The sequence below is a fragment of the Pleurodeles waltl genome, chromosome 11 (genome assembly GCF_031143425.1).
Source record: "Pleurodeles waltl isolate 20211129_DDA chromosome 11, aPleWal1.hap1.20221129, whole genome shotgun sequence".
Classification (NCBI taxonomy): Eukaryota; Metazoa; Chordata; class Amphibia; order Caudata; family Salamandridae; genus Pleurodeles; species Pleurodeles waltl.
The window spans coordinates 903,393,155-903,537,333 of record NC_090450.1 but is presented as its reverse complement, the minus strand read 5'-3'; the positions used below and the strand labels follow the sequence as shown (position 1 = coordinate 903,537,333).

The 144,179-nt window shown below is 43.6% G+C and overlaps 1 protein-coding gene across 1 annotated transcript; it reads left to right on the top strand.

Moving 5' to 3' along the window:
- The first annotated feature begins 30,840 nt into the window (after window positions 1-30,840).
- On the top strand, window positions 30,841-126,972 carry ALDH2 (aldehyde dehydrogenase 2 family member). Its single transcript, XM_069214831.1, has 13 exons — window positions 30,841-31,044; window positions 47,158-47,262; window positions 59,593-59,733; window positions 63,230-63,309; window positions 70,578-70,689; window positions 73,796-73,924; window positions 74,359-74,472; window positions 80,002-80,104; window positions 81,528-81,712; window positions 82,537-82,701; window positions 101,896-102,053; window positions 123,341-123,455; window positions 126,414-126,972. The coding sequence occupies exons 1-13, from the start codon at window positions 30,919-30,921 to the stop codon at window positions 126,444-126,446; spliced, it is 1,566 nt and encodes a 521-aa protein (XP_069070932.1). The 5' UTR covers window positions 30,841-30,918; the 3' UTR covers window positions 126,447-126,972.
- The last annotated feature ends 17,207 nt before the right edge of the window (window positions 126,973-144,179 follow it).

Below are 144,179 nucleotides of genomic sequence, written 5' to 3'. Positions count from 1 at the left end.
TATGAGGATATGTCCGCAACTGTTAGGTTTGGAATGGATGACCGCTGTTCAAGAACTTTTCCAATAACCCCTAGTGTCAGCAGGGTTGCCTCCTGGCTCCTTTCTTGTTTACTATTTACATTAATTCCCTAGAGGTGGTGCTGAGAAGAAATGTGATGCCCCTCACGCAGGCAAGTGTGCGATATCAGTTCTGCTTTATGCAGACGATGCCATTCTCATGTCGAGGAAGGCCGTGGGGATGCAACTCTTACTAGATGCCTTTTTCGATTTTATGATTCATTTAGATCTTTCCATAAAACATACAAAATCGTATATAATAGTTGTTGGCCGTAAGCCCACTAAAAATAAGACCTTTTACTGTATTATGCTCAAAATTGCTCAGATGTCCACTTTTAATTACCAGGGTATTTTGCTTGTTAACAGGAATGCGTAGGGTCCCCTTCTCATGTCTAAAATACTAAAGCTCGCTCATACATGGGAAGTGGTATTGGATTTTGTTGCTAAGGTGGGCAGGAAACCGATTAAACCCCTTCTCCAAATGTATAAATGTGTGTCTGCTACAATCTATGGCAGTGATATATGGGGGTAAAAGGATTTTCACATGATCCAGGTTGAGGGAACAGGTTTGCTAGACGTTTGCTGGCGGTTCTGAAGAGCAGCTCAACGTTCACTGTTCACGAAGAACTGGGTCTTAAATATATTTCTGACATCATTGCACTAAGGCTGTTGCTTGATGGATTTTGGTGTGGTACAAAAGTGACCCAATTGTGAACAGACTGATCATTAAGGGCTGTCTTTAATTAGACAATATAAAAGCCATACCTTGGTTTGGTTATGTAAAGTCGAAGGTCACCAGCATGGGCGGTCCAGATGTGTTCTTTAACCTGGAAAAGATTACTAAAGCCGATTATGATTGGGTTTCATCCTTGCCCTGCTGCCTTCAGCAAAAGTGATGAACTACAGAAACCTGCTTCCCATGGCTTTTGCCTTATAAAAACAGTACCAACTGTAGAACCAGATCTGACAAGGGTGACTAATGTTTAACTTCGGCAGTTATTAACGAGGTTTAGGCTCAATCTGTTTGTACAACTGATTAGTTTCCCTAAGGGCTGGTCTGCTCTGCCAGCACTGAGTTCCTGTGAGTGAGATAATTCGTCAGCACAAACGATTGATCATTTTGTTGTGTTGTGTCCCTGAACGATTTTTAATACCCCTTACATTTACAAAGTGAGGCCTGCTATGTTACACCTTATGTTGCTCAGGGATGTTTACACTTGTGTGTATGTAGCCAATTTGTTTAGCTTTGTAGTCAAGCTGCGGGCAGCATGGTCTTAGCTTTGTTTCGCTTTCTTTGTTAGGCATGATCAAATCTGGAATGCTTGAAACACCTTTTTATTGCATATTTTGCATAGTTTGCGAGTTTGATGTGCCGGTGAGACGAATAATCGATTATGTGATTACTTAAAATTATTGGATGCCTGTCTCTGCAAAGTCTGAGACTCCTCTTCTTTTTATGACTGAAGCTGTAATGATCAATGAAGGTATATGTGTTTTTATAGATGTTTTAATGTTTTTAAGAATTGTGTGTATCTTTTATGGTTATATTGTAACCGAATAAATATTTATACTACTTCTACTACACACAATTAAGTATACTTTCTGCTGTTTGTGAGGCCACCTGCCTTTGTATTTCAATCTACAAAGCCTCAAATTATTACAAACCCTACAACTGGGACACTAAATGATAGCTATGTCCATCTCTGCGTGGGTCTGCACGTACCCTTTCATTTATGCTTTTAATTTTGTTGGAACCTATTGTTATGCTAACCTGGTGTTTCTAAGTGCTGCAAGTAACAGTTGTCACTATAATACCAAATTCATGACTCTAAATTTGCCAACTGTGGAAACGCTGGAAGGCTGATTTGGCTTTTCTATGATCCGTCCGTAAGATCTGCAGGTAATAGAAGAAGACTTCAGCACTGAACGTTCAATCTAGTGAGCCACTTTTCCAACAACCAGCCCTTCTTTGATTAAATGATTCACAGATAAATTAAACCTAGTGTTTATTTAATACAGTCTCTTATTTCAGTCGTCTTTGACTTTCCAGTTGTATATGTGGATCAAGAATCGAGACCATTGGTTGCTTCTGCATTTTGTCATTTGTAGTCCTGATCATTTTACTGTAAAATCAGGGCTAACAAATCTTAAAAGCAAAAAACAAGACACCATTAAATCTGTGCTTAGTACTGGAAAACACAAGGTATTTTGAAAGGGTATTGAAAGTAGGAATATTGCTAAGTCTGAATGTGTACAGATGCTGTATCAGTACCAGTTACTATTGGTCCAGTCATACCGTTGTTTTCCCAGGGAAATAATAAGAGCCGTGAACAAAAGATTTTGAATTCAAGTGTAGAAATGGAGAGATTTAATGCAGACACAGGAGTTATGTCTCCAATGAAGTAGACTTTTGACTTGGCAGGTCCCTTAATTGACTTGAGTTATTCCAGGACTCCACCGAATAATCCGGGGAGACCACAGATAGGTCCCAAACCATTTTCGAGAACACCAGAGACTCTATGCCTGATGTTGCAACAAGTGCCTAGTGTAAGCAATAACTATATCTCGTTACAGGGTTTGACAGCCCAACAATTAACAGAGTGGTTGGAAGAGCTGAATAATACAGCAGGAGATTCAAATGAGAGAGCCCACTGAACTTGACCAGGCTTACATTAGAAGTAGAGGAATTGATTGAGGGAACAATTGGATTGGACAGACTTAACTCGTATAGGAAAGAGGAGTTGTGCTTTTTGTGCAAATTACTTACCAACAAAGCAGGCTTGGTACATCAAAAATGAGCAGACCTAGCAGAGAAATACAACATAGAAATTGAGAAAATGAAGCATTTGAAAAGAAGTAACAGATTAGAATTTAATTCCAAAGACATTGAGAACATGAGAATACCAGGAATGAAAACTCACATTAGGGAAGTAATCCAGAGCATTCAGAGATTGGGAGCATTGGATAAGTGGGAAGACAGATGGGTAAAGAAATGAGACAAGAAGAAAAGGGATTTCGCGGATTTATCTGTTAATGTGCAGCAGACTGATAACCCAGTAAAAATATTACCGATGAGAGAGATTCCAGGAGGGAATTTTATCCCTGCCCCTTGGAGCAGAAGTGACATTCTGTCATTTACCAATGATTACCCCAGGTTGAGAGAGAAACAAGTGGAATGGTACTAACAAACAGATAAGTTTGTTAAGCTTGCAAAATGCCTCTGGGAAGATTTGAACATTCTCCTAGAGACAGTGGTGCCAGCAGAGTTATAGTCGAATGCAAAAGAAGTGTGGATTGGCCAATAAGAGAACCTCCAAGAGATCCAGCTATGGATGCAACATCTTCTGATGTAATGAAATATTACTTTAAGATGATCAGATTTTTGAAAACGAGAATTTCCCCAAGAATATCGATTGGCATAGAATAGACAGGACAGCTCAGGAAGGAAACATGCGTACTGCAAGATATTGTTGCAGGCATTTAAACCTTACAGTGATACAGAAACAATTGATCCGAAAGACATGATTCATTTTGTGTTCAGATTTGTCGAAGGATTGAGACCTGAAATTAGCCAGATGATTAAGAGTCACTTGATTTGTTGGCAAGCAAAACCAATTGATGAAGTACTGCAATATACTAAGTACTGTAGTGATGAGATTTAATTGAAGCAAAGAAAGTTGAAAGAGAAGGCAATGGTGACGCAGATTAAAGTGGCACAGTCAGGAATACAAGGGAGTTCTCGACAGCAGCAGCAGGAAAACATGTGGTTTAAGAACGAGGTGAAAAGTAGAGGTTGAGTTGGAATTGGAAATTTGAATTGTGGCCCGATTTGAATACCGTAGTTACACAGAATGGTATGCAGGCAATGAAGAGAACTTTACCTTGTCATGCTTGCGGAGACCCCGGACATTGGAAGCGGAAGTGGCCGATGCTAGGACAGGAAGGTGTTGTTCCACAGACTAATAAAATCAATTATTTTCCAAATATGAGAGGACCAAGAGCGAGAGGTCAGAATTTTGGTTTCCAAAACAATGTGAATAAGGCGCAAGGTCCTCAGCCCATGCAACCGATGGAAATGCCACGATTGCAGGTGCCTCAGTCACAGCAAATGCAACCCCAAGTTCAAATGGTACCAAGGCAACCAATTCAGATACCTCAAGATCCAATGGAGCAGCAGCAGGTGATGCTTCCTCAGCAGGGCACAGGTCAAAGGTCTAACACGAGTAATAACACCATACACCAATACCCATTGCACAGTTAGAAGGAAGTGAACGACGACTGGGTGAGTGAGTGCTCGGATGAAGAAGAGTGTGTGTTAGCTGTCATGATAAGAGCACATATGTGAAGGGAAAGGTGATGGGTCACAAAAGTCTCATTTTTACTCAACACAGGAGCTACATGCGCTACAGTGAGTAATGCAGACGTTCCCAACTTGCCCCTTTCAGGGAAGACAGTACAGATTGTGGGAGTTGCAAACCAGTATTTGATAAACCCAATTACAGAACCCGTTCCAGTTAAAATTGAAAACTTTAAGGGATTACCCAAATCCGTAGTTTGTGACTCAAGTTCAGTTTCCTTATTGGGAAGAGATTTGCTATGCAAAACGAGATGTTTGATTACCTGTTCAAATGATCGGATTGCCATTCAGAAAAATAGTGATGTTGAAGGCGATCACCCTGAGGGAAAAGATTGTGACTTTGTGAACGAAGAGTACCCTTTGATCAGATTCCTTCCTTCTGACTTGCAAGGATCAGTCAAAATGAAAGTATGGGATTTTTCAGGGAAAGACATTGGTCTAATCAGAGGAATTGAGCCAGTTAAAGTCCCAGTCATACCAAATGCGTGACTGGGACAGATTCCACAGATTCCTCAGTACCATATGACTCAGGATACTGATGAAGGGATTGCCCCTATAATTGCGGAATTTGTGAGACAAGGTTTTCTAAAAGAAGTATTGAGCAGTCCAAATAATTCACCTATCATGGGTCTACGGAAGTTCAGGATTTGAGGAAAATAAATGATATTGTGATTAAATGTTGTCCAGTGGTGCCCAATCCAGCATTGATATTGTTTCAGATCCCATGTGATGCTGAATGGCTCACCATAGTGGACCTATCACAAGCATTCTTTTCCATACCTCTTCTTGAGGATAGCCAGTTTCTCTTCTGTTTTAAATTTCTGGAGCGAGTTATTGGTGCAGAATTCCTGAAGGGTTTTCAGAATCACAGTCCATTTTCAATCAGATACGGAAGAAGAATCCGGAGTCATTGGAAATGCCTTTCCGATCGACACTGGTTCAATACATCGATGAAAAAACAAAAGAAGCGTGCAGGCATGATACAATTGCCTTGCTAAATCGTTTGGGGAAAATGGACATTAGGTGTCCCCAGCAAAATTACAGTACTGTCAGAAAGAAGAAAAATATTTGGGACACCAAAATGAAAAAGGAGCTAGAAAAATTTCCAGAGCTAAAAATATTTCCAGAGAGAGAGTCACAGCCATATTACTGATGAATCTTCCAGTTACGTGGAGAAATGTCAGGATGTTTCTGGGAAAGGTAAGCTATCATCGCCAGTGGATTCCCAACTTTTCAATAATTTCAAAGCCATTGCAGAAGCTAACTCACAAAGAAGTCTCTGAACCCCTAGAATTAGATCAAGCTTACATGAAAGCCTTTACGGAGCTGAGAGAAAGTCTGTGCAAAGCTCCGGCTTTGGGAATGCCTGATTACAGAAAGCCATTTATGAGCGTGATGCATGTTCTTTGTCTGTCCTAACACAGGTCCATGGTGGTGTAAACCACCCCAAGCATACCTTGGACCCAGTTGCAGCAGCGTTACCTGGCTGTCTGAGAACTGTAGCAGCGGTTGGATTGAGCCTCACTTCGGAGTGAGAGTATTGTGATGGGACATCCTTTAAATGTTTTGGTCCCTCACTCCATTGAACTTTTGCTTACCCAATTCAAGACCCAACATCTAACCAATGCAAGATTGACCAGATATGAAAGTATGATTTTGGGGTCACCAAATGTTACTCTGAAAAGGTATATAGTGCTTAACCCAGCAACCTTGCTTCCAAAAGAAAATGCTGAAACTAATAAATTGAAAGAAGTTGAACATGACTGTCAGGAAGTTACTGATTTGTGCACAAAGCCTAGACCTGATATTCGAGAACCCAATTGGAAGAAAGATTATTTTTGTTGACTGTTCCTGTTTAAGAGATAACATGGGAACATTAAAAACAAAATACACAGTGTGCACAATTTTTAGTAAACTCGTAGATTCCTGGCTCGAAGAGTGTATTCAGCACAAGTGGCTGAATTAGTGTATCTTACTACAACATGCCATGTCTCTGCACAGCTTAAAGTTACCATTTATACAGATAGTCAGTATGGATTTGGAATAGTCCATGACTTTGGTCAGCTATGGTCACAGAGGGGTTTCCTGACTCTTCTGGATCACCCGTTAGAAACGATGGGAGAATCCATGATTTGTTACAAGCCTTACAAATGCCTGAAAAGATTGCTGTGGTGAAATGCAGTGCACACCAGAGATTGCAAGATTTGTATCAATGGGAAACAGATATGAGGATCAAGTTGCAAAGTTTTGCGCATTAAATTGTATATCCTTCAAAGACAAATAAGAACTGTTACCTGGAGAAGAAATGTGTGTGAATTATGCTCTAACTGTGATTGACACCTGGGAAGAGCTGGAAGCTCCTCAAGAAAATGTTGACAAAGATGAAAAGAAAATGTGGGTTAAAATGAAATGTGTGCAAAGGGATGATGATGTGTGGGTGTCAGGGGAAGGCCGAATCGTCCTGCCAAACAACCTGTTGACTCAAATGGCTAGATATTATGGCCGAGCACATGTTGGGAGGAATGCTATGATTTAGACCTTCAAACAATTTTGGTTTAACCCAAAATTTAGACAGGTTGCCGAAGCAGTTTGCCACGGTTGTATTATTTGTCAGCAGATGAACGTGGCTAAAAGAACAGTGGTTAATATGAGCCACATTGGAAGAGCGGGAGGTCCGTTTAGCAGAATCCAGATGGATTTTATTGATATGCCTGTGTGTGGAGGACTGAGATATGTGTTGGTGATTGCGTGCATTTTTAGTCACTGGATTGAAGCATACCCCACACGAATAAATGACATCCTTACCATAACAAAGCTATTGCTTAGGGAACTGATACCTCGTTTTGGTTTTCCGGTCTCTTTAGAATCAGATAGAGGGAGTCACTTCAACAATGAAGTAATCAAATAACTATGTTCAACCATAAACATTGAGCAGAAGCTGCACTGTAGTTATCGCCCTGAAGCATCAGGACTTGTAGAGCGAATGAATGGTACCTTTAAGTCGAGACTAGCAAAGATGTGTGCGACCACAAATTTGTCAAAGTCCCGAACTGGATTCATATCAGCCATCCTCGGAAAGTACCCTTCCCATTGGACGGTGAAGAAGAGTTGTTGAGAGTACCAACAACATCCGGACAAACTCCAGAATCAGACAAGGAAGCTGGAGAATCAGAGATAGACTCTGAGCAGACCGAAGGAAATCCAAGCACTCCTGTGAGAGACGAAACTGAAGACTTACAGGAAAGTGACAGTGAACCAATCTCAATTGAGGTAGCAGGAGAGTCTAGTCAGAGGAGGGCTCTCCCAGAAGCAGACGATCTTGAAAGACAGAGCAAACTACAGATCCGGTGGAAGGAGTTGGGTCGGATCAAAGTCAGTCTGATCTGATTCCTCTAAAATAAATTGCAGGTACATCAAGTCGCAATCTTGCAGAAGAAGAGGAAGCTGAAAGTCCAACCGTGAAAAGAGCATTAACCAAGGGTTCACTGAAAGGTGATAAGTGGCCAAAATCACAAACTAAGAGGAAAGAATCAATTACAGTGTCAACAATCAAAGAAGAAGTAGACACCACAAGAAAGGAAGATTTGAGTGATGGAGCGATAAATGGAAATCGAAGACTGAAAAGAAAAAGAATTGCAAATCAAAGTGAATTTTTTTTCATTTTTTTTTAATCGTGAAACCCCTGGTCAATACTTTGGTACGTGAAGCAGGTCAATGAACTGACTTTGAGAAATCTGTGCAACTGAAAGAAAGAAAGAGACAATTGAAAGTAACCTGAAAAGACTTTTGAAAGAAAAATGGATTTTGACAAGCTGCTAAACTAATTTTGACAAGTGACCTATTTTTGACGAAATGTCCTGGAAAAGAGACTGAAAGCTGTAAATATCTGCAAAGAAGATTTTTGTTTTGCTGAATAGATATTTTTCTTTTTCTTCTACTTTCTGTTTCTTTACAAATCATGAGTAACCCCAATGAGCAGTTTAGCAAGAATAGATGTTGCAAAAATGTAGGTATTGGCTTAGTTATTGTATGCATGATAGCATGTTTGTTATTGATTGTGGGCATGAGTCTATCGAATGGCATTAGAGCCAATCATGCCTCTGCTTTAGAAACTACTACACTGACAAGTTTAGAAGGGATGAAATATACCTACATGCAGATAATTCACAAGGAGATCTTTCATCTAATGTTTTCTATTGCTTATTGCAGGAGTATGTTGAGACAATGGATGTGAGAGAATGTTATGTTTGTACGCAGATTCCTTCATCAGTAGAAGAAGGGATAACCTATCATAGCTTGTCATTAATGTATGAAATTAGTTGCAGTCTTCTACTAACAAGGTTTTGTAACCAAGAATATATCCAGTATTTTTATTCAAATCATGATTAGCTGTTTTTTTTGTTCCTATTATTAGATATCTGAGTAGAGTAGTAAAGGAAAATAACATAGAATTGGTGAGAGGTTTCTTTGAATCTACATTGACCTTTGGCACAGCTTACGCGCACAGGAACAATTTTACATGCTTGCTTACACCCATTAGATCAAACAGATGACAGGAGAAAGGCACTAAAAGAGAAGTTAGATAAGGGCTTGGTGAAAAGGACACTTAGAAATGATTATGCATTTAGTGAAACTAAAACACAAGGTAAATTAGCTTTAGATGTGCAGCACATATGGAAGCTTTGTATATACAGACCAAAGTCTAGAAGTGATGCATTGTTTGTGGGAACGAGTGAATGCAGGCATGTGTTCCTTTATCAGAGTAAATAGACTTTTATGTTAAATGGATAAGACCCAGCAATTCCAGAGGTTTACTATATTTGTGGACCAAATGCTTATTACCGTCTTCTGAGAGGATGGCATGGCACGTGTTATTTGGGAATATTTTCCCAAAGATTTTCCAGCTTGAGAAATTAAATGGGACACCTAAACGAAATGAATTACACCTTGCTAGACCAAACAGAGAATCTTATTCTGGCATAATTGGAGATATATTTGGAGCAATGAATCCCTTAGTGGGAGTTATCCTAAATTCCATGAAGTTTGAAAGTTGTCTACTATTGTGGCTGATTAGTTTTTCAGGAGCTATGATCCTAATGGACACTGAGATGGCTGCGGTACGATCTATGACTCTTCAGAACCGCCTTGTGTTAGACATCCTTTTAACAAAGGAGGGCGGAGTTTGTAAAATGATGAAATCGCAACATTGTTGCACATTTATACCTAATAGTAGTAGAGAAATTAAAGGCTTTATTAACAATTTGACTGATTCTAACTCTGACTTAGAAGTGCTGAAAGAACCTGAAGTTTGGGAAAAGGTTGGCAGATGTTTTGCTTCTGTGGGAAATTGGCTGGGCAACCAAGGGAAAGGTATAATTATGAAAATAATACAGATAATGCTGATTATTATGATTTGTATAATTGGATTATGGGGAATTCGTAAAATGTATGAATGTGATTAAAATACAGAAATTGAAAAATTATCAGAGGAGGGAAGAAATTAAATTAGAAAGACATTTTAAGGAAATTTCAGGAAAGAAAAGAAATGTAAAAAGTTATTGTGAGACAAAATGTTAGGTAAACACAAATGTGTGTTAAATGATGGAAGGTGTGATGACACATTTAGTTATCAGAAGAGGGATTGTGAAAGCTGAATTTATTTCTGGTAAATTGATGTTGATTAATGGTTGAGAAGTTACATGAATTAGGCTAACATGTAGAAATTAATGTACCTTGGAAAATGTGCCCACTTGAGTGACCATCATATGTGTGTAATAATTAATAACTAATTCACACTTATATTTTGAATGATGTGCGCATGTAGAATAAAGTGTATTAATGGGGTATACTAATATAAAACAGTTTTCCCATTGCTTGGCAAGAAAACTAGTTCCTTAAATGTGTTTTAGAACCACAGTTAAAACATTCACCATTCTTCTTTAATCCTGACTTTGCAACTCCATCTCTGTCAATAATTGCATTTACACTCGTTCAGCAAGAAGTGCCATCTGAAGCCAACACTTTAGCAGAATCCATTGATCTCTCAGTTCCTTTTGTGATGCCAGGAACTTCATTCAAGGTAGGGTTCCTACATGCTAAAAGTATTTCCCTAATCTTTTCTGAAGAACAGTTAAGATGGATTGATCTCTCAACCAGGTTTCCATTTTTTGTTTTACCAAATGTGCATTTTGATGCTAGAATTCACAATCATTTCATCAGACTTAGTTCTTCGATGAAGCATTTATCTAAATGTGTGACTGCCTCGTTATATTCTCTAACGGTACACACTGTCCTGGGCATTGCATGTGTTTTATCACATATCCCTTGTCCTGAACGTCATAAAAGTCAAATAAAAGTGTGTTTTTTTTCTTTCAGGAGAAACGTTCTTGCCATCAATTGCCACAATATGATTTTCAAAACTACTGTGCCATTTCAGCCACTTGCACTTAAAGCGTGGAAACCTCCCATTTCACATCATCGCTTCCTCCTCTCTCCTTGAATTTGAAAGAAGATGAAAACCTGGCTTTTCAAATATTCAACGTACCCTGGGCAGAGCTAGGCACACGCAGGTGCTCAGCACCAGGATACCCACGCGGGTGATAGTGCACTTTACAAATACACATAACTTGAGCAAAGGGTATCCTGGTTGGATTTTGCAAAAATAGATTTGGTTGAGTATGCATTGAATTGCCAGTCATAATTATACTCCAACAGCACAGTTGATTTTAAAAGTTATAAAGAACCTTGGGGTGGAAGAGTGTTGAAGATATAAAGCCGTCTAACATATTAGGATCAGGAAGTCTTTTCAGTTAATGTTGAAAATGGATGATTAAGAAATGCTGCAGCGATCAATTAAAATAAATATTGCAAAATGGCTGCAGTGTGTAAGTTAGATGCTCTAGGTGGCGCCGCTCTATTGGTAAATAGAGGTGTCTCTGTGGCAGGAATGAAATATGAGGAAGGTGAGATGTATGTTGGCTGCTAGGCCAAAACAACGAAAGAAATGTAGTGCCAGCGTGCGTGCACAGAGTTCAGAAGAGGAAGGAGGAACTTTCCAAATCGGGAGCTTGTGGCCATAACAATGGCTAATAGCCCAAGCCTGCAGTGGCGTGTGCATCAATTAGCACACCTGGCCCACTTCCAGGAATATTCATCTGGATGGGCCAGGGGTACATTTGAGTGGGCCAATGCGGACCTAATTTCTGTAAATTCTGGAGGTAGACTACAAGCCCTAGGTTTACCTCATATCTTCTTCCAAACAGGCATACAGTGCTTGTAGAGAGTTATTTGATAGTAAGAACTAAAGTCTATACTGATCATCCCCAACCCTTATAATTTCCAGCAGGCCAGGCTTCTGCACAAGCACCTGGAGTTCAACCAAACTCTAACAGTAGTTCAAGCTTAAGGAGGCCCCTGTTACCAGACCAAAGCCTAGACATTTTGCACTAGGATGACTGCCCACTTACTACTTGCAGCTTGCCCAACAACTGTTTCTTTGCACACTATGAACTTTGTAACTGCTTATTTTCATTTCACTCTTTTGTGGTGTACTTTCAATGTTAAAAACGTTTTAACATTTTCTACATGTTTGGAAAAAGAAGAAAGCAGCATTGCTGACAATTAAGAGCCGTTTTCATGCCAGACAAGTGTAAAACCGATAATCGCAGTTAAAGAGGTGACCTTTGGGGGCCATATTACACAGAGTGCTCCGGTTGTTGAAGGGGCTGCAGCTGCTTGTGAAGCCCCTTCTGTAATAATGATAGCACTGGTGCACATTTATAGTCAGAACTATATTCAGAAGGTGTTCCCTCATTTGGAAGGAGTGTGACCCCGACACAAATAAGGTAATCCTATTGCCTCTGAGCCCGCCCCATATTATCGATGCGGGTGCAGAGGCAAATAGGCACACAACATGGGAAACAAAAGCAATCATCAAGACTAATAGAATACTACAGCCATGATTGGGTTTTTATTAGTCTGAACTGAATGCTCCATAAAGTGCATTTGCTTTTCTTGGATCATGTAATATTATGTTGGTGTTGTAGGAAAATAACCTCTTTTTGGCATGGTTACCCCCACTTTTTGCCTGCTGTCAGTATGTTTTGACTGTGTTCACTGGGATCCTGCTAACAAGGACCCCAGTGATTGTGCTCTCTTCCTCTAAATTTGGTTGCTTAGGACTTTAGCATACCCCACAATTGGCATGCTGGTGCCCCCATGTAAGGTCCCTAGTATATGGTACTTAGGTACCCAGGGCGTTGGGGCACCAGGGGTTCCTCATGGGCTGCAGCATGCATGGTGCCACCCATGGGAGCCCATGCAAAATGTGTCTACAGGCCTGCCATTGCAGCCTGCGTGAAAAGGTGCATGCACCCTTTTACTACAGGTCACTACACCAGGTCACTGTAAGTCATCCCTGTGGCAGGCCCTCCTAGTACAGAGGGCAGGGTGCAGGTACCTGTGTGTGAGGGCACCCCTGCATGAGCAGAGGTGCCACTACGAACTCCAGCTCCATTTTCTTGGTCTTCGTAAGTGCGGGGAAGCCATTTTTTCCGTGTACTAGATACAGGACCTGTGTCCAGCTACATAATGGTAACTCCGAACCTGGGTGTGTTTGGTATCACACATGTCGTAATCATACCCCAATACTCTTTTCAGTATTCGTTGTATGATTTCATGCACTCTTGGGGGTCTTTAGTGGACCCCCAGCATTGCTGCTACCAGCATCTTCTGGGGTTTTCAGGGCAGCCCGCGTTGCTGCCACCCCACAGACAGGTGCTGCTTTACCAGCTCAAGCAGAGGAAGGCAGATCAAAGGATTTCATTTGGGAGAGGGAGGAAACACCCTCTCCCTTTGGAAATAGGTGTTGCATGGCTTGGAAGGGGTAGCCTCCCTAAGCCACTGGTATGCTTTGAAGGGCACATTGGTTTCCCTCCTTGCATAAACCGGTTTGCACCAGCCTAGGGACCCCCCAGTCCCTGCTCTGGCGTGAAACTGGACAATGGAATGGGTAGTAATCATTCCCCTGTCCATCACCACCCCAGGGGTGGTGCCCAGAGCTCCTCCAGGTGGCCAACTGATTCTGCCATCTTGAATCCATGGTGAGTAGAGGCCCCTGGGAGCATATGAGTGGCCAGGTCAGGCTGGTGACATCACAGCCCCCTCCTGATAGGTGGTCACCCTGCTAGGTGACCAATCTTCCTTTCTAGACTAGTTAGGGTCTCCCTCCACGGTGGGTCTTCAGATCCTATGTGCAAGATTCTAGCAGGACTCCTCTGCATTGTTTACTTCATCTTGTAGCCACTGGCACTGCAACTGGACCCCCCCAGGAACCGACAATCTGCAACTCCAGCAACGACTCCTCTCTGCTCTGTTTCTCCGGCTCCTTCCAGCAACTGCTACATGTCAGTGGCTGTGCATCCTCTAAGGGCGACGAGTCTTCAGCCTGCACAAAAAGCAAGAAGAAATCTCTCTTGAAGTGAAGGAGCCATTCCCCTGCATCTGCAGGCACCAACTGCAACGCCATCCGGCTGCGTTAATCTACTCTCTTGCAAAACTGCATGAATCCTGCAACCCAGGTGGTGGTCTGGAGTGGTCCTGTCGGTCCTCTCTAGCAGCTGTCCAACTTGGGAGATGGTCAGCTCTTGCCTCTCCTTGCAGGACAGTACCCCTGTGCACCGTGACTCTTGCAGCTACCAAGGCTTGTTGGTTCCTCTTCAAAGGGATCTTCAGGCTCCGTGTAGCCTTAGCCTTCAGCACTCTTCCCGGCAAAGTACAGACTCCCGCCTGCTGCTTCAGCAACGAGGGACTCCTCTCCATTTGTGCTGAGTGGGCCTTGCTGGGACTCCTGTGCCTGTGGGGGCTGCATCCTTGTCTTCTGACTCTCCTCAATGCTGAGGGTTGCCTGGGACTCTCTTCCTTGGGTTGAGTTCCCCTGGACATTGCTGGTCCCCGACAGCTCTGCAAATCTTCATCTGTGACTTTTGTTTTTGCCAAGACTTGTTGGTGGTTTTCCAACACCACTGACTGACTGCACCTCTTCTTCGTTGTGGGACAGAGCCTGCATCACTCCTGGAACTCTTCTCCTGCTCTGGTGCTGCACAGCTGTCTTGTTGTCTCCACCGTTGACCTGGTCCTTCATCCACAGAAGGGTGGGTAGAGGCATCTGCCACAACTGGACACTCCATCTTGCACTGGACTTGATCCCCTTCTTTTGCAGGTCCTCCTCTGTCAGGATCCACCTTTGGTTTCATCCAGTCTTGTCTGGGTCTTGCACAGTCCTTTTCCAAATTTCTTCTGTGGGTTTGGGGAAAACCAAGTACGTACCTCTCCTCTCCTGGTCGATGGGGAGCACCCTGGTACTTACCTTTGGGGTTCCTAGTTCCTCCAGCTCCCCTCTACTGATTTCACTTTCTTGGGTAGGGGGCTGCCTTTCACATTCCACTCAGTATATGGTTTGGGCTCCCCCAGAACCTTCATTATTTTCTATTGTTTTAATATTTGCTATTGCATTCTATGCTAATCACTGACTTCTAATGTGTATATAATAGTGTGTTTACTCACCTCCTAGTGGAAATTTGCCTATACAGTATTTTAGTATCTGTGTTACCATAATAAAGTACCTTTATTTTTTTAACACTATGTGGTTCTTTCATGTGTGTAAGTGCTGTGTGACTGTAGTGGTATTGCAGAAGCTTTTCATGTCTCCTAGATAAGTCTTGGCTGCTCATCCACAGCTACATCTAGAGAGGCCTGGGTTCCCAGACACTGTCTACACCTCACTCATGAGGGATACCTGGACCTGGCATAAGGTGCCAACATCATAGGTGCTCACCACACACCAGGCTAGCTTCCTACAGATATCTCTTGTTATGTAGATGAGTAAAGCGCACTCTCACCCAGAAGGGTATCCTGGCATTGAGCAGGTGTAAAATTTGCCAAGCCTAGGGCCTAATGTGGTTACTCAAAAGCTTCTTGTGGAATTCATAAAGTAATGGCACATCATTTCACGCTTGAAGCGAGATGTAGGAGAAGGCTCCACCATTAGATCTGGTTTCCGTATGTGTGGGATATGTGCAAATAGGAGTCCTGCCGAACTGAGATGTATGGAAGGTTTTTGAAAGCAGATGGTATTATTGTTGAGGTATGCTCGGCCAGAGTGCCTTGAATGTTTGGGTGAGGAGTATGAAATGTGCGTATTTGTGTATGGGTAGCCAGTGTAGCTCTTTGAGGTGAGGTGAGATGTGTGAATGTCATGGGAGGTTGGGCGTAATTTGACTGCTGAGTTCTAGATGCCTCCTGATGAGATGTTTGTTGATTGCGGTTTAGAGGCTGTTTTTGTAGTCTACTTTGCTGGTGGCATGAATGTGGGTGATGATTTTCCGGGTGTTGATTGGGAGCCATTTCAAAATCTTCCTCAGCATCTTCATTATGTGGAAGCATAAAGTAATGGTGTTGAATTTGGTTGTGGTGTTGAGTTTGCAGACGATGATTGTCTGAAGGTTCTTGGTGTAGATTATTTAATTCTGAGGAAGGTCTAGATATTTAGCATTTATGCCACAGCCCTTTACTGAAATGAATTATCATCAGTCCCATTGTGAGTAGATGTTGTTAGACAAAGGATATCAGCATATCCAGGGCCATTCAACGTATCTCATAATGGAGGACCAAATTATGTTGCAGAGTTGATTAAATTATGAAGCAAGAAAAAGCAAAAAATGTGGTGTAATGCTGCAAAATGTTGTCATATTATTACTTCATTATTTTGTCATTCTGTTACACTTGTTAATACAGTCTGGACCTAGGTTGCACCTCATTAGTACAAGTTTAACACCCAAATATAGCAAGAAGCAACTAAAAGGTGACCAGTCAACCTTTGCAAAGGTTCTTCAACTATGCTGCAACGTATGTTGTAGCATTTTAAGTAACTTTTGAACCCTTTGAGCAAGATTTTTTTTTTTTTTAATCTACAGATTATGCGGCAGATGATGAATTGTGCGGCAAATACATAATTTTGCAGAAAATACCACAGCTGTAAAACTGCATAATTCCAGTGGCCCTGACTATAACCTGGAAATGTGCAGTGTACTGTAACAACATGCTCACGCTTGTAACTGCCATACTAGTGAGAATAAATGTAGCCCAAAACATCTTACTTGAGATAACACAGTGTAAATTCATACTAAAGTGTACGTTTTCTTTGTTAATCAGGCTCTTATTCTTTTAGATATTTTAATTCCACATTGATGCTCAAGTAACGGGGGGACATTTATGATTCCCTCACCCCTGTGGCTGGTCATGAAATGAGCCATGTACTGCCACTATCTGAATAGTATAATGTATGCCCTATCCTACAGTATATTACTTTATGCATTATACACAGATTAAAAAACAAACACTCTCAGAACCCCCACAGAGACTTTAAATGAGGTGCAGACGGCTGTACACTTGCCTAGGCCCTGGCATCACTGTACGTGCTGCACCATTGGCAAGTAAACCTCTGTCCCCACTGTTCCAACTAGAGATGATGGGACCCACTGAAAGCTCAAGCCAGGCTTGAGCCTGGCTCTGGAATAGCTCGAGGTCCTGTTGGAACTTCGAGCCCATAAGCCTAGCTTTCATGTACATTCTGCCTGCCACCCTCGATCTACTCAGCGTGGGCATTACAGCCAGAGCATCCAACTTTGAAAAGGAACCAGTTAGGTTTGAGTCTTGGCGTTTGCTCAACATCCTGTGATTCAGAGCAAATTTCCAGTGCCTAAAAGAAATTAATGTGACCTTGTGTAAAGTAACTGGTGTTCATGGAAAGTGCTCCAATACCTCAGGGTCTTGGTAGCGCTATATAAAACTGCACAAAACTGCACAAAAAAGCCAAAACAAAGCTTTAACATAAAAAGGAGAGACAAATAGCCAATCTGATAGAGACTTCTAGCGGCAGGTTCCTTACCTTTGAATTTCCTGGCATGATCTTGGAATCCGGAATTTTTTGCTGAGCAGTACCCTGGGCACGCTACCGAGTGGCGTCATTCTGATCTGCCTGTGTTGTTCGGCTCAGCGTGGCATCGTTGATGCCGTCTGTGACATCAAGGTCACCTATACAGGCACCACCCCAGCGCTCTTACGTCAGTTCTTTTCCTTCCGCGCCACTTAAGCGCAGGTCCCGATTTGAGCTGCCCTCTGCCTTTTTTGGCAGGCCTTTTTTGTACCTTTTTGTCGAGTCATTTGCAGTCTGTGCAGGATGACATTGTGGAAGACGGGGTTCAAACTGGGTGGCACCTGCCATTGGGCTATATCGGTGAAGGACTCCCATCAGGTACGTCTCTGGTGCCTCGACAGAGATCACGACTCCAAGTTGTGTTCCGACTGCTGGACCATGGCCCTGAAAGCTTTGAGAGAGTGCTCTCTGAAGCTCAGGACGGCCCGGCAGTCGACTTTGGTTGGCGCGACTCCTAGGAGGTCACGGTCCAGAACGAGGAGGCGGTCGATGGACCGCTCCAGGAGCCCTAAGTCCTCTTCTTTGCACTCGAGGTCGTTTGGGCACTCTGGAAGAGGCACAAGGAAGAAGAAGAAGTCCAAGAGGACTTCGACTTCGCCATGCCCGTCGTCCGACGAGGCATCTCGGGAACATCGATGTTCCTGGCATGGTTCGGCGGAACCAATGCCAGGGCTGACTTCGAGCCTCCCTCCCTTTCTGGGAGCAGGAGCGACCCCCGCTCAGCTCAAGGAGTTTTACGACACCATGCACATCCTATTTGAGCGGGCTGTCCCCGCTGGCGTGCCTTCTGGCCCCGTGGGGTCAGCAGGGGCCCCATTGGGTTCAATGTCAGTGGTTTCCGCCTCTGTGCCGTTGGGGACTCTAGGATCAGATACCGGATCAGGGGTGATGCCGAGTTCATATAGTCGGCCTTCTCCAGCGTCGCTCCCGAGGTAGACGCTCCGCCGGCACCCACCGTTGCAGCGAGCCCCATCCTTATCCTAGATAATCCAGAGCCAGAACTATGTCATACGACGCCGATTCCGACTTTGACAGCGCCGACAGGGGCCAGATCAGTACCTCAGGCTTATTTTGAACAACCAGGTACAGGGGAGGAATGGGAGAGGTCCTATGACCCATTAGAGTATGGATTAGAGCATATGGACTGGTATGAGGAACTAGGGGAAGCTGGACTGGATACTGGATACTTTTCCAGTTACTGGCATGTTGTCATCTCCTACTGTGGCTACGGAGGAGGGAGCTTCATATGCTATGGGGTTTCCTAGGGAAGCTGAGGTCTTGGACCTAGATTTTCCTATAGTGCCAGTCAGGACTAACCTGACTGAGGTGCTTCAGCTGGGGGTTTCCACATCGGAGCCGATGCTATCCTTCAATTAAGCCATCACTGATGTCCTGCTGGGGACGTGGTCCAAACCCAGCACAGGGGCTCCTGTTAATAGGACTATTGGCCACTGCCATAGACCAGCTCCAAACGATCCTAGTTTCCTCACCCAACACCTCACCTCAGAGAGCTTGGTGGTCCAGGCCTCCACTTCCCATGGTGCCTTCCCTTCTGCTACCCTGGACAGGGAATCCAAAAGGCTGGATCAGCTTGGAAAGAAAATGTTTTGTTCCTCCAGCCTGGCACTGAGGTCTGTAAACTCCTCATGCCTATTGGGCTGTTTTTCCCATACTTTGTGGGATACGGTGGCACAGGTGCTCCCCCAGGTCCCGGAGGGCGTGCGGGACACTCACACACAAGCTGTGAAAGATGGGAGAGATGCAGCCAAGTTTACCATACGGTGTGGTTTGGACACGACCGACTCGCTGGCTCCGTACATCTGGCTTTTCGGGGAATGTCCAGGCAAACCTTGTGGACATGCCCTCTGATGGCTCACGCCTATTTGGAGAAAAGGCAGGCTAGGCGCTTGAGCAGTTCGAGGACTCTTCCTTTGAGCTATGGCCAGATCCTTGGGCCTCTTGGCACCTGCTCGCCAGCAGTCTGCCTTTCGCCCCTTTTGAGGTTTTGGAAGGGGTGCAGTACCACGCCACCCACAAGTCAGCCACCGCCCTCTGTCAACTCACCATCCAGTGCGAGGATAAGGTTGTGGTACATTCAGACCCAGAGGGTCTAGGCAGAGGTCAGCTACCACCCAGCCCCCCCCTTCCACAACGCCCAAGTCCTTCTAGTATGATTCTGCAAGACCATACTCGTCCAGTTTGAGGGAGAATTCAATTTCACCTCCCTCACTGGTGGTCCATAACATCGGACAAATAGGTCTTGGAGATCATTCAAAAGGGCTATTCCCTCCCATTCCAGTCTTTCCCTCCCTCTGTGCCTCTATTAAAAGAACGACTAATAGAGGATCACTTAATCTTGCCCTGCGAGGAAGTTACCGCTCCCTTGGACAAGAGAGCCATAGAAAGGGTCCCGATGTCAGAAGTAGGTAGTGGTTGTTATTTCCACTACCTTCTGATTCCAAAAAAGAACAAGGGCCTTCGCCCTATCTTAGATTTAAGGGATGTCAATCTCTTCCTCAAAAAGGAAAAATTTGAGATGCTCACTCTTGCTCAGGTCTTGTCTGCCCTAGACCAAGGAGACTGGATGGTAGCGTTGGGCTTGCAGGTTGCACATTTTCACATCCTTATCCTGCCTGCCCACAGGCGCTACTTGCGGTTCAAGGTGGGCCACGAGCACTTTCAGTTTACTGTGCTTCCTTTCGGTCTGACCAGTGCCACTCGGGTCTTCACCAAAGTGATGGTGGTGGTGGCAACCCATCTGCGCAGGTTAGGGATTTCAGTATTCCCCTACCTTGACGACTGGCTGTTGAAAGCTCCTACGCCCCAGGCTTTCGTCAACCACCTTCAGATGGCGGCGAACCTCCTGCATTCGCTGGAGTTCACTATAAACGTGCTGAAGTCACATCTGACTCCCTCTCAAATCTCCCTTTAACTGGAACCGTTCTGGACACAGTGCAGTTTTTGGCTTATCCTCCCCAGCAGAGAGTCCAGAATATTCAGGTTATGATACCGATGTTTCAGCCTCTATCCTGGATTTCCGTGAGACAGACTCTGAGGCTGTTGGGACTCATGGCCTCCTGCATCCTGTTAGTCAAGCATGCCAGATGGCATATGAGGGCTCTGCAGTGAGACCTAAAGTTCCAGTGGGTACCGCATCAGGGGAATCTTATCAACAATGTTCAGATCTCGGAGGGAACTGCAAAAGACCTACAGTGGTGGTTAGTGAAATGCGATTGGGTCTGAGGCAGACTCCTCTGCCTTACCCAGCCAGATCTCACAGTAGTGACAGATGTGTCCCTTCTGGGATGGGGCGGCCATCTGGGAGTGGCGGAGATCAGAGGCATCTGGTCTCCGTCGGAATCAGGACTCCATATCTATTTACGGGCGATCCGACTGGTATTGAATGTGTTTCTTCCTGTTGTAAAAGGGAAGATAGTGCAGGTGTTCACAGACAACACTACTGCAATGTGGTACTGCAAGAAGCAGGGCGATGTGGGGTTGTGGACCCTTTGTCAAGAGGCTCTGCGTCTTTGGACATGGCAGGAACAGCAGGGCATAACCCTGGTGGTTCAACACCTGGCAGGTTCTCTGAACACCTGGGCGGACAAATTCAGCCGTCGCTGCCTAGCCGATCATGAATGGTATCTCCACCCATAGGTGGCGCAAGGACTCTTTCAGCAGTGGGGAGAGCCTTGGTTAGATCTGTTTGCCTCCGCAAAGAATGTGCAATGTCAGCAGTATTGCGCATTGGAGTTTCCAAGGCTGCAGTTGCTTGGCGACGCTTTTCGTTGTGAGTGGAATTCAGGCCTCCTGTACGCCTTTCCGTCAATACCACTTCGGCCCAGAGTTCTGAAGAAGATCAAGAAAGACCGGGCCCAAGTAATCCTAGTGGCTCCGGATTGGGCAAGGAGAGTTTGGTATCCCAAGCTTCTGAAAATGAGCATCAATCCTCCAATCAGGTTGCCCCTTCAGGAGGGTCTTCGGTCGCAGCAGCAGGGGAAGGTTCTCCACCCGAACCTGTCAACTCTGTGTCAACATATGTGGAGATTGAGCCGCAACAGTTGGTGGCTTTTGACCTTCCTTTCAAAGCCTGTAAAGTTATTTTGGCAGCCAGGCGTCCCTCTACTAGAACGGTATACGCCTGCCGTTGGAAACGCTTTGTATTTTATTGTACAGAAAGGTCTATTGATCCTCTTCCTGCTTCTCTTTATACTATCCCTTGCCCAGCAGGGTTCTGCCTTGGGTACTCTCAAGGGCTATCTTTCTACCTTATCAGCATTTCTTCGGCTACCTGATCAGCCTTCACTTTTCAAATCTCCCATTGTACATAGATTTCTCAAAGGGCTTGTACATATGTTTCCCCTATGCCCTTTGTTATGCCCCAATGGGACTTAAATCTGGACCTCACATTTCTTATGTGCTCCTTTTGAGCCCTTACACAACTGGCCCCTCCGGCTGCTCACTATCAAGACAGCCTTCTTAGTGGCGATAACATCTGCCAGGAGGGTGAGGTGAGTGAGATGCAAGCTCTTTCATCCAAGCCACTGTATCTCACTATGATCCCAGACGAGGTGGTTCTCAGAACTCGTGCCTCTTTCCTCCCTAAGGTGGTGACTCCATTCCATCTGGGACAGAATATCACCCTGCCCACTTTGCTCCACTGCATCCCTCTAAAGAAGAGGAGTGACTCCACCGGCAGGACCCAAAAGGAGCGTTGTCCTTCTACCTTGACCGCACAAAAGAGTTCTGGTGGATGACCAACTCTTTGTGGGGTACGTGGGAGCAAAGATCTCTGTATCAAGATCTGCTACGCATTGGTTAGGAAGCAGCCTCCTGAGGGCTTGAGGTATTCTACCAGGGGCAAAGTTGCTACCACTGCGCTAGATCGGGAATTCCAGTCCTGGATATCTGTCAGGCAGCAACGTGGGCATTCTTGCACACCTTTGTAAAACATTATTGCCTGGACAATCAGGTACGGAGAGATGGACTCTTTGCCGTTTGGTCCTACAGGTCTTTGTAGTGTAAGTAGAGGCATCTGCAACCCACCACCAAGAGCTTATGGCTTGGGTATCTATTCAAAGGTAAGGAATCTGCATCTAGAAGTCTCTATCAGATGAAAAAGTTATTTACCTTCAATAACGCAATATCTGGTAGAGACTCTATCTAGCTGCAGATTCCTTACACCACCCATGCCCCCGCTCTCTGCGGATATGTCTAGTAGGGTTAGGGTTTATCCCTTTGAGGGCCCTCGTTTTGCAGAGACAAACTGTTGGTTCTATACATAACTCTGCGCTTCTGGGGTGGAAGTTCATGGGTAAAAGAACTGACGTGCGCACCCCGGGGTTGTGCCTTTATAGGCAACTGTGACATCACAGCCGGCTCCATTGACGCCACACGGAGTCGAACGACGCTCGCAGATCTGATCGACTCCACCGGACGGCATGCAGAGGGTACTGCTCAGCAAAAATTTCCGGATTCCAAGCTGACGCCAGGAAATTCAAAGGTAAGGAATCTGCAGCCAGATAGAGTCTCTACCAGATAAAGCATTACTAAAGGTAAGTAACTTGTTCTTTAGTAGCTGAACTGTACAAACTTAAACCATAAAACCTGGATAAGTTGCAGCTTGCCCACTTAAATTGTGTGATCTTAGACAAATATTTTATTTCACCAAAGCTAGTTTTTCTACATGTTTACACATGGAAGCATGTTCAAATATGTGAACCAGAAAACCAACTGTACAAAAACCTATTACGTTTGATCTAATAGACTAATGTTCCTCTATAAAAATCGGGGCCTCATACAGGGTCCACATGACACCTGTCTTGCCTCTTGGTTCACTAATGTCACTGTCATCAGTGTGAAAGCAGGAACAGGAATTGACTCTAAGTTCATATTTAAAAACTATCACTTTTAATAAGTACTTCTCAGTGCAGCACAATAAGTGACATATTAATATCAAATCGTCCACTTGTTAAACAAAAACACTTTTGAATATTGAAGAGACTTTATCATATTGGACATGATAGTTGTATGATTTACAATGCAAACATTTTCAGGGCTCAAATCGTGCATGGTGGTCTAAGAGCCAACCCAGACCCTTAGCTTTGCTCTGGTTCGGCTCTTTCTGTTAATTTATTAGCTTACCCAACTCTACCCCCAACAAACACACCCCAATTACAGTTTGCCTCAGACAGGAGGTAGGGTTCCCACCTGGATGTTCTTTTTCCAGTATGACCAGTATTTTAATGTCTCAGCTGGTCCAAAAAAAATAGGGAAAGACAACATTTTCTCCCCCCATCAGTACAGACTTAAAAACGAATCATACAAACAATGGGCCAGATGTATCATTATATCCACTAGCGATTACCTAATTGCGAATTTTTGCGAATTACAATTGAGTAATCGCTATTGGTATGTATGAAACTCCAAGAGTTTCATACTGCGATTCGCAAGGGCTCGCAAATAGACCTACCTCATTAATATTCATAAGGTAGGTCACAATTTGCGAGCCATTGCGAATGGCTACAATCACAGAGATGGTGGCCTGCTAGGCTCAGCAGACCACCATGTCTGTGATTGCTTTTCAATAAAGCAATTTTTTTTTTTTTAATGCAGCCCATTTTCCTTAAAGGAAAACGTGGGACCACTGCCTACTTTTAAAAAAAAAATTTGCATGCATTCACAAAGGTGAAGGGGTCCTTGTGGACCCCTTCCCTTTTTGCGATTGTTTTGCGACCGTATTCACGGTCACAAAACAATCATAGAAACCTCTGCGATTCGGTATTCGGTATAAGGAAGGGATGCCCTTGACACGCACCTTCCTAATACCGAATCCAATTTTCGATTAAGTGTCAAGTTACCGAATCGCAAATTGGACTTGTTACATGCCAAAACGCATTTTTGCAATCGCAAAAATGTTTGATACATCCAGTGGCGTAGCGTGGGTTGTCAGCACCCGGGGCAAGGCAAGTAATTTGCGCCCCCTAACCCGTGGATTTTAGCACTTGCGAGTGCGAGCGCGCCCCCCCCAGATGTTGCGCCCGGTGCGGCCGGCCCCCCCTTGTAATATGTGGAAGTGAATTTCTTATGTAAGTAGGGGCATAAGTGTTATTTAATGTTTGTTGCTTTAAGGAATGTAGAGTATAGAATTCTGACTAGGTCATGAGAGAATGTTTGGGTTTGATTTGACTACTGACTGGTGTGCTGGAAGAAGAAGGTCGTGGGTCTTGTCATTGAATAAACTTCTACTTTCTTCAAAGAGATAATTCTCCTAATTTTATTGGATGCGCGATTACTACAATTTATGGCGACGATCTTAAACTTAGACCCACCGACAGTGAAGATTTAATCCTCATCAAGCGTGCTGATCGCCGTTGGTGCATGTGTTTTGGGACCTTTGTGTCGGATTGAAGACAACTCGTGCTGGAACTACATAGGGAAGAAACTGAGTTATATACGAGTCAAGTGAGAGCTTGAAGGCCTCCAACGGTTGCACCAACAACGAAGGGAGCAGCATTGTTCGAAGTGGGCGCAGAGTTCCAGGCAGTAACACGCTCTTCGTGAGGATCACAGCGCGCTGAATGACGCATGCAATCTCGCTCTGGTGCATAGCGTGGTATGTCATCACGGTGGTTGATGTTGCGTGTCTCCATTTTGGATGTGTTGGTGCAGGTTGCCTAGCAACAAGTTAAAGCGAGTGAGACATGGAGATCGTACACGGAAAGTGACTGTGTTTTCATGATTTTTCATCGTGCATGCATCCAAGACGATAGAAAGCACACAAGTGAGGAGGAGATTTAAAAAATGTCATATTATTTGTTCAAGAAATATTAAAGGATGGCCAATAATAGTAATTCAAATGCCATGCAACCACCTCCTTTTTTGGAACTTCCTGGAAAACCTAGTAAACCGTGGCATAAATGGCTAAGAATTTTTGAGAATTATCTGGAAGCCATTGATGGTTTAAAATATTCACCAGCTCGCAAAAAAGCCATTCTATTTAATCTTTTGGGTAATGCGGGACAAGATGTCTACGATAATTTACCTTTGGTTTCTGCACCTACGCAAGATGACTCTTGGGATGTTTATAAGGAAGCACTGGCACGTATGGGAAGGCAGTACGTGGATGAACCTTCAGTAACGGTGGAAAGACACACATTTTTTAAACGCAAACAATCTGCGGATGAATCTATTGAAGATTATTTGGCTGTTTTGCGTGTATTAGCATCTAAATGTGTTTTTGGGAATTATCTTGACACTGCCTTACGCGATCAATTAGTTTTTAACTGCTTTAACAAAAAGATTCAAGAACGCATCTTAACGTGTAAGAATCCATCTTTAGATGAGGTTATGGATATAGCAAGAAGTATAGAGCGTTCTGTGGTTTCATCAAAAATTTTATCGGAGTCTAGTATCAGTGTGTCCTCTGACATTGCTAAAGTTTCCGCTGTTGAGGTTACACCTGTTAGTAATGAGGCTAACATACATTTGGTTACACATAAGGGTAGTGTGAGAAGGAATGTTGACAAGAGGGTGAGTGGAGCATGCTACAGATGTGGGTCGAGATTCCATTTAGGGAATTTTCAAAATTGTCCAGCTCAAGGCAAGAGATGCAATAATTGCAAGAAAATTGGACATTTCTATAATGTATGTCATGCTAGTAAAACAAGAGTCAAGGTTAGTCAACTTGATGTTGAGAATGACATATTGGCTGAAGCGATTAACAATGTATCGGTGTCATCACTAGAAATTAGTGCATTAGGTGAATGTGGAAAAAGATGTAAAGGTCCTATGTGTGACGTTAAAATTGGAGCAATTGACTTAAATGTGATGGCGGATTCTGGATCTCCAATTACAATTTTAGCGGAGAACACATTTCACAAATTTTGGTCTGAAAAATTACTGAAATCTACAACTATTAATCCCAAGGCTTTTGGGTAGTTTGACATAATCATGAGGGGATACTTTGAGGATAGTGTTTTGTTTAAGGGGAGGAACATTTTTACTAAAATGTATGTAGCTGTTAACGGACTGGATATTTTAGGTTGGCAGGACCAAGCTAAGTTGGGCATTATGTTACGACCAGGTCATGAGGAGCCAGTCACTTTAGGTGACATGCCCATTTTAATGATTCAAGAAAAAAACATATGTGACAATTTCACTAAGATGCTACAAGATAAATTTCCTCAAGTGTTTTCTAGCAAGATAAGAGTTATTAAAATTTTTGAACATGAGATTGTACTCAAGAGTAATGCGGTTCCAGTGATACAAAAAGTAAGACCTGTTCCTTTGTCAGCCAGAGATGATCTGAAGAAATTACTTAATGATATGTGTAATCAAGGCATTATTAAACATGTGGAAGCATCAGAATGGGTTTCTGCGGCAGTTGTCGCACGAAAAGGTAACGGGGATATACGCCTGTGTGCTGATCTAAGAGTTCTTAATAGAAATATCCTTGTTAATTGTCATCCCCTCCCACGTATTCATGAAATGCTGGCCAGATTAGGTGGTAGTAAATATTTTTCTACAATTGATTTACGCTCAGCGTACCATCAGATTCCATTGGCTAAAAATTCACAACATTTGACTACGTTTGTGACACCTTTTGGTGTATATATGTACAGGCGCATGCCATTTGGCTTGGCGTCTGCTGCCAGCGTTTTTCAACGATTGATGGATCAAATGTTTGGAGATCTTGGGGGTGTACAAACTTTCCAAGATGATATTTTAGTTCACACGGAAAGCCTAGATGAACACATTGTAGTTTTAGAAGAGGTCTTAGGTAGATTGGGTGCGTGGAGTATGACAGTAAATTTTGAAAAATGAAAATTTTTAGCACAACAGGTTAATTATTTAGGACACAACATTTCAGGTGATGGTATCAGACCCAAAGAATCTTTGTTAAAAGGTATACATGAAGCGGCAGTTCCGGGTGACAAAGATTCCCTTAGGGTGTTTTTAGGCTTGAGTGAGTACTATGCACGTTTTGTGCAAGGTTATGCAGTAGTTGTGCAGCCGTTAAGGAATCTCTTGAAAAAAAATGAGAAATTCATATGGTCCAAGGATTGTCAGGAGGCGTTTGTGGCTGTAAAAAAATTAATCACGTCTGCTTCTGCAATTAAGCCATTTATATATGGGGCGAAGTGCATAATTACAGTTGATGCCAGTGGAAGAGGTTTAGGGGCAGTCCTCAGTCAAATGGTTAATGGTCAGGAACGTACCACTGCATTTGCCTCACGTACCTTGAATGTGACTGAGAAAAACTATAGTACGATTGAAAGGGAAGCATTAGCGTGCTCTTGGGCCTCTGAAAAATTTAAAATGTACATTTGGGGGAACAAATTTGAATTGCATACGGATCATAAACCCTTAATATACATGTTGGGAGATAGTTGTTCGAATAAAGCTTCATCTAGACTGATTAGATTGTTGGCTAGGTTACAGGAATACAACTTTGACATAAAATACATTCCCGGTGGGAAAAATGTTAGAGCGGACTGTTTGTCACGCCTACCTGTTGAATGTGATGAGGTGGTGGATGTCAAGGATAAAAAATGGGAAGGATTGGAGTACGTGTTTACCATTGGAGATGTAAATGAACAATTTCGGATTTCTGAGAAAGAATGGGTTGAGAATTGTGACAAAGATGAGTGTATGACTCAAGTGAAGAAATTTTTAATTGATGGTTGGCCCAATGAAAGATCTATGTCAATGGAGTTGAGATGTTTTCATCAGGTGGCTTCAGAAATGTCGATTGTTAATGATATCTTGGTTCGACAAGATTTGTTTGTTCCTCCCAGTGTTTTACGTCCAAAAATTATTGCTCTGGCACATGAGGGACATTTAGGTATTTCGGCAACGTCTAAGAAAATAAAACAAATCTATTGGTGGCCAGGTATTGATGGGCAAGTTAGAAGATTTGTTGATTCTTGCACGGAATGCTTGTGTTCAGACAAGCATTGGAAGACTTCTACGGTTCCTTTATGTCCGGTTACTTGGCCCAACAATGCTTGGGAAAAAATTGGGTTCGATTTTTCGGGCCCTATTAACATGCCGGGTTGTGATGAAAAGTTTTTGATTGTGGCTATTGATTATTTTTCAAAATGGTTGTACTTTTCTTTTGTTAAGTCTGCTGATTCTGCGTCTGTCATAACATTTTTGAAACATCTGTTTTACATAGAGGGGAGAGTTAAGGAGATTGTGACGGATAATGGCTCCCATTTTATTTCTGAGTTGTTCACCAGTTTTCTGGTTAAAAATGATGTAAAACACATAAGGGTACCTTTATATAGTCCCTCTTCCAATGGTTTAGTTGAAAGGGCAAATAGATTAATTAAGGATGGTGTTCAAACTGCAATTGCTAATAACCTTGATGTCAGAGATTACTTACAGTTCAAGGTGTGGAATTATAATATTACACCACAGAGTACAACAGATGTTGCTCCTTTCATTTTGTTGAGAGGTAGGAAACCTATTACGGCCATTAGTCCAAATTGGTTATTGGATAAAGTGGAACGTTATCAAAAAGTAGACTTACAAAGTCTCAGAGAACATGTCCGTGAAAAACAAGATTGTTATAAGAAAAACTATGATTCCAGGATGCGTGTTAAGGAGGGAACGTTGTGTGTGGGAGATTGGGTCCTTATCAAAAAACCGCATAGGGTTAGTAAGGGGCAGTCTAAATTCTCTGAACCTGTAAAAGTTGTAAGGATGAACAGGACAGCAGTTCTATTGCAAGATAGGGGGTGGTGGAATTGTAATGTTTTAGTCAAAATTACTCATAAGCAAGCTGGCATCATTTTTGAAAGGGTGAAGGCACATGGTAGCAAGGTAAGACAGGATTGGTTTGATTTAGATGCTCATACATGTGCGGGCCGCAGTAGGGAGTTGCATGATAATTTGAATCAAGGAGATGGTATGGGGAGCAGTGACAATACGGGGAGCAGTGACAATATAGTTGTTCCTTCTCCGCCATCTAATTTCCAGTCTACAGGTGGTGGAGATGCTTCAATCAGGAGTAGTTCTAGAATGAGATCTGCTCCTACTTATTCAAGGGACTTTGTATATTATTAATGATTTGTAAATATGTATATTTCCTCTGTTTGATTTTCCTTTATCAATTTTAGAGTCAATGTATTTTGTGTGCATTTTTATTGTATATTTGTATATATATTTTATGTTATTGCTTCAATTTCTTATTTGATTTATGGAAAGGGGGATGTGTAATATGTGGAAGTGAATTTCTTATGTAAGTAGGGGCATAAGTGTTATTTAATGTTTGTTGCTTTAAGGAATGTAGAGTATAGAATTCTGACTAGGTCATGAGAGAATGTTTGGGTTTGATTTGACTACTGACTGGTGTGCTGGAAGAAGAAGGTCGTGGATCTTGTCATTGAATAAACTTCTACTTTCTTCAAAGAGATAATTCTCCTAATTTTATTGGATGCGCGATTACTACACCCCTGCACCTCCCACGCTACGCCACTGGATACATCTGGTCCAATGTGCTTTAAAATGTGTACTAGAGAATACTTAATGACTCCAGACTCATAATTTAAGACAGTGAAAAAACATAACAACATTTTGATGTGGACATGGAGAAAGCAGTGAACGTGCCTTCTCCGTGGCTTCTTCAGCGTGACTCGGTGGGTCAGAGGTCATGTTTGGGTAGGCCTGGGCCCCCAGGCCCCCCTGCTAGGACCAAGCTTGTAGTACAGCTGAAAGTAGGGAAATGTCTCTATGAAACGTTGCCTGAAAATGTGAAAGGTGCAAATTCAATAAAGTACTGTAGTGAAAAACGATATGTCCTAATGTAAGGAGTAAATCGTTGGCATGTTCGAAGTCTTGGTAGGTTACAATATTACACAAGTCTTTCCTCAAATCGACGCCAGATTTTTTTAGGGTGACGCGAATGGAGACGGGAAATGTAGAAACCAAAAGCTTTTGAAATATTTATTGCACAATAGTAGAAAAGCCCAGGGGGAAGACCGGGTACCACTTACCACCAGAGCTATCCGAAACGCAATAGTTGTATTGCTTCCCAGACGTAAGCTGGGACAGAACGAAGTTTATAAAATAAAACACATATTCATAATGAAAACTATGTAGCTGCGCCTCTTCCCTACACCCCAGATCCCCTTGTACTCTTAATTACTTATCCAGCATTCTCGAGGGGAACCTCAAACGTGTGCAGGTATCTTTTGCTTTGAACCAAAGGTGCCTGGCAAATAAAAAAGAAACAAATCTACTACTGTTAATTATGCCCCCCTGTGCATGAATTTATCTCGCATAAACTCCTTGAAGTTTTCAGGGTCTGCTCGACTGGACATCACGTATGCGCAGGCTGCTGATTCCGTCTGTGCTCTCCTATTGGCTTACAAGTTCATTTGCCCCGCCCCGCCTCTTGAATGGCAGCTGCCCCGCCCAGTGTACTTGACGTTTCTCGTGATTTTATCCTCCGTCCGGACTCCGACCTGTAGCAAGCAGCCCAGACGGACCTCCCGGTGCGACCATGATCCGCGCAGGCCTCGCTGGGCTCCGCTCCAGGCTCTCCCCTCTGCCTCACCCGGTCCGCAGCTTGTCGGCTGCAGCGGCTATCCCTGTGCCAAACCCGGAGCCGGACATCCAGTACAACAAGGTGAGACTGAGCTGTAGGTCCAGGGCGCCTGCAGGTCGTGTCAGGGGCGGCGCCCACGTGTTATGAGAGGTGCAGGGTCGCACAATGATGCTCCCCCCGCCCCCGCAGAATGTGGACAGGGGCCCCTAGTCTCCGATCCCAGATATCCGTTGGCCAGGGCTGAATGGGACCCCACTGAAGGGTTGTGAGCCCCCTGAATGTTTGCCCCCCCCCCCCCCCCCCCCCCCTAACTGCCTCGCGGGGGCGTTTGTGGCACCCTTGGTGCAGGGGGCCGGAGCCCGTGTGCGCGGTGCTGGGCGGTGGACATGGCCGCTCACAGTTCTGGGACTTCTCTGGGCTGTTTGGGGGCCTCTCGAGGGGAGTCCCTTTCATAAGTGCTGCCTGTAACTGCACCACCTCCCCCACCCTGTGCTGGGAGCTGCTGCACCAAGCCCTTGGCAAACACACCCGGGCGAATTGGTTTTTCTGTGAGCTTCAGTGGCCCTCCTGTCCCCTCTGGTTTCTACACGACACCCTTCCTATCTTTGCACGATGTGGCTTTGCCTTTTAAAGTTTTTTTTTTTTCACTCGATGCTGTTTTTTTCTCTTTTAATGACGCGATAGTCTATCAGTAAACACCTGTTGTCCGTTTTGAAGTTCGCCTAGAGACTAGCTTGTTAGTATATAGAGAATTGCAGCTTTTGACGCGGTACTTAGAACATGCAGATTAATACTCCGTGCTAGGGTGACCAGACGTCCCGCATTTGCCTGGACAGTCCCGGATTTTGAAGGTCTGTTCCGCCGCCCCGACATTTTATTTTAAAACAGTATAATTGTCCCAGTTTTTAAGGGTCAGTTGAACCTGCACATTCATCACATTGTTGTGCAGGCTCACATTTCAACCTGCTCTCCCAGAAACTGGGGACAGAAGTTTACCGGTTGAAACTCTCCTGCTGTGCTGCCTCGCCTCATTGAAGCAGCACGGCAGGATTTAGTAAGGTGTGAATCAGGGTTGTAGAGCCCGTAGTTCAAGCCGGGCCCACCAGCAGATGGAACCTGGAGCTCTTCACAGAAAGGGGAGGAAAGAAAATAATATATAAATATCCTAATACTTAAGAGGGCGTTTAGTCCTATATCTGTGTCCGTCCGTTTTTTTTTTTTTTTGTCCTGAAAATCTGGTCACCCTTCTCAGTGTGCCTGTCAGTCTTGTTTGTTGACAAAGAAGCATTATTGTAGTCAAGACCTGCCTGCATCAGCGTTGAAACTCGTGATTTACTTATATATGTTACCTAGCATGACAATGTACATTTGCATGCTTTTCTAGTAGTAAACCGGTCGGTGCGATTGTGGACGGATCAGTGTGTTTCGTTGCAAATCTGTGGTTGTATGTTCTATATGGATTCAATGATTGGGTGTGATGATGGTGGTGGTTTGGCGCGTGGTCTGGTCTTGTGACTAACTTGTCTTTGTTGATGAACATGACTGAGCTGGCATTACATAGCTCCCAAATACAGTAGGCCAAACGCATCGTTTTATTACGTTTTTTCCCTTGCTGCTCAGAAACGTATTTTTCCTAAACCGGCAGCGGCTCCCGCCAAACCTAACCGTCCTGAAGGTGCTGCCCATAAGATACCTATGCGCCTACAATGTATAATTCTGTCGACGGTAAATATTCTCGTGGTGTTATTGTAAACGCTGTCCAAAACCTAACTCGTGCCTTAGTAGAGATATTTGCCTTTATGCAGGCTGACTTGCTACAATAACTTAATAGAACTCGGATTATCTTTTTTTTTTTTTTTTTTTTTTTTTTTAATACCATACAACACTGAATTATTTCTAAGCTCGTGTGTGCATTTGTCTTTTGTACTAGGGCTTCAAGAGCAGTAGCAGCTGCTTCCCGTTTAAAGTGGTGGAGATCAATCAGAAATGCCCTTAGACCAAACCCCCAAAACGTGGTCCGTTAACGGATCACAATTGAGTTCTGGAGTTAAGGGTGAAGGCAATGTGAATTTCTCACGCTGCCAAGCAGTGTGTAAAACAAAATAAAACAGCACAGTAAATTACATTTAAAAAAAAAAAAAAATTACCTACTCAGCTTCTCTCTGACCTGCAGTCTGGCAGCAAGGGGGGTCTCTGAGCCAACTCCTCCACCTACCAATCCTGGTGCTGCACTCATGCTGATCAGGCAGCATGAGAAAAGCACCAGGAGTGGCTGGAGCATGCTAGCTCAACACTTCTTCAGGCCCTGGAGGTCTGTACCTGCTCTCCAACCCAGCTGTCTAAGACAGCTGGGTGGAGAGGATTAAAGTGCGCATGCCAGACTGGCCATCGCAAGAGAGCCAGCCAAAGTGACATGCACACTTCAAACTTGAGTGTCCACCACTTCTACTACCCTGCCGGCAGTCATCAGTGATGGTCTGCCCCAAAACTTTGCCTGGCTGGCTGACAGCACTGAAAACTAAAACTGTAATAAAATGGTTTTATTGCTGTTTTATTTTTCATTTTTGCTGCACTGGTAGCAGCGTGGGTGACGCATCCCTGTCATAAAGGAGGCACCACGGCTGTTTTCTGCTGTTGCTTCTTGTCATGCCTACTGTTGACTGGTTGCCTGCTTGTTAAATGTTAGAAGTTGGCTGCTTTCCCATACGTGTTAGATGGCCAAAACTTAGTCAGTAAAAGCTGCAGGAAGATCTCTGGGAGTTGTGCTTTGAGTTCTGGAGGACAGGATGGTATGTTAAAAAAAGACAAACAAACAAAAAAAATAGCAGTACAGAGCCTGCAGTATTCACAGGTCTGGCCAGGGAAATTCATCATTCCAAGTGCTACATTTCCCAGAAAAGAGTATAGGGTTTTACACACCTAGGGCCAGATGTACCAAAGGATTTTACCCATTCTGTGTCTATGGGGAAAAAGCTTTCGTACATATGGCCCCTAGTTCCAGCACATGAAGTTGATGGATTTATTTGACATGCCTCAGCAGGTTACATGTCTCTTGCTTGGTGCTTGCAGCTTAAAACCATCCCAGACAACCCCAAACCTTGCCTCCGCCTCCTGGCTCTCCCATGATTCAACAAGGGATATGAAGCACTTAACCCTCTCGTCCTAACCCTAGACACAGTAGAGTTCTCAAGAATAGCGCAGGGTGCCGTAGTGTTGGCAGCAACTATCTCCATGGCATTGTGCCACAGCATGCCCTTAAAGTCTACTTGTCACTGCAGGTCGTAGTAGCACACCCTATCTCCAGTGGTTTGCTTCACCCCAAGGCAGGCAATCAAGACCCTAGTATTTCAAAATATCTCCTAATCATAAAGTGCAGCACACCATGGGACTTGATGTCATAGCACCTCATCATGTCTCTAGAAAGCTCAGTCGCCCAGACAACCATACAGGCTAACATTCATAGCATGTGCCCTGTATACCATTCTTTCACTTGAAAGTAGTCAACTTTCAGCTTTCCTTGCATGTTTTGTGATTTATTTGCGAGTTGTGTTTATTTTTATTTTTTGTGTGCAGTCACAAGCATGTCACCTCTAGGTATATTTGTATGATTTCCAAGGTTATACCAATTGGCTTGGCCGGTAATTGTTTTATTACTTTGCTGTATTTGCTTTGTCCCTTACCCGTGCTGGTTACTACAAAACTGGTGTGTTGCCCTCTGAAGAGCCATGACTGCATTTCATTCAGTCGTTCACCTTGCCAGGTTGTACTTTACACCTTGAGGCAGCATGAAGAGAATCCGTTTGTCAGAGTGTGCTGTGGAAAAGTTGGGGTTCCCTGATTGATTGATGGGCCTTGTGCTGGAGGCAAGCAGAATATGTGACAGAATGGGTGTTAAAAACAGAAGGTAAAGCCCCCCCCCCCCCCCCCCCCCAGTTGTACAGGTAGAGAGGAAAATCGTAAAATCACCTTCATCTAGTAACTCTATTAAATTCCATTGGATCCAGTTATTGCCTGTCAGCATGATGAATCTTGTGGACAGTCTGATAAAACTCACATTTAATTGGTAGATTATCATATACAGCCTTCAGCAGAGCACAAGATAAGAATGTTGTGCAGAAGCAACTAATAACAATCCTGTGTGGAAAGGCAACTGATTTAAAAAATAAATAAAATCACTGCTAAAATACTAAAAGGAATAAATGAAAAATAACTGGTAAAAGGGCACAGGTCGCAGGCCCAAAGCTAAAATAAGTGTGCCTAAGCAACACGCTAAAATGGACCCACGGCAAGCCCTCGATGTTTGTAGATCTTGCCATGTCTCCTCTGCTTCACAGTGAAAGGCAAATAGTTGGTTATTTCAAATCTTGGCAGAGTTCCAGGGTCAAATGGAAATTCTAGGTTTTAAGTACAGATTTGCCAAAACACTGCCTTACCATTTTTTTGTGTTGAAAGTAGAGGTAACGAGTTTGCATGGATGGAAGGCATTCCAGCACATAGCATGTCTTAGCCATGATGAGGCTACTCCCCCACAGAGTACATCTTATCCTTGAATTTGACCTGCTTAGGACTGGACATTGAGCAGTCAGGAGGTCTGCTTGCTGATTCTGAGGAGGGTCCATGTGCTCATTCACGACCATAGACTGGTATCTGGCGTGCCTCCAAAGCAGGGTCGCATCATGGTAGGTAACGTCAACATTTGATCCCCCTGGCTAGATGGAGGCCCCATAGGTAGTTAGGCCTCACAAAGTGACTGAGCATACGCAATTAAATGGTATGGCAAGGTAAGGTCGGCTGTGAGGTAATTGGGTACCTTTCTGACACTGAGAAGTTTTTGTAAAGTGTGAACGTCTTATACCTGAGGGTGGGAGCCTAGATATTATATGGGCCTGCTAATTAAACATCTTCTGCATAGACCCTAGGGGAATGGCTGTATTGTTGTCAGCCATACTTGGAGGTGAGAGCTTAAGACCTTAAGAAGAGGGTCTCTCAGTCACGGCAGGCCAGAAAACTGCTCTAAGAGATGTAAAGCCTGAAAAAGGCCTCACTCCTGTAAGCATTTCCAACTCAATTGCTTGGTGCAATAAAGGTGTGGATGCTGGGCTTTGGGGGCTGTGTGTTGGCCTCTAGTGTCTAGTCATTTCTGAACAAATGAACTTGACCCACCCAGGGGTTTCAAAAAGAACTGTGGGAGCCCATATTTCATATTATGTTAAAAAAGAAAAAAAAAAAGAAAAAAAATCGCCAGATCCCCCCTCGAATTGAGGACAATTAAAAAAAAAAAATTATATATATATATATATATATATTTTTAACCCTGGGTGGAGGGTGCTAAGGGGTCATGGTGTTCGTACCATGGCCCCTTTTTGTATTTTTTCTTAAATTTTTGTTTTTCTGGGACATGGCTGTCAGGTCTCAGCAGCAGATCGGAAGGAGTTGCGAATCCTTTGTGACACTATAATCTTCAAATTTGTATTTCCTTTTATTTCTCAAAAACTACTGAGCGGGTTTACAACAAAAGACTTTCGGGACCAAGAGCTACTCTTCTGCTAAATTTGTTGTAATTCTGTCCAGTAGTTTTGGTGCAATCACTGTTCAAAATCCCTGTTGAACAATGAATAAGGAAAACACGTTTTGGGATCCCACCCCTTTTCCTCAGCTTCCAATTGACTGATCACCCTGAAACTTTCCAGACAGTAGCTAAAGTGAGCACCGTATTTTCGTGCACGAAGATTCATCAAATGGCACCAAAGTTATTAGCAAAACAAAAAACACTCTTTCTATAAAAACAAGGTCCTAAGTATAACTACCTAGTGCCGAGCGCCACTAGGTAATATATATATATATATATAATGTGTCCAGAATGCTCCCGGATTATGTGCGAATACATGCAGAAGCATGAAAGCGTGATTGGTGATTGTGCCCATTTTATTTGAAAGCAAATAACCATCGACAACTTAAGAAAAAAACAAAAATACTAACCTATTGTGGAACCATAAATATCACTTGTCCAAGACATTGAACATATCAAACATGTTTATTAAAAAATGAAATACAAATAAAAAAACAGTTTAAAATCGTTTTGTGCAACATGAAAATAAATTATGAGCCCTGTTCTTAAAGATGGCCCCAAAAGGTCACTTGAAGGTCCATGACCTTCGTTGGAGCAGTCTTGTGATTTTCAGGAATTCAGAAAAGTTTACAGAAGTAAGCCAGGAAATCCTACTGCTAGCCAATACTCAAGTTGTACTAAAATAAGTGCCATAAGACCCCTGCAGCTTGCACTACCAATTGTGCTGGCAGTAACAGTACCAGCACATCAACTAACTATCCCATCCTACAGGTGTTACAATTCAGACTATTTCAGGTCCCCAAAGCTATTAGATTGGCTTGGGCGGCAAGTATTAGTAATTTTTAATGTATATTAAGTTGAGAAACAACTGTAGTTGTGCTTATCTCTAAATTAGCCAAACAGCACCACTATGTGGCAGACTGTCATAAGTTTTGCCATTGACAATTAAGTACCAGTGCCGAGCACTGGACACCACCGGCTCAAATTAAGCACAAAAATTTGTGAACTTGACTTTCGTTTTAGCAGCTAAACGTGTGAAGTTGGCTCATGTGAAAAATCTGCTGAGAGTGATTTCAGATTCACTTGTGAACTTTTTCTGCTGGGGGAAAATGTTTCCCCCATGAAGAAACTTCCTTTTCTACACCCCCACATTTTGCCATATACTGTGGGAAAAAAAGTTTCACTCCAGCCGTTATAAGGAGAACATTTATAACCTTTGCCAGTCTAAGAAGAGATTTGAAGATGAATTGCTGAATACCATTGAACATGCACGTTTTTGCAAAAACTTGCAGCACATTTTGGCCCTGGATCTAACTTTTCTCGTCTTCTTTCATCCCCTGTATTGTACATTTCTAGAAATGTTGTATTTGCATTTGCTAGAATCCAAATAAACTAATAATATGAGGTTCGGCATAATCTTGGAGGGTCCTTTTCGAAAGAACTTCGACTTAAAGAGAACACTGCAGTAATCTGTCAGTTCGCTCCACAACACTAACTGGGACAAATGGACTTATTTTTACAGACAAGTAAGTTTCAGAAGCATTCTGTCACTTGGCCTGTAAGATATTTTTTTATTTTAAATGGCAGAACCTGAATTTGTTTTCATGCACAGGACATCATCCGAGAGCCCGACAAAACGAAAACATGAGTTATGCAAAGTGTAGACGTTGAAATTGTGGGATAATACACAACCATCCTTTAGACTGATTAAAAAAATGTACATTTCCAGAGCTAAGCAAGCTATTCAAGTGTGTGATGCCAGATAAAAAAAAAAAGACTCGGCAGAGCTCTGTATCATGATTCTGCATTGAGAATGTAGATGGCTGCCTTTATTAGAGTTGCACTAAACAATACTTTTAAAATTCCACATCAGTAAACACCTTGTCTTAGCAAAAAAAAACAAAAAAAAAAAAAAACTCGAACTTCTTGACATGTACTAAGTGGACCACGTACCTCGCAACTTCTTGATTTAAAAAAAAAAAAAAATTAAGTAAGGCTGAAAGGTGATCACTTTACAGTGAATGTAAAATTAACTATTTTTAGGAGGGTGATCTAGGTTTGAAAAGCAGCTGACCCTAGTAATGTCATTAGAGGCATTCTGTTTGTTAGACGCGTGAAGAGAAGTAAAAGGAGGGTGATACCTGCCAAGTGTGGGTGAGTTGATGTGTATACTACAAGTTTGCTCTTTTTATTGTCTTTTGTGACAATGCTCAGTAGCAAACTGTTCCTGCGACAATGCATGGCAAGAGATTTTTTTGACTCTTTGCAGTTCAAGTATTCAGGCTTCCCCATCATTTAATACTGAAACTTGTCACCAGGGTTTCCTGCTCACCCCACCAATATTTGCAAACTATGTTGGCTTGGGAGCACAAATACAACATCTTTAGCGCAGGAGTATTCGAGCTGTAAGACAAGAATGTGGCTATCCAGCTACATAACCTCCATTAAATGACAAATCACAAAATAATATTTGAAAGGCAGTCTGTCCAGCAAACTGAATATGGTGGAAACCAAAATAATCCAAACTCCAAGCACAGTTTGTTGGCTTTGAATCCTAATACAGCAAACCTGAGGCAAAATGCCTAGTTCTCGAGTAGCTGCATCTTTTCAAACAGGTTTCAAAGTAATTGTGAATCTTTGCTGTGGGGGAAAACATTGGCCTGTTCAAACCTAAAATATATTTTAAATTCCTCTTGTAGGGTAACTGGAGAAAGTAACCTTCTCCCTGGTTTCTTCTATCTCTTTGGAGCCACTATTTTTCATGCCACCATCATTCTTCAACCAGCTTCAAACTATAGTCTCCAATTTCATCTGGGGTATTGTAAAATAAGGGAAACACAATATTTACAGCTAACTATTGAGTTTGGCTGTACACAAGTTTCTATGTTGCAACTCTCACATCAAGGAACTGACTTCTTAAATCAGCTATATAAAATAGCAGGTGGGTTGACTTGCTTGGATAGTTTCAGCTTAAGTGTTGATAGGCCTCGATACTTCAAGTACAGTTCATAGAAATCAAACTTAAAACTATTGACACCACGTGTTTAAAACTATAGTAGTCATATATTTGATGCTGATCATTGGACTTTTAACTGTGGGAAGGTCTTTCCACTATGTGTTCTGTGCATGCGTGCCTTAGCGTTTGACCCATTGTTTCCTTACCTCCTCACATTTTTATTTATTTAAATTTTGGAGATTTTTGCCGCTCTACCTGCGTCAACCTTTCTCTAATGAGCAGCGAGGTTGGTCTCACTAACCATGGAGGTAGGCCGCGACCCCGAAATGGAGACTGGGCTCTAAGGCTTGGCTTGACTTGGCTTCAGAAAATTTCCCAAGTGTTGTCTGCCTAGTTCTGTTTTTCTCACGTTACACCTTATTTTGTTTGTGGCTGCGCCTTTTGTGTGTCATATTTATTTTTTCTTATGGGCCGATTTCAAATGTATTTTATTTAGGGCAGCCAATTTGCATTTCTAAGGATTATCATCCTACTTCCTGGCAGAGACTCTGCCTGCTAGCCAACGTGTTTATTGCTATAGGCTTATTAGTACAAAGCTGCAAAAACAGCGCAACTCTCTAACGCTGCATTCTGCGTCCACAGCTCAGTAGTAAAGCCTGTGAATGTTGATATCCTATCTGTTATTTTTTCCTTACTACAATGCTACAAAGCAATAGAGCGCTTTACAGTTAAGTAGGGTAAAACCTTGTTTTAAGGGACTGAAAGCTAAAGCGGGATTGTCAAAGCAGCTTTAAGGAGGGAAGGTTAGGTGTTTGACATGCAGGCTGTGAACCAAGTTGGGGAGGGACTTTGAAAAGACTGGCTGTGGTGTAAGTGTCTCGGGCTAGGATCATTAGGCCATGGCTTAGGTTTACGAAGAAGTGACCTACTGCTTGAAACAGTAAGGCCTTGTGCTTAAAGTTGAGGGGGGTCTGGTAAATTGAAATTCTAATGGTGTTGCATACTTATGCATCAAAGCCTAGTACTTGATATTTTCCTTGCTGGATTCCAATGTTGAGATTTCCTCGGTGTGTATTGTGCCCTCTGAATGCCTCACACTTGGTTGCCAGGTGCCTTGGTGGCCTGCAGTTGAAATCTTTTTAGGTGATGCAGAAGGTTTTCAAGGTGATGTGGGCAGAGCCGAGCCAGTGAATTAGGTTACAGTTGGGGTTAGTCACCTTACTTACAGATCTTTTAGGTGGTAGTCCTCTGCATGAAGAATTCACTTCAGAGATTTCAGATGGGTTTTGGGGACAATAAGCATTACTGCCATTCATATGAGGCATAACCAGTGCATGAACAGCTGTTCTTAAGCAGCTTTCTGGTATGTTTGTGCCGGGTAGTCCTGATATTATGCACAATATGTCCCTAAGAAAAAGTTGCGTCAATTTATAGGGATTTGGTGCTGTTGGTAAGTTGCAGAGCAAGGCTGCCTAGATGCATACCATTGAGTCATTTCCGAACCTGATATGCCTATGTTGTGATTGGACCAAATGCTGTCTTGTTAGAGTCAACTTGAGAGAGGCCTTGACCATCTATCCTATAATAGTTGGAGTTAGTTTGTCAGCTAGGTTGTGATGTGGCCAGAAAAGACCATCAGAAGCTGGGTTTAACGGTGTACTTTTGGATGTTTATGTCCTTCATGGTGAGTAGGACTCTCTTGAGCTCTAATGAAAGGTTTATAATCACCGGTGAGAGGATTTATCTTAGGAGTACTGATCATGGGCATGGATGCAACCGTTCTAAAAGTACAACATGATACTTCAATGAATGATACTGCTGAATCCTCTTCAGAGAGCACATTGTCAAGTAGAGCTCGATGGTCAATTGTGTAGAAGATTGCATAGAGGCCAAGAAAGCTGATGTAGCAAGTGTTGTACTACGTGAGGAGTATCATCCGCCGCATGGATGGTTGCTGTATCTTAGCTATAAACCAGACTATAAATTGTGCTCTTGATCTTCTCCCTGAGCTGGTGTGTAATCCCCTTATCAGTGATTGATTTTGCATCAGAAGTGGCAAGTGTGTAATTAGCTGGTAGTTAATGAGGTAACTGTGATCCAGGTTTGGCTTCTGGACGTGCAAGATTTGTCCAGCTTTGAGAAGATTTATTAAGGTTCCTTGTGGAAGACACTCCTTTCAGTTGAAGATTATATGCAGCCCCCTTGTGATGTGACCATCTTGAACTGAAAAAGACTTTCATAAACATTTGCAAATGAGATGTTGAAGGTAGATCATTTAAGTGCAATTTTTACTGGGATTACCACCTGGAGTGGGTGTGCAGTCAATGTGTTGTCTGAGTCTTTCAATATTATCCTTGAAGGTCTCGATGGATGAGCATTGGTCCATTGAGTAGGAGAGAGGGGAGTTTTTGTCCATGGATTCTTAGTGTCTTTGAAGAGCCCTCAGCTGTATATTGTTGCTTCATTGACCAAATGTTGTAGTTGGACTGTTATGCCCTCTGCCGTTGGCAACAGGATTGCTTGTGGAGGTTCTGTTATCTTGCTAGTGTGCACCTCTGCTTTTCTCTTTGCAAAAGGAAGTGGCATACCTTATAACTCTGCACAACAGTGACACCAATTTGAAGCGTGAAACTGTCATAAATGAAAATGCTAAGGGTATTTAGCAGATCATTTTTTGCAACTCTATTTTCCTTATTGTGTTTCTTCTTAATTCATTTTGGGCACCACCTACACGCTTTCCTAAACTGAATTCAGTTTGCTGCGCTCAACCAGAAATAAATTCAATTCATGTTTTTACACACATTGCTAGAACTTCAGCATGTGCTAAAAGGTATCCTGTCAGAAAATGAATCCTTCTATATTAGGCAACATTCATCACACCAATTTAGAATTGCTGAAATGAATTACAATACTTTTAATGAACATGTATTAGTAGGCTTGCATGTTTCAAAAAAGAAGAAAACGCACCTAAGAGGTTCTGCTAGAGTGTTGAAGAGCAGCAGTTCTTTGCTTCATTACACCCACATGTACACAACCCTCCTATACTGTGATAGTAGCTGTACTTTTACCAGCTGACTAGCAGAAATTAATTGTTACAATTATTACTAGGCCTCATTATCAGTAAGACTTTGCAATCTGGCCAAGGGCAATTATTAACTGCTATAAGGAAATACATTTTGTGGCTTCCGGAGTACTAAATATCTTTACAACACTCCAAAGATGCAGATTAAACTAGTTTTGCGTTTACAGCAGCATTTCACCTTTTACTTCTACCTTGAAGTTGGCTGTGAACACTGTGATCAATTAAAACCTGCCACGCCTCGTATAGTACAGCTACGTATTTGCTCTGGTGCACCAAGTGAACACTTTGCCAATGCTTGTATAATTGTGAGAGAATACTCTGCCTGACCTAGATCTCATTTTTACTGTGGCAGCTGACAGTCCCTTAGTCTCCACTCGTGCATTTTGTGGTGGAATGGGTCGGTGTGTTTGTGTACGAAGTTGGGGGTTTCTTTGAACACACTAACCAACCCAGCGTGGACTTTGAACAAGCACACCTCCCACACCTGTCAGGAGGTACACAAGTTGTATAACTTGTTTTTGCTCCTTAACACCCATCTCAGATATGTATGGTGTATTAAACTATACTGTAATTAAGTAGTCTCCGATTATAATAGCCATTGTTTATTAAATCCAATATTTACTCCTGGTTACACTTCAACCTATTTTGTTTTGCATGTATTGAATTATTATATAGCCCTAATTCGACCTCCTAGAGGGTGCCTCAGCACCTTTTCAGTGAGAAAAAAGATGGAGAAAATTAGACTTGGAACAAATAGTGGCGTGTCTGTCATACTTTTAACGAAATAGCATGGGAGGGCAATTGTGGAAGATTAAGATCAATAAGGAAAACATAATTATATAGCTTGTCAAAAAATAACAAAAACTCAGCAGCACCAGGCAGTACAAAGTTCTAGAAGCAGGAACTCAGAAGCTAATGTGGGCCTTGTGGTAATTGGTAGGACTAGCTGGACTCGGGAGGGGTATCCTTAGATTGGTTTTAAATATTGTGAAGGAGGTGATGGTGTGTAACTCAGTGGGAAGATCCAGATTTACATGCTTTGCTGGAGAAAACTTGCTTCATGATGAATGCGTTTAATTTTTTAAGATTTAGATGTGGGTTAGTTAGGCCTCTCAGATATCTGGGTTCACTGGAGTCACCTAGGACACATGTGAGGGGGTGCTTCATTTCATACAGGCTCCAGCCAAAGTATGATCACAGTATAAAGGAGTTCTTGCAAATAATACTTAGTGCAGTGTTTTTTATTTTGAGCATACATCCCTTTTTTTCTGTGGCACACCAGGCCTGCTTATTACTGACAGTTGGTTGGTGAACCTTTTGCGCTATGATGGGCTTGAAGGAGAGGAGGTCAGAGATGGATGAAAATAGTTGAGATTCGGTGGAATGAACAAGAGAGTTGCCTTTTCACCATATAAACCTCACAGAACTTGTGGAAGAAGGTCTGTGACTGTATGTGATTCTGGAGTAGAGTCGGGTCATCTAATTTTTTTTTTATATTTCTTTTTTTACTCTGAAGTAACAAAAGGCGACTCATAACACTTAGCAATACCTTCAGCTATGTATAGTTAAATGAAGAAGTGAAAGAAATGCCTGAGGAAGAAAGAATAATGCAGAGGGATTAGATAGAGCTCAGCAAGTTGAAGTAGAGCCAAGCAATCTGTCCACATTACCAGATGCAGAAGATAAAACACGAAGAGACGGAGTTGGTCCAAATAAGTGGAGCTAAAAAGGGTAAAAATAGGAACAGCCTGAAATGTGACATACCCCACCCGGGAGAAATGGACAAAGTTTTGAAGCAAATATATAAACAGCAGTGGTTTCTGGGTGAGTTCTGCTCGTCCCTGGTACCTACCATGAGTGTTTTAATTCTGTTTCCTGATTACTTCCCTAGTAGGCTGCCAAGTCGCTCCCTTATGTCTTCTAGGAAGTGACATTGCCACTGGAAAGTGAATTGATGTGATCAGTGTAGCACCAAGAGGCAGCGTTTGCATCACAGGAAAATGGAGGACTGCTGGAGCCTCCAAGGACAGAGGTCCATGATTGGATAGTAGTGCATCAACTGACCTACAATTAATACACATTTTTGAAAAACGTATTTTCAGAAGGCCTGTAATCAAGCCAGAATTGTTGCTTTTATTTATTATTTTTTTAACCAAATTTCTGCCACGACATTCTCTCTCGGAACTGTTGCAAAAAGATCCCGACAACGGGAAAGTTCCCAACACAGTCTTGCTGCCGTTTTAAAAAAAAAAAAAAAAAAAAAAAATGTAGGTTGGAGGTCTTATGGTTTTCTTTGAGGATTGGACCTGAAGGAACAGTTGAGGATTTGAGCGTTTAAAAGAAGAGCCAGAGGTTCAAACCAGGTAAGGTGCTCACAGATGTGCCATTATCTGAAACCAACCTTTACAAAAAACTTTTGGATGGGCTGTTTCTCTCCGTGTACCACCATGCAAAATAAAAACGAGGCAATACTGAGAAGGTGGCTGTGGGCTAAATGTTGTGATCTGCAGGTCACAAGTTAAATCCCAGGAAGGCCAACTCAGCATTCAATCCTTCCGAGTTCTGTAATTTCAGTGTCATTATATTATAGCTCCTTGGAACAAGTGGGCCCATTAGGAGTACGTTTTAGAAAGACTACCAGAGAAAACTTGCTCTCAAGGATATTATGCCAGAGAAAAATCCCTTACTTGCTCATAGATCCCTGGCCCCTTGAAATAACATTTGCCTGTCAACAGGTGTGGTGTGTTTTTTTTTTTTTTTTTCAGGTTTGCATAGGCTGCCAATACACCAGTGTATTCACTGCCAGTGTAGGTCTGCTCTGAAGCATTGTGAACTGTGGCCACCAGCCTTTTCATATGGGCAGGGTATCACACTTAAAATTGGGCTGTGTTCTGGTGACTTTTCAGAGCCAGTAGTTTGGGTGAGAATCCCCTGGTTCCTGTTTCCTTCTGCTGTTTCTCAAACTTGATTTGCCCCTGTCTGACCACTGCTGGTCCAGTTTGCCAGAACTCAAGAGCAGGAAATCTCATGCTGACCTTGCCTCTAATTAGGCTTCCAGTCAACTTCAAGATGGAAGTGCTAGGGCAGAGCGGCTGATCAGAACCTTGCTCTAATTTTCCTCCTGCCACATCCAGGTGCGACCTCTTGGTACATGCTTGGGTGATACCAGGGTTAGTGTCTTTAAACCTTACATGATAAAGCATTTATCCCAAGACCCAGTGAGGTAGCTACCAGAGGCCTCTGAAACATTCTGCAGATGACATTTCTATATTTGCTTGAGTGGTGCCGCAATTGAAATCTCAAACTCTAAATGATAAAACTAGAAGCCAGGGCACAATAACATGCCTGTTGTCCTAGAGTCAAGTAATAATGGGGATTAATCAAAGTCCAGTGACAAAAGGAAGATTGAGCCAAGCAAATTAATATTTAACTGTTTTCCCAGTCCCCTAAAAGTGGAGGCTGTTTCTGTTCAGCAGTGGTTGAAATTCATGTTTCTTTCCTTGGGGCTTTTACCTATTTTCTTGTTGTTGTTCTGGCAATGAGGGTGGCTTGTGGGAAGGACTAGAGATTAGGAAAATCTGTTATATTTTTAAGAGGCTGTTTTCATGAGGGGGGAATTATTTAATGTTTTTTTTTATTTGTTATTATTTATAATTTACTAGAATAATTGCAAGACAAATTATGCGGAGGCAAAGTGGTCTAAAGATAAATGGGGAAATAATCTTTATTTCTTTGTTAGTCAAATGAATGTGAAGTAGTAAGGTTCATATAGTCACACATCAAGTTCACTTTTTTTGCTAGTGGAAATGTGAGATGCCTGTTACAACGTGGGATGCCTATTCAGTTGTCAACTTGGGGTATAATTAACCTGGAATATGTGGATGTAATCACTGCAATATCATTATAAATTGGGATCAAAATTAATGTAGGAAGATTGAAGATATTAGCAAGTGAACTTGATATGTGACTGCATGATATGTATATTCTTCACATTCGTTTGACTTATGAAGAAACCAAGATTATTAAAAAGAAACACCCTGAAAAAGTTTGCTATTCGAACAAAGCGCGTTGGCCGAGGCTGTAACCATTTTAATGGCTATAGAGGAAAGATGTTGGAAGAAAATAAAGAAGCCTTTCGAATTTTTTTATGTGTTTTTTTTTTTTTTCTTTTCTTTTCTCTCTTGGGTGCACCACCAAGTTTGTAATTCTATATTGATCTGCCTTGTAGTAGTATCATTTAACGGCCGATAAAATGGCTTGTGTGCACTGAATGTTGTGGGAGGTACGATCTAGTATGCCTTGCTGCTGATCTTGGATATTTGCAAATGTTGGTATCTAATCTGCTTTTTACTCATCAGCCAGTGAATGCTGTGCTATAGAAATGTATGAGTTTGATATGAGAAAAATAATGCCCAATGCTGGCATTAGTGAATTGAGAAACTTAGTTGGATATGCCGACTACCATGCTAAAACATTATTTTTTTTTTATATATATATATATATATATATGTGTGTAATTTTGGGCGAATGGGCCATTAATGTTCTGTACCGCATTTTTTTCACAATGACTTCGATTTTTCTTTGCAGCTTTTTATAAACAATGAATGGCATGATGCAGTCAGCAAGAAGACCTTCCCCACGATCAACCCATCCACTGGAGAGGTCATCTGTCAGGTTGCAGAGGGGGATAAAGTAAGTAGATCCGTAAGTGAAATTAAACAGGAGAGGGTACTCTGCAGTAAGAAATGGCGACCTCTCGATGATGAGTGCTTCCAAGAAAGGACTGTACTGATTCTGTCCCTGTCCTGTCATACTTTCAAATGCATCGGCATGTTGGATAATTCTTCCAGTTAGTATAAGAAAGGCTACCTGTAGGAGTAATTCTGTGCATAGTTTGTTTTTAATTTTTGTCTTTCTACTTCAAATACTTTTTGTATGTATCTTGGAGTGATTGAAATAGCAAGGTTAGCAAAAACACACTGAAAATATGTAAGTTTCATACTTTAGAGGCTTGGCCTATTACAGAATAATTGTTGACGACAGATAATTGAGATAAGGTACAAATCCTTCTCTGATCCCCTCCATCCACCCAGCTTAACTTTTAAAAATTCAAGTGTGAGCAAGAGAAATTAAAGCTATTGGCCGACATCTACTTTATCAAAGTCAGTACACTTTATCAAGGGGGTCTCATGATCTATCAGGAGTTACCTTCAGCTAGTTGGTGCTGTCTTCTTCATAAGAGTAGGAAGCTCTGCGTGATGGCTTGGAGGCAGGTGGAGCATTGGCGTCATCTCGTGCCTCAGTCTGGTACTTCATCTTTGGTTCATCAAATAGTCACAAGGCGCCAACAAGTGAAGGGTTGACGCATATGAATTCCAACTTCAACAAATATCTGATTAGAGGCTGCCAGTGTGCTATTAATTTCTTGTCTGTGTGTCTGAGGTTATGTGGGATCTGCTTCATTACTAAACTTGCCATAGTCTATTGAACCATAGGGCTATGTGAGGTGGGTCTTTATTTTTCCAGAAGAGTACGATGAGCTACCTAGTGGCTCCTACCATGTGTTTAGCCAAGGCTTGTTCTTTGGACCTTATACCTTTCAATTGTTTTGGACTAATCCCAAACAATGACTTTTTGGCTTGCCGATAACTGATACCTTAGGATGTATTTAATGTGTCCCAACACTTCTTTCTTGAATATGTATAGACCTTTGCAGGAGCATAATCAAAGGGGTGAGTTAGTTTTGAAGTGGGTTTGCTGCACTTCCCATCTGTTAATCAAAGAAAACCAAAAAGAGTGTGAACTCACTTAGATCTATGCCAGTAGTCTCTAAACATCTCATGAAGGGGCATCCCTTTTTTCTTTTAAACCAACCCTTGCCCACTAGCGTTCCTAGTGACGTGCTTCATCATCGTCTTGACAGATATATTCTTTATCTGGGTCATTGTTGGACCTCTGACCCCACAAAGTTGGAATCCTTCTGGACTGAGGAAATTGTGCCAGGAAGAAGAGCTGTATGCTGTAGGAGGGACTGCCACTCTGCCTGTCGCTTTGTTGTGTTGGCCTGCTGCTTCTGTCCAGGGAGTGAAAGAACTGTATTAGGTTTTCTCCTTCCTGCTTCCAAAGGTTCTCCAAGGGCTTGGACTCAGCTTGCTTCCAGTTTAGTATCAGGGACATAAAAGACTTTACCTGCCAGCACCTGGGCTCTCTTGCCAAGAGTCCAGACTTGTCAAGTGGTGCCAAATCCAGTTCCTGGGCCATCGGGACTCAGGTCTGTGCAACAAGGAAGAAACCAGTGCATCGACCTCAGAAACTACTTCGGCGCTGCTGTCTTACACTGCGCCACCTGCAGCGGAGCGAAGTGCAACGACCGCAGGCCCGACGTCCTTGCAGTGCCTCCGAAGTCCCGCCTCAGCGTGAGCCGCAAGTGGCATGTCACTGATGTCCGTGACACCAGACTGTGCCTCAGTACCTTTGACCTAGAGGTCTGATTGCGACACCGCAAAGTCGATGTCTTGCATTTTGACCTACTGGATTCATCGAACACCCCTTCCCCCACCCCCCCCCCCCCCCCAACCTTGTTGTAATGAACCAAAGCTTCACCACTGAAGCCGCATCACCTCCCCTGCAAAGAAAGAAACTGAAGCCTTGTTTACCTAGCAGTAATGAACCAGCGCCTCACCTCCCTGGTAGCAGTAGTGAGCAGACACCACATTGGCTCCAACAATGCCTCACTTCACCCTCCCCATGCAACATCTTTGTTTCTGCATTGTTTCCCAAGGTACTGTACCTGGGGTCTGTGCAACTCCACGACCGGCCCGCACTCGCAAGGGGCATTGGTTTGTTGGGAACAACTCCGTCAAGACACTGTGATACCCCAATTCGGAGCTATTGTGTTTCTAAGCACTATACTGCAGTTAATCTTTCAAAATCGGTATCTTTACTTGTGAATGTTGGATCTTTGTCATTTTTGGTCTTGTTTTGCTCAGATACATATTGGCTATTTTTCTAAACTGGTGTGGAGTACTTTTTGTGGTGTTTTCAATGTATGTGTAAATACTTTACATATTGCCTTTGAGATGTGCCAAGCTACCAAGGGGGTGATCAGGGGTTATCTTATCTGTGTGACTCCCTTACCCTGACTAGAGTGAGGGTTCCTACTTGGACAGGGTGCAAACCACTGCCAACTAGAGACCCTATTTCTAACAGTGAGCTTGACCTTAATTGTCAAATGAACTCCTATTTGTGTCTTATAAGCGATCAATAAATAAATATGTTTGTATGTACCTCTTTCTGTGGCGGGTTTTCTGGTGAATGTGGTGTATGGGGTGGGGTGGGGGGGAACTTTCTCTCCTCCTGGCTTCTCATTTGGCCCGTGCTCGTCTCTCACTCAATGGTGCTACCAGACGCACAAGATGTCCTTTCATCTCACTTTTAACTAAGTTCTATCTTTACCCAAGATGGAAGCTGCCGTGATCAATACTCCAGGCCTTCCACATCCCAGTGGCCACTTTGTCTCCATGCCCTCTTCTTCCTTGGTGACAGATAATCGCTGAATACTGGCTTTGCTAGACTCTTGTGTTTGTTTGGGTCCACTGAATTGGCTGGTAGATGCTAAAATTTGGTTTAACATGATAGGTGTTAGCGGAGCTCAAGCTTCCAGTTGCTTACTCCATGCCTATTCGTACTGTCCATGACTGCTCGCTTGCCACCTGGCAAACAATAAAGGAGGGGTCAGTCCTTACTGCCCTCTCCTTTGAAGTCCCGAACCACGCCCTCTGTTGCTAACAATGTCCCCTATGGTCCCTGGACCGCAACATCCACCCGAAAAGCTTGGGGAGGAGGGTCAGTGGTGCTACAACATCCCATTATTGGCTAGTGCACAAAATGTGCGGCTCGTATCGCTGCCATGCACCCACAAATCCGAGTGGCGTGGGGTAACCGCATCACGGCTGGCAAGCGACGACATGCAGAAAAGGAGGGTTTCACCTGAGTCCGTATATAATCTCTTCAGTGGCAATGAGCAGGCCCCGTCTGTAAAATGCTGTAGTGAGCGTAGCTGTGCGGTTTGTTTATAATCATGGAGGTGAGCCAGTCAGCCTAGAGGCCTCTTGCCGGCTTAACAAAAAACACAGCAACAAATCAAAAGAGGCTGTAATCAAGCCCGGAGGTGAAAGGAAAAGAAAACTGTAAACTAGAGAGACTCCCATAAATCACTAAACCGAGCCAAGTGTCCTGCCATTTCCACCGGCAGGAAAACATTAGGTGACGTGTAGGTGATAGGAGGCCCACATTTTACGGACTAGCCAATAATGGGTCAGGGGAGCTTCACTTCCCTCCCACTCCAAGCTTTTCGTCTTAAAATCCATGAGCTCTTGTTTTGAGAAAGAATATCTTTTTGATTCGATTGCAGTTTGGAATTTCCTTAGAGGACGCATGAAGTGCTACCGGACTTGTTTGTTTCTATTTACAGGTTTACAGCACCAGTGGCCACTTTCGATTTGTGCCTGCAGTCAAGCATGCTTCTTAGTTGGAAACAGCCTCGGGCTGCCCCCTCCTTAACTCCTTTTCTGTGATTATTGATCGCTTCAACGCCTCGTCAGAGGTAGCGAGCGCTGTATAAATGCAGTTCCTATTAGAAGCCATTCCACAGGGTTTGCAGTTCATTAAATGTAATATTCATGAAATGTAACGGGTGACTACCAGAGTTTGAGATCCCATGTCTAGTTAAAAAGTTTTTTTGTTTTTGTTTTTCAGTTCGGTAAAATCTTTTGCAACCAGTTTGCAAAACTATCTTTTTTTTTTTTATTTTTTTTTTTTATCTGTGTGGTTTCGAGCATCTATTAAGGAAACTGGGGAGTAGATAGGTTGTGCAAGAGGAACCGGAAGTATAACTGCTAAATGAAATCCGCTCGCAGGGTGCTAAAGATTATTTTCCATACGTGGCGGTTTCCCTCGTGAAGATAAAGGGTGCGTTAGTGAGGAAATACTCTGTATTACAGTTCTCGAAGGGACTTTAAACTGCTCCGCCTCCGCTCAGCACGCTCATAAAACGTACAAGGAAACATTTTAGAAGAGGAAAGTGGGAGCTTTTATAAAAAATGTTTTTTTAAAAAGTCGGGATAATGTATTTATCACATTGAGGCCTCAATCGGATCTCTTGTCATGTGCAGAACATGCAACTGTGGTGCTGAAGGGTCGGATATCAAAAATGCATTTTAAAAAAACTGCAAGGAGAAAGCGCTATGGCAGGCAGAGCGTGACAAAAATGTTCTGCACTGTCCTGCAGCAGCGCCTACGCCAAGTCCCACAAGACAAGTCCCTGCCGCAGAAGCCCGCAGAGGTATCTGGTTTTGCGGAATCAGGAGGCGAGAGACGGGCCTTGACATCGGTGGTCTCCGCCTGACTCGGGCGGGCTGGTTTGTAAGCAGAACTGCTGCTGCTGAAGGGGTGTCGCCGCGTACTTGAAAACAAGGCCAGCTGCTTCTGTGCCGGAAATTCACGGAGCAGGTTGTGCTTGGCAAGAATCGCTAAAATGAACAGTTGCCAGCATATCGGCCTAATTAGGGTTCGTCAACGACTTCGTGAACCCCAGGCTACTGGTGAGGAATTGATTGTGCATTTTAAGTAATCTCGGGGACGCTCAGCCTTACTGTGGAGTTTTTGTAAAGCACATCGAACCATATTATGATGTTTACGGCGCTATTTCGAGGTTGGGTATTGGGGCACAGGTATGAAAGTACATTAGCTGAAACCCCGTGAAGAGTCCTTTAGCCTCTACTAGTTGCTTTGACCTGGGTGCTGTAAGTGAGCCCAATTTTTAGTTAACGACGATTTGGCAAGCTGTTAAAGTCTATACATTACGTTATATGCACTACATGGCACCCGCGACCTCCTTGGGGAGGAAAGGGGAGTTACGGGAGTCGAGGAGAAAGACTAAACACCACATTTACTTTTAAATTTCCGGGAGACGGACACAGTGCGTCCGTCCGTCCGTCTGTCCTCGGTTAGAGTAGATGGCATCGTTGTGGCAGCAAGTTTGTAAGTCCTTCTGGAGACTGAGTGTACACACGCATGGCCACCCTCAAATCGCTGTAGCGCGATGTTCCAGTCTGTCACTTTAGGCCTTAGGAGACCTAAAGCAAGGCCCTAAAGCCCCTTGCGGAATGAGTCCCGCGTGATTCATTTTGGAAACTGACTTAAGTGTGACGAAGTCGGTGCTTCGCAGTGCGGGCCGTATTGCTTGTTGAACGAGGGAGCAGATCGTGCCAAAAAGTATATTTGTCGGAAAGGAGCCAGCGAGCGGGCTCAACTTCAGCTTCTAACTGGAAGAAGGGCACATTGATTTGTTTTGGCTGGGTACGAGGCAACGTACCTAGTATGTGATATGGACTTAGCCAAAGTGACCACCTCGCTTGTTGAATTGAGGAGGATGGAGCATGCAATTAGCCCAGTTTTATATATGATGAGGGCTAAGGGAGTGAAAACCACCTTATGACTGAATGGCTTTTGGTATCTTTTAGATCACTGGTTTCCAATCTTTTGACTCCTGACGACTCCCACCGAATTGCTACTAGAAGCCGGAGACCGCCATTCAATTTGTACAATTTAAATTTCAAACATTAAAACAGTAATTCGTAAAAAATACGCAAACAAGTACACCCCAAACAAATACTCGTATTGCTAATGATATAATTATGTTCTAGTGAAAAGATGTGGAAAACATCGAAAAAATGTAATGGGAAGGTTGATGCTGAATCTTGGCGACTCATTTTTCAATATTTGGTTTTATCTAGGAAAGCTGAATCCTCAGGTCCGATTCTACATCTCCCAAGCGATTTTTGTTTTTATTTTTTAGTTACATAAAATCTGAGAACTTTTTCACATAAATATGTGGCGGGGAAAGGAAGTAAAACCATAAGGGCCTCTCATATCTCCATAGCCTCTCTGTCGTCACATGTAATTCAGTTGTTTTATAGCACCTCTCGTACCAGTGTAGGGTGTCTGGAGCACTTTACAGGGGACTATAAGGTGTAGGACTTGCATGTCATCTACACTGGTTGGCATTTTCTAAGGGTGCTTGATCTGGAGAAGCACAAACCCAGGATTCAGGACATAACACAGTGGTTAGTGTTGACTTTAATAATAAGAATGCTGCTGAAAAAAGAGGATTTGCTTGTGTATAAATACAGAGACAGGTAAAACAAACTTTCTCATTTGTGCCATGCAGTTTGCATGCAGCTCTTTGATGGCAGTTCATAGCTCACTGTGCTAGATTACGATTGTAACTTATGAACTGTTTTAGACCTGGCAGCTTTTTGCCCTGTCTCCCTTGTCTTTTTGCCTTCTGACCTCCTGGTTTTGGACTCTGTTTTTTGCTGGTTATTGTCTGCGCACTTTACCATTGCTAATCAGTGCTAATGTGCAAGTGCTCCCCATATAAATTGTACTGTGGATTGGTTTATCCATAATTGGCATATTTGATTTACTAATAAGTTCCCAGTAAAGTGCCCCAGAGGTGCCTGTGGCCTGTGAATCAAATACTACTAGTGGGCCTGCAGCACTGGTTGTGCCATTCACATTAGTAGCCCTGTAAACATGACTCCGACCTGCCACTACAGTGTCTGTGTGTGCAGTTTTAAACTGCCAGTTTGACTTGGCAAGTGTACCCCCTTGCCAGACCTAAACCTTCCCTTTTATTACATGTAAGCCACCCCTAATGTAGGCCCTGGATAGCCCCAGGGGCAGGGTGCAGTGTATGTTTAAGGTAGGACGTATACTAGTGTGCTTTATATGTCCTAACAGTGAAATACTGCCAGATTCAGTTTTCACTGTGCAAGGCCTTTCTCTCTCATATGTTAACATGGGGGCTGCCTTTAAATATCCTTAAAGAACAAATTCCCTTAGAGAGCAGATAATAATCTGGTGTTTAGGGTCTCTGAACTCAAAATTTAAAAATACACTTTTTAGTGAAGTTGGTTTTTAAATTGTCTGTTTGAAAATGCAACTTGTAGAAAGTAGGCATGTTCTTGCTTAAACCACTCTGTGACTCTGCCTGTTTGTGGATTGTCTGTCTGGGTCCTCTAGACAGTGACACAAAGGGGGCTCGGGTGTAGCCTGCATATCCTGATGAGTCATCTGTGCCTGAAAAGGAGGGGAGGAGTGGTCACTCGCACCTGAAAGGACTGTGCCTGCCCTCACACAATACAGCCCCCCCCTCCCCCCCCCCCCCCCCCCCCCCCCCCCCCCAAGTATGTGTCTGGGGCCTGGCCTGGATAAGGAAGGATCTAGTAAACACTTGACACTTTGCTTTGAAGTTTGCCAACTTCAAAGGCATAACAGGGTGTTCAAAGAAGACCCAAAACCCCAGACTTTTAGAATCTTTCTGGAATCGAGAGGAACCTCTGCAAGGAGAAGAGCTAGAGGAGGAATATTATCCCTTTGATGTGTTGCTTTGCTGGACTGGCCTGCAGTTGCTGCTTCTGCCTGAAAAGAGTGCAAAGGGTGAACTTTGCTGTGCATCCTGCTTGAGAGAGTTCTCTAAGGGCTTGGAGTAGAGTTTGCCTCCTGTTGGAAGTCTCAGGGACACCAAAGACTTCAGTTTCCTCGACCTGCCGCACTGGGAACTGTGTGTTTTGTGCTGCTCGAGGAGAAACCACCACAACGCTGCCAACAATGCCGCTGACCTGCACCGTGATCTGCCAACGCTGCACGGAGTCGCATTGCCTCGGTTTGCACCGCAACCCTGGTCTCTCTGACACAGTCATTAGATGACCTCACCAAGACACTGCTCGCACCGTGACCTCTGGGCCCCGCACTCTGGCATATCGCAGTCTGGGCAACCCTGACGACGATGCTCCTGCTGACATTGGCACTGCTGCCTGCGGACACCGTTCGTGAGGTACACGATGCACAGTCCCGCACCGCAGCCCCGGTCCACCAACACAAGTATCATCGACTCCTGTGTTGTCAGAAGGCATCCTGCCTGGCCTGTGGACAACGCTCGTGAGGGTCACGAAGCACCGTCCCGTCTGCACTGCTGGCTTGGGCCTACCAACGACAGTGCTTCAGCAACAACAACAACAACAACGCCACTGCCTGCACCGTGACTTGTGGACTCCGCACATCGCACCACCCTGCTTCACACCGCAGCCTTGGTCCCGAGGATGCTTGGACTGGTGGATGCCGTCACCGAGCCGCTGCCTGCACCGTGACCTGTGGGCACCGCACGTCTCATCGTCCCGCTTTGAACCACAGCCCTGACGTCATCCACGCCGGCGCACCTGACTTCATCACCCTGTAGTTCAATCTGCAACGCGTGTGAACTTCAAGGGCCTGACGACTCCAGAACTGACACCGCAACGCCAGCGACACCGTTCTCCGGAGCTCACCGTGAGGATCACGACGCCTTGCAAATCCAAGGTACTGCTTGCGGGTCTTCTCGACACCATAGCTGGCCCGCGATGCCGTGGCCAGCCTGAACTGTTTGGTTTTGTTGATCACAACGCCGTGATAGCTCCAGGTGGAGCTATCAACTTCAAGGAACTGTATTTTTAAGTTAAACCTTACAAAATTCATATCTTTAGCACTGCATGTTGGAATTTTCTCATTTTGGTCTTGTTTTACACAGCTAAATATTGGCTATTTTTCCAAAACTGGTGTGGTGTCCTTTTGTAGTGTTTTCACTTGTTTCTGTGTGTTATGTGCAAATGCTTTACACATTGCTTGTGAGATAAGCCTGACTGCTCGTGCCATGCTACCAAGGTGGTTAGCAGGGGTTATCTGAACGGTTATCTCCCTTATCCTGACTAGAGTGAGGGTCCCTACTTGGACAGGGTTCAGACTGACTGCCAACTAGAGACCCCCATTTCTAACAAACTGCAGAGTAACAAAATAATCTCTCTGACAAAAGCATTGTGCTGTGCACATAAAGTACTGTTCTTTGCAGTAGGCATATTAACCTTCTGCACTACCTTAGATGTGTTAAAACTTCCAGTAGAAAAAACTCCCATCTTCCTCCAGCAAGTACATTAATCACCAGAGTTATCTTGATGCTTTTATTTTCGCCTGGAAGCTGCTGGTTGTACAAAGAAATATGAGGGCGTTTACAACTGCTGCACAAATAAAAACATGCATGTGATTCTGCCGAGAGGCCCCAGCTGGAGAAGTGCCTTCCGGTCGTCCCAGGCCTGTGCCCCCAACCCCCAGGAATGTGTTGCCGACCCCTGGACATCCGCAGACCACACGTGGGCGGTCCATTGTTTTAGATTAAAGGTGCTATACTTCCCAAGTGTGGGTTTTCATTAACCAGCAGTATTTGTTTATCAGTGTTTTCACTGCTGAAAATTGGGAAGTAACCTGAAACTAATCGGTTAGGATGCAGTAGTGTGGAGCAGTTTCTCCCTTACCCGCCTCCTTTCTTTTAAGAGGACTCTGTTTGTTTTAGTTTCTTAAATTCGGTTCCTATTACACCTCAAAGACCTCTCAGAATAGTTTGTCATGATGTGGAGCTTGAATCTAAACCCTCAGAAGTGTTTAATATTGCAGAGTTTTCAGTCAGACAGTGATCACTTTATTTCTTATGCAGATGGGCGTGCCAAGAAACTGAACACTTTCCATTCCGTATGGTTGCACAACTTGTACAATTTGTCTCCATGCTGAACTTTGCTTTTGTTAATCCTATTCTTATGGTGTCTATTTAGGCAAATTAAGGATTAGCCATTGGATTTGCAGAATGGCAAAGCTAACAGGTCTAGCTTTTTACAGTACACATGCCAAGCTATTGGTCTACCTTCTGACTCAAATGTTGGTTGTGCAAGTGCATCATCCCGTCCCCCCCCCCCCCCACCCCCTGCCATAATGCTGGCCAGCATCCTGCCCAGGGCCAAAAATACTGCCTTTCTGACAGGCCTGGGGTTGCAGGCCACATGTAGAATTCAGGAGATGAAAGAAAACTCAATCCAGTGAGATTTTTAGTGAAGTCTCGTCTAAATATACCTGTTGCTGTGTTTTTGCAGGCTAACTGGGAGGGTTAGGAACCAACACGGAGAGCGTTGGGGTTAGGGTTTGAGGAAATATGCAGCATATGGGGAGGAGGGTAAGAAAAGGTATGTTGCAAGAAAAAGAAAACAGCAGTTCCTTTATGTGACCTGTGGAAGAATAAAAGTTATTCAATCAAGAAGTTTGTAAAGAAACTATGCTCCAGGGTAATTTAAAAACCCCATCAAATAAGCAAAGAAATTAGATTGACAGGAAAGCCAAAAAATGATAAGCAGTTGGCCCACTCAGTGTAGACACAATAGGTCAATGACCACAGCTAAAAACGTTCTGAAAACAAGACCTAGGGAAATGCTGTCTGAGACGCAATCTCATTACAGTAGACATGCCAGGAAATTATTTTTACAAGTATTAAGTCTTCATGATTTCTTAAAGCTTTATATTTGGTCTCCATATTCTAGATGTGTTGCATTCAAACACTCCTCTCTTTGTTATCATGGGCATGCAAGTTGATCTCCAGTTGGCTCAAGATATGAATTCATAACCAGTAGCGACAGATGATTATTATGTATATATATATATATATATATATATATATATATATATATATATATATATATATATATACACACAATGTATAAAATCCTAGGTTGAACAGTCTGCCAACATCAGAATCGGAGTAAGCCATTGTCAAAGATGGAATATCAATGCTTGAACTGAACTGAAGGCTCTTGGTCCTTCTAATATAGCCTGCTATAGCGGGCTATACTGGTCATTAAGGCGAAAGCTCCAGCGTTAAAGGCCTGAGCTGAAGTTGAGGGCCTTTAACAAGGGAGCGTGACTTTAACGCTGGTACAGCCCTGCTACGGAGGGCTATAAGGCTATTAAAACATTCTGCCACTAGAGGGCAGTATGATCTACTAAATTAAACAAAGGCCTCAAGGAGCCTGAGGGGATTAAAATCCCCTCTGGCTCATTGAGGCCTTTTTTCACAGCAACTTTTATGACCAACATTGGAATGTTGGAGCTCCAGGCTTCTACCGGCCATTAGAAGCCCAGAGCACTTTTGTTTCAAATGGAGCTCCCTGCATTCCAGTGTTGTAATAATTATTATAAAGCCTGTGTTTTTCAAACCACAAGTGATAAAAATAGAAGTCTGTGGCCCTAGATGTAGATGATAATCCTAGGGATGAATTGCTTTTTGAATTCTCTGTTAATGGGGGAGGGCATATGATGGTCCATGCTAAAGTCCTCTGTGATCCATTAGTAAATGTGCCCCTCAACAAAATAACTTTACAACCTTGTTGAATGGTCCCTGTTTTATATCCGAGTGCTCCCAGTGCTTAAGAAAATGCAAGTGCTTGGACTAAAGTTTGTGTTAGGATGCGAAAGCCACCGACCTCAAATGCCAGAGTTTCTGATTCCACATCATGCCTCTCATCTGCTACCCTAAGTTACCTGTCTCTTATACACAGTCTTATAGGTTTGTTTGTTTTCATCACTGCTTTTCTCCTTTAGTTACTGTTTTCCTGTGTGTGTGTGTGTGTGTGTGTGTGTTGTGTGGTTTTTTTTTTTTTTTTTTTTTTCTCTTACTCCTTCGCCCCCCCCCCCCCTCCCTTTTCTGACCTTCTCTTAGTTTTGCTACGTTTGAACGTCTAAAAATGAAACATAAGTCGGGGTTGCTAAACATTAGTTGTGACTCCCACCAACTGGAAGCATTGAGAGATCCATGTGAATCAGGTGTTTTAAATAGTCTCTTTTAAAACAAGAGACTCTGATATGATTTCGTTTAGCAGTTAGACGTAACTAGCTTATATTTATTTGTACATGACTACAGAGTTATACATATATGACCCTCTCTCAGCAAATTGCTACTTATTAAGAATTAGACTAATCCGGAGGTAATGCTTTACTATACCTAATACCCTCATGCGTGTACTAGGGGTGGACTTGGCAGTGGGCATGAATACTCGGCTGTTTGTATTGATATAACTTTTGACTATTAATTGAGTGATTTATTGTCAGGCAGATGTGGACAAGGCAGTGAAAGCCGCGAGAGATGCCTTTGACTTAGGCTCTGCCTGGAGAAGAATGGATGCCTCTGACAGGGGTTTGCTGATGAATCGCTTGGCCGACTTGATGGAAAGAGACAAAACTCAATTGGCGGTGAGTATTTTATCCTTTTACCCCCATTGGCTTTGTAATGAATGTCTCCATGTTGTGCTTGTTCACACAACCCTAAAGGCTCGGCTGCTGCTTATTTGTACTAGTGTGTGTGTGGTTTTTTTTTTTTTTTTTTTTTTTAAAGCAATAGTTACAATTACCCTAATTTGTGTGATTTTTGTCATGGTTGTATTACCGCTGACGAGCGTTCCAACTTGACATTAGCCAGCGGGAGAGAATAGGAGCGGTCTTGGGAAATGGGTGTTTCGGTGGCTGTGGAGTGGAGGGAGAGCATACCCTCCTGATTGGAAGCCAGACTTCCTCTGTCTGAGGATAGCCTATCGGGGGAGAGGCCTGGTGGGCGGCAGAGAAGTCATAGGAATACATAAAATGTACAGAATGTTCAGGTGCAACCAGGGACCGTTTAAGATGTCCATTGGAACGTGTAGACCAATCTGCAGACTAGAAGAAAGCTTTGGCTTTGTCTCTGTGGCACTGCACTGGAGGGTTGTCGAGATTGCCAGTGCTCCTCTCATTTACACATACAGGCGCTGTGCCTTCTCATGGGCTGAGGGCGAAACTGAGAATGTAGCGTGTCAGCCGAGATCAGTGTTCTGGGGTCTCCGTTGGCCTGAGAGAGGGTGACAGATTGGTGATTGTAGGGCCGCCGATAGCGCTGCGTGGAAAGGTGCGCGGAAGTGGCGCAGTAGCATCTCTTCTCTGCAGTAGCTCATCCAAGCCATACATTCTGCCGCGTTACCACTGTGAGCCTGAAAAGCACTCTGGGTAACTTCTGCAGTATAACTTTATGACCACTTGGTGGTGGTGGTAGAAGGAGCGTGGGTGCGTTTTGAAGACCAGTTCGGGCGCAAAGACGCAGGTACTTCTTCTGAGGCTTTAATCTGGTGGCACCGATGGCACGCAGTATACTCGGTTTCTTGTAACCATCCACGTGCTGTGCGAGGTTGAACTTTACCACACATACTGAAGTTATTGATTTAGCGCAAATAAATACCTTTGTTATCTCGGGCGTGGAGACTTTCAAAGTTGGACCGACCCGTCATACTGCTGCATTTGAGTGTTGACACCCCTGATACCTCCCCACTGTTGTTTAACCTGCATTGTCATTTCCCTTCCCGTCATGGACTCAAAAACACCGACTCCCTCTTTTTCCACGACTATGCCACGAGTAGTCGGGGTGGAAGGTTGAGAGACTAAGGGCCAGATGTACCAAATTAGCAATTTGCGACTTGCAAATTGCGAGTCCCTGCGACTCGCAATTTGCAAGTAGCAAATTGCTATGCAGTACGGTGTCTTAGACACCGACTGCAACTCGCAATGGGGTCGCAATGACCCACCTCATGAATATTCATGAGGTGGGTCGCAAATTGCGGCCCCATAGCGAGTATAGGCACTCGCTAACATGGAGGCCTGCTGACGTCAGCAGACCTCCATGTTAGCGACCTGCTTTTCAATAAAGCAGTTTTTTTTTTTTTTTGAAGTGTAGCCTGTTTTCCTAACAGGAAAACGAGCTGCACTTCAAAAAAAACGAAACCTTTAGTTTCGTTTTTTTTCAGGGCAGGGAGTGGTCCCTTGGACCACTCCCTGCCCTGAAAAAATATTTTGAGCCCCAGTCACAAACTGGAAGGGTTCCCATGGGGACCCCTTCCAATTTGCGATTGGGTTACCATCCACTTGAAGTGGATGGTAACTGCGATGCCATTTGCGACCCCATATGCGGTCGCAAATGGTATTGCATCCCAATGCGACTCGCAAATAGGAAGGGAACACCCCTTCCTATTTGCGAGTCTGAAATGCATTTCTGCATTGGGATACGCGTTTAGCGAGTCGCAAACGGCAAATTTTGCCGTTTGCGACTCGCTAAACATTTGCTACATCTGGCCCTAACAATCTAATTCTCGGCGTATCTTTCCCGAACAGTTTCTGCCTGTCTCCACAGTTTTGTCCGGTGTTAGTCCAGTATTCCATAGTGCTTTGATTACTAAGGATTTTGCCGGGCAACACGTTATAAGTGAAACCACTCGTTTCTCTGTGCTCAGTCGAGTGTGCGAGTTGCTGTTTATTTTCACCTCGTTTGTTAGGTTGCGTTGGGGGCGTGGCCTCTGTGCCGGGCAACGGATGGCCACTGAGTCCCTCCTGTCCGTCTACCTGCTGTTCCCTCTCTCCCACCTTCTTTTTTAACCTTTCCTGCTCCGTGCTAACTTTTATATTCATGACGTAGTATGGTTTTTCGATTTAGTTTCGGGTTTGAAGCTGTTTTATGATACTTTGTCTGGCATCCGTTACAAGACCATCTTGACGGGCTAAGGTTTCCGTTTAATAAAAGCAGTTGCATCCTCTGACTGAAACAAACTGTTAGTCTGCCCAGCTTGGCTAGTGTGGATTCATAGATCAATAACCTGTGCCTTTCAGAAGCCTTTGGTCCGGTTTTGTGTTCAGTGCCTGTATTTTGTGGTTTTCAAGCTGATAAACATGAGCACCGTGATGGCGCCGGCTCGGCTGTAATTGAGTGCTACTGTGCATGGAAGAATCCCGATTCCATAGATAACTCTAGGAGGTCTGCGTGCCTGGGGACACCTGTCCTTTTTCTGTGTGGAGCATGGATGTTGAAATGTCCCTTGAACTGGGAGATTGAAGCGCTTTCAGTCTTCCCGCCTTGAACTCCTCTTCCTAGCCTTCTCTCAACCTTCAGTAAACACTATATAAAACACTCACCTCACGAGGTTAGGAGCTGCCGCAAAGTTTAAATATACTGCAACTTCGTCATTACATACATAATTTGCAGTACCCACACCCCTATGAATGGATTGTAGCACCTCCCTAACGGTTGTTGAATTGTTGCTTTGCTAAAGAAGTGTGCCAATGAGCACTAGCTCTGTTTGCTCTCCGGATGGCTTTTGAAATCTATCTTCTGCAATCCGTGCACTTCCCAAGCGTCAGCTTTTCCTCTCCAGTCTAACCTTTGCCCTCCTTTTTTTGCAAATTATGCCTACCTATCACTTCATCCATTATTGTCTCTTATGTCTGGAGTGCACCGCTCGTGTTGCAACAGATATTAGAGACCCTTTCAGGGCTGCCAGCAGTAATCAACCTCAACAGCCTGAAAGGCAACAATGAGGATAGTCTTTTCTCTGTTTCTTTTGGAGGTTGGGGAAGGTCTAGTTCTTGGATATATTCAAGGGCTTTACATAAGGCTAGGAGAGCTGGAGAGGGAATCTATCAAGATTAAATGAGTACTCATGGAAGGGGTGTATGCCTAGTCCTGGTGGATTTGCGGAACAAATCATATTTGAAAATATTCTAAAGCTATGAAACTATATATATTTATTTTTGAGGCTGTCAGTAGTGCATTGATGCCAAATCGGGGCTTCAGTACTACACAGGTGTTCGATAGTAGAACAGAACCACAGATGTTGCAGGAGCATCCTAGGGATTGTTGTGGACCATATAATGTTTTTTTTTTTTCTTTTTTTAATAGACTCTGGAAACGTTGGATAATGGAAAACCTTTCACAGTATCATACGCAGTGGATCTGGCGATGACCATAAAATGTTTAAGGTATGTGAAACACACTTTCAAAATGATTCATTTAACTTATGAAAAGGTATTCAAATTGTGTTGGATACACGTCTGTTGATCATTATGGTGCTGCCAGAAGAGAATATGTCAATTGGAATGTCATTTTGATAATAAACTCTTTCAGTTGAGGCTGCTTACCTTCGTAACGACCTAAAACCACACAAAGTTCACTGCACTCTCAAACCAAGAACTAGCAGGATGTCAAAGATTCTAAAATAATTTGCAAGGGTTCCTGCTGAACCTGAGATGGGGGCTGTAGCATGCCAGCCCTCCGATCTTTACACCGGTTTCCTGCCAAAGAAAGGCCACTGTTCCAATGTTGTTCTTGGTCCATATGGTTTTGCATGGCAATGCACGAGGATAACGTTTGAAGATCTTGAAGTCTTGCTCACTCTGAGCGGAGTTCAACCAACGTTAACTTTCTTGTTTCTCATTTGTACTGATATTGCTAATTTTGGACTATATCTGTCTATGAACAAAGTTTTTCACCATGGAAGCCTGTGCTTGCACACCCAAGACTCCAAATGATTTTCCAGAGAGGCCTGAACACCACCCTTTTCTGCTTAGCATATGACTAAGGCCTTTCCTCTAGTGATTTCAGTAACGTACTTTCTGCACATCGATATTTTTCCCTTATTTACACGTGTTTGCTAATTAATGGTAAATAATGTGTGCTGCCTACTTGCTTTTAGTTATTAGCCCTTTAACACAGGTTTGCACGAGCATTTATCGCCAGAGTGAACCTGGTGATAACTGCCCAAGAAATAACCGGTGTGAGTTTAAATTGCTGCAGACTCCATAAGCAATCTAATCCTAATTTATGAGTCTAAATGACCTTGTTAATGCTGTTATGAGTATGCCAATGGAACATTTGGTTAGGCTTATGTAGTAACTCGATAAAGTTATAATTTGCCTACCTTTTGAGGGTTAGAGAAGGGGCCAGGAGCAGATTAAGGGAGGGTTATGTCAGATTAATTATGAACAATATGGGTAAACTGTGGTTAACTACAGTTTGCTGATAAACTTAAGAGGTAAGTACCTACGTTTCAGATCTGAGAGCTAGTGTGTATAATGATAGTGCCTTCGACAAAAAAGAGGGCAGTACAGGAAGGGTCTACCAAGTGAGTTTTTGGTTATGCAGATCCCTCTTTCTAAAGCATGGCTGTGTGAATATATGTTCCCCCGCTTGTCCTCAGAACGTGGTTTGGTCAAATGGACAGGACCTTCTGCACAGAATTTGAATACCCCACCACATACCTTGAGTTTCATCTTAGAAATACATAAGAAAGGGCAGCAAAATAAAATATTTCTAGTAGTGTAAGAAGTTGGCTCTGTATGTACTATTTCAAAGTAAGAAATAGCATGCACAGAGTCCAAGGGTTCCCCTTAGAGGTAAGACAGTGGCAAAAATAGATCATTCTAATGCTCTATTTTGTGGTAGTGTGGTCGAGCAGTAGGCTTATCAGAGGGTAGTGTTAAGCATTTGTTGTACACACACAGGCAATAAATGAGGAACACACACTCAATGACAATTCCAGGCCAATGGGTTTTTGTATACAAAAATATATTTTCTTAGTTTATTTTAAGAACCACAGGTTCAAGATTTACAAGTAATACTTCAAATGAAAGGTATTTCACTTAGAAACTTTGAATTAGCAAAATAGCATGTACAGTTTTCACACAAATGGCAATAAGCTATTTTAAAACTAGACACAGTGCAATTTTCAACAGTTCCTGGGGGAGGTAAGTGTTTGTTAGTTTTGCAGGTAAGTAAACCACCTACAGGGTTCAAAGTTGGGTCCAAGGTAGCCCACCGTTGGGGGTTCAGGGCAATCCCAAAGTTACCACACCAGCAGCTCAGGGCCGGTCAGGTGCAGAGGTCAAAGTGGTGCCCAAAACGCTTAGGCTTCAATGGAGAAGGGGGTGCCCCGGTTCCAGTCTGCCAGCAGGTAAGTACCTGCGTCTTTGGAGGGCAGACCAGGGGGGTTTTGTAGGGCACCGGGGGACACACAAGTCAGCACAAAAGGTGCGGCCGGGTGCAGAGTGCAAACAGGTGTCGGATTTACAATGGAGTTCAATGGGAGACCCAGGGGTCTCTTCAGCGAAGCAGGCAGGCAAGGGGGGGGGGGGGGGCTCCTCTGGGTAACCACCACCTGGGCAAGGGAGAGGGCCACCTGGGGGTCGCTTCCGCACTGGAGGTCGGATCCTTCAGGTCCTGGGGGCTGCGGGTGCAGTGTCTTTACCAGGCATCGGGTTCTTTGAAGCAGGCAGTCGCGGTCAGGGGGAGCCTCTGGATTCCCTCTGCAGGTGTCGCTGGGGGTGTTCGGGGGGGGTCAACTCTGGCTACTCACAGGGTCGCAGTCGCCGGGGAGTCCTCCCTGTAGTGTTGGTTCTCCGCTGGTCGAGCCGGGGGCGTCTGGTGCAGAGTGCAAAGTCTCACACTTCCGGCGGGAAACGTGTGTTCTTTAAAAGTTGCTTCTTTGTTGCAAAGATGTTTCTTCTTTGGAGCAGAGCCGCTGTCCTCGGGAGTTCTTGGTCCTTTTAGATGCAGGGTAGTCCTCTGAGGCTTCAGAGGTCGCTGGACCCTGTGGAACGTGCCGCTGTTGCAGTTTTTCTTGAAGTGGGGAGACAGGCCGGTAGAGCTGGGGCCAAAGCAGTTGGTGTCTCCGTCTTCTCTGCAGGGCTTTCAGGTCAGCAGTCCTTCTTCATCTTAGGTTGCAGGAATCTATCTTGCTAGGTTCTGGGAGCCCCTAAATACTCAATTCAGGGGTGTGTTTAGGTCTGGGGGGTTAGTAGCCAATGGCTACTAGCCCTGAGGGTGGCTACACCCTCTTTGTGCCTCCTCCCTGAGGGGGGCACATCCCTAATCCTATTGGGGGAATCCTCCATCTGAAAGATGGAGGATTTCTAAAAGTCAGTCACCTCAGCTCAGGACACCTTAGGGGCTGGCCTGACTTGCCAGTGACTCCTCCTTGTTTTTCTCATTATCTCCTCCGGCCTTGCCGCCAAAAGTGGGGCCGTGGCCAGAGGGGGCGGCCATCTCCACTAGCTGGAGTGCCCTGGGGTGCTGTAACAAAGTGGGTGAACCTTTGAGGCTCACCGCCAGGTGTTACAGTTCCTGCAGGGGGAGGTGAGAAGCACCTCCACCCAGTACAGGCTTTGTTACTAGCCACAGAGGGATAAAGGCACTCTCCGCATGTGGCCAGCAACATGTCTGGTGTGTGGCAGGCTGGTAAAACAAGTCGGCTCACACTGGAAGTCGGGTATGTTTTCAGGGGGCATCTCTGAGATGCCCTCTGGGGTGTATTTCACAATAAAATGTACACTGGCATCCGTGTGCTTTTATTGTGCTGAGAAGTTTGATACCAAACTTCACAGTTTTCAGTGTAGCCATTATGGTACTGTGGAGTTCGTGTTTGACAGACTCCCAGACCATATACTCTTATGGCTACCCTGCACTTACAATGTGTAAGGTTTTGCTTAGACACTGTAGAGGCGTAGTGCTCATGCACCTATGTCCTCACCTATGGTTATAGTGCACCCTGCCTTAGGGCTGTAAGGCCTGCTAGAGGGGTGACTTACCTATGCCATAGGCAGTGTGAGGTTGGCATGGCACCATGAGGGGAGTGCCATGTCGACTTAGTCATTTTCTCCCCACCAGCACACACAAGCTGGCAAGCAGTGTCTGTGCTGAGTGAGGGGTCTCCAGGGTGGCATAAGACATTCTGCAGCCCTTAGAGACCTTCCCTGGCATCAGGGCCCTTGGTACCAGTTACAAGGGACTGACCTGGATGCCAAGGTGTGCCAATTGTGAAAACAAAGGTACAGGTTAGGGAAAGAACACTGGTGCTGGGGCCTGGTTAGCAGGCCTCAGCACACTTTCAAATCCTAACTTGGCATCAGCAAAGGCAAAAAGTCAGGGGGTAACCATGCCAAGGAGGCATTTCCTTACAAGTAGTGAGATGCGAGCAAGCAAACTTACATTTCTTGGTCTTCTTGAGAAAATGACATACATAAACTATTAGATGCCACCTGTAATGACACAGTATGGAGTTTGCTCCATACCAGCCTGCTGTGTGTGTGTGTGTGTGTGTGTGTGTGTGTGTGTTTTGCTCGATTATGGTGGATCTGCAGATCCTGCGACAAGTGGGGAGGGAAAACAAAAAAGAACCGTGGGCAGGATCCCAGGGGAATATGAAATTAAAATTATTAAAACTTGGGAGGAAGATGGGCGCAAGCAACCTGGAGATTGCAACCTCTCCAGGGCTTTAATAGATAAAAAGAAAAGGAGAGCGTCTGCGTACCCACCACCTCTCCCTGCCGGCCATTAAAGGCATCATGGACCACCACTTCCCCAGGGCTTGGCTTATGTATAATAGAGGGGGGCTGCGTGGACCCCCTTCTTTGCTGGGGAGTTGTTCTGGGACGACCACCTTCCTTGGGCATGGCCAGTATACAAAGGGGGAGTGCGGCTGCGCAGCCCCCTCCTGGGCCAGCACTGTGCAAACAAATCACACAGCCCCCCTCCTAAAGCCACTAATGGCCCGGGGGACTGCCAACCCCCAGAGCTGGCTCCCTATCTCCGAAAGTGCCCACCCTCTGTAGATAGCAATTTGCTTTAGCTTGGCAGGAGCTTTGACAACTCCGGCCAAGTGTGAGCAAACTGTAAGTCTGCTCCCAGTGGGTGGAAGCAGGAAAACTGCTCCCGCTCACTGAGAGTGGCTTTTCATATTGGTCCTGCATGCATGGCGCAGCATTTTTAGCTGCTCCCTGGGTGCTAGAGCAAAATCTGGTCCCTCTGGAGGTGGGGAGTCGGCAGGGATCATGGGGGCCTTGAGGCCTCACAATCTCCATCATATATATGATGTTAGTTGTATGTAATGTCTTCTCTCACTTCGCCAGAATGATGAACAGCTTACCCAAAGGCCCCCTCAGCACGTTTCCCACTAATTTAGGAGATGTGTTATTAATGCAGAGGAATATGAGAGCGTCTCCACCAAACAAATATATTTAAGAGAAATATCCTTGTTAGGTGGAGAGTGAACTCTTTTTAGTCACGTCATCTTCTCTACAAGAGGATTCATGTTATTTCAGATTTCTGTATGAAGACGCTTGCGGAACAATCACATTGCCAAAATTACATACACACAAGGTCACTGGAGACACTACCTTGGGGTCCTTTTTCTCAGCTGTAATGTGGAATATGCACTATACAGTTATGCAACGAGATAGCACTAATTGGCCAGTAGAAAGGACCCCAGTTGGGTAGACATTTGGTGCAAAACTGTGCCATGTTGTTAGATAAATAAGCAGGTCAGGATGCATTCTTGTACCTACGCTAATTTCACAGAAATTGTCACCTCTCATGGGTGCCTGCAGGGGGTAACCCTTGCTGCAAATGGCAGAAGGCCGTGTTGGTGCAGGGTTAGAACCCTACAGGGGGTTGGCTGCAGGGCCTGGTCATAGGCCAGGCCCTGCGGCATCCCCTAGCAACGCACAGCCCTTGGCTGTGCATGGCGCAAGGCCCATTCCCACCCCCACTGCTTTAAAAAAAACAAAAAAAAAACAGAGAAATTCACAGAAAAAACAAAGGTTACAGGGTCTTTGTAGTCCGTTCTAAATTTACAGTCACTAAACCAAAGAAATTCCGCTGTTAGTTGTTTCAAGTAGCTAGAACTCGTGCCCTTGGGTATAACTCGCGCCCTCGCCATGCATAGCTAATTAACCCACATATTACATCATTGATGACATCTTCAATGGCATCATTGATCTTACCACTGCAACAATTAAAATAAAATAATGGAAGAGAAAACTGTGCACAACGGGGGCGTGAGTTACAGTTCTCTCTTTTTCTGGAATATAAAGTTTGCCATTGCACCATTCCAGAGGAGGTCAAACCACAATTGCTCCCTTTTCTCTGCTCCACTCATAAGCTGGCATGCAGGTATTGGACAGTCTGTGATTGTTGAAAATCTAGCAGGCCCTTCCCTGTACCCCTGATAATTGCTTCTCTTTTCTCAAGCCCCACAACTGAATCCGCTTACCATTGGGCTGCGTGGCCCACCTATTTCCATCAATCCCTCCTCTCTGCCTTTTCTTGAAAAGCATCTAGTTACCTTCAGTGCAGAACCATCCAACTTGGGCCCCAGCCATTGTGAAAGCCTTCAATTGAATCCCATCACCATCTTTGGTGGTGAGGGGAAAGCAACAGCTCATAGGATGTGCCCTCTAATAAGCTTCTGAAGTGGCACCACCTTTTTTTCTACTTTGTTCCACCAGGGACTGAAACTGCAGTTATTGGACTTCAAACTAAACCCGATCAACCCTAGAGCCAAGTTTGTGCAAAGATTTGCTCATTTGTAACCAGAGTAGCATTTGTTTTCAAAGTGTTTCTGTGAATACTTGGAGCATGGCCATAATTACATTTTGAAATGGAATGGGCTCTAGCAGGGTCCGCTAGGGAAGCCACATGCTGCTTGATTGTGGAGAAAGTCCCACCTATCTGATCTTTTCTGCTTTTTCAGCCCTAGAGAGTCCTGGTCATCCTCAATTTAGTACTAGCCTTTCATGGGTGCTATTATTCCCAAGGCCCTTCCGTGCAAAACTTCCTTTTCAACTGCATATTCTTTACTGTACCCAAAGGCGTTTACCAATGAACCCCACCTTAAATCCCACCCACCTGAATTTCACAGTGAAATCCTGAAATGGATCCCTCCTTCTGCTGGCAATGCCGGCCGCAGTCCTTGCTTTCATCCTCCTCTTGGATCATGGCTTAAAATACAGCCCCTAGGCAATGGATCCCAGTTGGTTAGGATGAAATCCTTTAATGGTATCAGGGTCCTTCAGTGCTGAACTCTAAGGTCAGACATTGGCTGTAAGCTGCGGGAAGGAGCATGTATGTGAGGGATATGGGCCTGATTGCTACCCCTACAAACAGAAGAGGCCGCTGTAAAGCAGCAAGGGGGGGGGATCATCTACGATTTTCATGCAAAAGGTATAGTATTTTGAGTTGAACGTCCCAATTTGTAAATGAAAGTCCTCTTCAGGAGACTCAAGAATATGCTGCCATCTTGGTTGGCCACCAACCCCAAAATTCCAGGTTTAAATTTACTGGATCCTGACCATATTGTGTATTTGTGTTAAATGATTAGATCATGTCCTTGCTGGACTTTGAGCACATTATTGTATACTAATTGGGTGGAGGGAAGTTAAAACTCCATATTAAGGAATACTTCTCTTTTCATTAGGTACTATGCTGGCTGGGCAGACAAGTGGCATGGAAAAACCATCCCAGTAGATGGAGACTACTTTACCTACACTAGGCATGAACCAGTGGGAGTATGTGGACAGATCATTCCGGTAAGGTGAATTACTCTTCCAAATGTAGAGCCATAAAAACCAAGTCCTGTTCTACTTCTGCCTTTTGCCTAAATTGTTAAGTTGCAGAAACGTACAGTGTGTTCCTCATTGATGCCACATTTAGCACTATTACGTGCCTGATTTAGCACAACAGAGTTCTGTGCACACTGTCTGCACTGTGTGACTATGTTGTGCAGTAAAGGACCTAAATAAAGTATTGGATAAGGATTAGTGACTGCATGTTTTTTTGTGGTCTGAAAACCTTGCTCATGGAAGTAGATGTTTGTGAACATTGAGAATCAAAAGGTCACTGTTAAGAAACTGGGTTGTTTGACTGGTTTGTGAGCCCTGGTCAAGCAGCAACCACAATCCTTGTCAGGTTAAGGCACACACAAACCCTAAATTCACCTGTGCTCAACCCCTCACTAACTTGGCAGATAGCAGTCAGGCTTAATTTGGAGGCAATGTTTAAAGTATTTGTACAACACTTCAAACAGTAACACAGTGAAAACACACCACAAAAAGCGCTCATAACAGAGTTGGGAAAATAGTGGATTTTATTAAATAAAAGATCAAAACAATAGAAATCCAATTAGTAGAACCATAGGTATTGAATTTTAACGTTTTAAGTAAAAATAGTGGCAAGAAGCACAAAGCTCTATTGGGGATATCTGGTTGCACTGGACTGGGACGAAGTCACAAGGTGTAATGTGATGACCCGCTAAAGGGACCCAGTTAGGCCTGCTGGACAAAGCACCTTAAATCCTGGTTGTGGAGTGTTGTGCAGATCCACATCACAGATGCGTCCCCCAGCTGAGGCAATGCATCGGATCTGAGATGCAACCAGGCTGCAGTGCGAGGTCCTGTTGTGTTGAGGATCCTGTCTGGGCTTTTGATGAGAGGGCCGGTGTCAGGGATGCGTTCCACTGTCAAATCGATGTATTGGTTCCGATGAGCGGTGAAGCTGCGATACGAAGCTTCGGCGGTGTCGAGGCTGCCGTTGATGAGAGATGCGAGGGGCTGCTCTGGGAAAGCATTATACAGTGGTGGTTCTGAAGTTTGTGCGTCAAACCAAAGATTCGGGATGCAATGACGATGAGTGTTTTGCGATGGGTCCGATCCACGCAGCAGTGGCAATGCATCAGTTCTGCTTGAGGGTGCCATTCTCCGCCAAGGAACTGCATCTGTTCTGCCTGGGTATGCATCACTCAGCAGAGAAAATGCATCTGTTTCGCTAGCAAGCCCCTTAGGCTAACTTCCAAGGGACCAGGACTGCAATGCCGCCACTTGACTGGGTAGACTCACAAATGGTATAGTCCAGGTGCAGAAGCAGGGGTGTTGGAAGTCTGTTATGTCCCTTAGACTAGAGACAAGGAGGCCAGCCAACTAGGCCTTTAAGTCATTCTGGGTTCAACAGATGCCGGTTCCGTTCCCCTCACTCAGGCAAGAGGGCAGCAGGCCAGCACAGCAGAGTGGCAGTCCAGCAGAGTGGCAGCACTTCAGCAGCACATCAGTCGTTCCTGGCAGAGTATCCACAGGTCCAGAAGTGTACTGAGTTGGTGGTGTCTGAGGTCCAGTATTTATACCTTGGTACCCTGGTCCTGGAAGGTAGGAGAAACTTCTAGACTGTGGCTTTGAAGTGCAAGGTTTTCCATGCCTACCCTGCCCTGGCTCCAAGCTTGCTGTACTGGCAATACAAGGTCATTAGGCCTTTTGTGTGTGTGAACCGCCCACTACCTATTCAGATGTAAGTGAGGCTGTGCCCAGCTCTTCCCTCCAATCTTGACACAAATGGCCCATCAAGTCACACCTAAGCCTCCATTGTGTATGGCTGTCTAGGAGGAATACACAAATCCCAACTGCCAACTACATCCAGTCATGTGATCAGAGACAGACTGCAGGGACCAAATGGCAAAACAAAATACCAACTTTCTAAAAGTGGCATTTCAGAATTGCAGTTAAGTCTTACTTCCCAATAAGTTAAGATTTTAAATTGTGATTCCAGAGACACCAAACCTGAAGGAATTATCTCTTCCAAATTGGAAATTATACTTGTAAGATGTAATATGGCAACCCCAGTGTCACCCAATGGGCGAGATAGGTCTTGCAGTAGTGAAAAACAAATTTAGAGTGTTTCACTACTAGGACTTGTAAAACTTAAAAGCACATGTTCTTGTTTTTAAATATATTGCACCCTGCCCTCTGGGCTGTCCAGGGCCTACCCTAGGGGTGACTAAAAGGTTTGGGCTTGGTGAAAGGTGTTTTTTTTTTTTTTTTTTTTTTTTGCCAGGTCGAAATGGCAGTTTAAAACTGCCCATACCGGCTCTGGAACGGCAGGCCAGAGACCTTTTTTTTAAAGGGCTACTTATGTGGTTGGAACAAACCGTGCTGCAGGCCCAGTAGTAGTCTTTAATTTACAAGCCCTGGGCATGTGTAGTGTACTTTACTAGGGACTTGTACGTACATTAACTGTGCCAGTTGGGGGGGATAAGCTAATATTGCCATGGTTTTTAGCAGAGTGAACACAAGTGCTTTGGCACTGGTTAGCAGTTAGTTAACGATCACTTGGTGAGACGCCCTGTAAATTAGACTCCATACCTGATGGAGCTATTCCACGCTCATGGATTTAAAACACTTTGAGAGGGCTGTGCATGGAATTCACTGGTTGCACAAAAAGTTTCAGCATGGAGTTAATTTGTGGAAGAGTGAACGCGGTAGATCATATGGTAGACTTCCTTATAGAAGAGATGTCCCTATCCAGAGCTTCTGAACATGAAGCCTGTATTTCTGAAAGCATGTCATCTCCGTACTAGGTTCTTGCTTAATTTATCTAGCACACTGTGCTGAACAGATCCAGAGAACTCTTGAGTTTCAAGGCCCACCTCAGGGTTCATAAAGGCATTCCAGTGCGTGAGTTGGAAAGTTCATCCCATCAAATCTTTATTTTCTAGTCGAGAGATGGGACCAATTGCTACATCACACGTCTCTCTTTAAAATGGCTCCCATTGCAGGAATATTAATTATCTATACAATTTTGTATTTCTGTGTAAAATACATGCTTTTTAAAAAAGTGTTTTTATTATTACTTTTTTTTTTTTTTTTGCAGTGGAACTTCCCATTATTGATGCTCGCATGGAAATTTGGACCAGCTTTAGCCACTGGGAATGTGATTGTGATGAAGGTGGCAGAACAAACACCACTGAGCGCGCTCCATGTGGCCAGCCTTGTCAAAGAGGTAGGGGCACATTGCTCTAAGTCGGGCATTAAAATGTTGTATCTGCAGTGCCCTTTGGTGATAGAAGTATACAGTGCCTATTGTATGATCAGAATCATCACATTTGTAGGGGCCTTTGATGGTCGCAAATGTACATCGTTGAATGCAAATAAATACGTTTATCATGTATGTATGTATATGTTCTCCCTTCTTTTTTGTTTTTTTTTTGCTAACCTAGAAATAGTGCTTATGTTGTATTGGATTTTCACTCCTAGGCCAGCGTCTTATGTTTGGCCGGAAGGTGTGCGAGACATTTGTATTTGTAATCTATTTTTTGCTATTAAGTTTTTATTCAGTGGTCGGGCTTCTATAACAGCCAGCCACGCTGTGTACTTGTAAAGTGCTCGAAATTTCTGAACTAACCCATGTTGACTTTGTTTGCTGGCGCGTTTCAGGCAGGATTCCCTCCCGGCGTTGTCAACATTATTACTGGCATGGGGCCCACGGCAGGCGCTGCCATTTCCAACCACATGCATGTGGATAAGGTTGCTTTCACCGGTTCAACCGAGGTAAAGCTTGCATGCAACGTTTGCCTGTGGAAATTAATTATTATTTGTGACAACACAGAAGGGCTGTCCCAAAACCAATTAAGGGAGATGTTAATGCAAAATGATTAGCGAAGCATTAAACGTTTGTGATCTCACCTTAATTAGTATTACAAATATATGGTAAATTGAGAAAGGCAGGATGCGCTCCTGCGCCCTAATCAAGGCTCCCTTACCAGCCAAACTTTAGTTAAAATAGAAACAAAACGGGACTGTATCGAAGGCAAGGAAACTTTTAATTATGCATTACATTTCTTGTTTGGCTTTAATGACCACTCTAAACTCGTACCGGCTGGCTTTGCCAGTGTTTGTTTAATTGGTTACATTTAGGAGATACTTATGTTTGGATGGCGTGCCTGCCTAGTTCAACCGTTTATTAAACCTTCCGCACTAAAACTAAATTGCAAAAAGCCTGACGGGTTTTATATAAGTAATAAATCATAGGGCGTTCAGTCCCGAAATGACATTGTTTTGGTGCTAGACGAAGATGTAAGAAAACCCTGCAGGTAGTTGGGAAAAGACGCGCTGAAATCACCATTGCATCTGATCGGTGGCTTCTTTTGTTTACTGCTTGTCCTTAAGTGACAGCAAATAAATCTAGCTTCACATAAGGTTTCCATTTTAGCCTAAACAGTTTTAACCTGAGAACTAGTATATTACACCTTTCTAATCTATAGTTGTTTTTAGTGGTACCCTTCTTTGCCGTTTTTCTTTGGTTCTTTTCCTCTTCCTCGGATAAAACGATTAATTGTTCCTTGTGTAATAGTTCCACCTACCTGGTACTCATCTGAGGCCTGTTATATGTTTAAGTGTGTGTGTGTGTGTGTTTTTTTTTCTTCTTCTTCTTCTGAGGGATACTTCTAAATACTGATTACTCTCTGTGAATATCCCAGGCACAAGACCGCATCTGGAAATTGTTTCTTGCGATTCCCTTGCGCACCATTAGGTATGGTCCTGTGGCTCCACTTCCACCCCGTCCTGCTCTGAAAATGACTTAGTAGCCACATATAGCTGTGGCCATTGCGCACTGACGTCAGTTTATTACTCTAGCTACAGATTCTTCACTGACCAACCTCCTCTTTCTATGAAATCGACTCTTCTCCCCCCCCCCCCCCTAAAAAGATCCCAATTTAGAGTTCTATTTGTATTTTCTCTGCATCCGATGATGCAGTGTTATGTCCTTGTGAATTTGATGCAAGGGTATAGCACATGTATGAGAATGGGCAGTGGTACATGCGGTAGATTGGCGGGCAGTGCATTGGAGAGTGGTAAGGGCAGAACCAAGAGAGCTGTGCTGAAAACTGATCTGGAATAAGGCTGGTATATATGAGCTTCCCAGAGTTCTGCATTTAATATTGGCAACAAGGGTGGGATGTACATGATCGGACCAACGAGCAAACCCATATGTATTGTATCCGGCCTTTCTGGTCCGACTCTACAGAAGCCACATTGTAGTTGATCCAATATTGCAACAAGAGAGAAAGGAGTTGGGCACATGAGACACTGCAGCATGGAGACACGCTGCCGTGGCCACTGTATATTTTTTGTGATGATGAACTGCAAGTCATTGGTATGCTAGGAAATGAAGTTCTGATACAAGTAAGGTTGGTAAGCTTTGTATTGGAAAGCGTCCTTGCGCTATTTTTGAGGAACGTTGTACTCAGTACATCTAGCTTATTCAGTCACATTCAAAGGGTGGGATTCAATGAACACAGCTTTCGTACTTTCCTTAAATATTCACCGGATTCAAATATGCTCTGCAGTGAACCGAAGCAAATGTAACCACAGCCATCATGGGAAACACAGAGTTTTGAAGTGAAAGTAAAGAAATAAAGAAATTCAAGGGATTGAATGTGACATTGGCAACCAAATAAGTGCGTTCTTGGTGTGGCTTTTGCCCTTTATGCTCTATTGGGTCAGGCCACTATAACAAGATTTTGACAACCAAGCAAGTGCATTGTTGATATGACATTTTATGTTTGTGAACGTTTGATCTTTGTGTCTGGTTGGGTGCAAACTATATATTTTACCATTATGGATGCTGTGCCACCCCACAACCATTCCCAAATTGTTGGAGGATGGCCCTAACCATGGAAAGATTGGCATGATGCTTTTAATGTGTACTTAGGAGTTGAAGATGGACACAGATTTAGAGCCAGCAGGAATAGATTTATTTCAGAGTACTGCTTGGGAATGGAGAGTCAAAGACAGTGTGTGCATTTGCCAGAAGTAGTTCTCTGGAAGGAGAAGAAATGGACCAGTATGATGAAGCAGAATTGTTTTTTAGAAAAGTAATTGGGTAGTTTGGTTTATAGGATACATAAATTATTCTCTAGAAAGCAAATAGCTGGTGTGAGTCTGGACACATACATTGCCACATTAAGAGGATTGTCAGCTCAGTCTATTTGGTCTACTTACAGAATTGCTCATTATAGATCAACCTTTTGTCAAATACTTTGACCTGAAAAATCAGAAATGGATATTGTCCACAAAAGACCTGTCTCTACAGGAAGCTGTGGATATTGTAAATAGCATTCAATCATCTCAGGACGAAGCAAGCAAGTTTAACTGTTTTGATAGTAAAGTGATTGCTGCTGTCAAAACATTTGATGTGGTTCTATCAGAGATTTATCAGTCACAAAACTGTCCAACAATTGGCAAAACATGTAACATTTGTGGTATTGTGGGACATTTTATAAGAATGTGTAAAAATGAAAGAAGGAAAAATGTGCGTCTGGTGGAAAGTGAAGCAGACACTGTGACAGACAGCACATTACGTGTGTGTGTGTGTGTCTGTGTGTGTGTTTGTCTGTGCCGAAATCACTATATTTATAAATGTGGCCAGTATGGGTAGCGCGGTTGACGCAAGGGTGGATCAATACTAAAAATGTAAAGTTAAGGGCAGAGTCCAAGTGTGTAGAAATCAACCAGCGAGGAGCGTAGAAATACCAGAAAAGCAATTGAACAAGTTGACAATAGAATTTCTGGGTCCATGCTTGAATTTTAAATTTGAGGGCATACAAAAGCCATAGTATGTATTCAGTATTTTTTTCCAAGGGGATAGATTTAGAGTTTGTGGAAGCTTCCACTCTCTAAATTGTGATTTTTTTATTTTTTTTTCCAAAGGACATTATGAAAGAGAAGCTTCACCCAGGACCCTAATTTCATACCGTGGTGTTCAATTTGTGTCCAGTGACATGAGACCATCTTTGCACAATTATGGGGTCCAACACAAAACCTGTAGTTTGCACCACCCTTAAGGGAATGCTTTTGTAGAACAAGCCAACAGGTTGGTTTGAATGTTGTGAGCATGGCAGTAGGGAACACAATCTGGTTTCTGGGGCTATGAGAGAAACATTTATGGTGAATCTCAAAATTCCACATACTGCTACTGGAGCCACCCTTTTTATGCCTTGAGTAGATTTAAGGGGATTTTAGAATTAGTTGCTGCATGGCGAAAGGAGAAACATGTTCAGGGTGTTTCCAAAATGATTTAGGATAATTCCGAGAGTACAACTAGCAAATAAATTGAAGTGTGTGAGGAGATTGGAGGTGAAGGTGGGATGTAGAATAAGAATGTGGTTACCAGAGAGGTTGAGACCGAAAAAAGGATCCAGGTGGATCCAAGTTTAGTCACCCGAAGAAGTAGTAGAAGTCCCTTCTTCAGCACTTAGGGTAGCATCAAATAGATGACAGAGTAAAAGTTAAATCATTCTACTTAGTGATGATGCAGCATGTAGTGAGATGTATCAACGTTTCTGCGTACCAATAACTTTTTCTAATGTGTCTTGAGCCACAACACTATACTTTTTCCAGAGTGGAGTAGAGAAGGGATCACAAGCAAGGATGGCATCCCAAAGATCAAACCAGTCCAGAAGGAGATGGAGAGAATATTATGTATAGATAATCTGAAATTTAATTTTGTTTTTAGTAATCATTATTATTGAATAAATGACATGTGAAGAAAAGGGGTTTATGTGTAATGTTGGAGTGGAGTTGATGCACAAGTATGGCGTGTGTATAAGCATGGACAATGAGGTGTATGAGGAGATCTTCAGGATTTGAAGACTGGGGGGCTTGTGAGGGCGACTGCATTGGTGGACAGTGAGGACCAAAGCAGAAGAGCAGCAATGAAGGCAGATCTGGAATAAAGGAGTACTCTGTTAATTTACCAGAGTACTATATTTAATACGCGGGAAAAGTCGAGAAAGAAACTCACTTCAGCTTGTGTGGTGGTGACTATAAATAGCACCAATGCCATTTCTGGGGTCAACACGGAGCCGCACAACCCTACATGCTGTTGTGCGACGAAATTGTTTAGAAAAATCACCAGGTTCAGTTTGGCGCCTGGGGATATTCACGGGGTGAGAAAACTGTGGTTAGATAGAGCATCCATCTTCTCTGCCCTCGCATCCCCGTCCCTTGGGCCCCCTCCACTCCCTCACTGTACCTTCTCATTACTACCCCTCAACCCCCCCCCCACCCCATTTGCTGATCTTTAGTGCAACAGGGTGTATTAGTAAGATGTTTGCCCCGGCTCGCGCCCCCTTGCCCCGGCTCGCGCCCCCTTGCCCCGGCTCGCGCCCCCTTGCCCCGGCTCGCGCCCCCTTGCCCCGGCTCGCGCTCCCCAGCAGCGGCGCAGACGTAGGCGGAGGGCACAGTAGCTGTGGCATGGTAAAAACAGCCGCCTTGCGCGACGCGATAAATACACCCCACGCAAAATGTTATCCCCCCCTGACATTTTTCATTTGTGTAACTTTGTTATGTGATATAATAATAAAAACACACACAAAAAAAAAAGATAGAGCATCCATCGGAAAGAGTGTTACTGAAGATAAGTATCTTGTTAGTTGTACTACTAGAGACATAGTTAATCTATTTTTCTATGAGTACAGCGCTCAAATGCTCCATTGTGACAGGGCAGTATAGGTAACTCCAAATTGTACCACTATTTATATATATATATATATATATATATATATATATATATATAAAGCTTGAAAGCTATGTTACTCTACGCTGCTATTTGTACAATGGCGTGATGGCCTTGTTGAGCTCAGTCTATGGTTTAAAACTGGATACATTAAGATAATAGGGGAAGGTTGGCTTTGGCAGTGAAGGAAAGAAACCATCTTGCCACCAGCAAATAACGATTTTCTAGAAATTGCGGAAACATTTATAGATTGTTACATGTTATTTTTGTGTTACAGGTATCTCTTCTAAAATCTAGAGAAATCTTCATGAATAATCTTACTGCTGGACTCTGAGAGTCAAAGCACAAATAAGAGATTCTGGTATTCAGTGATCTGCACAGTGGATCCAGCCCCTGACACACAGAAATAAGTCAGTGCTTTCACTGGCACTGCCCAGTACCCCAGGCCTGCCCCCCCGGGTCTAGATAACTGTCTGGACAGGATTCATAAATGTGCATATCATGATCTCTGTGTGTTTACAATGCAGTGACTTGATTGATTCTTTCTTTCTTTGGCATAGGTGGGTAAGTTGATCCAGCAGGCTGCAGGTAGCAGCAATTTGAAGAAAGTGACCCTTGAACTTGGCGGGAAGAGCCCAAACATAATCATGTCTGATGCCGACAGTAAGAGCCATTTTACTACCAAATTTGAGTAGTTAGGAGTGAATCATGAATTGGCGATGTGTCTTGATACTCTCATGGGTGATTTGCAGCGCTTTATAAATTCTGATTGATTGGAAGCATCTTGAGGCTCTAGATAAAAGCACACCCTGCAAATATCCAAATCCTTTTTTGATTTGTTTTATTTTAGTGTAGGAACACAATGGTTCTCCTCCACCTAACACCCCACCACCCCATTTCCTTCCCTCCTCCAAATGTATCCTCTTCCACACATCCCCTTTCTGTTTGCAGTAGTTCTCTCCATTGTCTCTTCCCATTCAAGCCTTAAATTACTGGTAGGTACTCTGATGCCTGCTGGACTGCTCCCTCTATAAATCTGTCAAGTGGCACCCTATGATGTCACATCTTCAGCCGGTCCATGCTTATTAACCAGTGGGACCTGGCATACTGAGCTGCGTGAGCTCACACCTACAATGGTAATAGTGAAAATAAGTATCTTAGTGTTGTACAGTGTACTGCTGGCTGACAAATACTAGGAGTAGCTGAAGGCATGACAAATGCAAAGGGCCGCTTGTCGTCGATGACTAGTTTCACTAAAACAAATTGCCTGTGAAGCTTTTAGTAATTCGCTTCTGCTACTTTTTTTAATCGACCTATAAAAAAAAAAACAGGCACACTTGACTGTCCCGCTTACTTATTGTAAAACATGCATTCAGTGCAACCATAGCCCTGCCCTTGCAGCACATGTACACTGTACATCCCATACCTTGCCGAAATATTTTTGATGTTCTCTGATGCAAACCTGTACACTGCTCCCTGACCTTTCTTGGGGGTAAACTTGCTTACTTTCAACCCTTTTTCTCCTCTTGATTCACCTATCCAGACTCCAGATAAACACTCATAGCCCTGTTGGTCAATCCCCTCTAACATCCCACCTAGACAGGCTTTCACTCCATCTTCTTGCTCTCGCACTCTCTCTCGCCACCTCTCTTGTACACCCAGTCTTTCTCTCTCACCATCTCTCCCTCACTCTCTTTATTCAGATTTTCTTAACCGGAGGTTGAAGGTTTGTTGTACAGTACGAATTCCTGTTGTGCCAATTATTGGTGAAGCAATCAGAATTAGTACTCAGGTGTGGATTAGTAGCATTTAAATCCTTAGCATATCTAGTATATTCAATAGGTTTCTTGTTAAAACTATTGTTTGTGGCGTTCATGCTGACTAGCGTTAAGGTGTGAAAGTCTCCCAGAATTAAGACACAGATTTCAGTTGAAAAGATGTCTCGCTTGGGGGCACTCAACTTTCTGCCACTAAGAATGGAGACATTTAGTAGACCACACATTCATTGTACAAAAAGTGCTTATATCTCAAAATGCTGGAAAGAATAATACATTTTATATTGTCTTTTTTTTCTGATCCTTTGCAGTGGAGTTGGCAGTCGAGCAATCCCATTTTGCACTGTTTTTCAACCAAGGGCAGTGTTGCTGTGCTGGGTCCAGAACCTTCGTTCAGGAAGACATCTACCAGGAGTTTGTTGAGAGAAGTATTGAAAGAGCAAAGAAAAGAGTGGTTGGGAATCCATTTGACTTCAAAACTGAGCAAGGACCTCAGGTGTGCATCAAGTGGAACCACTGTGTCATCCCAAAACTTTTAGTCCTTTTGATTTGTATTTCATGACCAGATCTGTCTAGGTGTTTACTACTGTTGTTGCCTCTAGTACCTTAAATTAAGTGGGACCTGAAGATTTGTTACTAGTGATTAGCCTTGATTTGTACGATGCCTTACTTAAGTGGTCTGTAACAGCTGAAGCCTCAGAGCACGGCCTGGTATGTTTACATATACTTTTACATATAAAAGCCTTACTTGGGATGCTCTGTGCAAATTGGTCTCCTTTTCTTGTGGTAGTATTGTCGCTCTACTGCTTATTCTGATTTTTCCTAATTTAGGAGTCCTCTACAAATTTACAAATACATTTTAATTTCCAGTTAAGTTTAATTATGCTAAAGTGTATTAATAAGTGACTGAACGACATTTTTTAAAAATTACTTCCTTCCCGATTTCCTGCTATATTAAGAAAATAATAATTCATTTTCCAAAGTTAAATGACCACTGTCGATCAGTAAATTAATAGATTAACAGTTGGTCAGAGCAACATCTGCAGACACTAATGAAAAATATGAATTCCACATCCATCTGTTTTTCCTATTGACAAATACTCTTACTTGCAAGAGCAGGCTCTTGACTACTTTTTAAGATGCATGGCTACATCTCTATTACCAAGCAAGGAGATTACCGAATTCTGTTCAGTTTGGGTTGAAGAAGAATATTTTCTTTGCCCAGCCATCCTGTAAAATTTGGACCAATGTTTTGCATGAGTGTAACACCATCACACCACTCCACTACCATACATCATTACAGCCGTGCTTTCTGTGCAGGTGGATAAGGAGCAGTTTAAGAAGATCTTGGGTTACATCAACATCGGGAAAAAGGAGGGCGCTCAGTTGCTCCATGGTGGAGGGGTGGCAGCAGACAGAGGATACTTCATCCAGCCCACGGTGTTTGGAAATGTGAAAGATGACATGACCATTGCTTCAGAAGAGGTAGGTGCACCCTTCATTCAGTATGGTATTGTCTTACATGATGTTAATTTAAAGCATCCGATTCACAAATTGCTATAAGACATTAATATATACTAGCTTATGTTTGGTTGCTGGACCATGTTAGCCTTGTAGTACTTTTGCAGTTCGATAATTAAGATACACTTGTGTGCTCCGTTGTAAGCATAGCTGGATGAAAACATTCAGTCCTCAGCTTTGAAGAATTTTGAGTAGCCTAACATGTTAATACTGTCGAGTCTGGTTCGAGTTTCTGTATGGTTTGCTCCATTCTGCACACAAATAAGTATTTCGAGAGTCGTGTCTCCACCCATGTCAATTGCCAAAATGCCTCTCTTGGGTAATATATAGTTCGATGGCATCTGTCGCTGTAGATACGCATGTTCTGCAATAGCTCGCCATCTGGTGTTGGGCCGGAGTGTTACAAGTTGTTTTTCTTCGAAGAAGTCTTTCGAGTCACGGGACCGAGTGACTCCTCCTTTTGTCTCCATTGCGCATGGGCGTCGACTCCATCCTCGATTGTTTTTTTTCCGCCATCGGGTTCGGACGTGTTCCTGTCGCTCCGAGTTTCGGAACGGAAAAAATAGTTAATTTCGGAAGATTTTCGTCGGTATTGTTGCGTTCGGAATCGGCGTACTTAGATTCCACACCGCATCGAAGATCGAAGAGCTCCGGTGCCCTTCGGGGTAGTTTTTTCGATCCTCCGTCGGGGCCTGGTCGGCCCGACCACGTGCTGAAGAACGCCGATGGAACGGACCCCGTTCCGTTTCTGCCCCAAATGCCACAATAAATACCCCTACACAGACCAACACTTGGTCTGCAACCTGTGCCTGTCACCTGAGCACAGCGAAGACACCTGCGAGGCCTGTCGTGCGTTCCGGTCCCGAAAAACACTCCGAGACCGTCGAGCCAGAAGACTTCAAATGGCGTCCGCGCCGACAGCCCACCGAGAGTTCGAGGAGCAGGAAGAGGAAGGTACCTTCTCGATCCAAGACTCAGACTCCGAAGGATTCGACGATACACAAACCGTGAGTAAGACGTCGAAAACCACACAAAGAAACATTTACAAGGCCCAGGGGACGCCACTGCCACCAGGCCATGGCTCGACCCATAAATTCGGTGACCGACCGTCGGCACCGAAAAAGGCCCAAACAGTGCCGAGATCGTCCGACTCCGGTCGAGACACCGGCACGCAGCCTTCTCGGGACCGAGAAAGTGCTGGAGACAAGCCTCGACACCGAGATGCCGGTGTGGACACGGCTCGACGCCGAGACAGCGGCACCGAAACAGATCGACGCCAAGAGGTTTCGGCCCCGAAAAGGAAAAAAGTCACCTCGGAGCCGAAAAAACACGCAGACAAAGTTTCGATGCCGAAACAAACTGCAAGCGACCCAGCTTCAGGCTCTTATACAGAAGAGCACTCGCTAACCTCCCAAATGCAAAAGCATAGGTTTGAGGAAGAGCTACAAGCAACTGATGTGGACCATACGCAAAAGCGTATCTTCATTCAGCAGGGGACAGGTAAAATAAGCACCCTTCCCCCCATTAGGAGAAAGAGAAGGTTGGAGTTCCAGACGGAACAAGCACCACAACCAAAAGTGGTGAAAAGAGTTACACCACCACCCTCTCCTCCGCCCGTGATTAACGTTTCACCGGCACAAACGCCATCACACTCCCCAGCTCACACCACCATGAGCCAGGGTGACCAAGATCAGGACGCATGGGACCTATACGACGCCCCAGTGTCAGATAACAGCCCGGAGGCATACCCTACAAAACCATCTCCACCAGAAGACAGCACCGCGTACTCTCAGGTGGTGGCTAGAGCAGCACAATATCACAATGTAAGCCTCCACTCAGAACAGGTCGAGGATGATTTCTTGTTCAACACACTCTCCTCCACCCACAGCTCCTACCAAAGCCTGCCTATGCTCCCTGGTATGCTCCGGCACGCAAAAGACATATTTAAGGACCCGGTCAAAAGTAGGGCAATCACACCAAGGGTGGAAAAAAAGTATAAGCCGCCTCCTACGGACCCGGTTTTCATCACAACACAGCTGCCACCAGACTCTGTTGTTGTAGGAGCAGCTAGGAAAAGGGCCAACTCTCTCACATCTGGAGATGCACCACCCCCAGATAAAGAAAGCCGCAAGTTCGATGCAGCTGGTAAGAGAGTCGCAGCACAAGCTGCAAACCAGTGGCGCATCGCGAACTCCCAGGCACTACTTGCGCGCTATGACAGAGCCCACTGGGACGAGATGCAACATCTCATTGAACATCTGCCCAAAGACTTCCAAAATAGGGCAAAACAAGTGGTTGAGGAGGGACAGACCATCTCCAACAACCAGATACGTTCCTCCATGGACGCTGCAGATACAGCTGCACGGACAATTAATACATCTGTAACTATCAGAAGGCATGCATGGCTCCGAACGTCTGGATTTAAACCAGAGATTCAACAAGCAGTTATCAATATGCCTTTTAATGAAAAAGAACTGTTCGGTCCAGAAGTGGACACAGCGATTGAGAAACTCAAAAAAGATACGGACACTGCCAAAGCCATGGGCGCACTCTACTCCCCGCAGAGCAGAGGGAATTACAGCACATTCCGTAAAACGCCCTTTCGAGGGGGGTTTCGGGGTCAAAGCACACAAGCCAGCACCTCACAAGCAACACCGTCCACTTACCAGGGACAGTATAGAGGAGGTTTTCGGGGACAATATAGAGGAGGGCAATTCCCTAGAAATAGAGGGAGATTTCAAAGCCCCAAAACCCCTACTACTAAACAATGACTCACATGTCACTCACCCCCTCCACACAACACCAGTGGGGGGAAGAATAGGTCATTATTACAAAGCATGGGAGGAAATCACTACAGACACTTGGGTTCTAGCAATTATCCAACATGGTTATTGCATAGAATTTCTACAATTCCCTCCAAACATACCACCAAAAGCTCAAAATTTAACAACACACCATTCCAATCTCCTGGAGATAGAAGTGCAGGCACTATTGCAAAAGAATGCAATCGAATTAGTGCCAAACACACAAATAAACACAGGAGTTTACTCACTGTACTTTCTGATACCAAAGAAGGACAAAACGCTGAGACCAATCCTAGACCTCAGAGTAGTGAACACTTTCATCAAATCAGACCACTTCCACATGGTCACACTACAAGAAGTATTGCCATTGCTAAAACTGCACGACTACATGGCAACTTTAGACCTCAAGGATGCTTATTTCCATATACCAATACACCCATCGCACAGGAAATACCTAAGGTTTGTATTCAAAGGAATACATTACCAATTCAAGGTACTGCCTTTCGGATTAACAACCGCACCAAGAGTCTTTACCAAATGTCTAGCAGTAGTCGCAGCACACATAAGAAGGCAGCAAATACATGTGTTCCCATATCTAGACGACTGGCTAATCAAGGCCCATTCGTTAATAGAGTGCTCAAATCACACAAATCATATCATACAAACCCTCTTCAAACTAGGGTTCACCGTCAATTTCACAAAATCCAAAATTCTGCCACGCAAGGTACAACAATACCTGGGAGCCATAATAGACACATCAAAAGGAGTAGCCACTCCAAGTCCACAAAGAATTCAAAATTTCAACACCATCATACAACGCATGTATCCAACACAAAAGATACAGGCAAAGATGGTATTACAACTCCTAGGCATGATGTCATCATGCATAGCCATTGTCCCAAACGCAAGACTGCACATGAGGCCCTTACAACAATGCCTAGCATCACAGTGGTCTCAAGCACAGGGTCACCTTCTAGATCTGGTGTTAATAGACCGCCAAACTTACCTCTCGCTTCTGTGGTGGAACAACATAAATTTAAACAAGGGGCGGCCTTTCCAAGACCCAGTGCCACAATACGTAATAACAACAGATGCTTCCATGACAGGGTGGGGAGCACACCTCAATCAACACAGCATACAAGGACAATGGAACGTACATCAAACAAAACTGCATATCAATCACCTAGAACTTCTAGCAGTTTTTCAAGCACTAAAAGCTTTCCAACCAATAATAGTTCACAAATACATTCTCGTCAAAACAGACAACATGACAACAATGTATTATCTAAACAAGCAGGGAGGGACGCACTCCACGCAGTTAAGCCTGCTAGCACAAAAAATTTGGCATTGGGCAATTCACAACCAAATTCGCCTAATTGCACAGTTTATACCAGGGATACAAAATCAACTCGCAGACAATCTCTCTCGAGATCACCAACAGGTCCACGAATGGGAAATTCACCCCCAAATACTGAACACTTATTTCAAACTCTGGGGAACACCTCAGATAGACTTGTTTGCGACAAGGGAGAACGCAAAATGCCAAAACTTCGCATCCAGATACCCACACAAACAATCCCAAGGCAATGCCCTATGGATGAACTGGTCAGGGATATTTGCTTACGCTTTTCCTCCTCTCCCTCTCCTTCCTTACCTGGTAAACAAACTCAGTCAAAGCAAACTCAAACTCATATTGATAGCACCAACTTGGGCAAGGCAACCCTGGTACACAACGCTGCTAGACCTATCAGTGGTACCCTGCATCAAATTGCCCAACAGGCCAGATCTGTTGACACAGCACAACCAAAAGATCAGACACCCAGATCCAGCATCGCTGAATCTAGCAATCTGGCTCCTGAAATCCTAGAATTCGGGCACTTACAACTTACCCAAGAATGTATGGAAGTCATAAAACAAGCAAGAAGGCCATCCACCAGGCACTGCTATGCAAGTAAATGGAAGAGGTTTGTTTGCTACTGCCATATTAATCAAATACAACCATTACACACAACTCCAGAACATGTAGTGGGTTACTTGCTTCACTTACAAAAATCTAACCTAGCTTTCTCTTCCATTAAGATTCACCTTGCAGCAATATCTGCATACCTGCAGACTACCTATTCAACTTCCCTATATAAAATACCAGTCATTAAAGCATTCATGGAGGGCCTTAGGAGAATTATACCACCAAGAACACTACCTGTTCCTTCATGGAACCTAAATGTTGTCCTAACTAGACTTATGGGTCCACCTTTTGAACCCATGCACTCCTGCGACATACAGTTCCTAACCTGGAAGGTGGCATTTCTCATCGCCATTACTTCCCTGAGAAGAGTAAGCGAGATTCAGGCGTTTACTATACAGGAACCTTTTATACAACTACACAAAAATAAAGTCGTCCTAAGGACCAATCCTAAATTTTTGCCAAAGGTTATTTCACCGTTCCATCTAAATCAAACAGTGGAACTTCCAGTGTTCTTTCCACAGCCAGATACCGTAGCTGAAAGGGCACTACATACATTAGATGTCAAAAGAGCATTAATGTATTACATTGACAGAACAAAGAACATCAGAAAGACTAAACAACTCTTTATTGCATTTCAAAAACCTCATGCAGGAAACCCAATTTCAAAACAAGGTATAGCCAGATGGATAGTTAAATGCATCCAAATCTGCTACCTTAAAGCTAAACGACAGCTGCCCATTACACCAAGGGCACACTCAACCAGAAAGAAAGGTGCTACCATGGCCTTTCTAGGAAACATCCCAATGCAAGAAATATGTAAGGCAGCCACATGGTCTACGCCTCACACATTCACCAAGCACTACTGTGTAGACGTGTTATCCGCACAACAAGCCACAGTAGGTCAAGCTGTATTAAGGACATTATTTCAGACTACTTCCACTCCTACAGGCTGATCCACCGCTTTTGGGAAAATAACTGCTTACTAGTCTATGCAGAACATGCGTACCTACAGCGACAGATGCCATCGAACTGAAAATGTCACTTACCCAGTGTACATCTGTTCGTGGCATCAGTCGCAGTAGATTCGCATGTGCCCACCCGCCTCCCCGGGAGCCTGTAGCAGTTTGGAAGTTACCTTCAATTATTTATATATGTATCATCTCAACCTTAAATAGGTGCATACTTAGTCACTCCATTGCATGGGCACTATTACTACAATTCAACTCCTACCTCACCCTCTGCGGGGAAAAACAATCGAGGATGGAGTCGACGCCCATGCGCAATGGAGACAAAAGGAGGAGTCACTCGGTCCCGTGACTCGAAAGACTTCTTCGAAGAAAAACAACTTGTAACACTCCGGCCCAACACCAGATGGCGAGCTATTGCAGAACATGCGAATCTACTGCGACTGATGCCACGAACAGATGTACACTGGGTAAGTGACATTTTCATTTGAAGGCTTATGGACGGTCTGGTGCTGGATAGGTAATGGGATCAAAGCTTAAATGGTCCCTTTTCCAGGAGTGATAGAAAACAGGTGTGGTTATGGGTACAAAAACAAACATTGTTGGTACATTCTCTGTCTCTTGCGCCAGATCATAGTGAAAAACGCGTTATAGTCTACACATTTCCAAGCTCCCAGTACTGCCACAGAAGGTGAGCCAATGATTCATGCCCAGTGGTGTACTGTTATGTTATGCAGTTCTAACATATAACCTAGATATCTCTTCCACTGTACAGGACACTGTTCCCAAGAATCTTGAGGAGTTGTGTGTTCTGAGGATTAAGAACCCTCATGGTAATCATTTTTCAGACGTTGCCTCTACCACCATCCTTAAACAAATACAAGTAAAGAAGAGAGTGCCCAACATTGGACCAGAAAACCTCTTATATGGTTATGCCTTCAGATTATTTTTTTGTGCAGTGAAGTCAAGATTTATTATAACTAGATGAAAATGGTAGCCCCAGAGAGCATTAAATAAACCGCGAGTACATGTTCACCTGCTCAAGCAGGTTACAAATAAACATAAACTAGCAGTGCTTATGGAAAAATCCATATCATGGCTACATCCCGAGATTCATGTGGCTAAATGGAACTAGGTTATAACATTAGCTTGAATTGCTGGTTAAACATTGCTACTAATATTCATAAGTGTGCTAGAGATCTCGGTCTATTAAATCAACAGAAACACTTTTTGGATGTACTGGTCACCAAAAAAAGTAAAGGAACATCTTCGCATTGCTAGACTTGTATGTTTGCTGGAATTGCAAGTCAGAGGAATGTACTTACAAATATATTTTGGTACTGTTGTAAAGTCTATGGCATTAGAAGAGCGCCTAATAGAAATAATTTGAGTTAATCAAGTGATGCTGGCAAACACGTTTAGCTTTATTAGGGTGTGCAAGTCTGCTGGAGTCTGATGGGAGTTGGAAAATGTATTTCAAGAGAGCCGTGGCATACAGAAGAGAGGATCATTTAGACTCTGGAAATCAGTTAGGAGTTTGGTGATAGTGTACTTTGGCAATTTCAGAGAAGTTATTCTAAAGAGCTAATAATATGGAGAAGTATGACTATATTTTGTTCAACTTTTCTACATTTTATGTTTTATGCTAAAATATTGGGATTGGAGCGATTTAATTGCATGATTAGATTCCCCATACATTTCACATGTTGCCTGCTGTACTCTAACATGATGTATAGTTCTACGTCTGCGTTTTCCCACATAGACCATATATTGGATCAACGTATGTGCAATAGAAAGAGTATTGCTGTTCTCTACAGTGACATTTATGTTGATATTGGTGTGTAAAAATAAAAACACCCTAACAATAAAATGAACCCTCGCTGGCATATGAGCATCACCATGTGGCAAAAACAAAGTACCGATCTCCAGCTACGCCAGCACAGGAAAAGGCTAGCAGGGTTCAAGTTTAGTGGCTCCTTAAGGTAACACTTAGGATGCCCAAGTACCGCATTCAATGGAAAAACTAAAAACTGCGATGTCATATTTTCTAAAGCAAATAAATACACCAGCAACAAACTCAGTTTTGAAACCTTAGTATTTCTTTGAATGGATTTCGTCCACTTGAAAATATTCTACAGAAATGGTATGACATTGTATGACAATCCTTCACTTTCAACTCTGCATTCAAAGGAGACTCGCATAGGTAGGGCATGTTATGTTGTTCATGGAAGTTATTAATGTTAAACGCATATACCTCTGTATCAAAAGATGGTGGTCACTTGTTGGGCAGTGTAACTTCCTTGCTGACAAAGGGGCTGATTACGACCTTGGGGGAGGGGATTACTCTGTCACAAACGTGATGGAGATCCCATCCGCGATACTAAAAGTTCAGTTCTATCCAATGGAACTAGTAAAACGGCGGGTGGGATATCCGTTACATTTTTGGTGGAGTAATCCTCTTCGCCAAGGTCATAATCAGGCCCTTAGTCAAGGAATACTGTCTCTGCCAGTGGTCGTACAAGTGATGATATTACAGCCAGTAGTGTATTTTTACTATTACTCCTGTCCATCTAGAAGCCATGGAAAGGGAAGAAGGCTGTTTTTCATACAGTCAGCATGTTTGACAAGTTAAGAGCTTTATTATTTTTTGCCCTTTTTATTAAGGGAGAAACTTCTTTTGCATCAAAAACAAGACCCTTTTTAAAGACAATGAATCAACTTTGAACGATGATAGTCCAGAACGACTGGATTGGGCACTCTGCTAAGGCAGGGACTTAAATCCAACACAGTGACCTCACCCAGAGAAAGGACAAGTAGACTTGTATGTAGGATGATCACCTCAAACAAAAAAAAGCTGTGTTAACTCACAAACAGGATGATTGATCTTGACAAGCGATTGTACTTACTTGACTCTCGTTCAGGATGACCAAGCTCGAACTGAAAAATTGCAGGGTCTACTCTAAGCCAGGGTTATTGTACTATAACAACTTTTCAAATATGTGGGCTAAACATGTTAGTTTAGATACTGTGAGACTATGGAGACTGCCACACAGCATATACAGGCATGCCAAGAAGTGTATTCCATACACTACAATAATTCAATCTGAGATGAGTAAAATAATGAACATGTGGTTAGTAATAGTGAAAGCAAGGTAATTTAAACATATTAGAGCACAAGATGGACATATTCAAATATTAATAAGTATAAAATACTGATACATGACAAATATTGTTGATCTAGGGAAGCCATAACATATTGTAAAGCAGGTTGTTTTCCCATTTTAACTAAACAAAGGTCTGTTATTGCACATCTGTGTATCAAAGGTGACCATCAGCATAATTTTAATTGCAGTGTACAATAATGTTGCTCTTTTGTCACAACCACGAATGCGCAAGATTATGGCAAACATAATAAGCCACTATAAGAGACAATGGGGGTATTTAGATTTTTATTTAGATTTTGGCAGATGTAGGACATCTGCCAAACTCTAGATAACCAAGCTATGGCATACCCCATCAATACATCCTAAATAGGGCAGCATCTACAACCTCTAAATAGGACATGCCCGACATCTGCCAATTTTTGGCAGATGTCCCACAGCTTTAAAACTATAACCCCCATGGATTGTCTGTACATATGACGTCAAGCCAGTCTGCAACAAGGAGAAACTGGGCATCTAAGATAAGACATACTACAGTGCATTGATCCATATAAAATGTTTTTGTTTAATAAGAATTCGAAATTTTGAATGTTGTTCTATTTAAGAAATCAAGATTAAAAGAAATATGAAGATGATTAAAAAAATTTGTTTTTGTTTTTTACCAAGTGAAATAAGAAATTGACTACATATTTTATAGACACCTGGTATCACTTGGAGTCATTAGCTAATGAAGGACCAATGTTTGCCTCATATACACCTCACCCCAGTGTACAAAACATGCAGGCAGCTGATCTGCGCATTCTATACATTGAGCTAGTAACATTATATAGATGACTTGTTCAGTTCGTAATGCGAACTCTGAACACAACACCAGCATCTGCTGGATACCAATTGGCTACTTATGGGATTAATCCACAAACAGTACATTCTGTCATGGGCAAAGTGCCCATGGAGCAAGAGAAAGTCCCGTTCTGGATAGCCCAGAAAACTAATCAGTCAGAAGCTGTGTTTCCCCATACAGGGGGCCACAGGAAAAACATTGAATGGTTCCCTCAGTGGATGACTGCATTAATTGGGTACAGTCTCCACTGCGATTTATACTAGGGCACACGGTACTCCGACATTTGCTAGTTTACCAGAAGTGTTGAAACAAACTCAAAACGAACATGGGGATGCCCCAGCCCTAGACTTGGGGAAGAAATGAATGCATTACGTCAACATAGTCTCCTCAATAATACTTTGTAACATTAAAGGGGAAGCAGTAGCATTGTCTATATGCCAAAGGCTCTGAGAGATTCCCCACTTGGAACAGGAAAAACAGCTACCAAAAATAATCTTGGATACCTTTACCAGTGTAGGGCGGGATAGTTTGGGAGCCAAGCCGAAGAAGCCGGAAATACAGAGCACCACCCCAAAGGAAGGTACCAGAAAAGCACAGGAGGGTTCTAAAAGGCACTGGGAGAAACAAAAGCAAATTAAAGACAGACCAAGTCAGAGAGCAGACTCTCAACACCTAGAGAACTCCGAAAGCAGATATGATCTCAGAAATAGAGAATATTTAAAAGCTCCTGTCAGATATACTGAGTCACGTCCCTCTTGTTCCTTTTAGGACGCACTGGATAGATGTAGAGAGAGGGACGGTCAGAGCAATGTCCTGACTACGTGAAACAGAAGAAAGACTCACGGGGTCTTCAGACAAAAGAAGACAAGTCCCCAGTTTAAAAAGAAAAAAGGTGGCAGCACTTTCAATTAAAAATGCCAGTACACCTGAGAACATTACTGAAGAACAAGACGTGGGCTGTGGCACTGCTGAACAGCATGGCAGAAGTCACAATATGTCGCCAGAGTCTGAAAGATCATCTGGATGCGACAGCAACTAGCAACTTCATTGCAGTCGAGACTGCAGATGGGCACGCTACCCCACCTGACGGGGTTTAGGATTTAAATATCCAAATTGAGAGAGGCATAGAGCGCACCATTAGTGTGATATTCTGGGGTGAACTTAGTTGTGATATCCTATTGGCCGAAAGGGACCGGCCACCTGAGCACATCTGTAAGCTCCCACATAGGGAAAATGTAATTTTGCCTCCTTTCTCTGATCTTGTTCCAGAGGTGGTAAAACAGGCCTGCGCTGTCAAATTGGCTTTTACACAGGCACCTGCGCTATACTGCAATCATGTAGGATTGGATAAGGATTCTCCTTACCATATAAAACTGATTAGGTCTACACTCCCAGCCTCGGTCCCAATATCCTGTCAAACACGAAACCAAAGTTCCAGTGAGGGAGATCCTCACTCGCCTTGAGTACCAGGGTGTAATTGAGCCCTGTGTTCACATAAACGCTTCTGTCGTTTGCCCCAAGGCTACAAGAACAGCCCAGGAATGTGATCAGCCCGTGTAACGTCAATATTGCACTATATTGATCCTGAGGCCTTGTCCTATGTGGATGATATCTATCTCACAGATGATGACCTCAACATGCATCTTGCCAGGGTCGATCGGATCGTTCCGGGATTCACAGCCCTTGGTTACAAATTTAATTTTAGGGAAACTAAAATAGCCTTTCTCAGTTTATTGTTCCTGCGATATGATTTATGAAACGAGGGCAAGAGTCTGGCCCTGCACTTTTTAGCAAAATGTGTTCAACTCCAGCCACCAAATACTATGAAGAAACTACAGACTTTACTTGGTTTCTTCAACTTTGGCAGAACTTACATTCCTGGCTATGCACAACGCATCAAGCCACTTTGACTTGATACACCTGGATTTTTCTAGAAAACACACACACACACACACACACACACATATATATATATATATATATATATATATATATATATATATATATATATATATATATATATATATATATATATCCCCCTCCAACAGGGCATGCTAGAAGAAAAACACTTACACACCTGTGATAAAACAATTTTGGTCATCCGAATAATTGCTGGTGCCATTGGGTTCACTCATATCACCTTTAACGAAGGCTACACGGCGCCCATAGCATATAAATCACATTTATATTCCAATGCAGACAAATGCTTTGCACCCACAGAAAAACTTCTAACTGCAGTATAGATGGCTATCTTCAAGGAGAGGCCACTTGCCCAAGGGAAATGCATTATTGTCATTACTCCGGTGTCAGCCTTAAAGGCCGTCAGCAAAGCAAGCGTTCCTAACGCTGAAGCATTCCATCCACGTTGGATTCAATGGGCAACCTCCCTGACTGCCACAGATGTTGATTAAATCTTTGATTCCACACTTCAAACACAAGAGTTTCTCCAATACGAACAGGAGTACCCTGCACCTCTAGACATCTTGCCACTTGACAGTTATCAAACTGTCATTTACACTGATGGTTCAGCACAGCCAGCTGTAGGTACTAGACATCAATACTCAGCCGGTTGAACAGCTGTGAGCAGACTGATGAAGGACGGTATTTTCCACCCTCATAATACCTACATGCAGACTCTGGGGGACTGCACAGCTCAGCTGGCGGAACTTAAAGCCCTTATCCTAGCGCTGGAACATATGGATCCAGGACAACTTACATTGATTGTCTTGCGTTTGTTTTACTGTGTACAGTCATTGGCGATTGACGGGTTCAGAGACTCAAAGGGGAACACCATAAAACGCAGAATTCCGTAGAGGAGGGTGGCTGATCTTACGGATAAGCTACCTGATGCTCATGTAGTCCATACATTGGGCCACCAACGTGCAGGTGTACATGTTATTGGCAACAGTTTGGGTAATGAGCCGGCCACATCCAGAGTAGCTACGGCTTCTGTTGCTGCAGTGACTCGTTCCCAGACAAGAATGGATAATGAAATATTGGCTGCCGTGAAAGCTTTGGCTGAAGACAAGCCTCTCCCAAAAGCATACCCTACAAAATACTCTTACCACATCAGTGCACAGAATGTTGCCTGTGCAACACTTCCTGGGTGGGAGATCTAATGATCCCCAATTTAGACCAGAAATAAGATCTAATCAAAGAAGCACATAAGAGTATCGCCTCTGCACCTGCTGGTGTTGTGGCCACATTAACACTCTTGCAGAAATGCTTCTGGTGGCCGGGTCTGTACAAACAGACCAAGTAGTATGTTCTTTGCTGTGACATTTGCCAGCAGATAAAGGGCTCAAACATCAAACGCCCTCTGCAGCCATCCCTCCTAGTGTCCAACAGGCCACTAAAATGTGTGCACCTGGACCACTGTGGTCCTCTACAACATGATGGTGCGTACAAATACACTAATCCCTGTAGATTCTTGACCTAGATTCCTGGGGGCATGGCCTCAGCGGTTGGCTGACGCTCTAACTGTTATAAAAGACTTGCTGATCTTTATCGGTACGTATGCAGTTGCAGCATTCCATTCTGACCAGCGCCCTGCCTTTGCCTCTAAGGCATTTAAGGACACGATGAGGACAATGGGTGTTGAACTCCACTACTCCTCACCCTGCCACCTCGAGGGGAAATCCAGTTGTGGAGAGGAGGAATCGAGATCTGAAGCAGTCCTTAACAGCTAGAGTATTAGGTTCTGGCCACAGCTGGCTTCATCACCTATATGGGGCCCAGAGAGCACTGAATAATCTGCCAAGACGGTCCTTGGGAGGACGCACTCCATATGAGGTTCTCTTTGGGATACCTACGTATGTCCCAGATCTAGATGGCCCTAGTTTGGTGGCAGTAGATACACCTTATGATATAAAGGAATGTCTCCCTGTTTTACAGGAGCTTTAGCAGTTTTTTGATAATTCATCCGCCAGTGCTGTCACCTTGGAAATAAGAGATTTGGCAAAAACTTCTACTGGCTGGATTCCTAAAGTTGGGGGATCGGGTTCATGAGAAGACTGCTGTGAAGAAGGAATTCGGGCCCCGTCCTACAGAGCACCGGTCTAAGTCCTGGGAATACAAAGTACCAGAACTGTCATCCTACGGCTGATGCCTGGTTCCAAGGCAAACAGATTATTCTCCATTGAAATCATCAAACTACACCAATTGGCCAATCCTGCACATTAGACCTAGAAGTCCCTTGGGTAGTTCCCGGTCCCCTCTCACTACCCATCAGGATAGATCTCTTCAAAGAAGAAATAACAACTCTACTGACTACAACAGCATGTACAACAATGCTACAAATGCCTCCTTGAGCATGGGAGGGTGGAAAATGATCTTTTGCTGATTTGTTACCACTTCACTGACAACAGCTGTCCAAGATGTGGCTGTCATCTACTCCAACTCCACACAAACAGATGACATTCTCTACTATGAACCTCTACGCAAAGTGGATCTATCCACCAGTAATGCACCGGCTCCTGTGTTTGCAGAGACTGCTTCTGGTTACTTCATCAATCTTGGTGACTTTTCTTCAACTTTACCCGCACCTGCTCCTGAGACAGTTTCAAAGACACTTCAGCTGTACATATGGCTTATAGATAATTCCATGGATACATTTTATGGTTATCTGTGGATATTTCTGACTTTGCTTGCCTTTCTATTATGGATTGGTTTAGAGTCTTTTTTTTTTTTTTCTCTTCATAAATGGTCATTATCTTCCTGAACGCTCCTCTGTTGAGCCAGTGGATGAACTCCTGACTCCATATCTTTCCTCACATAAGGTCCGAAGAGACTTGTCCCTTGTGAACATTTCAGAAGTATCAATTCCTGATGGGACTGTGTGGGCTAAAGTTCCATTTGATATATATGGGCCTACTGAGGTCATTCAAATTCCATATGTTTTCACAATCTCAGTGACTGATGTAATTAGACATGGTATTGTTTCTGATGACTGGGATGTTCAAACAGTTGATTCCATGCTAGCTAAATTGCAGGATTATACTGTATTTGAAAGTGATGATGTACCTTAACACATAGAATTATGAGCAAATGATCTGTTCTAATAATTGGGGACATTACTACCTGCACTGAGCAACTAGACACAGATCAGTATACAATTACACACCGTGGGAACACTGTTCAACTCCGCCTGTGGGGAGCCCAAAGCATTATTCAGATAATGTCATACCCAGAAAAATAAGTGAATTACAGAATGCAGAATCCTATTTTTTCAAGTTACCAACTTCTAAAATTAGGAAAATCTTGTTTACTAACACAAAATGGATTTATTCAGATTCCTTTGTTTCCCGACTTGCAGTTGAAGGATACAAATACTGGAAAAACACTATAGATGTTAAAGAGTATATGGGGAACACACGATTGGCAAATTCAGGGTAAGGAAGCTTTATTTAGAGCACACCTTATTCCTGTACAGATGTTCTTTTTAAATGACACAATTCAACAGATATCCTGTCTAGGGTTAGAAAACGTAAAAGAAATGAATGCGCCCAGTATCCCCACACCGGCAAAATACACCAGTTGGCAGCCCTTTCTGAACGTCACAGAGGAAGAATTAGATTCAAAAGCTCAGGCTGGTACTTTACAGTCCCAGTGGGTGGTTATTGTGGCTAATAGACACAAATGGGTGTTGGGTGTGTTTTGTTAATTCCTCAAGGGTTTTCAAGATTACCCGGCAGGACACTCGCTTTGTCTCAGGTCAACACTCGAGTATAGTTACTACTTACAGTGTGGGTAAACTGTGCCAACATTGGTTACAGACTAACGCCTTAGCAGCAGTTAAACATCTTATTACGCTAAGACAAAGACTTAGAAGATTTCTTGTTAGGTCCCAGAAAAGCTTGCTCTAAAAGATTAATTTATGCCATATACAATGAGATCTGATGGATCTCAGATGGAAGTGGCTGCGCATTTAAGGCAGATAGATAAGGAAAAATTGGAAAAGGCTTTAGCTGTTGTTGATAATTCCATAAAAAAAAAACATCCACCAGAATATACTCCCTTAATAACATAGTGTCATCTGCAATAGACATCATTCAGAATGACGTCCTTTTTACACCATGGACAAAGTCAGCTGTGTTCCATCATGTAGTTGGGCTGGACACTACAGATTCTTAAAAATGGACATATATTAACAGTAGTAACCTGTTTGCTGCTTTTAATTTATCCGGGAACAACAGACAATGGCTAAAGGGAAGCGAGTTTTACCATGCTTCATATAGAAAAGTTGCCTTTCACAGTTGCAGAAAGTCCATTGACAGTATAACTCGTACATGGCATTACAAATCTGCCCATTTCCACCTTTTGTTCTTTGAAATGCTTGAAACATCTTGCCGTGGGCAGATACAAGCGGCTAGTCAATAGCTATATTAAAGAGGAGTGGGAGTTTCCCATTGAAAATAAATGTCAGAGCGGCGAAACAGAGGTCTTTCTCAGCTGAAGCGATTGTGATACTACTGTTAGTCATTCAATGATTTGCAAACTGGTGTCCCTTCATGGCCTTTGCAATGGGGGGGGGAGGTTGTGAACTTGGCTTGTTTTCTGAAGGATACTCCACCCCTTGTACTATTCCAGAAGCAAGTTGCATTGACATCGTCTAGGGCAACGTATTCTCTCCAGATAGCAAGATTGTCAGCTGAGATATGATCCCTATTAAATACCAACTTCCCCAAGCACTTTGGAGAGCTGGTAGCCAGACTATTCATTGCTTCAAGCACTACAAGGATTGCGCTGTTCTTTAAGGCTGTCTGGTCTGGATTTGTGTCCGTCTTACAGACTCTCTTTGGAGTCGTTCCTTCAGCCATCCATTCACTCTTTCCAAGTGTGTTTGCCGTCTGTCCTGTGACTTTGGCATTGATCTGTGGGATACTACTACTACTACTACTACTACTCCTAATACGCAGTGGTTGTGCCTTACCAGGTACGCGAAGTGATGGAGCTGCTACCACCAGCCCAGCTGTGCCGTGATCGTATGGCACAGTTCTTTGGCACTCCGTTGCTGGAAGAATTGGAGCGTGATTGGTCACTGTCCTTCGGACCAGTCCTTTGGTGTGTGAAATCAGTCTTCCATTGCACCTGGTGCCTCTTTCAACATCTACCTTCGGGTGTGCCTTGCTGTTCTGCTAATGCCCCCTGTTGACTGAGAACTGCTGATGTTCCCGATGAGGGTTAATTCACGGTTGTGCCCCATGAGACTGCGGCTGATTTGCAAGGCCACTTCATTGGTGGACTATTTGGCTCCTTTAGGCACTTTGGATGGATCCTGCGTCTGAGGCTGCTGCGCATTACAGCTCCGTGGACCTGCCTGCCAATTCTGTCATCGATCTGACATCTGACGATGTGGTCTTTTTCCTGAATGCCCTTCTTTTCGATGGCTTGAAGACATTCTTCAAGATCATGACTGCTGTTTAAATTAATTTGACCATTAGCTTTTTCTAAAGATTCAGAGTGTTTTGCCACACATTGCCTTTAACTTAGGCCTGCTGTGCTTGTCATGGTCGACATTTTGTCTCTTCGTATGTTTTAGCTATTGTTAACAAGTTTTTAATGACATTTTAGTTATATTTTAATATGTTTTTAGCTTGTTTTAGTCCAGAGCATTTTAGCTTGGGTTCATTCACCTTCTCTGATGTCATCATTATGGCATCATACTTGTTCGGGAAATAGGGAGGGTGTAGTGGCTCCAATTTAGTTTTAATGGGAATTGCGAATTTCGCCTAGCCTTCTGGCTTGCAGGCCTGTGCCCCCGTTACCTAGTGACTTTTAACCTACTTAGCCTGCTCTGTTTTAGCGCATTTATTTAATTATTTCTTCCAAGATGGCCGCTAAGTTTATAGTTAGGAAGATGTTTTAATTTCATGTTATCAGTGCCACTCTGTGAAGGTGTCATTATCAGTGTCCAAGATAAGTGATAAACATAGCTACTCATATCATGTACTTTCCCACTTACATGTTACAGTAACATAATGTACCTTTTCAGGGATTTATTTATATAATTGCCGCCCCTAGCACATCTTATCTATTGTTTGGGAACATACCTGCATCAGGGGTCCTACAAAATCTTTATAAGTACATCTCACGTGTCTGGGTTATCAGAGGGATTCCTACCAGATGCCATAAACACTATCTATGCTACACATAGCCTTGATGCAGACCCATACTTCGTGTCCCCAAGGAGTAGGATATTAGGGCCTATTTTACATCTTAAGTTATTGCAGGATGGTAGGGTCTTTATATTCACGAGACTCATTTTTACAATTCTGTTTCTTGCATTGTTCATTATGCTAATCATTGCAGCCCATGCATTTTACAGTAGATTACAGTCTTGTAATAAAACCTATTGACAACTTTACTGCATCTCCTTCATTGCTTGTGTATGAATGAGACTTGTTGCTCATGTGAGAAAGGGTAATCTCCGTTTAACCACGACTCCCCTGAGATGTTGCACTCTTGAGTCCATGCGTAAAGGCTGGCACAAATCACCTTTTACTAATTGGGTTTTTGGTGAGGTACTGCTGTGAGCCGGGAGGGTTGGGTTGATAGTTGCAACTTGTTGTAGGATTGGACTAGTCGCCTACAAACAAAAGTGCGGTCATCCCTAAACCAGCAGTCTTGCCTAGAGCAAGAGTCCAACTACGACCGACAATGTTGAAGATTTCAGGATAACCCTAGATAATGTGAATAATGTCAGTCTATTCATTATATGTTTATATATTTTATGTAGGAATACTGCCCATCTGCTTCCGGGACCTCCTAGGGCACTCTGCACTAGAATATTATCTTTATGGAAACTAGTTTATCTTGAGCACTCCCTTTATGCGATTTTCTGTTTAGTGTCCATGTGTGACCCATACGTTTTACTTGCATATTAATTCCTCTCATGTCTCTGTGGACACTATTGTCTTACTCAAAAGTGTTTATTACTCACTTGCCCGCCAGGCACCAAGCCTCTATTATTACTTTGAAACTGGGGAGTGGAAGGAAATATCTGTCAACTTGAAAAACAACAGGATAAAAAGAGCAAACTAAGATTGCTTTCCCAAACAAGTATCTGGCAAACTAAAAAAATTGTCACGCTAATATAAAGTCATTGATGTATAGTGCACTGATATTTATATGAATTATACAAACTTATGGAACTCTGTCACTGCATCCTTTTGTTTTGAAATTGGATTATGGCACATTAAATTGTTTGAACAAATATGCATCTTATAGGAATGTTGTATGTTTAATTCTTTTCATGCAGCCTTGTGATGTGCTCAGTGATAAAAATGTTCTGATGCAAACTAAAGCGGTCAGTGTTGTTGCTGAAATATCTTAAAAGAGATTCTTATATTAGGAGAAACCCTAACCAGATCAATGCAAGTTATGGAGGCAATGCTTTAAGTCTCTGTTTTATTTCCGATAGATATTTGGGCCAGTGATGTCAATCTTGAAGTTCAAGTCCCTTGAGGAAGTTGTTAAGAGGGCAAATAAGAGCATATATGGCCTGGCTGCAGCTGTCTTTACAAAGGACCTCGATAAGGCCAACTACATTGCGCAAGGAGTGAGAGCTGGGACTGTATGGTAAGGACTTCTATCAGTCTAAGAATGGTACTTTTGAGCGTTGTTCAGACTTGTGATCATCCCTGTAAATAGCACTTTGAAGCAGCTTTTGAAATGCCTAGAGCTTTCTGCATGCATAAATGAGTTCTAAACATAATATCCCATGTGTATCCAGGTCTTTTGGTAGGTTGCAAGTCAGCTTCTTTCAAGTGTTCTTTTATCATTGGTTGATTCTTCTCTGACTGCGCAGTTGATATGACCTGTGTAAAAGCTCAATGAAAAGGTTCAAACTGAACAGTTGTGAGACTTAGGATTGTGTATGTAAAAACAAGGGACACTGTTTGATTAGTGTTTGAAGTGGCATACGTTTTGCTGTGTGTTTGTTTTCTGTTTGTTTGTTTTTTTATTGGACACCTGTCATCACCCTGCTATTCTGAGTTGGCAACTGTTTGCTGGTCACAGAAACTATTTTTTGTTGAAAAATGTTCTTATTCGCTTCTAGTTAACTTGTGTTCTGTTAGACGATGTCAAGAACTTAATATGACTAGTAATGCATTGCTCAAGCTTTGCAGTCCTTCTTGGAGCAACAAAATGTCCAGTTAAGTGAAAAAATGTCATTATTGGGCACAACTGAGCCTTTGTTAGTTGGCCTTAACACTTTGTGGTGAACCGTGTTTTTTTTTTTTTTTTTTTTTTTTTTTTTGCCACTCCTGAACCCAATTTTGACGTTTAGAGCAGTTTGTGTCTAAGCCTTCATTACTTTTTCCCACATAAGATAGCTAAGTAAAATTTGTATCACATTTTCCCCACATGTTGGGAGAGTCTAAAGATACCCATGGTTTGCGGATTCCCTTGGTTGGATCCAAGTAAATGGCCAAAATTAAGCTATTTTTTTTAAATGGTGAAATAAATGCTGCAAGAAAGTGCATGGATTTTTTTTCTTAAAAAAACCACAACAATAAATGTTTTATTGTGCTAAGACCGACATCTTCCCAGCTTACAGGAACAGCCAGAGTTCTGAAAACACTTCATTTTGTCCTGCTACAGTTTTTGTAGTTTTCTAAGTGGGAGTCAATAGTTCCTGTCTTTAAAGCTTTGCATTTCTGGAAAGTGAACAACATTCTGAATTTAGAGAGGGGTCTTATCGCTCATGGTTTTCCTAAAGAAATTAATTGTTGAAATCAAAAACTAAAGAAAGCAAGTAGGAAAAAATAGAAATAAGTGACAGTGTTTTCATCTGTAATTTGTTTTCCCAAATGATCGATGTTCAAATATATTATAACCTAGTGTCTGTCAGATTCTTCTGGTCGCAAAGGTATATAGTAGTGATTGTGCATAAACAAGTTCTACCCAGAGCTATCAACCGTGAGCTGCAGATTATGATTTATAATTGTGTACCAACCATGCACCAATTAAATACGCAAATTTGAATAAACGAAAACCGGCATGGAGGAAAATTATGTATTTTTTTTTTTTTTTTTTTAATATATGTACCCAAGAATCCGAGTTTATGAATACTGTTTATTTGTAGGTCTCGAATCTTGGATTACCTATAGTATCTAGTGTTTCATAGGGCGTTTTGGAAAAAAAATATATATATATATGTTCGATGACGTGTAGCTGCAGATACACATGCTGTGCACTGTTCCTGCCATCTAGTGTTGGGCTCAGAGCGTTACAAGAGTTTTTTGTTCGAAGAAGTCTTTTCGAGTCACGGGACCAAGTGACTCCTCCCTTTCGGCTCCATTGCGCATGGGCGTCGACTCCATCTTAGATTGTTTTCTTTCTGGCAGCGGGTTCGGACGTGTTCCTCTTCGCTCCGTAATTCGAATCGGGAAACTTAGAAAATCAGCTAAATTCGTCAGTATTGTTTTACGTTCGGGCTGGTTTAGTATCATCACATCGGCACCGACAACAAGACCGCTTCGGGGCTTCTGCCTTTAACCAAGGCCTGGTCGGCCCGACCACACCTGTCGTCGAAGACTAATGGCCCGGACCCCCTTCCGTTTCTGTCCGAAGTGTCACGCCAAGTATCCTTATACAGACCACCATCGGGTCTGTAACCTGTGTTTATCGCCCGAACAGAGGATACTTGTGAGGTTGCCGAGCATTTCGATCCAAAAAGACCTTAAGGGATCGACGCGCAAGGTGATTACAAATGGCGTCGAAGCCGACACAGCATCTCGACGTCGAAGCCGACACAGCATCTCGACGTCGAAGCCGACACAGCATCTCGACGTCGAAGCCGAGGAGATGCGGATATCCATTCAAGGTTCGGACTCTGATGAATCCGACGGGGATCAACCTTCGGCTGCGCAAAAAGTGAGTATACCTGCCCCGTCCCACACCCAAGGTCAGAGCAAAAAACAAAAGGCCTCGGGATGCCACTGCCAGAAGGCCATGGCTCGACCCACAGAAAGGAAGGTGACCAAGTTATATCGGCACCGAAAAAGGCCAAAACATTGCCAAAGACTTACGACTCCGGTCGAGAAAACTGCACCGAAGAAATTTGGCGTCGAGCAAGCCTCAAAATAGCCTATCGGAACCGAAAAAGACAATTTCAATAGGAATTTCGGTACCGAAAAAAACGGCTTCGGAGCCGAAAAGGACTTCCTACATGGAAGAACAAGGGCTCTCTCTACAGCTCACAGAAAGGTACAGATTCAAGCAGAAACTGGATTTGGAAGAGCATGACCAAACTGAGCAGAGGCTACAAATCCAGAAAGACACAGGGAAGATACAAACCATCCCTCCGCTCAAATTCAAAAGAAAGCCGGCTTTTCATAAGACTGAGATGCAACCAAAAGGCAAGGTGGTTAGAGAAAAGTCCACACCCCCACATGTCTCACCACAGGCGTCACCAGTGGGTACACCAATGGCACAGTCACCCACACATACTGGAATGACTCAAGACGATGTAGACCCCTGGGATCTATACGACCCACCAGTTTGGGACAACAGCCCAGAGTGCTACCCAACAAAACCTTCACTGACAGAGGACAGTACGTCCTACACACAAGTACTGGCCAGAGCGGCAACATTTCACAATGTGACAATGCACTCCGAACCAGTGGAAGATGACTTCCTATTTAACATTCTAGCAACCATGCATGCATCGTACCAAAGCCTGTCAATGTTACCGGGCATGCTTAAACATGCACAACAGGTTTTTCAAGAACCAGTAAAAGGGCGAGCCATCACACCAAGGGTCGAGAAGAAATATAAACCGCCCCATCAGACCCTGTGTTTATTACACAACAGCTCCCTCCGGACTCAGTGGTTGTGGGGGCTGCAAGAAAACAGGCAAATTCGCAGTCATCAGGGAATGTGCCACCCCCCCTGATAAGGAAAGTCGTAAATTTGACGCGGCAGGGAAAAGAGTGGCATCGCAAGCAGCCAATCAGTGGCGAATTGCCAACTCACAAGCCCTACTTGCCCGCTACGACAGGGTGCATTGGGACGAGATGCAAGACCTCATCCAGCACTTACCCAAAGAGCATCAAAAACGTGCCCAACAAGTGGTTTAAGAAGGACAGGCCATATCAAACAACCAGATCCGCTCGGCGCTAGACTCTGCTGATACAGCGGCACGGACTGTCAATACAGCAGGAACAATTAAAAGGCATGCATGGCTGCAAAGTTGTGGGTTTAAACCAGAGATACAGCAGGCGGTATTAGAATATGCTGTTTAATCAACATCAGCTATTGGGGCCGGAAGTGGACACCGCAATAGAAAAAAATGAAAAAGGACACAGCCAAAGCCATGGGCGCACTCTACTCCTCTCAATACAGGGGAACATTTAGGAAACCACAGTTCAGGGGAGGGTTTAGACAGCAACTCTCAGAACCATCCACCTCCCAAACAAAGCCCACTTACCAGTCTCAGTACCAGAGAGGGGGGTTTCGTGGTTCCTACAGAGGACAGTTTCCAAGAGGAAGAGGGAAATTCCAGCCTGCCAAGCCAACCCCTAATAGCAAGCAGTGTTTCAGTGTCACACCTCCCAAACACATCACCGGTGGGGGGGAGATTAACCAAATACTACCACAATTGGACACACATTACCACGGACACGTGGGTCTTATCAATTATCCAACATGGTTACTGCATAGAGTTCACAAGATTACCTCTAGATGTTCCCCCAAAAACGCACAAAATGTCTATACAACACTTAGACCTATTACAAATAGAAGTCCAAGCACTGCTAGCAAAAAAAGCCATAGAGCTAGTACCTTTATCTCCAGAAAGGAACAGGGGTTTACTCTCTGTATTTCCTTATCCCGAAAAAAGACAAAACATTAAGGCCTATCTTCGATCTCAGAACACTGAATCTCTTCATCAAATCAGATCATTTCCACATGGTAACACTTCAGGATGTAGTCCCCTTACTAAAACAAGGGGAATACATGGCAACACTGGATCTCAAAGATGCGTATTTTCACATACCCATCCATCCATCTCACAGAAAATACCTCAGGTTTGTAATACAAGGCAAACATTACCAATTCAAGGTGTTGCCGTTCGGAATAACAGCCCCCAGGGTATTTACAAAATGCCTAGCTGTAGTAGCAGCTCATATAAGGAGACATCACATGCACGTATTCCTATATCTAGATGATTGGCTAATAAAAGCCAACACTGAACAATGTCTCGTTCACAAGCAATACGTAATAGATACTCTACACAAACTAGGGTTTTCTATAAATTACCAAAAATGACATTTGCAACCATCCCAAATACAATACCTGGGAGCAACGCTCAACACACAAAAAGCAATTGCCACTCCAAGTCCACAAAGAGTTCTATCGTTTCAAAATATAAGATCAAGCATGCAGCCAAACCAACAATACACTGTCAGGTTTGTGATGAAACTGCTAGGCATGATGTCATCATGCATAGCTATTGTCCCAAACGCAAGCTAAACATCCAGCCCTTACAACAATGCCTAGCAAAACAATGGACGCAGGCACAGGGTCAACTACAAGATCTAGTGTTGATAGACCGCCAAACACACTTCACTTCAATGGTGGAACCCTGTAAATTAAAAAAAAAAGGGTGGCCTTTTCAAGACCTAGTGCCCACGCCATTATCACAACAGACGCATCCATGATTGGGTGGGGAGCACACCTCAACAATCACAGCATACAAGTTCAATGGGACAATCAGCAAAAACAACTTCACATAAATCACTTAGAAATGTTAGCAGTCTTTCTAGCACTAAAAGCCTTTCAACCCCATCTAGCCCACAAACACATTCTTGTCAAAACAGACAATATGACAACAATGTATTATCTAAACAAATGAGGGGGGGAGGGCACACTCGTCACAGCTGTGTCTCTTAGGAAAGAAAATTTGGCATTGGGCAATTCACAACATTCGCCTGATAGCGCAATATATACCAGGCATTCACAATCAGTTAGCCGACAATCTCAGTCGAGATCACCAGCAAACTCACGAGTGGGAAATACATCCCCAGATTCTACAAGATCACTTCTACAGCTGGGGGACACCAAACATAGATCTGTTTGCAACAAAAGAAAACGCAAAATGCCAAAACTTCGCATCCAGATACCCACACCCTCAGTCCAAGGGCAATGCTCTATGGATCAGCTGGCCAGGGATATTTGCTTATGCTTTTCCCCCTCTCCCGCTCATTCCTTATCTGGTCAACAAACTGAGTCAAAACAAACTCAAACTAATCCTTATAGCACCAACGTGGGCTCACCAACCGTGGTACACCACACTGTTGGACTTATCGGTAGTACCCCCACATCAAACTACCAAACAGACCAGATCTGTTAACACAACACAAATAACAGATCAGACACCCGAATCCAGCATCGCTCAACCTAGCAATCTGGCTCCTGAAGTCTTAGAATTCGGATATCTAAACCTTTAAACAAGCAAGAAAACCCACAACAAGATATTGTTACGCTAACAAATGGAAAAGATTTGTTTGCTGCTGCCAGGCTAATCAAATTATGCCGTTAGACGCCTCCACACAAAACATTTTAAGTTATTTACTTCACTTACAAAAGTCAAATCTAGCCTTTTCTTCCATTAAAATCCATCTCACTGCAATATCTGCAGATTAAACATACAAAATCGCTTTTTAGAATCCCAGTTATTAAAGCCTTTATGGAAGGACTAAAAAGAATCATACCCCCAAGGACACCACCAGTACCTTTGTGGAATCTTAATATTTTAATAACACGACTCATGGGCCCACCATTTGAACCCATGCATTCTTGTCAAATCCAATTTTTGACTTGGAAAGTGGCCTTTCTAATAGCCATAACATCACTTCGAAGAGTTAGTGAAATACAGGTGTTTACTATTCAAGAACCCTTTATAAATCTACATAAAGTGGTTCTCTGTACAAATCCACAATTTTTACCAAGTCATATCCCCGTTCCATCTAAACCAAACTGTGGAACTCCCAGTCTTCTTTCCACAACCAGACTCAGTAGCGGAAAGGGCATTGGATACATTAGACATAAAAAGAGCGCTAATGTATTACATTGACAGAACAAAACAATTTCGTAAAACAAAACAATTGTTCGTAGCTTTCCAAAAACCTCATCCAGGTAACCCTATATCCAAACAGGGCATTGCCAGATGGATAGTATAATGCATTCAACCCTGTTACCTTAAAGCTAAAAGAGAATTACCCATTACACCAAGGGCACACTCCACTAGAAAGAAAGGCGCCACAATGGCTTTTCTTGGTAATATACCAATGACCGAGATTTGTAAGGCAGCCACCTGGTCTACGCCCCATACATTTACTAAGCATTACTGTGTAGATGTGTTAGCAACACAACAAGCCACAGTAGGACAGGCTGTATTAAGAACATTATTTCAGACAACTTCAACTCCGACAGGCTGACCACCGCTTTTGGGGAGATTACTGCTTTGTAGTCTATGCACAGCATGTGTATCTGCAGCTACACATGCCATCGAACGGAAAATGTCACTTACCCAGTGTACATATGTTCGTGGCATGATGCACTGCAGATTCACATGCGCCCTCCCACCTCCCCGGTAGTCTGTAGACGTTTTAGTTGCATGTAAATTGTAAACATGTAAATAAATATTCCTTTACTACACACTATGTACATACATTTCGACTCCATTGTATGGGCACCTCTAGTATCCTTACTTTACCAACTCTTACCTCACCCTTTGCGGGGAAAACAATCTAAGATGGAGTCGACGCCCATGCGCAATGGAGCCGAAAGGGAGGAGTCACTCGGTCCTGTGACTCGAAAAGACTTCTTCGAAGAAAAACAACTTGTAACACTCAGAACCCAACACTAGATGGGAGGAACAGTGCAGAGCATATGAATCTGCAGCGCATCATGCCACAAACAGATGTACACTGGGTAAGTGACATTTTCCATATATATACATGTGTTATATATATATATTTTTTTTTGCACAATGCATTTTATTTGGAAGCCATTAAGGAAGAAAAATGTCTCCTGATGAAACCAATCTTCAACATGTGTGGGTGGGCATATTGCGCACCTCAGTAAAGGCTGCAAAATCCAGTTAGGAGACATAAGGATTTTTACCAGCTATATACGTTTTTCTGAGGATGTGGCGATTTCCCTGCATGCTAGTTCTGTGCATTACTGCCCCCGCCTGTAGAAGGATGCCTGTGGGGGACCTGGGGACACATGTGCGCCCATCCCTTCCTCCGGACCCACTTTTAGGAAAACCGATTTGTGCATGGCACAGGTGCAAAGACAAATAGTTCCATTATTGACATGAGACCAGTCACCAGTGCAAAACAAGCTCTATTAATTTCATCCGTTTTTTTTTTTTTTTTTTTTTTTTTTTTTTTAATGTTGTCCAGCAGTTTGGCTGCTATGCACCATGTTTGAAAATATAAAAAAAATATTATGACATAGCCAGCATTGATTGCATCATAATGCTTATTTAATGTACTTTCAAACATGCTACACGGCATCCACACTGCTCTACATCATTGCTTTAAAACATTGAAAATCAAATACTAGAGCTATTTACCATTACCGGATTTCACTGTTTTTTCTAACAGTTTTTATTCTGCCTGGACTTAAAAATACAGCCCAGGCAGGTCTAAAGTGATAACTAGAGTTGCAGTTCACTATTTCACCAATCACTATTTCAAAAGCACAGCTCACAGAATGCATTTGTGATGTATGCTCCTTACAGCTAAGCAAAAGCAGTTTAATTAAACTTTTCGATCGCAAAATGGCCAGATAAAGCCATACCAGAAATGGTCAAAGCTATTAGGTGAACCGCTTTCTATTAGTTTAGCTTTGTAGAGCTTGTGATCAGTGCCTTCAAGTCCTTTCAAAGGTTTTGTTGCAGACTGAGTTTGTCTGGTCCATGTGAAATACTGTTTGGTGCAGTGTCAGTGGTCCAATATTTACCAACATGATCCTCTACTGTTCTGTTCTATAGAGCGGCAGTCATTGGTGAGGAAGTGCTGGAGAATGAGGCCTGAAGGATTGCTGATTGCTTACACACAGGACATAATGCAGGCCCACAATCCTTCGGACTCTGTATGTTGGGTAGGGGCGAGGGGGGCTCAAGTTAGTCAACTTCATAGGTTCATGATGATCTTCAATATACGCGACAGTCTTGTGGTTTGAGAAAGTCTGAACGGTTTTATTGTCAGTTTTGTACTTAACACTGTTATTTCCTTGACTTAACAATAGGCAGTCATTAAAGTCAACTGTAAGGCACATATGTAGGATGTCAGAGACCGAACACTCACTCTGCACATCTGCAGTGATCAGACATCCAACATTATGTCACTTAAAGTCCTATTAAATTCAGCTACGGAAACGTCAGCCATCTACAGCGCTTAATGACAGAAGTACCATTAGAGGCGTTATAAAAATCTACATATGAGCTGTTGGATGCATCTGGAATTTCAGCAAGAGACCGGGCAAGAACACATCACTTACTCTTAAAAGGTGTGATAGTGTTCTGACGAATTAAGTAGGAATGTGTATCAGGGCAACATAAACTTCAGGATATAGGGGCTTGGTCGCCTATACCTGCAGAAAATGTTGACACCGTTCCTAGCTGGCTCACAGTGCTCCATCTGAACCCCTACTTAACCAGGGTACCAGATAGTATCAGCAACCTTGAACATGACCAAACTGATTCACAGGGAAATCGTGGAAACATATCTATCCTTTTGTTGTTATTTTGCATGCCTAATGTAAGACACAAGAAAGAATAAGAAAATGGCAATTCAAACATTTATTGAAACAATCAATCATATTCTTGTATAGAAAGCATGAGCTGCATTTATTACGCTGATGAAGCAAAGCATTGTAACCAGCATTATAAGAATGCTGTAAAATAAACAATTCTACCATCGTAATGTTAATACCTTGTTACACTTGTATCTGTTACTACCTACACTACCAAAAGCATGGTGAGAGTACCCTCTGCCAGATCCATAGGGATAGCCTAACCACCCTCTCCACCCCCCCCCCCCTACATATCAGGTAAGATGTTCCAGGAAGCATGTCTGATGTAGTGCAGGTTATCATCCTTTGCAGTATGGAGGTCTGAGTCAGCAAGGCTGCATCTCTGTCACAGTGGGCTACGTTCCAGGATAATCTCAGCAGAAGTGTTCCTCTGCCGAAGGTAGCAAAGAGGCAGTTTGTATAATAAAAGCACTGTTCATATCGCACTGTATCAAAGGTGCAGGGCTCATGCAGTGGTTTGTCTGGAGCTACAGAGCTGTCTCCAACGGATACTCGTAATACAAGGGCATCAAGTTTTGTGTGCCTAGCCTTGGACAGAGTGTACCGACTATATGGCAGCAATTGCTTACTAGGAATAAGCTACATATACAGTGTCTACTTAGTTCACTTGTGCTTAAGTGTAAAAACATGTAAAAAGTCACCATCAGAAAATTATGTCAATCTAAAATGAAGACACCTCACAGGTCCTAATATGTTTCACCACAAAGGTTTCACAGGAAGGCATCTTTTCTAGTCACTGAATGCAACTTACCAATCATGCACCCTTTAGGAGAATCCTGAATGCCTACTCACTTTTGGTAGGAGTGGCTACAGACACAGGGTAGACCTTATTGAGGGCAAAGGGTGCGCTGCATGCCTTGGGCGAGAGGATGTGGTATAACGGCCTGAGCTGTGGAACTGGGGAAACTAGGTTCAAGTCACGATGTCGGCTCAACATCCTGTGATTCTGGGCAAATCACTTAATCTCCCTGTGCCTAAAATTCAGTGTCTTGAGACCCTCACAGGTGATTTGCTGCACTTTACAGATCCTGGATTTATTAATTAACATTGATGTTCTCTTTCAGTGCAAAAGTAAAAAATAAAAATAAATAAGTGCTATGATGCGGCCAGCGTTGCCTTCGCCGTGATTTTTTTAATTATTATTTTTTTTAATTAATTTTTTCAAGCCAAAAGCATTGGGGCGGGGGAATGGAGGGACTGGACTACTGGAGAAGAAATAATAAAAAGCCGGGGGAAGGGTGTGGGTTTATGTGCAGGAGTGGACAGTGGGGAGGGGTGGAGGATGGGTGAGAGCGACACAGACCTGGTGAGTGAGATGGGAAAGAAGGAACATGGGCAAAACAATTAAAATAATAAAAAACTTAAATAAGCACAAGCAGTGAAAGACAATAGGGTGGAATTGACAGAAGTGGTGAATGATGGGGGGGGGGGGATGGAGAAGCAGCATGGGCAAAAAATAGAAAATATCTTAATCACAGCCCTAGCAGCAGAGAGACACTAATTAGACAGAATCAATCTGTGCTTTGTCCATGCTCCGGAGAAGAAACAGGAACTGAAGCCTGGTTTGCACTGTCTGATTTAGGAAGCAACGAATAATGAGCAACATGTGGAATCCAAGCCCTTTCTCTTAACAATGTCTCTGCACTCACCAGAGTGTGATGGAGGGTCTGTCCTTAAACTACTTGGTCCCATGCCTCGTTCAAAGTATGATTGCCACTTCTGTTATAACTTTGCCCCCTTAATTTGACACAATCCTTCATGAAATGGACTCAGAGTGGGAGCTCCTTTATTTTTTGCTCACTATGTTGGCTGACCCACGCCACAGCCCAGCACCTTATGCTTGTTGTAGGGTGCGATGATGTGGTCGTACTCCAGAGCAAACATCTGGATCGCCAAGGGTGAGGAACACTGCAACAGGGACACAGTAATCTCCACAAACCCTGTATGTGTGTTGTAGGTTTAGATGGTAGCTTTAATAGTGGGATCTGTGCAGGATGTCTTGAGTGTCGGATCTGCAGAGTCTTATATACTGTCAGCAATCTTGCCATCCAACCCTCCTCCATGTGCCACTCCTTTTGTTCAAGAGTAGTCTGATATCTCTAGAGGTAAAATGTCTTCATTAATACTACAAAACCAATGCCAGTGATAGAGAGAGCTGCATACAGGGTTACCTATCTCTGTAAAGCTATCCATCTGAAAGAAATAAGATATTGTACCCTTTTAATCTCAGTTCTTAAGTCGTATGCCCAGTGGCCTCTTTAAGTACCGACTACAAATTGCACAATGGCAGATGTGCACCATGTTGATTTAGCAGACCAAATCTTGAAGTAGGTCCTAGAGCTACTCTGTTGCTTTGAATCTGGTCTTCACAAACACTGTCAATAGCCTTATACCACTAGCATTTTTAAGCAGTGGAATAGAATGCTAAACCAGTTACTAAATTGAGCCCAACTTTGCTAACTAAAGACACCCTACTGTGAAGATAATTGTGCACTGCTATACACTCTTCCTTTTAAGCCCTAAAAAAAAAAATCACTTGGCAAAAACCTCCATCACTGACATCTTAAAACAACTTTATAAACGCCCATTCCCTCTGGCAAAAGGGAATACAGTTTGTGGCACATGCTCAGTATATCATGCAATAAAATGCTTTCATTGTTGTTTTAGCCAACTAAACCATCTTGAAACTTCAGTATGGCAGTTGGTACCTACTGACAACTGAAATGTCTTGATGAAAGAATTTGGTGGTCGATCCTACCTAAGTCAGGGCTCTGCCCAGTGAAACACACTAACATTACATCTCACATTGCAAAATTACCATCTCTAATTTAGGAGACCCTAAAGACCAAGCTCTTCACCCTGATTGTGGTTAGTCTAAGCATCCTCACAAATGTACCTTCCTCAACTTTGGCTCACTGTCCTGACCCCTCTGATGTAAGACTGGCTGCTCTAAGACCAGCTGCAAGTACTGCCTCAAGCTCCCCTGGACACATTCTGTTCCCTGCACAAGGCCTTGATTTTCTTTTGTGGTCACTGTCCAAAAGCTGTAAAGGCCAATTGGGCAGGTCCTATATATATCTGTTTCTCAAGCCCTCTGAGGCCTCCATAACGTTGATGTAGTTTTTTAGAAAACCCGCAAATAAAATAGTCTGCAACAACTACCTGATTCCAAAGGGTTACATGCTCCTGGCGTATTCCAGTATTCAAACTTTTGATGTGCAGGGTGTATAGTCTTGTAACTGCATAAAATGAATTACAGTACATGGCACTTTTACAGGAAACCCAGGTAGCAGGGTGTTAGGTCTGATAGTTCACTTCAGTAGTGTTACTTGTGTTTCTGCCTTGCCAATACAAATGGGGGCAAAATCTACAGGAGGATAGAGCCAGATTTAAGCAGTGCTAAGGCAACTCATGGGATCTAAGCTACTGTAACAGTGACCACATGACTGACAAAGGCAATAAATGAATACTTTTTTTTTTTTTTAAACTATGGCTATATATTTGCATTATTTTATAAGTTAAATTTTCTTTCTCAAGCTTAACCCAGCACACAGGATGCACATACAGACGTAGCCCTACTGGACTACTATTAATTGTTTATCCAATCTGATAGAGACATCTATCTGCAGATTCCTTACTTTAGAATTATCCCCCAGGTGCTAGACTGAATCTAAAAATTCTCTCAGCAGTACCTCTATGGGTTGGAAGAGGGCTTCGTGCAACTCCTTAAGAGCAACGTCCAACGGTTGTGACTTAGATGAAGTCCATATAATCCCCTCTCCAATGCGCTGACGTCAGTTCCTTCTTTTCCACGCTTGCAATATGGATCTTGAGTGGGTTCTTAGTTAAAAACAGCCTGATTTCAGCATTTTTCTGTTGAAGGAACAGTGTGTCCTGTTCCTCTTTTCACATGTCGTCTGGGTTCAAACCTTGTTGGTCCTGTGGCAGGCAGACGTCCACCACAGACATTCATACTGTAATGTGGTGCCTCCTGCTGTCGCCTTCTCCCAGAGGCATTACGGGAACGGTGTATGAAGATTCTGGCAGTGCGACTGGTGGAGGTCCCATGTCGTCGTCTGTTTCTTCCAAGGTCCCTGGAGTGATTGTGAGACCGATGTAGGAGTAGTTCCCCCGAGCATACATCACCCTTGATGTCGAAGGATTAGACATCAAAATGCAGGCTGTCAAAGTTGCTGCATCCAACAACGTCACATACGTCCTGCATTTCTGACGCCCTCTCCCTGCCTCCAGCTGAGGAGTCGGCGTCCACCCCAGTCCTCCCTGCTTTTCCTGGAACTGAGGCAACTCTGGCCTAGATACAGGATTATTATAATTCTCTCCATAACATCTTTGGGCCCCTACCTCCCTCTGATGCACTTGTGAGCCACAAGGAGGTGAGAGGTCTCCAACCTGACTTGCCCACCAGCACAAAGACACTGACGCTGGATGGTGTCTGGTGTGACACCAGTGGTGCGGTCTGGCTCGGACACCACCCCCCGCCTTCTGAACAGTCTCTTGCTGTTTTTCTCACAGGGCAACAGGCTTTTGGAGGTGAAGGAGAGGAGCTGGGGATTAGCAACCCCATGGACGAGACTCTCCAACCTCATATAGAGGGTAATTGGCTGACGAAGCTGGGAGAGGCCAGTGGCCATGAGTCCTCACCGACTACACCCACCCCCACGTCCCCTCAACACCACTCCAGCCTTGGAAAAAAAGTGAGCTCCTCCTTTGATGAGGTACTGAAGAGGGCAGCCGCGGTCCTAGATTTGCAGCCCCCGTTTGTGGAGATGACCACTGACCCATGGATAACAGTGCTTCATCAGGGCCAAAAAAGGAATAGAGCTTGTGCTTCCCTATAGTGATGCCCTATATGATCTCTTATTAGGGGCCTGTGCTAAGCCCGCTACAGGGCCCCATGTGGACTAGCAGTCCATAGCCCATAGACACCGGCCCACCCCCAGGGACCTGGCTTGTCTCTTCCGGCACCCAACCTCTGAGATGTTTTGTGGCGCAGGCCACTGCGGCCTCTTATAACCTGAGCATCCTCCCTAACGTTCCTTCAGACAGGGAGTCCAGATGGCTGGAAACGTGTTGAAGAAACATTTTCTCCTCAGCCAGCTCAGCCCTGTGGTCAGTAAACAATGTATGTGTTCTGGACTGCTTTTCCCATGCGTTGTGGGATTAGGTGGTGCGCATGCTGCCTTTGCTTCCTGAGGTGACCTGAAGCGATCTTGCCCAGACACTCCAGAATGGGCGAGAGGAAGCTGAAATTGCAGAAAAATGTGGTATGAATACCATGGTCTCAGTAGGCTGAGCCATGGCTCATTCTGTAGTGCTGGACTGTCATGCCCGGATTAGCCACTCTGGCTTTTTTGAGGTTGTCTGCTCCACCCTGGAGGACATGCCCTTTTATGGTGCCCTCTTGTTCGGCACACATGCCAGTTCTGCATTACAACACTTTAGGGACAGTCTGGGTGGAAAAGACTCTAAAATAAGTCTATACCTGTACTCCCTGTTGCTTCATCACCTTTCCACCTTCTGGTGATACCCAGTGTGGTGTTCATACTTTGTGTAGGTCTTATTATTTCTTTCGGTCTGTTGATGACTGCTGTTCAATTCCACTATCTGGGAGGTATTTTCTTTATGGCCCCAAAAAGGTTTAACACCTGATGGAATAGGGTTTTTTCTGTTTTTCTCTCTATGTAGACTAGCTTCATGGCCAAAAGATAGTTTTCTGGATAGTATGTTACCTGCTCTGGATAGAGCATCTTCTGTATGCCTTATAAGTGTTATTATTGCGTTGTGGTATTTTTTGCTTCCCTTATGGGGAGCTTATAATTACAACTCCCTGGCAGCCTTTGTACATGGCTCCATGCTTTGCACACATGCCTACTTGTGGTGATTCTCTTGTTTCTCTTCAGCTTTTACTGCTTAGAGCATTACTTATACTTCTCTTTCTAGGGTTGTTATTCTTCTCCTGAGAGACACTTAATTTCCTGTGCAGAGCAATGGGGCAAGTAGTAATGCCATTCCACATCCGTGTGTCCTTGCAATCCTTTTGCAAGTTGCTTTAGCCATATCTCAGCACTATCGGTTCTTGCTTCTCTGGCACCGGTGGTACATGGGTTCAAATTTCTTCCTATTTTCTGTATAGAATGGGATTTGTCATTTATCTTTGTGCCCTGCTGGTCTTCTTTATTTTTGGCATCTTGCTTCTGTTCCTAGTCTGTGCAAGTCATGCTCACAGCACTGTTCTCTTGTGCTTCACGTAAAGGTGTTACTCTTTCTTATCACTTAGAGGCAAGGTCCTATACCTTTGCTGCTACAGGCACCTTTTATGGAAAAGGTTATAAACCACCTAGGGCCTCAAGATGTCTACATATTTATTCTTTAGGTGCTGTCATGTAGCCATCTTCTGTGTTGATGGCCATCTTTCCTCTTACAGTGGCTATCTGATAGTTTACACATGTTCCTTTAATATTATGGTTCAGTTTCTCTTGGAATTAGTTAATAATAGGGATTGGTTACTCCCTTCTGTCAGTCACCCTGTTCGGTTCATTTCATTCTGTTCTGCAGGGTGTCATAATATTTGTAGTCCTTCGGGGGTAGTTACAATGCTTCTGCTTTGCTAACCCTTCTTAAGAGAATATTCCCCTTTTACTGTGTACCTTATTTCCTTCGGAAGATGCCTTTATACATTAGTATAATGACGGAGGTAGGAGTGCTTGTCTTGCACCTTTCAGTGATTTTAATGTCTCTTATTTCCTGTAGGAACATTCTTTCCTGTAATTGATGATTGTTGATTCAGCTTTTACTACATAATATTCAGTTAGCAGACGTCCACTTGTGGGGTTTTGTCCCTAGAGAACTATTTAGTTTACCTTTTATCTATATATTTCCTTTTGTCATTACATAGGCAATTATTTTTATTTTTATTTTTCTACTATGTGTGTTATATGTTATAGATGGTCCCAGAGGGGTTAACATAATCTCTGGCAGTTTTTTGTAGGACAAGTTTTGTTTCTATACCAATTGACGACAACGTTGACTATCAATCAAGGATTTGTAAAGCACAGCAACTCACCCGTGAGGGTCTGAAGGACGCTGGGGGAGGGAGGGTGGGAGGCTGTGGGTTATTCAACGAGCGAGGTCTTGAGGTCCTTCCTGAACTGTGACAGGGTGGGGGATTTCCTGAGGTGGGTGGGGACGGTGTTCCAGGTCTTGGCAGCGATCTGGGACAAGGTTCTTTTTCCGGCTGTGGTCTTCCGGTTGCGGGGGACGTTGGTGAGAGCCTGGTGAGCGGAGCTGTCTGGCAGGAGTGTAGAAGGAGAGTCTGTGGTTGAGGTAGGCTGGTCCGGCGTCATGTAGGGCCTTGTAGGCATGAATCAGGAGCTTGAAGGCGATTCTCTTGTTGATGGGCAACAAGTGTAGGTCTCTGAGGAGGGTGGAGGTGTGGCTGTGTCGGGGGGCATTCATGATCAGCCGGGCAGAGGTGTTCTGGATGGCTTGCAGTCTTTTTCGGGTCTTGGCAGTTGTTCTGGCATAGAGCGTGTTGCCGTAGTCAAGGCGGCTTCTGACGAGGGCCTTGGGAGACTGTCCTTTTGGTTTCGGTTGGGATCCATTTGTAGATATTTCGAAGCATGCGCAGGTGGTGGAAGTATCCTGATGAGATGACGTTCACCTGTTGGTCCATTCAGAGCGATGGGTCTAGGATGAAGCTGAGGTTGCGGGCGTGGTTGGTGGGGGCTGGGGCATTTCCGAGGGCAGTGGGCCACCAGAAGTCATTCCAGGCAGATGGTGTGGCGCTGAGGATGAGGCCTTCTGCCTTGTCTGAGTTCATCTTGAGGCAGCTGTCTTTCATCCAGGCGACGACTGCCTTCGTTCCTTCGTGGAAGTTGTGCTTGGCGGTGGTAGGGTTGTTTGTGAGAGAGATGATCAGTTGGGTGTCGTCTGTGTAGGAGATGATATTGAGTGTGTGGCTTCTGACGATGGTGGCCAGCTGGGCCATATATAGGTTGAAGAGGGTGGGGCTCAGCAAGGATCCTTGGTGGATGCCGCAGCTGATCTTGGTGGCTCGAGAGAAGAGGGGGGGGGGGGGGGGAGTCGGACCTTCTGTGTTCTACCAGTGAGGAACGAGGAAAGCCATTGTAGTGCTGAGTCTTGGATGCCTGTGTTGTGGAGTCTGGAGCGTAGTGTGTTGTGGGAGACTGTCGAAGGTGGTGGAGAGGTCTTGAAGGATGAGGGCTACGGTCTCGCCTCGGTCGAGGAGGGTGTGGATGTCATCTATGGCGGCAAGGAGGGCGGTCTTGGTGTTGTGGTTGCTCCTGAATCCTGACTGTGAGGGGTCCAGGATGTTGTTGGCTTCCCGGAAGGTGGTGAGTTGTTTGTTGATTGCCTTCTCGATGACTTTGGCCGGAAAAGGGAGTAGGGAGATAGGCTGTAGTTCTTGAAGTCTTTCGGGTCGGTGGAGGGTTTCTTCAGTAGGGAGTTGATCTCCGCATGTTTCCAACTCTCTGGGAAGGTGGCCGTATCGAAGGAGTGGTTGATGGTGTGTCGGAGCTTGGGTGTGATGATGTTGCTGACTTTGTTGAAGATGTGGTGGGGGCAGGGGTCAGAGGGTGCTCCTGAGTGGATGGTTGCCATGATGTTGCGGGTTTTCTTGTCAGTGATGTTGTTCCAGTGGAGGAGGGTGGGGGAGGCGTGGTGAAGCTTTGGTCGGCAAACTGGTTGTGGTGGGGGCCCTGGGTGGTGAAGCTGTCGTAGATGTCTGCGATCTTGTGGTGGAAGTAGTTGGCGAGGTTTCCACATTGTTCTTGTGATTTGGGGGGTGGAGGGGAGATGTCGGTGGAGTTGGAGCTAGCGTTGGTGAATTCTCGGATGATGGGGAAGTTCTTTGCTGTTGTGGGCGTGGTTGTAGTGTGAGTTTTGTGGTGGTCCTGATGGGCCAGTGGTTATGTTTGATGGCGTTTTTGAAGGTTTCGTGATTTAAGTGGGTCGTGTCGGTCCGCCATTTCTTCTTTAGCCGTCTGCAGGCCTGCTTCTACTCTTTAAGGGTGGGGTGAACCAGTTGGCTTTCTTGGCTGTACCTCTGTTGCGGGGGTACTTTGAGTGCGGGCGAGGGTATTGGTGCAGTCTGTGATCCCTTTGTGGAGGTTATGTGTGGCGGCATTGATGTTGTCGGCTTGGAGGGGTGTAGTATTGAGACTGGCGGTGAGCTGGGCTTCGGAGACTTTGTTCCACCTTTTGCGGGGAAGTTGGGGTGCGTGGTGGGGATCAATGGGTTGGCTGAAGGGGAAGTGAATGCAGTGGTGGTCGGTCCATTGGAGTTCGGTGGTGTGGCTGACAGATGTGGTTGCTGGCGGAGAAGATTGGGTCCAGTATGTGTCCAGCCGAGTGAGTGAGTGGGTGTGGTGACCAGTTGCTTGGGACGGAGGTTGGCGAGGTTTTCGATCAGGGTAGTGGAGTTGTTGTCATTGGGGTTCTCCAGGTGGAAGTTGAGGTCCCCCACGAGGATGTAGTCCTTGGATGCGAGAGTGTGGGTACTGATGAGATCGGCAATGGAGTCACAGAACGGGGGTGGGTTCCTGGAGGTCTGTAGATGAGGGTCCTTCGGAGTGTGGTGTAAGGGTTGGTCCCTATCTGGAAGTCGAGTTGTTTCATGGTGGTTGAGGAGTCTTCGGAGTGTGTGAAGATGCAAAGTGTCTTTGTAGACTATGTTGATGCCACCACCTGGACGAATGGTGCGGTCCTTGCGTATAAACTTGTATCTGTCTGGGATTGCTGTGGCGATGTCGGATGTCGTGGAGGGGTTGAACCAGGTTTCGGGGAGGAAAGCAATATCTGGGGTGGTTGAGTCGGAGATTCAAGATTTCGACGGTGCGCTTGTGTGTGGAGCGAGTGTTGATGAGGATGCAGCTGAGTTGGATGTGTCCTGCTTCTTCAGTCCCTGTGGTGGTGCTTTGGAGGCTGGTGATGTTGCAGCTACAGCAGGTGAAGGGTCCCTTGGTGTCCCTCGGGAAGGCAGCGTGGCAGGCAGGCGATCTGCTGACGTTGAGAGCGAGGAGGGTGCGGACACTGTAGGAGCAGGCGCCCAAAGCCCTGGGTTCCTGGCGCTGGGCGAAGACGGGCTTGCCTTTGGCGCAGCAGTGGCGCGGCTGCCTTAAATAGTGGATCGGTGCCGCAACTGGTAGGCGGGAGGGCGGGAAGAGTAGGTATGGTGTTGGGAGGGGGTGGGGGAGAGTGCGGGAAAAGGAAGGTGGAATCAGAGAAGGCAAGAGAAGCCTGAGTGGCTAAGGCAGAAAGAAAAATAAACAGGCTGGAAAAAAAGCAGGCAAGAGTGAGTAAGTTGAGAAGCAAAAAGAAGGGAGCACAGCGCAGTGGAGAGAAGCGCTCGGCTCGAACTCAGCGCTGGTCCGCTAGCAGGTGGCGCCAGCGGTGGGGGCAGGACACACTAGCCCAAGGGCCCGTGTGGCAGCTGTCCCAACTGCACACCGGCCACCATAAATAGTGGAGGGAGGTGAGTGGTCGGGGCTGCAGCTGAGAGGCGGGAAGAGTAGATACGGTGTTGGGAGAAGGGCCGGGAAGAGCACAGGAAAAGGAAGGTGGAATCAGAGAAGGCAAGAGAAGCTCGAGTGGATAAGGCAGAAGGAAGAATAAACAGGCTGGAGAGAGTGAGCAAGTTGAGAAGCAGAAAGACGGGAGCACAGCTCAGAGGAGAGAAGCGCTCTACTGGAACTCTACACGGGTCCGCTAACATGTAGTGCCGGCGGTGGGGGAAGGTCACAGTAGCCCAAGGGTCATGTGTAGGTCGTTACCATATTTCTATTAAAATATTGCTTAGTGCTTTCCCCATCACAGATTGGTTCTTGGGTTTCCTCCCTTTATCTGTGCTTTTACAAAGAAGGTTTGCCTAAAATAACGGCTTTCTGTGGCAAAGAGCTAAAGCTCAGTGGCATTGCCTGTTGACTGGGCCCCCATGTATGGCTGACCGTGGGTTCAATCCCTCCTTGGGAGAAAGTAGACACATTTTTGTCCCACTGCCATAGTAATGTTATTCCCTTGCTTTTCAGTGCCTATGTCTTCGCTTGCCGGTGGTCCTTCCCACAGTTCTTATGGTGTGGCGTATGTTTTTACTCATCTAAATTTCTAAGAGCGTCTTGTCTTTCTTTTCTCTTTTTCTGGACTAGCTTGTTTAGTCAATGACTTTTAGTAAGGTCAGTCGTGCTCTGCAATAAACTCTGCTACGCATTGGCCAAGAAACATCCCTCTGAGAGTTTACATACTCATTCTTCCAGAGCCAGGTCTGCAACCACTGCTTTAGAATGTGGAGATCCAATCCTGGATATCTACCATACAGTAACATGGGCTTCCCTGCACACGTTTACCAAACGTTACCGTCTGGACAGTCAGATCTGTTGTGACAGGTTTTTTGCCCATTCGGCCCTGCAGGACTTCCTTCTCTGAAATTGGTCCGCAAACCCAACTCCTGGGATGGTATTGCTTTGGTATCTAATTCTAAATAAGGAATCTGCTGCTAGATGTCTCTATCAGAGGAACAAGTTACCTACATTCGGTAGCGCCTTATCTGGTAGAGACAGGGCCTAGCAGCAGATTCCTTACTGACCAACCCAGCCTCCCCGCTCTGCGACACAATTTCTGAAGGCAGGGTTTTTCATTCTACAGGAGAAGCTCGGCTTTTCTCTCAAGGTCCCATCCTGGGCATTATGATCCCTTCATTGGGACTTCTTGGCCTAGAAAACACTCATAGAAGAAACTGATGTCAGCATGTCGGTGAGGGGATTCTGTGGACTCTGATGTCACATCCAGTGGACAGCGTTGCTACAGAGTCACACAACACCCTCTTATGACGCTCAGAGGTACTGCTGGGAAAAATTTCCAGAACCAGTCTGGAGCCTGGGGGAGAATTCTAAAGTAAGGAATCTGCACCTAGATCCTGTCTCTAGCAGATAAGGCGTTCTTGTTCGATTCACATTAACTTGTTTGTTTCACATTTATTACAATTTATTTTTCAGGATTAACTGTTATGATGTCTTTGCTGCTCAAGCCCCCTTTGGTGGATATAAGGCCTCAGGAACTGGTCGCGAGCTTGGACAGTATGGCCTGGAGGCTTACACAGAAGTTAAAACAGTAAGCATATCGGCACATTCCCTTTATGTGAAAGCTTTATACCATACTAGTTTTATTTTACTTTGACCATCCTCTTTGGCTAAAGTTGCTTTTCGTTCCTGCCTTGCATCCTGGATTGAGTAGTGTTTTAGAGCTTTTGTTAACTGAGTTTGACTTTCTCAGATGTAGTAAAAATCTTGGTAATAACGCAGTTAACAGTAGATGTAACTCTCTAAGCAGTCTATAAAATAAAAAACTGGTGAATCAGAAATTAGGATGATCACTGCTTTCAGTTTTTTTTTTTTTTTTTTTTTAAATATTGCGACAAAGCAATTGTCTGTCATGAGGTTGTTTTATACATAAGTGCTTAGAAGTCCACTCAACACAAGTCTGAGACGGTAAAAAATAGGTGTCTAGTTATGTAGAGTGTTCACAAAGGAGCTCACAGGAAGAGCCTGGTGTTGAAGCTTTCCAGCAGGTGATACAAGGTGACGTGGTATTGGTATTGTTTGCTGCCTTTTACTGAGCATTAGGATGATTTTGAATAGTATGACGTGACTGGCATTTCTTGAGTTTTGTGGATATCGATGTAGTATGGTTGTAGGCAGCTGAAGTGGTGCAAGTTAGGATCTATTTTTGGAGGTGTTCAGATAGTAAATTCACTTTCTTTCACTAGTGCATTAATTTACTTTTTTTTTTTTTTAGCTAGTATTCCAGCTTGAGGTGTTTGCCTTTCCCTAAAAAAAATGTGATGTATTTTGAGACTTTGAGAAATTTAAACTTTGTTCCGCTTTTCTGGATTGAGTTGAATCTAAACACTGTGTAGTTTGTGGGTGCATATGGTCTACCAAGGTGGACTGCTGGTGGACAAGAGGGATGTGGTAGAAGGGACACAGTGTGAGAGAAAGATATGTGAAAGAGTCTCTCCTCTACAAACACTGAGGATTCCTGGGATGCTGAGCAGAGTGGTGAAAAGAAGTCCTTGAGCCCATGGCCTCCGTGAGAATGGTTCCATAATGAGCTTCTGGAGGTCCAGAGTTGTGAGGTTGTGAATTTTGATGATTTGTTTGGATGGCCAAGCCTTATAAAGTTACTGAAGATGGTAAGAAGGGGTTGGTTTTAGGCGCATGCTTGTGATCATCCTTAACAACTAACGTAGGGTTTGGTACATGAAGAGTGCAGGTGAGGAGGGTGAGTGTGCATTTGTGTGGGACAGTACATTCAGAAGGATCGGTTTGCAGCATGTTTCAAACATAATGAAGGCTTAATGAGCATAATGTTGGGGGAAAAAGAATATAGAATCTGTCCCGTCTGTCTGGTTGTGTCTTAAGTGGTACAGTGGCAAAATATGGTTAACTGGAATGTGTCCCAGTACAATTACCAGTGGTTGAGATTGAAAATCCAAGCATTCTACCGTTCTCTTTTCGTCTGCCGCAGATGGCCTTTTTAAGTTGTGTGTACTATGGAGGTCACCTCTGGTATTATAGTAGGGTTACAATGAACCTTTTACAATGCAGAGCTGAGTGTTTTCAGTGAGAAAATATGCAAAGATTCTTTCCTCATTTACTTGCCTCATATTGCTGAGGCATTGTACAGGCAAAAATGCCCCTGCAGGTAGGAGGGTGGTAGCATCCAGAATGTGTTACTCAAAAGTGGTTTTACTATTAGTCACCCATCAAGGTCCCATTTAAAAAGAGAGGCTCGGCGATCATGTAGCTTTCTGACGTTTCAAACTGTGGCCACTGCTAGGCACTGATGTTGCATCCAGTCTACCAGTTTACTGGATCAACTAAGGGCCAGATGTATCAAAAAGTTTTGCACTCTCAAACTGTGCGAATCGGTAAATTCGTCCGTTTGCGAGTGCAAAACAGTGGTCTGCGATGCATGAAATGCATTCGCAGACCACAAATAAGAAATCGTTAAAATTGTGATTTCTTGTGTTGCGACCTGGAAATTGCGAGTTGCAATTTGCGATTCGCAATTTCCAGGTAGCAAGCCTATGCTGGAAAAAATCGCGAATTGCGTTTTTATTTATTTTTTTTTTTTTTTTCAAAAAATTGCATTTTGCATTTTGCACTTGCAAAATACCATGCTTTGCAACTAGGTGGTAACCTGGTGCAAAATGTAAAAATGCAGTTAAACTGCATTTTTAAATTTAACATGTAAAGCACACATGCCCTTTTGGCATGTGTGTACCTTACATGTTAAAAAAAAAAAGTTTTTGGAGTCCAGGAGAGGGGGCCTTAGGCCCCCAGCATCTTGCATTTCCAAAATTGCGATTTTTGGTTCAGAAATCGCAATTTTGGAAATGCAAAAAATTTGCAGCTATGGGCCAACAGGCCCATAGCTGCGAATGGGGCCGGTATCGCAATTTGCGATTCGGTAATAGCTTTTGCGATTTTTAAGAAATCGCCATTACCGATTTCACAAATGTGATACATGGCCCTTTGCGAGTCGGTAATAGCGATTTCTTAAAAATCGCTATTACCGAATCGCAATGGGCCGTGATGGTACATCTGGCCCTAGGCTCCTTATGTTATCCGACTTGTGATATGGCTCACTGTACCCTAGTCCATATGAAGACTCAAGCATGCTTCGTGCTGGGCCTTACAACATAGATTAAATGCCTATGAAGGTAGTTAACATTAGTTTAAATAACTTTAGCCTAGTTGATATGGCAGTGGAGCAAAAAGATCTTGTAATTTCATACCCCCACCACCACTACACTTTCCCACCATACTTCCCCAACTTCTAAGAAAGTCAAGCAGGTCTTAGGAAGAAAACGACTCAAAGTGGTAATTGATACAGCTGTGCTTGCTATTGCTGGAGTCTGCAGCTCAGTCTCACAGTTTCAAAACAGTAATTTGCCTTCCTTTTACTTTTTGCATGTTATGGAGAAAAGTATTTACAATTTGATGTCTTTCAAAGATTCTGTTTTGAAGTTGGGATTGGAGTAATTCTGTCTTATTTTCTGTGCAGGTTACAACTAAGGTTTTACAGAAGAACTCCTAGATGGAAGGTCAACTATTGTCCTACTATAGCTTGAATCGTTGAGTAAATGCAACTCTGTAAGAGGATGTGGACAAAAGATTGACAAACATGCAAGACCAGTGCATGTACAAAGAAATAAGCACTTAACTGAAGAGCAATTATACATCATATTAGTTCTACAGCGTGTTTGTATCTTGCAAAGCGTTATTCTCACGGTTCCATCTTTTTTACAGCTTTCACACCACTTTTATTGACCTTGTGAATATTTTACTAACTTGGTCTCTAGATCTCTACACATGGTTTGAGAGTGGATGCATACAGTGGAATGGATGGAAGAGTGATGTTCTGTGCTTTATGCTTAATACCAGTTTTGGTTTAAGTAGTGTGCTAATCTGGCTAAAACGTTTCGTATTCATCCAAGAAATTGCACAAGCTGGCAACAAGGACAGCTCTAAGGTTGATTGCCACGCACGTGGCAGACTTCTGATTTTTGATGGTAACATATGGATTATTTGAAATTGTGTACAATAAAGGCACATAACGAAAACTGTGGCACTGATTTTCTTTTGGAAATATGGCAAAGGGAAAGGAACCACAACATTAGAATGTTTTCTTTCGGGGCTACGTAGATATCACAAACGTGTATCAATGCTCAATTCCTATCACTTCATACACTAAAATGAATCTGACAGACTAATAAATATTATTAATGTGTATGTGTGTTCGCACACCACAATCCTAGTCTCATAACAGTCCTTAAATGGCATTAGGTCAGAGATTCATTGTTACAGCCTTTTATTCCAAGCTTCAGTCCCCTAAAATCTACTTCTGCCCTTCCAACACGTGTTTCGTTGTGCAGGTGATCATCCAGTCACTTTGTCATGACTAGAAAAACAACATACAGCAATCCTTTGTTAACATTCATATGCACATTCTGCGGTGGCTCCCTTCGCCAAAAGCACAAGTTATTTTTAGGTGGAGCCACCAGACGTTACATACATTGTCTTTTGCGAGACATAATGTAGCTTATTACCAAGACTATACAGGGGCCCGGAGCGCACCCACTGCAGACCATCAGTTGGGTTTCCTGTCTCATTTGATATTTGTTTCGTGTTCCATCTTGTGTTTGTGCCCCCCATTGAGTTTGTCCTCTTTACGATCTATTTTGATTGGTTGACTTCAATGATGCCATTGCTTGCTTTTTATGGCTTTCTTCGTTTCTTTTGGGTTAAGCACTCCATTGGAGCGCATGTGTTTTTGCAGCTGTCTCCGGATAAACGCGGTACTTCCTCAAGTTCAGTCTCAAGGTGCACATGCTAGTAATGCTTGAATGAGCACTTTAAACCAAATAAACAAGCTTATATCCAATGTGCGATGTAATTATTTTTAGTTTACCTGATATTTCTTCCTTCTGTTGATTAGAAATCATTAGGGTTACTCTCAAGATCATGCATTCTCTCTCTTTTTTTTTTAATATGTTTATTTGAAAATTTGAAACAACAAAATAATCAAACACCATTGAGCATCAAAAACAGTATTTCCAAAGCAGACCTATCTTAAAGCAGTGAGCTTGCAGCATCCAATACATTAAAAGCAATGGAAGGTCAGAAGGGGGGAGAAAGTTCTTCAGAGACAACCATTCCATCAATGACCACAACACAGAGTGCCCACCAACAAGGCAAACCAAGCATCACAGGGTATGCCACTATTGACACCATTCTATCCAGATATCTCAGACTCTGCCGCTGCAATTCCCGATCCCAAATTACTAACCTCATCAATTTTAGGCCCCAAGTTGTAGTAATGTATCCAGGGTCCCCATATTTTGCTAAATTTGCAAGGACATCCCCTGCTCTTATGTGATTCACTCAGCTGCCATGTACACGTCCATGCCCTCCTCTCATTCACACACAGTGGGGACCTCCTGCACCCCCAATATTTGGCCACATCCCTCTTCACTACAGTCAATCCCAAATTACAGATTACGAGTTGGGCCCTAGGGACATCCATCTCCATTGGTATCCCCAGGAGGACATATTTAGGGTCAAGTGGGACATCAACTTCAAGGATACCCTAGAGTTCCTGGACACCGTAGTCCAAACAATCTGAACTATAGGGTGACGCCAAAGTGTGTGCAGGAAGTCTCCTCTAACCATCATACATCTTAAACAATCCGGGGAAAAAGCCGTCCCCATTCAATGCAGCCTGGCTGGGTCATAACAAACCTGATGGAGGATTTTGAACTGTATTAGCCAGAGTCTCAAATTTAGAGCATTAAGGCTGCCACCCAGTCAGTAACAACAATCTCCCCAATATCAGTCGCCCATCTCTCTCCCAGTATGCCTAATGAGTCAGGGATATCATTAATGGTTTTATAGGTATACGAGATGGCCTTGCTACCCAGCTCTTCAAACAGGGTGTATTCAGGTATGGCAACCACGTTTAACCCCTCAGCCAGCTAGGCGTGCTGGAACTATGCATATTTCAAGTATTTATTTTAATGGTGATAATGCACTTCCCTTCCCCGAGACTGGACCAAGCCTCCATCTTCCAGTACATCACCTATCTTGGAGATGATGATCAAGTCCCAAGACGCGAATCCTCGCAATTTCCCCAACTCTTTTGTCATGCCCCCTTCCCACAGTAGTGTTCCCCTGGTAACCTTAGGTGCCCAGCCCATAATCTTGGAGGCTCGTCTCCACACTCCCAGGATCACCTGCTTCGCCAGTAGTAACATGCCTGCACCAGCCCATCATACATATTTATAATATAGGGTAGAGGGGAGCGTGACTGTATCTGGGCCCTCTTCAACATGGCGTCAGATAGTCCTGTGATGCCGTCAGTCATTGAGCGGAATCTGGTGTGCTGCTTAATAATAGTCCCTCGCATCCAGAAGGATGATACCCCCCATGATAAGAGTTCCTCTGGAGCGTCCGTAGAACCACCCATGATCAAGCATTCTCAACTTTATATATCCGTTTTATCAGTTCACGCTGAATTGTGGCTGTAAGTCATAAACTCCAATGTATTTCAGACGTGTGTGTTTCTTCATCTGGGGGACATTCCACCATACTCTGAGCTCTCAATTGTAGCTCATAAAATCCAGCTGTCTCCCTCATATACTTCTCTCACTGTGCACTCCGTGTTGCTGTCTGTCACCTTGGTGGTTCTCCCTGACCCCTCCTTGTGCACTTTTGCTTGTTGCTTTCTCGTCCATGTGCTTCTCTCCTGCCGAGTCCACGTTGCTGTCTTGCCTGTTGCTTCTCTGCCACACCCCCACCCTCCGTGTGGCTAACCCCTCACCCTCCTGTTCTCTCCTCTGTTGCTTCTCCCTGACTCTGTGTGGGTTTTCCCACTCACACCCTTTTACTCTTGCCTATTGCTTCTGCTTTCCGTGTTGGTTCCTTCCATTATCTCCCTTCTGCTCTCTTGCCTATAGCTTCTCCTCCCCACCCTTGCCCTCTGTTGCCACCACCCCCTGTGTTGCTTCACCAAACCCTCACTCTGTTGTGCTGCCCCTCGACCCTGACCCACCTTGTTCACACATTCTGGTGTTCTTTGTTGCACCTAACCCGTGCTTAAAAAAAAAAAAAAAAAAAAAATAATCTTTTGCACTAACTATTTTGCTTGACCAATCCAAAAGTAAATTTTGAAGGTACTTGCGTTTGTGGTGTGCACGCCTACACCATTACATGACTGCTGTGTCAGGGCACCCAGCATGGCGTATGCTGTATAGCAAGGCTATAAACGTTGGAAAAGCAAGTAGGTCCCAAAGGTAAGACCTATTGGCTTTGGTTAAGCACTGGGTAAATGAGTATGTACCTTCCCTATAATGTTATTTTGCACTAGTTAGGTGATGGTCAAAAACGTGGTTGCGCCTGAAACTGAGCCCCACGTCACTTTCTGATTTGTTAATGGAAAACTGTCAACTCGTACAACACTGTCTAAGGACCATAAATCAATACAGATTCTGAGCTCATCCGAGTCGGTTAAAGCAATAACAGTTGGTGATTGAGCTTTCTATTGGTCCTATAATATCCTTGGCAAAAGAGTTACTAAACCTTGTTTAAACTTCCCTCAGTAAAGCAAAGGGACATTTCTCCTACATTTACTTATGGGTACAGCATTCTGCTTCAAAATAACTCTGTGCTTAGATCCTCGAATCTCCCAAATTCTTTACTAAACACTCTTGGGAATTAATTCTTCAATCGTACATTGCCACTCAGAGTCTTCCACACAAATATTTTCTAGATGAGGGTATCTGCTCTGCTCTAGATTGTCTTATTTTCAACTCCTCTTGATATGACCAACCCAAAACGGTTTTCTCCTTCATAATGACATATTTTATCACTAGTCTTCTTTCCTTTTTAAATTAAGAGCTGCCGATATCTAATGAGCCATCTCGCTTCCATCACCTGAGTAACTCCTAGAATGTAAACTGTGGTTAACATTGTTATTCCTGGCTACAGCTGAAACATTTTTTGTCTATAAAGGTATAGCATGGAGGAGGTCACCGGCACTCACTTTTGAAAGTATACATGCCGATCGGCATAGATGAAGTCACGGCACTCACTATTGAAAGTTTACTTGCCGATCGACAGATGTGGACTGGGAGCCCCCAACTTCATGCATTATTACCTAGCTACGCAGCCGCAGTGGGTGGCACAGTGATTTGCTGAATGTAATCAGACACCGCAACATCGACGTTGCCCCTGTGGACACTGGAGCGCTTGCTGTACCTTTTTAACCCCCTGGCACACGCTCCCATCCCGACCACGCGCAGTGCTTAATTAGTGCTTGTTGTTTTAGAATGTTATCTGAGAATAGAATGTATGCTGTAGGGATGCAGTTGAGCATTTTTGAAAATCGTCTTTGCACTGAGAAGACGCTGTATGATGTGAGGGACTGTTAATAAAGATTCATCTGCTTACAAATATGTGAGGAGTCGTCATTACAGGATTGGGGATGAACGAAAACAGCGATTTAAAGCCCCTACAGTGAAGAAACATTACAAGAGGATATGCCAAAGTAACAAGGAAAACCCTGAGGATATTATTCGTAGCGTCAGAGAAGCTCAGGTACTGATCGGATTATTGATTACATATAAAATAGACTTTGGGATACAACAACAGTTGGGCTTACCAGCGCAAGTGCAGTTTGAATTGCGCGCACGGTGGAACGAGTACCACGTGACATGTTCAGCACAAGTGAATCGCCCGCCGGTGTCCGGAATTGTGAAATTGTGCACATGCGCATTTAACTGAATTCACATCAGCAGAGGGAACAGGATTACAGGGTCACGTACGTGACCTCGAATGCCTACGTGCCGCTATTTTAGTTTCATTGATTTATTTGGTTTCCAGGCAGCAGTAGCAATACAATCACAGTGACCACAGTAATAACATAGCGGTCATCGTGAGAATCAGCACATTAACTATCTGCAGTTTTTTCTGAAAGCCTACTAATTACACAACTGTAAGTACAAAAATAAAGATTTATATAAGAATATCGTGCTGTAAAAGGATTGTTGTGTGCATTTAAAGATAATTATTAACCACATTTGTTCACTATGAATACTATACATTTGTCAGTGCCACAGCCGTTTCTTCTTGCTAAAGGTGAACCATCAAGGAGGTGGCAGGAATGGAAGGAATATTTTTGTAATTATATTGAGACATTTGAAGAAGAGGACGATTCAGCAGAGAAGAAAAAGAAAATATTAGTACACTGTATTGGTCCCGTTGGTTTGGAAATGTACAATGAATTGGATAAAAAATTAGATTGGAAGAGGAGGGTGATGTTTTCGCCAAAGCATTAGAGGACCTGTATTCTCACTTTTTTTTCCAATTGTGTGTGTTGCTGTGGATTGTTATAATTTTTTCGGAGGAAACAAGGTAAAATAAATACGTGGCTGCGCTCAAGGACTTGGCAAAAACTTGCAGTTTTGGAATATTACTATAGAAGCTGATTCATGACTAAATAATTATGAATGCAAGTAACCCAAATATCCAAGATACGTTATGGATAAATGGTGAAGCGACGTTAAAAGATATCATAGCTTTAGTAAAGAAAGCAGAGCTTAAGAGACGGTGTGCTAAGGCTGTGGAAGGAGAGTCACAAGGGAAATGAAAGAAAAGTATGGATAATATGATAAGCAGAAACAGTTGTAGACTGAGTAATCGCAGTGAACGTAAGAGATGTTATCGATGTGGAAGTGTGGAGCATTTAGTCGACAACAAGAGATGTCAAGCAAAAAATCAGAAGTGTTTAAGTTGTAATCGTATTGGACATTTTTCAAAAGTGTGTAGAAATAACACAAATGTTAAGGTGAAATACATTCAAGAAGAAGAGCTATGTCAATCGAGTTCCAATGAACTGGATGGTGTCACAGATGATAATGGAGTATTTTGCATTGAATATGATATGTTAGATATCGAACATGGTGTCAGAAAAAAAAAAAAAAACCTATGTGCGAAATTGCAATGGGGAAACTAGGGTGAAGGTGATTGCGGACTTAGATTCTCCATTTATCATTATTGACAAGAGTGTGTGGTGTAATAAGTGTGTGAGAGAGTTGGGTGAATATTTAGAAAAAAACAGACATAAAGGCAAAGAGTTACACAGCTATTAGGTTACAGAAATATTGAGTTTGAATTTAAAGGGAGGAAAGCCTTGTGCAAATTGTATGTAGCTGAAAGAGGACCATCAGTGTTGGGATGGGAGACCAAGGAAAATTGGGCATTATTTTAAAATTTAAAATCCTAACAGCCCATATCTGGTATTATCCAATTAATCTGAACAGTCATCTATTGGAATGGTGCAAAAGTATCCAAAAGTGTTTTCGGGGAAGGTTGGATGTTTGAATGATTTCTGTCATAAAATTTAATTAAAAAATAATGCAAAACCATGCATTCATAAGATACGATGTATACCATTTTCAATCAGAGATGAGGTGCCAAATGAACTTAAAACTAGTGCAAGAGGGTATAATTGAGAAGGTGGAGTCAGTGGCATAGGTTTCTCCATTGGTGGTTGTAAGACGTGTGACTGGCAAAGTTAGATTGCGTGTGGATCTAAGAGAACTGAATAAAAATATTGTAATTAATCAATACCCTCTGCCAAAAATTAATGAAATGTTGGCCAATACCAGAGAAATTAGTTGGTTTTCTACATTGATTTAAAATCTGCTTGTCAGGCGATGTTACACTCTGATAGCAGAAAATTAACAATGTTTATAATACCATTTGGATGTTTCCAATTTTTGCGAGTACCATTTGGTTTAGCTTCAGCGGCTGCCATGCTTCAGAGAATAATGCGTAACTTATTGGAAAACATCAGATATTATGTTCTTTCAGGATGATGTATTGATTATGGGAAAAACAAAAGAAGGACCTGATAAGAAATTAAAACAAGTGTTAGATGTTTTTCAAATGAAAGGCCTTACAGCAGAATATGCAAAATGTTAAAAAGCTGTGAGGGAGGTAAAGTATTTAGGCCATGAAATAAGTGCGAATGGAGTAAAACCTAAACTTGAGTTAGTGAGAGCAATTCAGAATGCTCCATCTCCACAAAGCATAGAAGATATGCAAGCATTTTTGGGCTTGATAGAATTCTATTAAAAATTTGTAAAAAAAAAAAAATGGCTGAAAAATCGTATGCAATACGACAACTTACTAAAAACAAAGTTACATTTTTATGGAGTGTGGAATGCAAAGATGAGTTTGAGAAATTAAAAGAAGAAATAAATAATGCACCATTTTTAAAGGGATTTGATGCAAAGTGTAAAAGATATATTACTATCGATGCAAGCACAAAAGGTTTAGGTGCAGTTTTATCACAACAGGATAAAGAAAATGAGTGGGTAGTTGGTTTTGCATCTTGTTTGATGATGGGCATTGATGAACAGGAATGGAATGGAATGGAATGGAGAAGAACAATGAAAGGGGATAAGGAGTTACAGAAAATTCTTACATTTGTGAATAATGGTTGGCCGGAGAAGAAACAAATAACTCAAACATGCCGTCGTTTTTGGGACAAGTCTGTGATGAGTTAAGCAAAGAACAAGGACTTTTGTTGAGATGTGGGAAAGTTGTACCACCGACATTGCTACAAGGAAAAATAATGGAATTGTCTTGCAGGACATCTGGGTATTTCAAAAACAAAGTCAAGAATAAAAAGTATGTATTGGTGGCTACGTTTAGACAGTGATTTTGAAAGGATTGTGCGAGAATGTATGGATTGCAATAGTTCAGATAAAACAGAAAACCTATATGCCACCATTATGTCCAGATATGCAGTGGGAAAAAATTGGTATTGACATCATGGGGCCAATTAAGAATAATGATTTTGAGAAAAAGGATATTATTGTGGTAATGGATCATTTCAGTAAATGGCTGGAAATAAATATTACAGACAGGGTATATTGTGAAGATATTATACGATTTTTGGATGGAATATTGATGAAGGAAGGTTTACAAAGAAGTGTAATATCAGAAAATGGTCTACAGTTCCACAGCTGAGGCTTTCAATAAATATCTAGATAGAAATGGGATTACTCATAAGTGAACGTCGGTATATCACTCTGAAGGCAATGGTTTGGTGGAACACTTTAATCATGTTCTAAAAGGAACCATACAATTAGCTAATAGTAGGGGATTGAAGTGGGAAGCAGTCGTGAACAACATGATTTGGGCTTATAGAATAAAGCCTAGTGGTAGTACTGGGAAAAGTCACTTTGTTATAAAAAGAGGTAGAGAACCTATAAGTAAAGATGTGGCATGGTTACCGGCAAGTAGAAGGGTCTCCTGAAAATGTAAAAATGTCAGCGAAACAGGCATATAAGGCGTGGTGCGATTAAGAAACAGGTGGTCAAAATTGTACCAGTAGGAATTGGGAAGTGGGTAAAAGTGAAGAAAGAGTGTAAGGTGCGAAAGGGTGAAAGTAGATTTTCAGAACTGAAGAAAGTATGTGAATTATTTTGTAATTCCGCGTTGCTAAGTGATGGCAAAGTTTGGCATTTGAGTAGTTTGGCTAAATGCAAACAAACAAGTGTAGTTGTAAACAAAATAAATTATGATTGGGTGGATGATGTCAGTGGAGCTGAAAGTGATGATAAAGTGGGGGAAATGCAAGAACAAAGGAGTGAAGTGGAGGGTGAACAGGGTAATGATGGGTTGCGTAAGGAAAGTGAGAAGAGTGGTAAAAGAGGCAGGTATGTTAGACACATAAGTCCCAATTAAACTAAAATACTATGTATGTAACATGTATAATAGTAAATGTTAGTAAACATTAGTAGTTAAGCCCCTTCTGTGCCCAGGACGTAATTGTTACGTCCTGAGGCACAGTGCTCGTGTGCCCAGGTTGTAACCATTACGTCCTGGGCACAGAGCCCAGACGGAGCGCTAGCGCTCCCTCTGTGGGGTTCTCCCCCCCCCCCCCCCCCCCCCAGGCAGGGATGGAAGCAGAAGACCTTCCCCTTCCACCCCCGACCCCCCCCCCCCGTGATGTCAGCTTCCAGTGCGATGGTCGGATTAAGCATTTCTCTTCCGATCACGTGGAGGAGGCAAGAGAGGCTTCAAAGGGAAGGAAAGGAAAGGAATTTTAAACACCCACTAGACACTAGGGATTTTATTTATCTAAATGAAACTGGCATGAGGGAGCGACCCCTTGGGCAAGGGTCGGTCCCAGGGGGGACATTTTTTTTAAGGCCTTTTATGCCCCCCCCCCAGGGGAGGCAGAAACCTCTCGGCACCAGGGATATATATATTTTTTTTGTTTTTGATTTTAGAGATGGGGAGCGACCGCTTAGGCAAGGGTCGTTCCCATAGGGGCAAATTATATTTAGGCCATTTCTGCCCCCTTTGGGGGCAGAATGGCCTATTTTTATGAGGCCAATCTGCCCCCAAGGGGTTACAGAAAACACTAGACACCAGGGAGTACTTTTTCTTTTTGTCAATTTCACGCAAGGGGAGCGACCCCTTAGGCAAGGGTCGTTCCCCTGGGGGGCAAATTTATTTTAGGCCATTTCTGCCCTCTTGGGGGGCAGATCAGCCTATTTTAATTAGGCAGATCTGCCCCCAAGGGGGGCAGACACCACTAGGCACCGGGGATTTTTTTTTGTTGTTGTTTTACAGATGGGGAGTGACCCCTTAGTCAAGGGTCGCTCCCCTGGAGGGGCAAATTGTATTTAGGCTATTTCTGCCCGCTTTGGGGCAGATCGGCGGATTTTAGGTCAATCTGCCCCCAAGAGGGGCAGAAACAACTAGGCACCGGGGATTTTTTTTTTGCGCCAATGTCACGCAAGGGGAGTGACCCCCGTAGGCAAGGGTTGCTCCCCGGGGAGGGGGTTGCGGGGGCAAATGTATTTTAGGCCATTTCTGCCCCCCCCCCGGGGCCGGCTGATCTAGAGGCCAAAATCCACAGGTAGGCACTTTGCCAAAAACAACTCTGTTTTCTGTGAAAAAATGTGATGTGTCCACGTTGTGTTTTGGGCCATTTCCTTTTGTGGGCGCTAGGCCTACCCACACAAGTGAGGTACCATTTTTATCGGGAGACTTGGGGGAACGCTGGGTGGAAGGAACGTTGTGGCTCCTCTCAGATTCCAGAACTTTCTGTCACCGAAATGAGAGAAAAAAGTGTTTTTTTTGGTCAAATTATGAGGTTTGCAAATGATTCTGGGTAACAGAACCTGGACAGAGCCCCACAAGTCACCCCATCTTGGATTCCCCTAGGTGTCTAGTTTTAAAAAATGCGCTGGTTTGCTAGGTTTCCCCAGCTACCGGCTGAGCTAGAGGCAAAAATCCACAGGTAAGCACTTCGTAAAAAAAACACCTCTGTTTTCTGTGAAAAAATGTGATGTGTCCACGTTGTGTTTTGGACCATTTCCTTTTGTGGGCGCTAGGCCTACCCACACAAGTGAGGTACCGTTTTTATCGGGAGACTTGGGGGAAACACAGAATAGCAAAACAAGTGTTATTGCCCCTTGACTTTCTCTACATTTTTTCCTTCCAAATGTAAGGCAGTGTGTAAAAAAATATGCCTTTTTGAGAAATTCCCTGCAATTCACATGCTAGTATGGGCACCCCGGAATTCAGAGATGTGCAAATAACCACTGCTTCTCTCAACACCTTATCTTGTGGCCATTTTGGAAATACAAAGGTTTTCTTGTTTTTTCACTTTTTATATTTCAGCAAATGAATTGCTGTATACCTGATATAGAATGAAAACCCATTGCAAGGTGCAGCTCATTTATTGGCTCTAGGTACCTAGAGTTCTTGATGAACCTACAAGCCCTATATATCCCGCAACCAGAAGAGTCCAGCTGACGTAACGGTATATTGTTTTCAAAAATCTGACATTGCAGGAAAAAGGTACAGAGTAAAACGTGGAGAAAAATGGCTGTTTTTTTTCACCTCAATTTCAATATTTTTTTATTTCAGCTGTTATTTTCTGTAGGAAACACTTGTAGGATCTACACAAATTACCCCTTTCTGAATTCAGAATGTTGTGTACTTTTCAGAAATGTTTAGCTTTCTGGGATCCAGCATTGGTTTCTCACCCATCTTGGTCACTAACTGGAAGGAGGCTGAAAGCACATAAAATATTAAAAATGGGCTATGTCCCAGTAAAATGTCAAAATTGTATTGAAAAATTGGGTTTTCCAATTCAAGTCTGCCTGTTCCTGAAAGCTGGGACGATGGTGATCTTCCCACCATAAACCCTTTGTTGGTGCCATTTTCAGGGAAAAAACCACGAGCCGCCTTCTGCAGCCCTTTTTTCCCATTTTTTTGAAAAAAACAAAATTTTCACTGTATTTTGGCTAATTTCTTGGTCTCCTTCAGGGGAACCCACAAAGTCTGGGTACCTCTAGAATCCCTAGGATGTTGGAAAAAAGGACGCAAATTTGGCGTGGGTAGCTTATGTGAACAAAAAGTTATGAGGGCCTAAGCGCGAACTGCCCCAAATAGCCAAAAAAAAGCTTGGCACAGGAGGGGGAAAAGGCCTGGTAGCGAAGGGGTTAGACGCGAGTTTGTGTAGTATTTGTACACGTTTAGGAGTTGTTAAAGGGGGAAGATGTGTAGTAATGATAATGTAGTAGTGGGTCTTTAGTGACATTAGAATGTTAGCTTAGAGTAGAATGTATGACGTAGGGATGCAGTTGAGCATTTTTGAAAATCAGCTTTGGACTGAGAAGATGCTGTATGGTGTGAGGGGCTATCAATAAAGATTCTTCTGCTTACAAATATGTGAGGAGTCATATTTACGCTGCAAGCTGTTCCTATTTGTTGCTTTTGTGGAAGCTGGTGACATGGAATCAAAAAGATGCAGTGAGGCAGTTCGCATATAATTATTGAGGAAGTTCTGCAGAGAAACCAACTGATGACTTTATTCCAGGTAGACCAACCAGGCAGCTGCCTGTACTGGAACTCTCACCCTATATACTGTTCTCACACATCATAACATTCATTATCCCACAGATCATCCCATTCCATGCCACATGCAACCACTACTTCCATAGAATTCACCCCTTCCATAAACTGCTCTCACATACATGAATCATCACAAAACTGCAGACCGGGCATGATTATGCTCCCAGCAAGTTCCGAAGTGCCAGTGGGCCAAAAAAGGATTTTAAAAGAGGAATTAACTTAACATTTTGCCTTACGCTAAACAAATCTTCAAATAGTTCCCTAGAATCCTATTAATCACCCCACACAAACTTACTTTTGTGTGATATAGTTCCTAAGACAAGTGGCATTTAAAGTATCAGTGTAGTTTGTGTACTAAAATCTAAGGTGGCAGAGGAATGTATCTTTATCTCTAAACTCCCAAAAGGCTAAGCCTTGTCCACTTCAGAGGTTGTTTTAGTTCCACTGTAGGCTTTCCTCCCTCATGCTTACTAATGTCCGATTTTCTTTTAAAATTGTCAAAGCAAATGGTTAATAGGTGCGAGGTGAGTCTGGTTGCCTGAGCAGGAGCATGAAGTAGATGTGAACTAGCCCCAGCCAAACTATATATCTACCTATGTCTCTGCAGCTGTACTAAACAAACATGCCACGCAGCGAAATATACAAAGCGGAAATAGGTAGCTTAAATCTAATACCAGAATTGAGTGTTTTGGTAAAATTACATGTAGAATATCATTTTTGTTACTGGTTGCATTTAACAAACCTGAGATACAAATGTATAGTGAAGTAACCTTTTGACATGAGGTCTGCATTAGAAGCTGTTGGTGTCATGTCAGCAGGTAATTGACTGAAACGGACTAACGGAGGGGGGGGGAGAGACTTGCTCTGTATCACTTTTTTGAATTTTTTTATAATCAGCCACAGCATGGTAGGCTGCCCTGAGCTAATAGGAGGAGGGGGGCACAGGGCAGCCAGGGGCTTCTGGTCCCCAATTGTGGTGGTTGAGGTTTTTTGCCATTGGGATTTTAGAGTGTGTTCTACTATAGCTCTGAATACTGGGCCAAGTACAATCCTTTCCTCTCGCAGGGTATCACAGGTGAGCAGTCAAAGGCTTCTCAGGGAGTTAAGGAGGTGTGGGGGCAAGAGTGTAGAAGTCAACAGTCAGCCAGCAAACAATAATTATGTTCTCCAGCCTAGTGCTTTTATTATTAATTACTTAATTATAACAGCGAAATGTAATATGACAAAATTCTGTGGTGTTCAGGTGCAAGATTGTCTTTGCAAGTCTGATGCCTAGTAAAGCACCTCGCCCTCTCTGTTCTAGGAGTTGGTATAGTGTCTATAGCTCTTCGATTCTAGTCTAAGGCACAGATAGCATGTGTGCAGTTCACTAGTTATCCACTGACTGAGCAGTTTGCAGTTCAGTCCAAGATTTTGTATGCAAATTAAAGGAATTATTTAGGCAACAGTCAGCTCTCTGCACAGCCGAGGCCTTGTTCTCTCCTAATATTGTTGCAACTGATTGGCACTGGCAGGCTTTACCTGAGCAAGCACTCTTAGTGGATTCTTTGCTGCCACCAGACCACCGCAGCAGTTTCAATTTGGACTGGAGTTGCAGTGATGGGGCAGCATGGCAGGATTGCTCGGTAGGTGCCCATCTACGGAGATGCAGCCTCCAGGCTGAGATCAGACGGATGCGCGTTGTGCAGTTGCAACCTCCAGAATAGGTTCACACAGGGTTGTGCTTCTTCTACCATTGGCCTCCAAGTTGGGATCGACACGAGCTGCTGTGTCCGGTTCTCCTCATGATTGACCTGGGCAGTACCAAGCCTTAAAGCCCAGCAGCGGGATTGGAAAAAACAGGATCTCTTCTTCGTTTTATTCTGTGCACAGTCCACTGTGGGGGCTGCAAGGGAAACCAGGAGAGCTCTAAAGAAATGTTTAACTCCCGAGGCCAATCTGTAACTTTTAGGTGCTCCTCGTACTGGGAACACAGCTGGTTTGACCTTCTGGACAGTTTTCCCTCCTGCACAGTCAGGCATTTTCTTTCACTCTGTGAGAAGGTAGATAGGCTTCTAGGTGCTAGGAGCTCTACACCAATTTGTGCAAACATCTGGTGATGTCCCTCACCTATGGAAGACTGGCCGTCACACAGAAATCAGCCCTGGTTACACAGTAATCCTTTGAGTACTCAATTAAGCACTCCCTTCCATGGTCATGATGAACTGGAACAAAGTGGGGGCTCCACTTTTTTTTTTTTTTACATATAATTTGTAATTATTTTACTATGAAAAGATACAAAACAAAAAGCATAATGGTTTTCAGAAGAACACAAGGGAACATATGTTTTTAAATGTTAATTACAATGTCTTCCCCCAACTCCCTCAGTTCAGTCAGCCATAATTGATGTGTCGCCCAGTTGAACAGTTAAAGCAGAATATTTCCACCATTTACCCCAAATTTTTCGAAAACTTCTTAGGGCACCCACAAGCCCTATAAATCAGTTCCTCCTTTCTCTGGCACATCAGTCTATACCAGCACACCATTGGTTCAACTTTGGAGAATCCGGACATTTCCATGATTTTTTTTAATGCCCCTTTTGGTCCCCAGACTTTCAGTACCTACAAAGGCTCTTTCCCCTCAAAGGCCACCCATATTCCCCATCACACCCAACAGTGCCAATTTAGGAGCCAGTTGAATTGGGGTTTCCAGGACAGTCAACAATGTGCGTTTGCCAAAAAATATTGGGCAATTTTCAGACATGAAGAAATCGGCTATTGGAGCACAACAACGCTTACAGGTGGAATTGGGGAGGAAGCCAGCTGTGCGTCGCAGAGACATGTAAGTTTGGTGTTAGTAATGCAGTTGTATCAGATGTGGGCAAGCTGATATCGCAAGTTAGCGGGTGCCGATGCATGCTTCACACTATTCAACCTCGTCTAGTTTTCCGATCCAGTCCTCCCATGTCGAATGGAGTTGCTCCAGCATCTCCAGGGCATTATTCACCAGGGTGCAGTATAGGGAGTTCCCACCCCTCCCCAGCAATAGTTTTGCCTGAAGATGGTTAAATTCCGGCAGGTCCTGGAGTTGCGAGGCATAGCAACTCAAGGCATGTCGTACCTCAAGGCATTTGTGGAATTGTGTTTCTGAAAGGGGAAAATTGGGACTGAGGGGCAGAGAATGAACACACAACGGCCCCCACCATATGTCATCATGTGTTGTGATCCCCAACAGATCCCATTTGTGGAACCCCTCTAATTGGCTGTCCATAGAGAAAATGCATCATCCCATCCAGATCCAGTCCCTCAAGCTTCAGGCGATATGTGTGGTCACTCCAGCCACCCAATAGCTAGTCCTTTATAACCAGAAGGTGGGATGCCCAGTGCTATAGCTGGATATCCACTGCAGCAATCCCATCATCATAAACCAATCGCTGGCATTTAGCATGAGCAATCCTAGGGGGATGTCCTCCCCAGGGAAATGAACACATCAGTGCTGCCACCTCGTAGAACTAGGCATCTGGGATATTATGTGGAAAATTCTGTAAGTATACAAAAAGTGGGGCAGCACCATCATTTTGATCAGGGCAACCCTTCCCAGTAGATTAAGAGGGAGAGTGTGCCAGGCCGCAAGACTACTTTTAGTTTTCTTCATGAGGGGCACTAGGTTTAGAACATGGGCCTGTTCGGGCATTTGGTGATGTAGATCCCTAAGTACTTGAAATTGAGGGAGTGCCTGGGGATACCCTGCTGCCATGCGCTTAATGCAGCATTTCCCTGCAGTGGGATCAAGAGGGATTGCTCTGCCTTCAAGCGAAGGCTGGAAGCCTCTTCAGTCAGAGAAGCTCCAGGGCCCTCGGGCCTGAGGTGCCAGGATCCGGTAGACATAGGAGAACATTGTCTGTGCATAATGCAATTATGTCCCAGGGAGTGTTTTCCCGTACCAAACCTGCATCTATCTCCGCCTCGGTTCTAATCAATCTTGCCAGTGGTTCTCTATAGCAAGAGCAAAGAGGAGGAGGTGAGGGGGTGGCCCTGACTGGTTCCCCCTTTTGATGGTGAACAAGTCAGACAGAACTCTGTTAATGATGACCTGAGACTTCGGGTATGAGTAAAGGAGGGAGATCATTCTCCAGAACCGGGCACCAACCCCATTCGTTAAATCACCTGTCCCAAATAGTCCCAGTCGCCGGTGTTGAACACTTTTTCGAAATTGACGAGTAGTAGAGCAGTGTCTGTGGGGAGTTTCTCTGTGGGCAAGAGCAATGTGTAAGCAACATATACAATGTCTTGTGCTATGGCTTGGCATGATGCCACACTGGTCTGGAGGAATTAAAGACACAATGACCATTTGGAGCCATGTTACTAGAATTTTGGCAAATAGTTTTATATCAGTGTTAATTAGTGATATAGGACGGTACGCTCAGCAATGGGTAGAGGGTTGGTCGGTTTTGGGGATGACGACGATAGTCTTCAGATCCAATTCACATAGGAAGGATCCCACTTGTAATGCTTCCATGTAAAATCGAAGGAGATGGGGGTGGGGGGGATAATAAGTCACAGAAGAATGAATAATACTTAAGGGGAAGGGCGTTCTGTCCAGATGTCTTCCCATGTTTCAGACTGTGGATACCTTCTCGGATCTCCTCAACCATAAGGTGTACATCTAAGGGTGTACTTTGGGCCTTAGTATGAGTAGGAAGGTATATTTCTGCCAGCAGTGGTCGAGCCTGCTCCACCAGGGGTTGTGGGTGGTGAGCATATAGATATCTGTAATAGGCAGCAGATGTGGCTGCTGCCATCCATCTTAGTGGCCAGGACTCCTAACCCGGCAATCGCGGCTGGGACAAAGTGTGATTCAAGGCACTTAGTTGCTAGTCTATAAGGTAGGACACTACTCTTGCCATCGTGCTCATACACCCATTGGACAGTTGCACACCAACATTGGCAAGCTTTGTGGTAAACAAGGCAGTGGAGCACTGTTTTACCTATTTCAAGTTGCCAAGTAAGAGTTTCAGCCGGAGAAAGGGCAAGGGCCGTTTCAGTATTTAGTATGCATGTCTCAGCATCAGTCATGCCACTTTGTCACTCCCTCTCTGCGCCAAGTATCTTTTTGCCACCTCTAGAATCGTCAGTTTACTTGCTGCCCAAAGGCTGTCTGTGCTCTCATCTGTGCCCTCATCTGTGCCATCACTGATGTCAAAGTAGGACGGAAGTTTCTCATCTAAGTGTGTGATTAAATGTTCATCAGTGAGGAACTATGCTTTAAGGCTTAACATAGGGCGTCCCGGTGGGGGATTGTGGACCCAGTTTGTGGGGAATGGTCTGATATGCCCCTGGGAAGAACT

Bases quoted from the DNA above. Each gene is read 5' to 3' on its own strand.
- ALDH2 (XM_069214831.1), top strand. From the start codon at position 30,919: ATGATCCGCGCAGGCCTCGCTGGGCTCCGCTCCAGGCTCTCCCCTCTG. The intron at 73,925-74,358 runs GTAGGGGCACAT...GGCGCGTTTCAG, and splicing joins TGGCCAGCCTTGTCAAAGAG to GCAGGATTCCCTCCCGGCGT. The intron at 82,702-101,895 runs GTAGGTGCACCC...TATTTCCGATAG, and splicing joins TGACCATTGCTTCAGAAGAG to ATATTTGGGCCAGTGATGTC.